General features: G+C 40.0%; 6 protein-coding genes across 11 annotated transcripts; 2 read left to right on the plus strand and 4 right to left on the minus strand.

The window, feature by feature from the left end:
- Positions 1-6,177: 6,177 nt before the first annotated feature.
- DUT (deoxyuridine triphosphatase) lies at positions 6,178-12,932 on the minus strand. Of its 3 annotated transcripts, none has more exons than XM_071441496.1 (7): positions 12,773-12,932; positions 12,039-12,201; positions 10,513-10,604; positions 9,388-9,432; positions 7,941-8,015; positions 6,943-7,013; positions 6,178-6,522 (listed from the first exon to the last, which is right to left on the minus strand). In XM_071441496.1, the coding sequence occupies exons 2-7, from the start codon at positions 12,197-12,199 to the stop codon at positions 6,466-6,468; spliced, it is 501 nt and encodes a 166-aa protein (XP_071297597.1). In that variant the 5' UTR covers positions 12,200-12,201; positions 12,773-12,932; the 3' UTR covers positions 6,178-6,465. The 3 variants fall into 3 exon arrangements, with proteins under 3 accessions (XP_071297597.1, XP_071297595.1, XP_071297596.1); XM_071441494.1 differs by lacking the exon at positions 12,773-12,932 and adding an exon at positions 12,595-12,752; XM_071441495.1 differs by lacking the exon at positions 12,773-12,932 and adding an exon at positions 12,448-12,503.
- Positions 12,933-17,968: 5,036 nt separating this feature from the next.
- SLC12A1 (solute carrier family 12 member 1) lies at positions 17,969-60,465 on the minus strand. The gene is made up of 27 exons (XM_071441501.1): positions 59,892-60,465; positions 55,649-55,783; positions 55,375-55,450; positions 50,806-50,901; positions 50,074-50,169; positions 49,320-49,459; positions 48,749-48,859; positions 47,691-47,802; positions 47,078-47,205; positions 44,276-44,360; positions 43,389-43,540; positions 41,698-41,805; positions 40,832-40,955; positions 39,829-39,930; positions 37,968-38,123; positions 36,180-36,279; positions 35,984-36,095; positions 33,417-33,557; positions 31,481-31,587; positions 30,545-30,627; positions 28,241-28,381; positions 26,187-26,318; positions 25,843-25,954; positions 23,356-23,442; positions 21,846-21,981; positions 19,807-19,874; positions 17,969-19,064 (listed from the first exon to the last, which is right to left on the minus strand). The coding sequence occupies exons 1-27, from the start codon at positions 60,300-60,302 to the stop codon at positions 18,929-18,931; spliced, it is 3,387 nt and encodes a 1,128-aa protein (XP_071297602.1). The 5' UTR covers positions 60,303-60,465; the 3' UTR covers positions 17,969-18,928.
- A 3,920-nt stretch (positions 60,466-64,385) lies between these two features.
- On the minus strand, positions 64,386-70,035 carry CTXN2 (cortexin 2). Of its 3 annotated transcripts, XM_071441499.1 has the most exons (3): positions 69,415-70,035; positions 66,085-66,172; positions 64,386-64,833 (listed from the first exon to the last, which is right to left on the minus strand). In XM_071441499.1, exon 3 carries the CDS (start codon positions 64,774-64,776, stop codon positions 64,531-64,533), a length of 246 nt encoding a protein of 81 aa, XP_071297600.1. In that variant the 5' UTR covers positions 64,777-64,833; positions 66,085-66,172; positions 69,415-70,035; the 3' UTR covers positions 64,386-64,530. The 3 variants fall into 3 exon arrangements, with proteins under 3 accessions (XP_071297600.1, XP_071297599.1, XP_071297601.1); XM_071441498.1 differs by lacking the exon at positions 66,085-66,172 and having other exon boundaries at positions 69,415-70,025; XM_071441500.1 differs by lacking the exons at positions 66,085-66,172; positions 69,415-70,035 and adding an exon at positions 65,560-65,682.
- A 7,973-nt stretch (positions 70,036-78,008) lies between these two features.
- MYEF2 (myelin expression factor 2) lies at positions 78,009-101,962 on the plus strand. Of its 2 annotated transcripts, XM_071441502.1 has the most exons (17): positions 78,009-78,382; positions 82,857-83,086; positions 84,296-84,348; positions 85,622-85,629; positions 85,741-85,834; positions 86,698-86,889; positions 87,547-87,700; positions 88,110-88,159; positions 88,246-88,309; positions 88,460-88,561; positions 88,765-88,815; positions 88,890-88,958; positions 89,216-89,314; positions 91,390-91,461; positions 92,693-92,895; positions 93,006-93,057; positions 94,808-101,962. In XM_071441502.1, the coding sequence occupies exons 1-17, from the start codon at positions 78,024-78,026 to the stop codon at positions 94,969-94,971; spliced, it is 2,016 nt and encodes a 671-aa protein (XP_071297603.1). In that variant the 5' UTR covers positions 78,009-78,023; the 3' UTR covers positions 94,972-101,962. The 2 variants fall into 2 exon arrangements, with proteins under 2 accessions (XP_071297603.1, XP_071297604.1); XM_071441503.1 differs by lacking the exon at positions 91,390-91,461.
- SLC24A5 (solute carrier family 24 member 5) lies at positions 95,525-104,147 on the minus strand. The gene is made up of 9 exons (XM_071441504.1): positions 104,008-104,147; positions 103,613-103,792; positions 102,238-102,321; positions 102,043-102,146; positions 101,629-101,729; positions 100,591-100,874; positions 99,436-99,642; positions 96,567-96,668; positions 95,525-96,017 (listed from the first exon to the last, which is right to left on the minus strand). The coding sequence occupies exons 1-9, from the start codon at positions 104,099-104,101 to the stop codon at positions 95,695-95,697; spliced, it is 1,479 nt and encodes a 492-aa protein (XP_071297605.1). The 5' UTR covers positions 104,102-104,147; the 3' UTR covers positions 95,525-95,694.
- A 62-nt stretch (positions 104,148-104,209) lies between these two features.
- Positions 104,210-104,688, plus strand: LOC139597082 (small ribosomal subunit protein uS3-like; the record flags this gene model as incomplete). The annotated part of the gene is given in 2 exon segments (XM_071442062.1): positions 104,210-104,560; positions 104,563-104,688. Coding segments are annotated over 2 exon segments (477 nt in total), but the record flags the coding sequence as incomplete, so codon positions are not given.
- Between the last annotated feature and the right edge of the window lie 37,827 nt (positions 104,689-142,515).

The raw sequence follows: 142,515 nt of genomic DNA on the forward strand, positions 1-142,515 counted from the left end.
TGCCTGTTTTGACTATTAGTCAGTCTTATTCAACTGCCATTTGGGAAAGTTATGATCAGCAGTCTGGGGGCTCTTTGCAGGTGACCTAGGGTGGGACACAACATCTGTCAGGCTTCCAGAAATATGAGGCCCTCTTTAAAGCCACTCTTAAAGCCTTTCTTGGCTAGAAACTGATAACAAAGTGTACAATAAGAAATTATTTTTGACGAAAAACCCAGTACCTTGCTGCCTCCCTGGTGCAGCAGTTTGGCTTTAAATCTGGTGGCAGTCTTCCAGGCAGTGAGTTCTATCCAGTTTTTCCTGGAGAACTTTTAGTAGCTTAATTGATATGATTAATACTAAAACCCAACTAACCAGACAAAAAATCCCATCCCAAACAAAATAATCCTCACCAAGATGAGTGGAGCTCTCAGTCACCTCTCTTCATGTCCAGGGAGAGCAATGAGTTCTCTGTTGCTGAATCCATGATTTCCTGTTGTTGTCACAGCTCCTTTTTCAGTTTTCTCACGTTACTAATGACTTAAATGCAAGTTGAGAAGAAAGGTAAGAACAGGACTGAAATACACTTTCTCCCCTAACAAAACACCTCCTTCTGTTTGACTGCTCCAGACTATACATGTTGCTAAGATACAGCATCATATATAGGATGAAGAAAAATATTCTTGCAGAATTTAAATGGCTTGAATTACCTGTAATGCTGATCAGCTTGGCTTGCTGCCAGCAGTAACTCCTATGTGGGATAGTTAGACTGGTGTTTTTGTGTTTGCTGCTGTCAAAACCTGACAAGTGGGATTCCTTGATGCTCTCCTGCACCCTAAGGAAGGGACCCTGAAATTTGGCAGTGAACAGAGTAGTGTAAGCTAAGCAGGTGGGAAGGTTGTCATGAGGATTGAGGTGTATTAGCAGACAGCACTGGATAACTCCTGTGCTTGCCAGACATGGCACAATCAGTTCAGCTGCAAAGGAAAGATGTTTCCTTCCAACGAGGACACATAGTTATTTTGTCTTGGACACCTGGAGACAACCTTTCACAGTAGGAATCCATAAACAAAAATACTCATGTTAGAATCTGGCCAAGGATGCTACATTCGTGTCTGTTTGTTTTTCCTTTTACAAAATGAAAGCAAATTAATTCCTTTGCTACAATCAATAGTAGACAAAAGATAACTTTCTTCAGTTCAAGGCTATGAGCAGTACTGATTGATACAAAACTCTTGTTATGAATTATACTGTACAAATATTCTTTAAAATGCAGAATGTTAATATAAATTTTTTGTGACAATGAAAAAAATCCCATCAAATTCTAAGGGGAAACAAGTAGGTATACACAGCTCACAAGTGTTTGTTTAAACATACTTTACATGTTAAAATACAGTAGTTACTTTCTGGATGAGAGCTCTCAAATTATAAAATTAATCTGTCAGGTTTTCAGACTTGGCAGGGTAAAAGGCTTTCTTGCTGTGTTCTGAGTAGGGGAAAAGCATCACTTCAGTGGTAAAGAGCTAAATAAGCACACAGTTAATGGAGGGAAAGTTTAGGAAAATTATTACGTAAATTCACTTCAGACCTGATCCTGCAACCTGTAACCATGTAATGACATTCTTTGCCCAGCAGCAGACCCGAATTTACACTTTGCAGAATCACATCCTTACTGAGGTAGGGACTGCCAAATAGCTGTTAGTGAGGGAAGTGCCATGTGTGCCAATTCCAGAAACCAGTAAGCAGTACAGTCTGCCCTATATTTTCAGGCTTTCAGTAACTTACATAACTAGGTGCAAAATACTTATTTTATTTCTGGTTCTTTTCTTTGGAAGCGCAGTCATGTGCAATCAGGTGGAATAAGTGTGCTGATAATTTTCCTTCAGAAATTGTAATGGTTAGCCATGTGGACACTTTTCTTTTTAGGCAAAAACCATGAGGTACTGAAGCAAGCATTCACTTTTCTTGCACTTGAGGTCACAAATTTATGCAAGTCAAAAATGTCGTGCCTGCCAAAAACATCATGCTACACTCCACCAAATAAAAGGACACTGTTATTCTTACAAGGAAAGGTTTGACAGGACAGGAAATAGGCAGGGTCATAGAAGTTTACTTAATACCAAAACTTACTTAACCATCTTTAAGCCAAAATACAATGATAGTTATTTAACCAAAAAAAAAAAAAAGAAAAAAAAAAAAAAAGAAAAATTAGGAGGTTAGGAGGAAGACAAATACAAGAGCTCCAAACTGTGTTATTACAGGAGCAGCAAGCAATACAGAAACTAGGGAACCTTAATTTAAATAATTCAGGTTACTATATATCACCCACCCTTAGTGAGTTAACATGTATTAAGTAAGTTTTAATTTATATCCTGAACTTGCAGCCAGAGGTATTTGATTTGGAAAATCCAATGCAGAGCTGACCAGGCTATATATTACTTTCATTACAATGCAATCCTTAAGTAGTCTGCATTCCACTTAAAGGAATGGAGGAAGAGAGTGTAAGAGCACAGTGAATACGAAAGATAGGAAAAATGTTGCTGTTCATTACAATTTTCCATTTTTGTTGAAACACAGCAGGAGAGGAAAGCCACAGGCTTCTCTAGTGCTCTTGCATGCCAGGAGGGATTATGCAAACACTGCAACCACCCAAATCTTATTTAAATTATTGTCATTGTTCCCCCTTTAATGGTCATACTTTTGCCTGCTTTCACTCAAATATTGCTGCATCTTTCTTTCCACCAACATAGTCCCAGTGGGAGTCATCAACTCTTAATTATAGATGAACAAATCTTTGAAAAATACCTCTGAAAAAGAAGTGGAAAAGAAAGCAAACTTTAAGTGCCATCTAGTGGCTGATGTAGAAAACATTAAATGGATTAAAAAAAACTCCTACCATGCCATAGAGCAATATAACAGCTGAGCTGAGGAAGCTGTGCCTAAATTCTCAACTATTAAACACCAGGTTAACACTCTGGGGGAAAGAAAGAACTAAAGATCAATGGTAGCAGTGGTATTACTGCCATAATTTTTGTTTTAAGATTTTTGTCCAAAAGTGGAGTTCAAATGGTAGGAATTGTATAGGAATCCCATGTTCCTTCAAAACCCTCATCAGCTTATGATCCTCTGTCTTTCTAAGGACATAGAGGTTATTGTAAATATTGCAGCTGAAATAAAAAAATAAAACCCTCTCAGGTCTCATAATAGAACTGAAACCATGGAGGTGAATCTGGGGCTAAGCATCTCAACGTTCTTCCAAATTCACCTGGGGTGAAAGGCCAGATTTTCTCTATCCCTGTAACAAGTCAAATCCATTTCTAAAAAAAAAGAGGTAGATTGTTAGTCAGTAATGTCCTTCTCCTTTCCTTGCAGGAAAATGTTCTTTTCTGCTGTGGGTAAGAATTCCCAACAAACTACTTTTAATTTATTAAGGCTTCACGTTTCATTTGCACAGAGGATGTTCCACAAGATTGTTCTTCAAACTTTAGGTAACTCCTCTCACAGATGTGAGTAGTTGAATTAAAGAGCAGCTTGCTTGGATCTGGTCAGTGATAGTGGAGAACAGCCCAATGTAATTTTTACCTAAAGTGATTTTCATTTTGTTGCTTTGGAAATAGCTTTACATATCTTCAGTTTCACACCTGCAGTGAGCCCTGGGGATTACACCCACTGGGGGGATCTGGAGACATGAATTGGTCTGCACAGCAGTGAGCCCTGTGCACTGCTGGGTAACTTCTGAAGTTCCTTGCCTGAGCTGAAGCATGTGCACTCAATGACACACTTAGGCAGTTTGTCACTGAATTACAAAACTAATTTACAACTAGGTAATGGAGGTAGGATAGGTCTCAGATAAAGTAAAGGAAGAGATTGTTTCCCAGTCCCCTCTCTCTTGCCAGATACCAAGATAATACACTTTTGTAATGTAGATATTATAGGAAAAAGGGAACAAGAAAATAATTGGGAGGGCATTGTTTTTCATATTAATGAAAACGTGGGAATATAAATAAGAGATGTAGATAGCATTTGCTACTCTATAGTTCAAACCAAGCTGTTTTAAAAAGCCTCTACTCAGTCCCAGTACAAAGTTTCTACAAGTTTCAAATGCAGCCCTTGATCTGCAGTAGCATTATCAACTTAGAACTTTCAGTACATTGGTAACTCTTGTTGCCTAGATAGAAGTATTTGTCTTTCATAGATTTGCTACTTCTATTGAAGAAAAGCAAACCCCAACACCCTAACAGGAATTACCAGAATTCCTTACCCACGTGCAATGGCTTGGTGCACATGGAAGAGCTCAGAGTAGAGGTAAGCTTGAAAACATCTCTCATTTCAGATAAACATTCCCAAGGTCCTTACTGGGAAGGGCCTTGCAGCAGTCTAAAACTAATGACACACTTCTCTAGAGAAGTACTGAGAAACAATGGAAAGGAACTCCACCATACCAATTTTCAAAACAAGTGAACCTTTCCTGGTAATGACAGATAATGGTTTTAATGTTGACAAGTTACTGCAGGCATGCATATATAAATTTGTTTTTTCCTCTTATGTCTGAAATATCTCCTGAGATTGTGCTTTTTTTAGCAAATACTTTTCTCAGAACCTGTAGTATTAGCATTATTTTCAAAAATAGAAATCAGATCAGTTTCCATCAGGTACAACAAATAATGAGTATCACATGAACTCCAACTTCTTCCTTGTAGGTTGCTGTTCCAAGTGAGGCCTCTTGTAGCATCTTTTTTAAAAAGGGACTTGCATCATTGGAACCCCTGCTACCCCTGCTGGGTGTTTGCTTTGGGAGGTGGAAACTAAAAATTGCAGCAAAACTTTCTCTTGACTTACAGTCCAGAAGAGGAAACAGCTTTTCACAAAAGGATCATAGATTTTAAGACCTTTAAATAGCCTTTAAGTTCCTTTTTTGGCAGAGTATAGAACTGAATAAAATTAGTGTCAAGCTCAGCTTTCCCAGTTCATTTAGGCTGCATTGGTATGGTGAGCTCTTGCTTACAGTGGCCTTTTGCAGGGTGTGCCTGCTCCTGATGGTCTGTCTGGGTGTACAGATCCAAGCACCAACAGCAGGTAAGGACCAACAGCAAAACCACTGATCAGCATATCATAGCACCTAGAGGGAAAGGCCTCTACCCTAGACAAAGAGGAATCTACTTCTTGTTTCAGCACTGCCAAGCAGTGTAATGCCTGTCCCATGGCTGAAGGGATCTGGATGCTGTCACACTGCTCTTTATTTTCCAGCTCCTTGCAGGGGCAGGCACGATAAAATGTATTAAATGGCCTACCATGTATTTTTGGCCTACTTCACTAAAAATAGTCCTAAACAAGAACATGAAACTAATACCAACAGGATTATCCTGAGCTGAAACTACCCAGCAGAAGAGCAGTGTGAACATCAGCCTACAAAGGTGCCCTTTCCACTGCTAAAACTTAAAGCACAGAATTTCCTACCTGTGATCTTCCAGATAAGAAAATCTTAAAGTACAGACAGCTGCAGGAAAAAAGTGTTTGAGAGCTTCAGAGCCTTTTCTAATTCTTTTACGTAAAGTGGGAACATAGTCACTTTTCTTTCCTTTTTTGTTTTTTCTCTTCTCTGCATGTTCTTTCACCTAAAAGCCAGAGAATCATTTAAGAAATTCCACACACTTATTGAATCAAGTTTAAGACAGATTAAAAAAACATTCTCTGCTAACTGGACAAAAGTGACCTTAAAAAACCAAACTGTGCACTGCTTCAATAATTCAGAATTTTTCTTCCATACAGAAACATATTGATAAATTTGTAACAAATATTCCAGAAGTGTAATTCATAGCTCTTATTCACTATTCATACATAGAAGTTATTTCCAGGTGAGTTCTGTTATTTAACTCAAACTGTGTTACTTTGAATATAAGAGAGCTGAAAAATTGGCCACTTGAAGATCAGCTAAGGATCAAAGTCAGAACTTTAGCTTTGAACAGAAACACAAGTATTTGGACAGGTTGTAGAGGATGCAATATTGAATATCTTTGTCTTATTCTGATTTTGGTGTCACAGTGGAAAGTCCTATTGGTACTGTCACTGATTCTGTATGAAACAAGGTCTCAGTATGAAATCCTGAGCCATGTGCAAGATAGCTTTCAGAAGTCTAACAAAAACTGGCAAGGGAACAATTGGCTGTTGTAGTTTAAGTGAGTAAAATAAAATATATCATTAAGTTATTTTTTTCATTTATTATAGCGTAATTGCCACATAAACAATATGTTCTTATTGCTGAGGACCAAACTTCTTGTAAGAGAAAATAATACATTAACCACTAAGTCAAGCCAGTCATGCATATTTCCTCATTATGCAGACAAATTCACTGGAGGATAGATACAGAGAAATCTCAATAAAACTTGAAATATTCTTATGTACTCCAGAAATCCTACTTCTAATTCAGATGAAAATTTAGAAATAGTATAACAAAAAACAAAAATAGAAAGCGTATTCAAGTCATTTTCAGTTCTTTCCAGTAGAGCCAAAGCCACCTTCACCACGTTCTGTATCATCCAGAGTCTGAAAGACATCAATTATGATAAGCTGGTTTAGTGCCTTAACTTTTTATTTTGTTTCTATACAAGAGATATCATCTATCATTTACTTGTAACAAGAACTATCATTAAGAAACAAAAAAATGTATGCAAGAGACTTTAGAATATCTTTTGTACAAGCTTAAACAAATGCTTGTAAGACAACCATTTCTGAACTGTTCCTCAAAAACTCTGAAAATTTACCAAAAAAAAAAGAAAAAAAAATCTGTGCAAGTATGGACAAGGAATCAAGACTTTCATTCAGGTAGTACTGCTGCTATGCAGTTTTACCACTGAAAGTAATTTTAGCCAAGTATTTATCTATATAATAAATTTCCTCTTGTAAACAAGTATCTTAAACTAATAATCATTGAAAGAGCAGAAGTATTTTCTTTTGTCAACTTACTTCAACTTCTTCTAGCTCAGGATAATAAATGCGTTCACAGATGAGCTGGGCAATTCTATCCCCTTTTTTAACTGCAAAGAAGTTAAAATATTATTAGTTCCTTCAAAAAAGTGAACAATGAATATAGACTTTAGACAATCTCCTTTCAAGAATATCAGAATATACTAGAAGTGAAAACACTTCTTTAAAACTTATCTAAACAGATGTTAACAGACCCAGAAAAATATAGGTTAAGATAAACTTTTGTTTGGTCCTTCTATGGTGAATGTCAGCAGCTGTACCAGCCCAAGGCCTTTCCATTCATTCCTGCTGCCATACTCTGGCATCTTAAGTTCATTGTGTACAAGTACTGCAGAGATGGAGAGACAGCTGGATGGATAATGTAGCTCTTTTTATGAACTAGACCCAGGAATTTGGGGAGAAAAAGGCAAACTGATAAAAGTTTGTCACTAAAAACCAATCTGGTTCACAGAACCTCCCTAAGCAGCTTGTGATGTGGAGATGCAGGAGAGGCCACAAAAGCACGTCTCTTGCAACTGGGCACTGAAACTTAAAACTGACTTTTTGCAGAAAGATGGTGTAATAAAGGGAAAATCCTCTCTGTTACTCATGTTTCCCAGAACTCTGGAGAAGATTTTTCTCAAATACTGCTTAGTTAATTTTGCTTTTCAGAGAAAGGTAGTAACTTGATACAAAGTTGCATTTCAGTACAGCTTGTCAATCTAAAGCTTAGCTAAGTTGGGATGTTTTAGTTTGCTTTTGTGGTGGTGTGCTGGTTTTGGCGGCAGTTTTTTTGCATGCTGCTTAATTAAATATGAGTACAATCTTTACATGTTCCCATGACAGGACATTATTAAGTATCTATGCTTTTGTTAACTGAGAGAAGAAAAATGTTCCCAGCTAGTTCTACCTCTGCATAAGCTTCTAAAGAAAAAATTAGTTTCTCATTCCCAGTCAGATGGCTGAAGAAAATAAGCTCTGCCAGGCTTAACACTTACCTTCAAAGGTCTCCTTGCCAAAGTTGAACAGTACCACACCAACATTTCCCCTGTAATCCTCATCAATAACACCAGCTGTCAGGAGAAATTTTGAGAGGTACCCAATTAGTAAATGTCAGTGTATGAGATAACTAGATTAGATTAAGGTTTAGATTAATAAATGATTACAGTAATGACATCCTTTGTACTTCTGATGCAAAACTAACAATATATATGCAAATACTGAGATCTAAAAATGCTAATCAGTCTTGCAAAAGGAACTGAGAAACACCATCACATGTCAAGAAGTGCTTTACCACTGTACTACTAATTTTAGTAGTAATACCCTATCTGAAATCAAGACAGCTGGACTAAATTCAGGCCCCATTTGTTCTGCTAACTTCAGCTCTTTCAGTGTCAAGCAGAAATCTGTTCTTAACTCTAACATTTCATTTGAGAGCTATGGATCTGCACAGATCCAAACCCTGTACCTCTGGCAAGGTAACAGAAGCAGAGCTGTAAGGAAGTGACTGTCATACAGCTACATTCTAGTACCAAGTACCAAGACTATAAAACTGGCTTACTCTTGTATTTTGTATGGCTGTATTAACTACATAGTTCAGAAGACTAGCTACCAGTGCACATTAAAATAATGATATTCTGCTTCTTTAGAGTTTTTCTCTCAGATAGAGGAAATGCATTTCCAGTAGAAAATATGAGTTTGGGCCTCCCTGTGGTCCTATGTATTTTGCAGAAATAATTTAAATACTAAAATTAAATGCCAGTCCAAGACATTGCCCAGCTTATACAAAGTACTACCATTAGTGATTACTAACACCAGAGGAAACTGTAGTATGAGTGTACCTTGAAGTTTTGATGTTGAACCACAAAATGGCCATTTAAGAAGAAAATCCTGCTTTTTAAAGTAGTTCCTTCAGCTTTTGAAAAAACTGTAGTGCATATGATCCATAGTTCCCATGCAATCTCTGCACTAGTTCCAGTGTGGAAAAGGTATTTACACAGCTCCCCTATCTAATGTTTTGGGTTAATCCAATGGCATTTCTAAACAGCTTCCTAATTAAGGCGCTAGTAACACTGGGAGTATCCCCTGAGTTTTGAAAATTCAGAAAAACAAGCAATTCTCAAGTTAATTTGCTGGTTAAAAAAATGGAGAAACCAGCATGTAAGAAGTCATCTTTAATGCATAAGCCAAAAAGTAACTTCTATGGCAGGCACTGCCTACAGAAGTATGATACAGTTATTATTAAAAAACAAACAGTAATCTTTTTGATTATTAAGAAAGTGTTAACATAATTATGCTGACCTGTCTCTCTCAGGTGTTACCCAGGTGTCTCCTTTTGCCAGAGTCCCCAGGAAGCCATCATTTATTTGCACATTACAGTGTGAAACTAAGGCACTTCTGTGAGCAATACTTACTAAGTCTTAATAAAAAGAACAAAAAGCTTACCTCCAACATCTATGAAGTGCTTTGCAGCTAAACCAGAACGTGGTGCTAGAAAAGAATTTTTTAAAGTATTGCAATTTATTTCTTTAAAAAGACAGTATTTATAGGTTATATAGTGTGTTTGCTCAGAGTCTTGGGAACGACAATTGTTTCCAGTCTTTTTAAAATAAACATATGACAGGAATTACTGTTAAGAGTATTTACATATATATTAAGCAGAATAACAGCTGCAACAGGCAACAATAATATTGCAATTTTTAAGTAATGGAAATGTATCTTTATTTGACCTGCAATTGCAGAGTAGGTTTCTCCAAGGAAGGCAACTGGAGCAGACAGACTGTCTAATCTTGGTTTATTTTTGGTGACTACCACTGGTCCAGCATCATCTCAGAAGAATATTAGGTCAATCCATTTAAGTTATGAAGGAAAACAATACCTGGCAAGGAATTTCCTAAGCAGTGTTATACACAGATAAATTATGTGTGGGGATTTGGGTTTTTACTTACCTTAGCCTACTGTGACGTGGAACTGAAAATGATATGATCTTTTAAATTTTCTTTGGGATAAGAGAAATGCATGTGTTCTTTTACATAAAAGGACATGGCAAACTCTGGTTGTGTTCTTCCACTGGAGTGGCTACTGCTTTTTTACATAAAGAATTTATACATAATTCAGATAAAGAATGCACAAAATAAACAGAATATCTTGTACAGATATCTTTCTTATTCTATCACAATATGTCATCAAATTCTACTACACTGGTACTCTGAGGTTAATTTTTAAACAACCAGAGATGCATTTTCTGTATGTCCATCACCTATTAGTCTTTGTGATTTGAATTCTGAAACTGCATACAAATAATGAACTATTGTGGGGCCTATAAAGTTGTATGTAGAGTACAGGCATTTTTGCTGATCATCCTTGGTCCACCTGACACACACCAAACCTTAAATGTGTCTGACAGCAGGTAACAGGAAAATACTACAAGATTTAGTAAATCACACAGCCACGTGGCATCCCTTCTTTGTGCTGACTAATTCTGAAAGCTTTAGGCAGAATCTAAATGTGAAGATGCTGTCAAACCTGTTCTAGACTGACTCTGCAGCCTTTAGACAGCTGTGTACTCACCGACTCGGCCATAGCAGCCAGAAGGAAGTGCTATTTGAATGTCTGTTTTCACCACAGCCTTTTCCATGGGTGGGATCACGCAGTCATAGGCACTACGTTGAAGAAAGAAACACTGGTTTATATAGAATATTTTTTAGTTTCTTTACTGTAACTTAAGGTACAAAATTACCCAGAATTATCTGCCAGGGAATTTGTACCATGAAATTTAAACAACAAATATTTACAGATTTGAAAAATTAAATGCAGATCCTAAAACACAAGATGTTGCCATTCTGATGGTGCTAGTTTAAGATTCCAGAAGTGTCATTTGAACAGCATACTCCAGCAATTGCCAGTTTCAAATGTTTTTTTAATTAGTAAGATAGAAAAAAATACAAGTTTAAAGTAACCATTAGGTAAATGTGCTTGTGCATTTTTTGTGCAATAGCAGAAACTTTATGAATGATACAGTCTGATTAAGCTTTCTACAGCAGATGAACTAGCTGTAATCAAATTTAATAATCTAGTAAATTAACTTTTAGGCAACAATGTTTCTTTTCTGAGCAGTCTGACAGTTCATGATTCACATGATTCTCGTGGAAACTCTGAACTACAGAGATTTTAAGAACTGGTTGAAGCTACTCAACTGGAGACCTAATGAAAAGCAGTGGTGACAATACTTGTCATGTCTTGACCTTGACAAAGAGCTGTTTTTCAAATGATGGGAAGCATTGAAAGGTTTTCTATAAAACAGACTTTTTCCAGGTCTACAGTGCAACATTGGAACAAGAACAAAAACAAACCTGGTGAGATGAAAGGGATAAAAAGAAAAAAGGGTAAGGTGTAGTGCAGTAAATCTTCAGGAAAGAAGTCAAAGAGGTGAAGGAAGAAAAAGGTTGGGTATTCTACGTAATACTAAAAAAGGTAAGTTAGAAGTGGCAGCAGCAAAGTTCACTCGTTCAAAACTAGTGAGTTGATCGCAGAAGCACTATGCAAACAACCACAAGGCTAGCTACAGGTATTCCTGAACATAGTGAAAGACAATGAATAAGGGCCGTTATCAATTCAAACCAAAACCTGAGTCTGTACATGAACCCACGTGGTTTCCAGCCAGGGGCACTATCAAACTGCTACAAGGCCCTCTGGCAGGCAGCAGCCCCGGAGCCAAGAGGAAAACAGAAAAGCTCAAGTGCTGGCAAGGAGGGCCCACGTGCGCTTTGTGTGCGCTACCATATTTTCCTTTCAAGAGGAACGCAACCTGGCCGATGTGAGCACCAGCAGCAATTCTGGATACTCTGTCAAGCCTGATTTTTAGCCAATGACGGCATCTGTGCCTGATGAAATCTATGCTGTAACATGGCTGGACCACAGATAACCGAAAATGGTGAGGGATGGGGGAGGAGGGGAGCTACGACTAGATCAGCTCTGGCCTCCTCTCCTGCACGGCCAGCGAGACTGTCCGGGGACTCAGCTCGGCAAGAAGCCACGAGGGCCCTGCCAGCCGCCGGAGCTCCCGCCGCGGGTGCTGTACCATCACCCTCCCTCACCTGTACAGATCGTAGCCCGCAGCCCGCGCGGAGCCCCTGGACGGGGTGAAGGCGTTCTCGGACAGCTTGGTGAAGCGCAGCCGTGCGGAGGCTTCTCCAGGCCCCGAGCCCTTCTGCCTCTTGCTGGGGGACGGCTGCGGCACGGCTTCGGAGGCGGGCATGGCTGAGGGAACGGCAGAGACGCTGTGAGGGATGGCAACCCGCTCGCCAAAAGCCCGCCAAAACCCGGCGCGGCCCATGGGGGCGGGAGCAGGGGGGGAAACCGGCCCGTCCGGGGCCTCTCCGCGCGCGGCGCAACCCTATTCCCCCCTCGGTGAGAATGGCCTCTCCCAGCTCCTCCCGGGCACCCCGCGCCCGCACTGAGGGTCCCGCCCCGTGTATCAGGCGGGACTCGCCCGTAGCCCCAAACCGCGGCCACCGCCTCACAGCCGGGCGGCCCCCGAGGCGCGGCGAGCGGGCCCGCGGTGCGGCTGGGGAGGGTGTATCCCCCAAAAGCCCCCGAAGGCTGCGGGCAGGGCAGCGTATGCTGCTCCGCAACTCCCCCACCCCTCCTTACAGCGCCCGCAGGGGTGCCGGAGCCACCGGAGGCACCGGGCTAACATAACGCTGCCGCTGCCGTGTGGGAAGCGCGCCATGGACCGCTCGCCAGGCGCTCCCCGCCGCGGTCCGCACGGCTCATGGGGCGCGGGCGGAGGTGCCGGCGCCCCGTTCTCCCCCTGTTGTCCGGGCTCTACCTGCCGGCGCAGCCCCTCGGGCACCAGCCCGGCCCGCGGCGCCCCTCGGAACGCGGCGGCGGCGCTGCCGCAGGCTGGCAGGCGGACCCCGCGGGCCGCGCAGCGTTGCCGGGGGACGCGATTGCGGCTGCACGGGCGGGGCGGGGCCCTCAGAGGAGCCCCGGGGCCGTTCTCGTTCCCGCGCCGCACAGCCGAGGGCGCTGGGCAGAGCGGGCTGCCCCTCGGCCGGCAAACAGCCGCTGTCCTCCACCGTCACGGGGTGCTTGGGGCTGAGAGGGACCTCTGGAGAGCATCCAGTGTAATCCTGCTGTTAGAGCAGATCCTAGAGCGCGTTGCACCGAATAGAGGCAGAAAGAAACTCCTTCAGAAATGGTCAGGCCATCACAGAAGCGTTTGCCTTACAAGAGAACAATTCTTGACGATGAGGTGGATGGGAAAACCTGTCAATGCTAGGCCTGCCCTGTTCTTCTGTCTTGGAGCAGAAGACTTATTTCATTGTCTTTAATACACTCTGCCGTCTTACCATTCGATTTATGATGAAATTTTCCCCCTGTTTTTCCTATATCTATGGCTTTCTATCTACAAATAAATATATTCTACAGGACATATGTATATCCCTAGAAATAGGGAATTTCCTGGATTCCCCCATCACTCTCTGCTATGGGCTGAAAAGACTGTCCATTGGATTCATAGTTTCAAAATTGTCCCTGGTGAGGCTAATAGAGATATTTGGCTCTGCATAATAGCTACAGACTTTTGGATTCTTTTTGCTGGTCTAGATATTGCTGGTCTATCTATAGACTATAAACTAGTCTCTATGATTTTTGTTTTAAACTCTTAAGTGTATGTAATCGTCTCTTTGCTATGTTATGTTTTCTAAATGCAGCCAGATGGCAGTGAAACCTTTACTACACATGGCAGTTCAGTTGTGAAAGGTATTTTTAAAAATGTCCCAATTTGGGCTTTGTTTTATTCCTGTTCAGTATTTTCAGTCTAAATAGTAAGCACTGTTTTAAGGAGAATATATATGTAACAAAGACCCACGTGAAAAAGCTACTTAAAATATTTAATGGCTTCTGATGTAAGCTATCCAAAAATTGAATTTTATAGGCTTAGTATCAGATTAGTATCTAATTGTAAATGTTTATTTATACAAGCAGGACTTTATGGAGTTTAGGACTGCATCCGCATTATAGTGTAGAAAAGGACCAATTTTATGAGTGCCCAGACTTGGGGAAGCAGGCTGGGTTCTAAACTCTGCTTGAGGTAGCCTGGAAGCCCATGAATAATAGAGAGGAAAGGACTCAGCTGAGTGACACTTGTTTTTTCCCAGATCTTTATAAGGGGAACCCCCCAGCCTTATGCTGGAGGTCTAAAACCAAGTTTACCTTGGTTCTGAGAATGTGTTGCTTGCCCTGTAGAGTCAGTAAACCTTCCTGCATTCCTGATGGATGATTAGTGCTGCTCTCCATCAGGCATTTCCTCCTGCCTTTGGAAAACAATCCTGAGATAAACTGAAATAATTTGCCTTTTTGGCTGGACTGAGAGTAGGAGTGGAGGCTGCTTTGTTGTACACAGAAAGAAACAGAGCCTCTTTCGGGGTAATAGCCACAAAATTCTTCCTACTGAAGTTTTGGTGTTAAAATGAGGATTTTTATTAGAAGAAAACCCTGGCTTTAAAACAGTGACTTCCCACCCCATTCTTACTTAGCACAGCTGTCTCTTTCACGATGATGAAGGTTTATAATTTAAAAAGGCTGTTATGATGTTGTCTGTTTATAATGAAACTCTAAGTTTGATTGCATGTTTGCAGCACAGCATGGGGGTTGTGGAATTTTGCCATTGCTTTTTACTCTGTTCCAGACAACCTTAGTGTGTTTGATTTTGTTTGAAACTTAATTTCCTCTGATGAAATTCCAGCCAATGACATGATTGTGGGTTATGGCACTTGTTTGTGGAGAATGTGAGCTGCAGCTCGCTGTATTTGTTTGTTGCCATTTTTCCTTGCAGAGTCAAGGCCAGTGTGAGGTGTTCCCTCAGCAGTGCTGGCCTACAGAGCTGCCAGGGGGCTGTGCCCTGGGTGCCAGCATGAAGAGATGTTTGAACAGTGGCCTGACCTCTGCTGAAGGACAACACTTGCAAACCTTGACTTTGCTCATCTGTAACTCGAGTGATGAGTCACTCGTTTAGCAAAGAGCTGCAGCACTGAAGGTTTTTGTTCTGCTGCCAAGAGTTGGAGAGGTTACAAGGGAGACAGAGCAGGATTTTGGAGTGATCCACACTCACTTCCTTGAAGTCCAATGACACCAAACCACCAGAGGAAGACGTTTGAGGGAGACCCCTGAAATTCAAGACCCTGAAAATCCTGAGGGTTACTCACAGTCTGTCCCTACAGCTTTGCTGACAGGTCAGGGACCTCTGCCTGAGGGGAGGTGACAAACAGCTAAGGGCAGTTAGAGGAGTCACTAGTAGCTAAGACTGTTTGTAGCTGTTTGCCCCATATGTGCAACTGCAGTGCAGATTCCTGTTACCTGTTCATGTCTCTGGCTTGTAAACTACTGATCAGGTGCTGAAACTGCTTTTGCCAAAAAGATCTTGAAATCCCACATGGGATTAGAGAAAGAGAGAAAAAATGAGAAATGTCTATGTTTTCTGAGGATTAGTATTGCTCAGTCAGGAAAGCTTTTGGTAGGACTTTTCAAAGATGTAATGAAAATTGCTGAGCTTTAAGACTGATGAAATTTCCTAGCTGGTGGCTGGAGCTTTGTAGTTTGTGATGATGAAGATTGAGTGGAAACTCCTTCAAGTGTGAAGTAGGATAACAACATGCTTTTTGCAGTGTAGTTACAGTTGTTAATCCTCACAATTCAGTGCCTTTTTGGTTAGGTAGCTTTTCTACTAGCACTGTAGGGTAGCTGATTTAAAAATAAAATAAGGAAACAATCCCTTCAAAAAGAATCTCTGTTGTGATCTAGTGAAAAAACATTGGAAGAATACTGTTCTGGACAGCATAATCTGGACTGTGCTTTAGGGGTGTGTGATCAAGATGGGCAGCTTGCCAGTGGTTGTAGAAAGATCTAAGGAAAGTGTAGTCTCTGAACTATGATGAAATGCTGTCTGTGATACCTGTTGGAGCTCCACTAACACTAGGAGGGAAAGGTAAGATTCACTGATGAGAGGAGCAATAGTGGATCATTTTAACAGGCCCTTAGGCACAAGCTTAGCTGTGCAGGATGCCTAGGCTTTTGAACAAAATTCAAAATATTCTTTGTCCTTGCTTCATAGCAATGGTATTTTCAGACTTAAATGTCCCTGGTCACTTTACCTTGCTTGCTTTTGTTGTGACTGACCAAATCCAGCCTAAATTATATAAACTTGTGGAATTGGTAGCGTGATATAAGCTAAACATGTGCTAGACAGCATTAGAGCTGTATTTTTTCCTAGAGATGTCAAACATGTAATTAGTTTAGTTACTAACTTGATGATTAAAATTCTGGTCCCCAGTGTGTGGTGATGGGGAGTGGGGCTGGCCCAGCCTCATCCCCAGCGGGTGCAGCTGTGAGCAGCAGGTGAGCAGCACTGCCAGCAATGAGCCATGGAGTGCCCAGGGGCACTGAGCAACCACACAGGGAACAGAGGGCACACAGGGGCAGGGCATCAGCATGAGGGGATAAAAGGTTGGGCTGAAGAGCAAGAAGGGCAGAGCTTGAAGCCCTCTGAAATTGGATGGTGTTACTCTGTGTGTTGTGGCTGTCTCAACTGCAACAGAACTGTCTCTTACAGAGTTGGGAATGAGGGAGGTGGACTAACAAAATTTTGCCATGTAAGTTGCAATTTAAGATGGTTCATAATTAATATACTCTCCAAATTGGTCTACAAACATTCAGAAATCGTGGTGAGGAACAAAGAGTAGAAGCTGCTAGGAAAATACTTTGTTTGAATTACTTGTGAATTTGTAGAAATAACCTTCAGGTAGTTAAGTGCTGCTGCATCTTGAGTTTATCCCATTATATTGCTGTGTAGGTACGTGTTCTAATTAGTCACTGTAGTGCAAGCAAGAAATTTTATAGAAATGTGTATGTCAGTACTTAGTTTTTGATGACTATTTATTTAGAAAGGTATCTCTTGGGATTTATTTTTGCAATGCCCACAGCAGTGTGTTTGTGAGAGGGAGGTGTGAGTAGTATTAAAAGTGCTATTGCTGGTTTATTTTGTTCTCATTCTCTTTTTTGGACCTGCTTAGGGTCCCCCTGAACAGTTTAGGTCAATGCTCCCTACAGGTTGAGAATTATAGTACTTGGGAATATTGAAGACACAATCCCCATTCATATGCATCATTAAAAGGCTTAACAGAGGTGTAGAATTCCTCCAGGTCCTTGTGTAGGTTGTGGTAAGAAACCCACAAAGCCTTCGTGGAGCCTCCCTAGAAGCTTGGCTTTGGCTGGGTGCCATTCAGATTGTGTCTGTGTCAGGTGGAGAGGATGGTGACCATTGCAATTCCACAAGGAGCTGCAAGGACCTGGCAGCATGCAGCAAGCTCCAGTATCACTGCTGATATCTCTGTGAAGGATGAGAATGATCTCCTTGTTTTGCAGGTGCAGAATGTCAGCTTTGGTTTGCTCAAGAGTTGTGCAGGAAGTCTGGTATATGGAGGAAACTTCTGTGTAATGCAGTTAGGTTGTAAAATGAGCCTTCAGCCAGATTGTAAATGTGTGAGAGGCAAAGGAAGAACATTATGAGAAAATATCAATATTTAATATCCTGCCTTTAATAGATAGAGAAAATAAAGCATGGATTACTGGGCTACATTACCATGTTCTGCTGAATTGCTGCTGTTGAACTCAGAAAAAATATAAATATTAAATATTTGTAATTTTTGGAGATGGAGTTCTGAATCCACTACAAGTTAAATTCTAATAATTCAAGCAAGATGGAAGCTGAGGCCTGCTTTAAACGATACAATTAGTGAAATCCAGGGTTCCCTGGCTTTCATGAGGCTTTCATGTTGGTTGATCTCTGCAAAGGAGTTGCAGGACTACAGAAAATAAATAAATGTTCCTTGATGGTCCTTGATTTAAATAGTGCTTACACATAGGATATAGCTTTACCCATTAAAAAGAGAAGCTGCTTTTCTTGACAGCTGAAATTATAAAGTACCATAACATTGCAGCGTAGAAAATAGAAAAATTACACAACTTAATGAATTGCCTTTATTTGAAGTTAGTGTATAATTAATATTATTTAGAAAGTCAAAAAAGAGAGAAATCTTTTATATAAATCAAAAGTAAGGCATTCAACTCAGCTAATGAGTTTTTGTTTTCTAATCACATAAATCATTGTACATATTATCCCAATGTATAATGTCAGATTATATTAACCCTAACATTCATAGCAAAAATTATCAGAATATCTAATGTTTTACCAATTTTTTTGTGAAATTTACTTAAAATATTTAATTATTTCAATCACACATTCTATTGCCTGTCAGAGCTTGAAAATGCATTATCAAGTCTTGTAATAAAGTCCATATTTTTATACATATAATTTTTTGTGACTAAATTAGAAGTATTTGAATTCATTTAAGTTAGCACAACATTTTAGGTAAAAGCATCTGCTGTAGGCATAGGTCCTAATTTGGCAATATTACAATCAAAAATCATTGCATGTGTTCTACTTGTATTCCATCAGTTCAGGACTTATACCTGATGGATGCCGTACAGGTTTTGTCTCACAAGTTTGTGCATTTCATTTGAATCCTATTAGCAACTATGATAGTGCAGTTTGAAAAAATTATTTAGAGATTTAATCCTTTCTATTTTATCACAGTTAGTTTTTGCTCTCTATGATAAATATCCAAGATTTTTTCAATACTTTATAAAATCAGAAGAATTTCTTCTTTGTGTGCTCAAAAGATTTGCTGTCTCGTATGACATATATATAGGTAGATTTTCCTTCTTTTGCCTGTACTGGAGTGTAGCACCAGCAGGGACCATTTAGATTTTTTTTCTACTTCTTTGCTTTGGATTTATGAAAAAAACCCTGTCAATTATGAAAATTTTGGACTTCTGTTAAATGAGTGTGTCTTTGAGGAACCATTGCCATTAAAAATGAAGCTGTTGGAATCAAGCAAGGCATATTCCAGGCACTGATGTTTTTCTAAGAATAGAAGGTCAGTACATTTTTGTGGTTGCCTCTGACCATTAAGACTGGAGGAAGGTTCTTGGAGAGAATTTCTAGCCAAGCCATGTACAGGTAGTCAGACACTGCTCCTTTTCTTGCCACAGGGAGGCTCCTGTTTGGGCAGAGGGAAAAATAAAATTATCACTATGAAGGCAGGGGTAGCCCATGCTTCTCATTAAATACTAAGCAGAAAACATCACTGTTCATATACAACTCTGATATAATTACTCTAAAAGATTGTTTTCATATCATAAAGCCTTAATTTGCAAACCTTTGCTCACCTGATGGTACTAGATATTAGCTGCTTTTTGTAACCTTAAACTGGTAAAGACTATTTTTGGGGTTATAAAACTCACAAATAGTATGATTTTTTTAAAAAAGGATAAAAATGCAACACATGCACAGTTTTGGAGTCCATCAGTCAATTTTCTGATCTGCAGTTACTGTGAGATGGGAGTTTTAAAATATGGTCAATTTGTGGTAAGCACTATGTGACCACCCCTTTTTTTGAGACTGAATTAATAGAACTGTAGAGGTTTATCTGTGCATCACAAGTGCAAGCCAATTTATTGAAGCTGTGTACAAAAAAAAAAAGTGTCTGTAAATAAAAGTTCTGGAAAGGGCCTTTTTGGGCAATTTTATTGGTGGCCTCCTTTCCTTTATACAATTGCTTCATCACCAGGAAAGATTCATATTCAGTGCAGTCCCAGAGAAGCATCAGTCCAGCTGCAAGTCCTCCAGAAGGTACTTAAAAGATTACTTTTGTGCTCAGTGAATTAACACAAGGGTTTCTGTAGCTCCAGTCCAGAATCCCACTCCACATTATTCTTAGAAACAAAAATGTTGCAACTCACAGGACAATGAGGTTGGCTGCTCTCGAGTGCTCCTGTAAGAGTTCATTCAGACGCACTTGGCGGTAGCTCTGATTAAACACACCAGGAAAAGAAAAATATCAGTCAGGTCAGTGATCCTCAGCTCTGGTGGCTTAGGGACTTCTACACTCCCCCTTGGCTGCAAGATTTTCTGCTGCTGCTTTGGCAGCACTGGAAGCCAGGTCTGCTCTAGGGTCCAGAGTCTCAGCCATGGCAAAATATGAGGCTAAGCCACACTTTTTTGATTGGTGTAGTTATATTAGGGCCACTTTAATGGTTCACTCCTGTGTGAGGTTTCCTGGGGGATTATTTTTGTACTGAACTTACTTTATGATTGAACTCAAGCCCTCCATGTTTTTATGGGTTAACCACAAGTCAACAGGGAACAAGAGACCAGGACAGGTTTATGTAAGATAGATGTATCTTGACTGATTTTGTAAATTATTTTCTCTTTCCCTAGAGAAAGTAAAAAGCAAATTTTTCTCCATTCAGATCTTAAATTTTCCTTCTCTACAGAAATGTCACTGTTCTTGTACATAACTATATAGGTAAGAACCCTCATAATGTAGCCAGCTGTTACCTCATGAGAATCATCCTATAACATCACCTTTTATCTATGCTGCTGGGTTTTTATCTGTTGAATTGTAAATGTTCTAATGTCCTCTGTAAAATTCCCAGAATTGCCCTACTTCTGAAGATAAGGGGCATGTCTTTTGAGATGTGTAAGCTAAACTTTTTGTTGCTGTTCTTGTTTTACAGAGTAATTTGGTATTTTAATATTGCTGACTCTCTTCAACTTTTGAGGAATTTTTCTGGTTCCTAAATTAGTGACCTAGACAACACCATGCCTGATCACATATTTTTTTTTTTCTGTTGTATCCTCTGCATGTGTATCCTCTGTAGTTCTGCATGTGAGTGTCTGTGATTAGATTCCTGTTATCTTTTATACTGAGGTGTTTTAAGGGCTCTGACTCTCACTTTTTGATAATTTAAGGTGAGAATAATTCTAAGGTTTTCTGCCCATAGCTGACTATATAACCTTATGCTGATTATCAGCTCCATGAGCAGTCAGTCTGCTTCCCAGCTGCTGCAGTGGGTAGTGTAGTGTGTTATCTTAAATCATCATTGATTTCTGCTTATGTTCATATGCCAGGCTGTGACTTTTGGCAGCTTTGAGCTCAGAGTCACAATCCTTGCTCTGTTGAGGAAGTTACCAGCATCATAAAGTGGAGATAACGAAACTCCCAATGTACTCATGTTAATTCCACAGGAACCATAACTAAAATTGCTAGATCAATTCTCTGTGAGTTAAAGGAGAACTTGTCTCTTAAGGGTGAAGGAGTTTGCATCTTTTTATCACTGGCCTGATGAATCCTGGTGGTTCATTGGTAAAAAGGTATTTTCCCAACAAATGTAAAGAGCGGACTGGGCTGTAATTCACTCAGTGGATCAGCAGCATCTGCCTTGAAGTTCCTCTGAGCTGCAGGAGAGCTTCTGTGTGGTAGACTGGTTTAGTCTTCACTCTGCCATTGAGGTAAGAATTCATGCTCAACCCTGCCTTTGGAGAAATTTCTAGCTTAGTTGAAGTGTCTGGATTCAGTTCTAAATGGCCCAAAGTGGTGAATGTTTGGAACTGCACCCTTTAAGAGATTCAAACTCCAAAACAGTGGAGCCATTTAATAAACCTCAGCAGACCCAATTAGCTGAGGCTCAGTGCAGTAACTGTGCGGCTTCTGGTTCAGAGGTGGTTTTCATCTGGCTGGCTTTGATGTGGGCAGGGCTTCTCATCAGCCTGGAAAATACTGTGTAAACATGCCAAGGTCTGAGAGAGCTCAATAATGCAATCATAACACACCTCTGCAGTGTTTACAATAGAAATTCAATCTGTAAATATCAAATACAGGTTTGTACATGTCGTGTTTTTAATGCCGTATCTGCTGTTTCACTTTTTCTTACTAATCGCCTCAGACATCTGGAGGGTAAGAAAAGGTAGATATGTAAAAAAGTAGGTGAGGCTTTACCTTCTCCTTGAATGCTTCCAGCTCTGCATCTGTAATTTTCCATGGAGTCTCTCGCTTTAATTTCTCAGCAGTTGTCATATCTTTGCAGCTCTCATGGAGGCGATATGGTTCAATCATCTCTTCAAAGAATTTCCAGCTGAAACAGGAATTACAAAGGAGGCCTTGCTGCAGGGTATGAACTCCCTAACTTATTTCGCAGTCACTGTGGATGACGGGCCTCTCTGATAATAATTATAGCTGAAAAACATGCAAAATCTTTAACTATTCTTTGCTACATTGTGCCCCAAGTTATAGTTGTGCCACTTCTGTATGTTTGGGTTATTTGAGAATAATTAAAAGGTTATTTGAGGATAATTAAACACTGCATTTAGCAGAAAATTTTCTGCATTGTCCTTTGAATTGAAATGAATTTTACAGTAACTGCAAACTGCAGTATGTTGGTTGCTAATATTAACAATATGGGTCTCCTCACGAACACTGAACATTTTATTATTGTTTCGGCACTAGCTGGACCAATCACCTCACTGATATGGTTTTAATGCAATGGATAAACAGGTGATACAAATTGCCTGTTACATGGGGCTGAAGGAAACACTGTAGGTTTTTTTGCTATATGTGGACTTGGAACTGTGTTCAGATTTTCTCTCTAAATTTCAAGTTCTTTCTTGAACTTTTGAATGTTTTCATCTGGAGAACCTTATTGTCCTTCAGTACTTCCTTTCTTGCCCATTGTTGAAAATTCACAGAGATCTCAGGGAGTTTCTTTTGTACGGGTGTGAGTCTGAGTATTTCTCTGAGCACTTGGTGCTGACAGGCCTTGTTGTGAAGTGGCAGACTGGGCACAGGCTGGCTTTGGCTGTTTGGCCAGGAAGCCAAGAGAGGGGTTAAAGGCTGTGATATGCAACATTTAGTGTTGCTGTTGCTAAGCTGTCATTGTTTGTCAACATCCTCACTGTCTGTTTCAGTATGTAAAGTAGTGATAATCCTCTTATTATTCATTCAATAGATGGGGCTCCAGCTGGAAGAGAGATCCAATGGTCTGTCTAGCAAGTGTCTGGCATAGAACTCACTTTTTCAGTTCAGATAGTGCTGATGCAGCAAATGCATGTGGCTTTTTATGTTAATGCCAGATATGAATTCTTTTTGGTAGCTTTTATTTATGTAAAAACACTGCATTGTACTGGAGGAAAAACAAGATTTGTATTGCACAGTTCTTTATATGATTAAAAGATTTTACTTGAGAGATCAAGAGAGCACTGAAAGGGGACTTTAGGTATCTAGTTATAAAACCTTTATATTCTTTAGTTGCATTTCTCCAGTCAAGTCTCCAATGGTCCATAGAAACCCTTTTCTTTTTCCTGCTCTTGATACTTAGAAAATGATTACAATGAAGTGACAGTGTTATTTTGTGTTGTGCTTTGTTTTTTTTTTCTTTTAGTTTTCAACATAAAAGAAATAAGCTGTAGATAAAGGCTGGCTGCTAAATAGTGGATTTGGTAATGCTTCTTACCTCTCTTTGTTGGGCTTTATATTGATATCACAAATGATATTAATATCAGCAAATTTTATTCTGAATTTGCTTAGGAGTGAAGCCATCCTGAAAACAAAAGAGAGAATGTTTTATCACTGTACTTTGGAGTGCCCTATATCAAAGAACACTTGTAAATGAGTTAGACAACTGCATTTTATATCTTTGACTATATGACAAATTACTTTAAATGCTTTAGTGTTTCAATTTCTAATTGCAGAACTGGATTAATATGATTGCTGTACTATAATTCATTTAGCTGATGATTGATGAAAATCACAAAAATAAAAAGAAATTAATAGCAGACAGAGGGCAGGGTGTTTACATTTTGGGAAAACACTGGTACTTTAAGTATTCCCGAAGGCTTGAGTTATGAAGGAAGAATATTCAATATACAGTAGGTCAGAATTCTCCAATACTTACAGAAGGCTTCTGTTACTCTGTTACTGGCAGAATGCTGTGGATGGAGTTTTACAGTACTGGTAGTGCATGTGTTGGTCAAAATATTGGACCTGAAGGTCCAATACTTAATGAATCTTCATCTTTTTTCATTTATGAATTTATATTGATCTACTTGCATGTTGTCTTTACACATGTTCATAAAAAAATTATTTGCTTTTTTGCCTTTCCTTGGCAGAAGGAATAGTTTATAGGTTTTTGTGTGTTTGTGTTGAGGATAGAGAGGTTTAATTAGGTCTTTTGCCCTTGTTTGAACCATGATTGGGATCTCGTGGTTCTTCCCCACACTTCCTTCTCCCACCTCCTTTTTTGTTTCTATTTTTGGTAGAATAGCTAGCTTTGGATTTTGAAAAGGTCAGAGAGTTCCTAGGAGCAAACCATGGTAGAAATACATATTTGTTTATGACCTGAGAGTTTACTCTTTCTTCTCATGTATTTATATAAAAAGAACATATACAACCTTTTTTTATATAAAAAGCTTGTATAAGTCTTGATGTCCCTGATGGCAATCCTTGTTTTAAACACAATAAAGAGCAAAATCTCAACTTCTGTGAAAAGGTTTTAATATTTGGGGGATTGCATGCTAGTAAAAGTCCAGTTAAATTTGACTTCTGAATTCAAAATACCTGGCTGAAATTGTACTTGGATGATTTAGTATTAGATCTACCTAGGGAAGGGAGGAATCACCCAGCCCAGATTTGTCTCTGAAGGCTTTTGCATGTGGCAGGTAGGCCATGTTCTGAGGAATGCTGGTGTTTAGGTAGCAATACAGACACATCATATTTTCTTGGGGACAAGCTGGGTCTTTGTCAGGTGTCCTGATCATGCTGGTTACTCTGGCCTTTGTGGGACAAGCAGGGTATGCAGGGTGTTTCAGAGCTGCCTCTGTGAGAACTGTCATGTTTTGACAAATCCCATTTGGTGGCAAAACTTCCTACTTCCAGCAAAATCAGGTGACATGGGGGTTCAGGAGCCTGCTTGCAGTCCTGAGCAGCCAGGAGTGGGCAGAGTCTGGACCAGGGGCAGAGAACACTTCCCAGCAGGTCCTTGAACAGCTCTAGGGCTGTTTGACCTAATTATAAGGATAGTTTGTACAAACACTTGTGAATGTCTTCTGCAGAGGTACATTAACTTTAGGGTACTGTTTAAAACTGAGGGAACCACAGTGGAGTAAAATTTGTTCTATGTGTTCCCTTTTGCTTTAAGGGAACATCTGTGGCAGCTGCCTTTCCAAAGCACTGTGTTGTAATCCTAGTGAAGCTGGTGATTCTAACACCTGTCCTTGCACCCCTCTCACTTGTTTGCCACTGGAGTTTTGGCTGGAGCTGTTGTTTTTAACTTTCTACATGATGCTTCTGCTCTTTGTTAAGCACTGACTTTCATCCCAACCTGAGCTGCTTCCACTGGTGCTGAAATGGCTGTGCTGTAATGTGTGAAGTGCTTAGGAAGGAAAGGTCCTACATGCAGTGGTGATAAAAATAAATTTGTGTTAGTACCTTTCATTTGCTCAAAGGCAAATGATTATGAAATGATGATTATGAAATCTGAGTAAAATCAACTTGGCCTTAAAGTTGATTAACTTGCTGTTTAACTTCTTTATATTTTACCACAGTAAATCACATTTATGTGAGTTATCTGTCTATGCTATTTGCATGTGAGAACTTCATGTGCCATTTCACTTCCTGTTACCTGGACAGTCTCATGTAAATCCCATAAAAGTAATTATATTCTCATTACAGAGTGTAGACTGCTCTTCTCAGAGAAGGGAATATGACCTATTAATGGGAAAAAGTGCTGGATGTGAGTTTCCTTTGGTAATCACCATTTGCAGAGCCTTAAGGGCTATGCCATAAGCTTAACACCTTTCAATCAAGTACATTTTTTTTCATGCTGCCCACAGTACAACAAACCAGTTGTGCTGAAAATTTCTCACCTTCCTGCTGTATATGCATTATATTCAGCATTAATTCTAATTCTTTAAACCAGTGAGACAAATAAAGTTATATTTACACTAGTTTTTCCTCTTCAATCCTATTGACTTTTCCTCCAGTGAAGATCCTTAATTTACAATTCTTCCACTTCTTCCTGATAGTTAGAATGTAAGGAATTAGGATTGTTAGACCTGGAAGAACACAGAAAATTGGAGGAATGTCAAGTTAGTGCATTGTATGGTAAAAATTACATCTTTCACTTAAGCAATGTTGGATGTAATTTAATTTTAAAACATTTAATCCTGACAGAAAATTGATTATGTAAGCTTAATAAAAAGCAGTTTTATTCAACTTCCCAAGTCTGTTTTTATATTTGGTAACAGAGGAATCTCTCTCCCTGTGATTCTTACTCAAATTCCTTACCTCCATCATCGAACAGCCACCAAATGTCAATTGTACCTTTTCCTTGCTTCTTTTTAAATTGAGTGCTGGCTTCTAGCAGCCTCTGATTGAATTCACCCACGTGCATTGACTGCATGGTGTTAATGGTGCTCTCTGTAATGAGAAAGAAAAAAATGTGGAAGGATGTCTGATAAGTGAGGCAATAAGTAGCTTTAGGGAGCCAGTGGAAGGAAAACTTCAAGAAAATGAACTGTTTCTGACATAATTTCTGGCCTTTAAATCTGAAAAAAAAGGTACAGAGTAGATGCTTTGGACTTTTAATTTTCTCATACACACAGAAACCAAAGCTTGTGTAACACATTGTCCCTAGACTATAACATTTTGAAAAGAGTTACCTGATTATTTGTTCTCTGTCTCTTTTTAGTTAATGTAAAATTCACTGGGGCCTTAAAAAGTAACTGGGGGATATCTGATAGATTTTAGAAGTAAATGTGTCATTTTGCATCATTTACAAGCTCAGCTGTGTTGTAAAATACGGAGCTTCCTGAAAGACACAGTCAGAGTGGATGCAATGAGCTGATGGGGTGCAGGGCTAGCATGGGTGAAGCTGGAAGTTGGAGAACACGAGCACATATGGCTGTTTCCCTATGCTGACATGGTCACTGACAATTGGAAATAAATTTTGGTTCTTGCTGTTTGCTTGGCTGGCTTTAAAAGATGCAGTCCTGACTCTGTACTAACAGTACCTTCTCTCATTCCACCTTTTGAGGCCTCTGGCTTTATTACTGCTTCTCTTTCAATGATTTCAAAGAGATGGTGTCAGAGCAGTATTCTAAGTGGAACAAACAGGTTTCTTTAGAGGTTTTACTCTGGTCTGCAAGGTTCTGAAAATGCTTTGTTTGGTTTTCCTGTGTTTCTGGAGTGTATACAGGATAGTTCTAAAGCAGTTTTTGGCTTTCCTCTACAGTTCTAGCATCTCTGCTGGGAGATGGAACAACTCTGGAGAGTATGAACATCAAAACAAAACAGAGAGGTGGGGCTATTTATTAACATAATCTATCTAATACAGAGAGCCAAAATGTGTAATATGTATTTACTTTCTGCATTTCTCAACTAAATCAAAAAGGGAAGTTGAAACAGGGGTAGGCACTCTTGGAATTGTCATAAAAATATTTTCTACTGAAACAAAATCAACTGAAGCCTGCCAGCTGAAGAATAATGGCATTTTATGTTCCCAGTTTGTAGCTCTTCCTGGCACCTGTGGGAATTGCACGCACAGCCAGATGTAATTGTCTCTGCAGGTGCAAACTCACAAAATACATGTCTGTGTACAAGCATGGCTTCAGGTGGGTCATTATCATTACAGCCTAGCAGTTGTGAAATGAGACCTTAAACTGGGTCTGTATCATTTCACTATATCTGAAATGTAATATTGACTTCATCACCTACACATCAATGTGTTAGTTATTTGACAGTATGCTGTGTATGTACTTTCAGTACTTTTTACCACCTTCACTTGTGCATTCTTATGAAATTATGCTTAGACTATAGAGCAGTGCTATTTTTACCTGTTTATAAGCTGTGTACTAAGGTTGTGTGTGTATATTAAGTAAAGTAAGAATGCTTCTTCCCTGCCTATTGTGCATATGTTCCTATTTTCTTTAGAGAGGAGGGAAAAAAGCTTAAAAGCTTTTTTTCTGTTTAAAAGCTTAAAACACCCTATTAAAAAGACAAAAACAACCCCAAAACCCCCTCAACCAACTTGTTCTGAATTCCTCAAACTTTAATAACCATGTTCTGTTTTTGTCAAGTAGCAGTGAAGATTAGCTGAGCTGAGAAGTTTATCTGTCAAATGAGGGGGAATGGTTGTGCTGCAGACAGCGTGTCCTGTGAGCAGAGGATGTCCCTGTGCTGTGTTACAGGGTTTGGCCACCACAGTTTGCACAAGGGAGGTTCTGTTCCAGGGGCTTCTGTGTGGCTCAGGAGTTTTTGGCTTGGAGTAAATTCCAGTTTGCATATTGGTGAAAGTGTGATGCATTGAATAGTTGGGGAGGAGTTGTCATTTTGGAACTTACCCTTTGTGTCGTGTTTTGAGATATTCAATGTGCTGGCTTTTTTGAAGAATCCGCAGATACCTCTTTTTCCTTCTTCAAAATCATTTTCTTTAATGGTGGCTTCAAGTGCCAATCTCTCCTGCTCCAGCTTCTCTAATTCCTCTGTATATTAGAAAAAGTAAGAGAACTGGTAAGAAATTGCTGTCTTTTAAATTAAATCCCTTACTGAGCTAATGGTGATGATGTAATTGCTGTTGTGGTACTTTGTAGACAATGTAAAGCTCCTGGTATGAAAATTTCTCTTAAAATGCTTTTTCTTTCCAAACAAGTAGGGAGAAGTAAGCAAAATTCACCTCTGGAAGCCCTAGCTTGGGATGCCTGTGCCTACAACACTGTGGTGTGCCAGCTGCTCTCAGGTTGTCTCTTCCAAATTCAATTCAGTATTATGACATTTTAAAGTTGCATGAGATATTATTTATTGAGTTATTTTTGTGGATGTTTAGTTGGTTTCTTCAGCCAAGAATTTGAAAAGACATAAGGAAAGCTGTTTTCCTACACTGAGGAAGCTGAGGTATTTAGTTCTAGCCTGTGGGTCTCTTTTCTTAGAACAAAGTCTCATGGTTTGTACTTTGAGATTCTTAGAAATACATAAGGATCCTGAATATGCAATTATTCTCCATGCAGAAATATTTTTCATTGTTTTTTTTTAAGCATTAAGTTGCAAAGATATAAGATTTAGCCAATTAATTTTGTAAACTTAATAATATAAAAGAACAATTCAATCTTAGCATTATTATGCTTTTGCTGAGAAAAAAATACCATGTGTTATTGTGGAATATATTATGGTAAGGCACTAATTAATATGATTCAGGCATTTGCCTGCAGAAAACTTTTTTCATAAGGAAATCTTCTATTTGAGTAATAAATTAACTAAATATGAGGTAAGTTCATTTAAGACATTGTGTTAAAAAAGTAGAATAACCCCTTGCTAGCCAGACATTATTAGCTCTGTTAGCACTCAGTTGCCAACAGAAACATTATACTTTCTTTTAGTTTTTAACTAATGACAGTCTCCTACTTCTGATTATTAGACATGGTGATAGCTACAAACTTAATGGTTATTCAAAGCTAAAATTTCAGTTTTTCTATTGAACAGAATGCTGTACCAAGTATAAGAGAACACAATGATCATTCTTTTCCACTGCAATGACTCTGCATCTTCTTCAAAACATTTCTTTGTATTTGAGGCTCCCCCCTTAATTCTTTCTTACTCCTTGTGTCACAACACTTGGAGAACATTTGCTCATTTGTAAGATTGCAGAGTTGTTTTCACTGTATTTTTACAGGTGTTCCAATGACTATACATTTTGAGCACTCAGTTTCTGACTCGCATCAGGCAGAGATAGCGAGATCCCTCTCAGAAATCAGCAGGGGTGAAGAAAAAGTTGATTATTTTGGTCCTGTAGTTCTGCCCCGAGGGTCTCCAAGCACATCGAGCTGCCGGTGTGAGGGAGCGTTCATCTCCCCTTGTTCCTTAGAGGGGTCTCTGGCGCTTTTCCCTCTGGGGTGATTTGCTCCGGGCGGTTCGCTCCTTCCCGATCCCGCGATGGCGGCGGGCGGGCAGCAGGAGGCAGCAGAGAGCCGCGGGCCCGGCTCCGCCGCAGCGGGAGCGCCCGGCCCGGCCCGGCCCGGCTGCTCCGGGCAAGCAGGAGCAGCGGCAGAGCCGCCCTGGGGAACCGTTCCGCCTTTGCCGCACAAAGGCATGTCTCCCGAAATGGCGGGAGAGTTGCCCTTTCCCCCCTGGGATATGCGCTGCTAGCCTAAGGAAGAATGAACAGAAATGGGGGAGAGAGCTGATGTTCCCTGCGGATTTCAGATTTTTGTAGGGGTGGGAACTCTGTGGGACTCAGTTGCACAGAGATGGTACCAAAAGCTCAGCTTCCCATTTCCTGTCTGTCCCAGAGGTGTCAGGTAGGCAGAGAGAGGAGTTGTGCCATGAACAGGAAGGAAATCTGCAGCAGGGTAACTGGTTGCTGTGGCACAATATGATTTTATTGCTTTAGTCTGTGCCTGTGCTGGAACTGCTTTGGGAGTTGAGTTCTCTGGTGTGCAGAGCCCCTTAATGTGTGAGGCTTGGACTCCTGTCATTGCCAGTGATCAGCAAGGATTTCAGGCAGGATTTAAACTGCACAAGCAAGGACGAACTGTGGAAGTTGTGAGTGTAGGAACTATTCTAGGAAGCAGATGGTGACTCTTGTGAGTGTCAGAGTCCTTATGCTGTGCATCTAACCAGCAGAGATATTCAGCTGTCGAGTCACTACATACCTTGAACCTGAAGGACCTGAGATATATCAAACCCTTGGCTAATTCTGATGATAATTACACCGAGCTCAAAATCAAAGGCATCACTGGAAAGAAAGAAAAGGAAGAGTAAATGTGGTTTTACTTTGTGCATGTTGATGAGGAAAGCTATTTTGAAAAGATCCGTGAAAGTGTTCACAGAGAGGACAGACTAGGTAAAATTGCAGAAGGAATTGTCCCAGATAAAGTTGTAGTACTTATGTTCCCTCATTTAAAAAAAAGGTTTGACTGGGCATGGGAACACATCAGCTATTCCTGAAATGGGTCTTTCAGACAGCACTTTTTTAGGAACTAGGTTGCTATAAGGTAATTTTTTTCTGCCTTCTCTGAGGAAATAATAAAGCCAAGGTGGGTTTTGTTGCTCTGTAACTTGCTTCAGCTTTACAAGTGAATTTTGAGCAAGCATCTATGAGAAGCCTGTTCTAAAATGACTTGTTTCCTAGCTAAATCCCAACCCACAGAGCTGCTGAGCCTTAGGCACACATGAGATTTAAAGCAAAGCTCTTCCTCTGTCTCTTAGGCTTAAAAGAAGAATTCCATGATGTTCTCTTATTCCCTTAGTATGTACATTAGCATTGTTTTTCTCTGAGCTCCTGGCCACTAAAAATGGGAAAATACAGTTCTGCAAAAGCACTGTTGACAGCAGTGCAGCTTCTTCAGCATTGTCAAGCCAGATCAGCTCTGATGGTGCCAGGTGTTTGCAAAGCAGATCCTGTGAGGTGTGGGAAGCCCATGAACCTTTTCTGATGGACAATAACTTCAGCCACAGAGCTAGGATGTGTGAGCCCAGGTTTGTTGTACCTATGTCCTTGCATTGTTTCTACACATGAAATTCTCTATGGAAATGCTACATTAATCTTGTCTAAGAGGAGTGAAAAAGGAGGTACTGAGCTGACTTACTGTATAATGCCCACATAGTTCTCAACTTGAGTGGCAGGTGCACTTCTCCAGTCCTTCTTAAATCCAATCACCAGGGTGTTGGGTTTCATTCTGCCCAAGCCTGAGGCCTGCCAATATTAAAACACTGCTTGAGGGAGATACACATTCATGCTTTTACTGTAAATGAAAAGTAATGGCAAAAGATAACTGAAGTAATGTTCTGGAGACACAACTAGATTGCATTTCATAAATGCCCTTCGTGCTCATACCCATGCAGAAAGCAGAGAGATTAGCCTTTAAATCATTCCAACTATAAATTATTTTAGATGACAGAAGTGTAGTTTTGCTAAATTAGCATTCATTTGCATTTCTTCTGACATGCTCTCATTAAAATGGTTCAATAACTTGGAATCAAGAGGGAGTTCAAGAACTGTTTGTATGTTCATTCTGATATAATGTCACAAAGCTTTAATCAGCTTTGGAATACTCAGTAGATGAAGTGGGTCTGTAGTCTCTTAAAACATCTCAGATACACAGAGAAGGGATAGGCTCCTAAGAATATTTTTCTGCCTTGAATTTGGAAACTGTTGCTGTTTCATTTGCTGTGTTCTTTTCAAAAGATGATCCAAAATCAGCTGAGCATGCTTTGTAGATTAAATTATGGTTCATAAACAGGAAAAATAAATGGTTTGGCAAGATATTCGTTTGCCTTCAAAGCTGGTTCTGGATGCTAAAACTTGGACAAGTAAGGGAAGTCAGATCTAGATTCAGCTAACCTAGTGTTCATAGAAATCTAAATATTCAGTGTATTGGGAACCTTTAGGTGGAGACACACAAAACACCAGCTTGTAAAGTTGTTACACTTGCCAACTTTTTACTACTAGCAAACAGAAAATAGGTGAAAACTCTTGGAACCTTGGTGGGGTTTTTGAGTAGCACTGTTTATGTTGGAATCAGCAATTGTTGCTGATGTCTTTAGGTTGCAATAACGATGATATGGTTATCCTTCTGTTTGCTGGAAGGGAATTATTTGGGGTCCAGCAGTTGACTTTGTCAATAATGCTTATGTAGTAATGGAAAGGAAGAGATCATCAGACTGTAGCACTTCTCAAAAACATCACAAAGGTCTTCTACTGAGACAATGTATAAGCTCAAGATGAAGTGTCTTTGTGAGGCTTTTACAGAACAAAGGGATCTTTATTAAGAGCATTTCATCTCGCTCAATTGTCCTGTCCATTCAGCAAGTGTACAAAGAGCCCTGGTAGGACACCAGTGGGTGACTTATCCAGAGTATCTTAGTTGGCTCCCTACTGTCTCACTTGGCACTGTTGTTTTTTCAGCAGTGTATTTTGTGAAAATGATATGAATTTTCTCTATATTTTGTGTCAGTACTTATATGTTTAAATATTCATGTATATGAGAGAGGAAAGGAGATGGGAAGAAGGCACAGAGACACTGTTTTCATTTATTATGGCCATTTTAAATGGACTGTTGGAAATGATCTCCTGCATTCTTAGAGTAATAGAAAAATATTGCAGACTTTTATTTAAATGACCTTCTCGCTCTTTGCAGAGAATGTATATTTGCAGAAAATGTGCCAAACATTCTCAGATATTTAATATGCTGTGTAATACCAAACAATAGAATTGATTTGAAGTGTATCAAGTGTCAGCTGCATAGACATTGATATGTTGCCCTGTAGATGCTTCTTCTTTTTCATAATAGTGTCTCATTCATTTAGGAGAGAATTAGTATCAGTATGCCTTGTCTCATAATTCCATAGCCCAGAACTAGATCTTTATGAAATAATCTGTAATGTAATATACATGTACCCCCTTTCTGTCTATAACATTACCCATATATATGTAGAGCTTCTTCACAAGCAAATAATAATGTCTCACATAAAGGGATGCTTTGATGTACACTCTCCTGTGTGTTCTGTAAACAAAAAGCTTACTTGAAGTAGACTTTTGACTCCATCTCTGAAGCTGTCAGCTGCCACTGCTGCATAAAAGGCTTTTCTTTTGTTCTTTGTGAGCCAGGCCTGCTTTTTTTCCATGCCACTGTTCATCTCCTTAACACACAGCTTGCGTGGGCCCTGCATGATACAGTAAAATATTATTATGAAGGCTTTGTATTGTACATCACACAGTGATTTTGAAGGAGTTACCTAGTCTGCTGTGGGAGCAAATGGAGAGTCAGAAAAATACCTTTCCAAAAAGGGTCCACAGAGATTCAGCCCTTTGAAAATATCTGTGCTGCAAACATTATTCATATTCTGTTTGAGAGGGCTGAGGCTGTTAATGCTACTTAAATGCAGTGATTCTGACAGAAGGAAGATGTACTATGGATTGTAACATCTTAAAAAAACATCTAAGGTATGATAAAGCAGCTCAGAGTGAATAAAGTCCCTCCCTGGCTTGACTATGTAAAAGAGTCTCAGCAGATCTAAATATACATGGTTAAGTTCCTGTCTACTGACATAAGAGAAAAGAGTTGATGCAATGCAATTAAAGATGCAAAAGCCTTTGTTGTTAGTTTTCTTTCTGTGGTCATCTGGTAGTTTAATGGGAAAAAATCCATGTGCATATCCAAGCCACAGAACATCGATATAACTTAAGAAGGATTTGATCCTGGATGTATGAAGAGCTGGGAATAATAACTTGAACAATAAGCCTGATGTTTCATTGTGAGTGAGGAGGGGAAACAAACAAGTTTTGCCCTTCTTCCCTGTCTCTCAAAGGAAAGCACCTGAAGGTGGTTTTGTAACTGGCTTGCACAATGTGTTTCTGCTGGCCCAGGGGCCAGACCCACCCCTCTCCCAGGTGCCTGTGTCCTCCCCTGCTCCTCCTTTGCTCCTGTGGAATGTTTGTGCAATTGTACAAGGAGTCCAGTGAATTTGCAGACTGAGGACTAACCCTGAAGAAGTATTGTACATGTAGGCAGGGAGTAAAAGCAGAAAGAGTCCCTTTTACTAAAGCTCAGACTGTTCAAGCCAACATGCTGCCATAGCCTCAGAGAGACAAGTAATCTTGAAATCATCTTTAGGTTCTGTTGTGATCGTTATTTTGTCCATTTCTGAGCTATGTATCACCATGTTTCTGGAAAGTTTCTTGCTGCCTTTTGGAAGAAAAGAATGGAAGATGTTCTGTCTGGCATGGTGTTTCAAAACTTTATGCATTGCTAACAGCATGTCAGCTTTTGAGGCAGAATGTGCTGGGTGTTACATTTATGGCTGAGTAGTCTTGCTGCATTTGTTGTGATATTTATTGCAGGCTGCTCTTCAATGTGATTGTGAAATTTATCATCTGGTTTTTACCACAATTTTGCAATTCATAAAGGTTCATTTTGTCACACTTTTATTACCAAGGAAATTAAATTTCACTTAAGTTGCTGAAGAAATAATTAGAAAGCCCCCCTAAACAATTACAAAGCTTATACTAACAAAATGGTGTTTGAGATTTTTTGTATCGACAGGAATGAAATCTCAGTTCTCCATAGAAAGTACTAATATTTAGAGAAACATGCCTAAGAATTCAGAAAACTTGCTGAAACTTAACTTTAGGAAGCTGCATAGTCTCAGGATCTTGTTGGGATTGGTTCTATGCTTAGTGAGTTCACTGGGAAATCGAACAATAATTATAGTAGGGAAGAATTAGGACCATTCATTCTTTATAGATCTATTTGATTTGGGAAGAATCACACGTGGCTCTTCCTTACTCTGTTTCTGCAGTGTGGCAGCATCAAATGAATTATTCCTTTACTGCTATAGAGGAATACATTATCTTGGCTGGACTGATTCTATTATCTAAATTCTGCAGCCACATTTAGTGCCATAAGCTGTTGTGGTTTTTTCCTCTCTCTCAAAATTAAAAGGGCACTGTAATATTTAAAATACATTTTCTCCCTACACTACAACTCTATCTATTTTTGTTCTGTCCTAATGAGAGACTAGATCTCCATCCTCTAAGATACATCATTTGCTGTGTATTTATATCTAGAAATACACTTTGCTCCTCTCTTTAAATCTCAGAAGAGCATGTTTATCCTCAAAATTAGCATTGTAAAAGTTTTGGAGGAACCACTGCAAAGAGAACTGAATTACTTGCCAATCCCCACCTCTGCAAATCAGTGACAAAGCTGAAAATAGAACCTGGGTAATTTGACTCTCACACAGTAACCCTTCAGATTTTGTGGTTTGGGGGTTTTCTGTTTTCTAAGCCTAAAATCTTTGCTTGTAATGTTGGTTTTTTTTCCCCTTTAAACCAATTTTTGATTCACCTACTGTGAACTTTGAAATGCATCTCAGTGAGGCATTTACCAGCGGGCTTTGTATCAGCCGATAACTTTCGTGTCACGAATTATGACGAAATTGATTCTCAGTGCAAATCTCTTTGGTGGTGTGCACAGCTGCCAGTCAGCCCCAGCTGGGAGCACTGTGTGCTGGGTGAGAGTGGGATGTGGAACAGAGCCCTGCAGCCCCACTGGTGCTGGGTGTGCAGGCTGTGGGCTGAGTTCCCTTACCGTGTACACCTCACAGCAGATACACAGCCCGTTGTTCTTCGTGAAGGCGTGGGTGATGTCCAGCAGAGCAGGCCTGACCATAGGAGCTCCTGTTAATGCTAAGCACTGGGGTCTGGTGGGGAAAAAAGAGGTTGTGTATAATTGGCTGATGTGCAGATTCAGGACAAGCCATTCTACTGTTCACTAGAAATCTTACCTGAAGTTTTTAACGTGGTCCTCCACTGTCGTTAAGGCCAGAGCGCTGTCTAAGGCATTAACAAAGTACAGAGCCTGGGTAGAGGAGCCCCAGTTTACTTCTGCATATGATAAAGATAAATAATGCACATTAAACTACAGGCTTCTCCTTACATTCTGTTGCAAAAATGAGCAATGGTGTTCTCTACGAAGAGCAGAGTATATTCTCTTGTACTTCATAGATACAGATCTGTTCTTTGTGCTTCATAATAGAAGGGATTGGTTTTGCTTGTGTGATGCAGAAAACCCCATGCAAGTAAATAGTTTCATTCTTTATTTAAATGTTGTAGGGAATGTTCTTCCCCTGCTTGAAAGCTGTTTTCTTATTTGCTACGTTAACTTTGTGTCCTTCTCCCATTAGAAAATGGACAGCCCCGAGTCGTGTATGTGGTGGGGAATTCCAGGACGTGCAAATGAAACCAGTAGGAAGGAACATTGCTGGTGCCAGTTTGCTCTGTTCTACTGTATAGGCCAAAATTTGGTCTCCAAAGCCCATTTTGGCATATACACATTTTCTCATTATTGTGCAGCTGTTTGGTCAGTGCAGATATATAAGAAATGTCTTTCTATGCTTTGAGATCTACATGAATGCAGATTAAGTCCTGTTATGCCAAGATACAAAGCAATATTAAGTGCAACTAAGTGGAGGTTTGTGTAAAGTCACCTTTTCTGAGGAATATTAGTTTTTTCTGAACCCTCCAGTTGCTGGTAAATTACTGCTGAACAAAAGTCACTCTCTTAGCAAGAGACAGAGGGCTTTTGTACAGCAGCTTCAGCTAATTTAACCAAGCTTTAATGTGCTGCCTTGCATTAGGGACCCTGGCAATATCCAAGAAAAGGGTAGAAATCCTGGAATGTTTTTGACAACTGACTGGAGATGGGTGTGCTTTCCTGCAGCTGATGATACATTTACAGGGAGAGAAGCACAGACCATCCCAGTGGGTGTGAGAGAGCACAGATAGGAAGGACAGGCAACAGCAAGAGAAACAATAACACAGTCTCAGACCAGGTGTTGCTGTCCCAAGATAACTCCAATAAAAGTACATCTGTTGCTGGGAACTGTGCTTCTTTTATCTGTTGGTTTTGTTTCATGTTTTCTGCTGCAGAAGTAATTCAGGTGGTTAGCACCTAAATCTGGACCTGGGTTAGTTTTGTCCTCGATATGAATAGCCAGACTGTCTGGCTGGAACAGGACACAGGTTTTTGAGGACAGCTCCTGTGATTTGCTGAGCTACTAAGTGTTTTTTTTCCAGCAGGAAAGTGGGCCCATCTGTCTTGATTTATGGGGGAATTGTAGGGAGGTGCTGGAGGATGATCAGTTCATAAGTAATTCAGCTTGCATTTTTATTGTATAATGGGCAGCAGGTTTACATTTTGAGTGAGGACCCAGCATGAGTCAGCTTAAGAGCACTGCAAAATTCAGGTAAGGTTTTGTGCGTGGGTGGAAAAAAATTATGAGTGCTACTCAAGTAAAAGCCCAAATGTCATAAAGATGTGGTGGGAATAAACCAGTCTGCTGGAATGTTTACAGAAAACCCTGAACCACGCTTGAGCTGCTTGTTAAACAGGCAGTCACCAGACTATCAACTTAATCTGTGTTACATGGAATTTAACAGGATGCTTCGGACTTCCCTCTAAATAAAGATAGCACGCGAAAATAATTTCTAGTTCTGTTAGCAGAATTAATTCCTTTAAAATCCAGTCTAGCAGCACAACATGTACATGTAATATTAGTGGGGTTTGGCCTTACCTGGCTTCTTATATGTTACATAAATATATAGGAAGAGCTCAATGGCATAAGTGATGAGAGCTGCCCACCAGTTGATGACAAACATCACCCCACAGCACAGCAGGGCTCCAAAAAGTGACACCCACATGTTATAATATCTGAATGCAGGTCTCCAACCTGTTTAAAGAGAATTGAGGAAATTGGAAGAGCATAAAATATATTGATAAAATGGTGATCCATGATTTTTGTGGATAAAATCCCATGTGCAGTTTGTTTCAGGCTCTGTCAGAAGTAGCTCTTCTGTTTAAAAGTATTTGCAAAATTAAAGCTTATTCAGAATATTTTAGGACATCAGAAGGAGATTACCTGTAACTCCAGGTAATTGATGATTGTATACTTTTGATGCATATACACAGAACTTATTATCAGTAGCTAAACACTTGCTGAGAGGAGTATTTATCCCAATACTGTAAATTCACCTGTCTTAAACTTGGAGATTGCCTGGCCTTGTGGCAGAAAAATAAAATCATCTGCAACTGACTTTAAAAAGATATTATTCCTGCTGCTTTTCAGCTGCAGTACTGATTCCATCCCCTGCTACCAATTAAAATGATGAGGCAAGCACTGAGCCTTCATGATTTGCAGGTCTCTGCCGGGTGTTCCACAGAGCAGACTTTGGAGAGGGAAAAAACACAGAAGATACAAGAGGCTGAGCAACCCCATCTTGGATCCTCTTTATAATGAGGGGATAGGAAGGACCTGCTGGGAAGAAATTTTCTGTCCTGCAGCCTTGCAATTATTGTAATCTATCATTGTGAATTGGCAGAAATTAACTGGAGGAAATGAGAAAAGGAAAATGGCTGCAGTTCTGTCTGAAATGTTAAGCAGTGGCAGAGCAGAGTCAGATGTAGGCAGATGAAATCTGTAGAGGTAATTGGCACTCAGCACCAAGGCTGCATGGAGCAGATCTGCATTTGTTCAGCTGTGCAGGTAATTAGCAGAAGTGCTCATCTTTTCTGCCCTCTAAACAAATGGCACTTTACAGATCTATAGGAAGGAAGTTGATGCAGGCATTTATGTCTCTACTACAGTTTCTTCACACTGGAAATCAAAAATGTATTCCTTGCTTCTTGAGTTGAATAACTAATTCATAAAGCAGGAAATTGTCTTTCCTGTGTGCCAAACCAGTGTTGCTCAGCTGATTGACTTTATTCCTGAAGGTGTCACCCCTTCCTTCATGAGATGGTGAGAATCATTCTGCTGTGGCAATGCACAAATCTGACAGCCAGAATGTTCCTTTGCTGCAAATGTAGTGGGAGGATCTCAAGTTACCCCTGAACAGGACCTCATTGTGCTTCACAATTGTTCTTTACAATTCTGCTTCTAGGCACTGCAGAGCTGTGCTGGTGCTGTTTGATGGACCTGCTCTTGCTCTGCATGTTCCCCTCCAGGCAGCATCACTTGTAGCACTGTTACTGTGCTCAGGAATCTCCCTGAACGTTTTGCTGTAGGTTTGGAGAAGGGAGTGATGATTCCCCACTGTACCTTGCAGCTTCATTGGCCAGAGTTGCCAATGAATAAGCTTTTACCAAGAAGCTTTTACCCACGCATTTTTTAATAGTAAGGGGAAAAAAAAATCACTCCGAGGAGAAATTTTTTCTCCAGTGGGATGCACCTTTCTCATCCTGTATGACTGTAGGCATTGTAAGGACTTAGAGCCATTATATTTTGGAGATAAATAAAATATCATGTTCAATAAGACATCAGATCACATAACTTAGATACTTTATGCATACTGCAATTTTCTCTGACATACAGTCTAAACCTTCCAGAGATCAGACTATAAAGCCCATATTTAAATCACTGCTGAACACAGACTCACCTGGAGATTTTGCATATGAGGCATGAAAGCAGGAGAAATTAATCAAAGCATATGAAGCCAGGAAGAAATTGGAGATGATGGGAGCAATGGTATTCAGTTCAGCTGCAAGACACATACACAAGTCAGACAGAGGACCAGTTTCCTGGGCTGTTGGCTAGCTGTTTCCTAATGATGCATTAAATCTGAACATTGTCTGCATTTATCATCCAGGAAGAGCTTGGGTATTTTCATGTGTTACTAATTTAAGGCCACCTTGATCTACCTTCATTCATATGAATTATGTCTGCTTATCCTGATTTTAATAACATCATGTGCTATGCAGTGTTATCCTTGATACTGTGATTCAGCATACTGTCTCTTAATGATGTAGATCTGATGTAAAAGTTCAGAATTTTAAATACATAATTGACAGGATGGATGCATTTAAAACAATACTTGTAGTTACGACTTTAGTGGGATTCTGAATTCTCTACTAGACATCCTATTTACTTAGCATAAGAGTTTGAATTTCAAATCTTAGAAAAACTGATAACAATCCCTGCACCCCTAAATGTGGTAGCTGGGATTTTCTTTTACCAGTTATGGTAAACTGGAATTTGCTTTGGAGCTGGCTGTGGGAAAGGCTTGGGCAGAATAGGCTTCCTAAGTATTACCTCAGAGCTATGTGCAATATAAACTGGAAAACCATTTTCAAAGATTGTGACTTTGCCATTTCTGATAGAGTTCTGAGCACTGCCCTCTTCCAGCAGAGTGAACAGGAATTGCAGCTACTCCACACTTGGAGAATGAGGCTGTGGTGGTGGTGGTAAGTCACTGGAATCCCTGCTGCTTTCTTTTTGCCTTCATTAGGAATAGTGGAACTGCTACTGGGACTTGGATTATGTTTATATCAGAGCTTACCCGACTGGAAATTTTCCAAACTGCAGCTACTGATTGTATTATAGTGTGAGTTTGTGTCATTTCAGAGCATGACACTACGGCAGCTGTGTAACATTATACAAACCAATCAGAATGAAGGCCATGGCGATTGCAAAGGTGAGGACATATCCCCTGATAGGCTCGTTGTTCTTTCCATATCCTTTGGCAAAGAATTCTAACCCTTTGTAGACGTTGTCCTTGCAAAGAGCCTGGTAAGAAAATCAGCACATAACTCTATTAAGCAGCACTTTCTTGCAGCAGCAGTCACTGTCTGTGAGTGGCAGCTTTCCAGGCTTTTGCTAAACAAAAGTTAAATCTCAGTGCTTCAAGTACATCAACTGCTGTGGCATATGAACGTTTAAATAAGGTGATAAGACAATGTGCTGCTGGGTTATTATAGAATCACAGGCATTTAATGCTTATTCAGTGCTTTAAATGAAAAGGTAATTAAATAGCTAAATATAGTCTAAATTGGGAGAACTTGAAGCATAAATCAGTGGCTTGATTTGATTTGTACAGCTTATCTCTCCCATGCTCTCTGCCTCCAGTCTGTCCTTGTTGCTGCTGCCCAGACAGCTTCTGGACAGTCTGTTAAGAGCACACCTGACAGCACCTGAGTCTTAGGGATCTGAGGGCTCCTGTGCTCACAGGGTAGCTTTTTGTAAGGAAACAGAAGTGGTCCTGAAAGTACCCTTGAAGCTATTTATGTCAGGCACATGAGTATCCCTGCTCCTGCAGCAAAGCTGAGCTCTGACCAAAGGAACATTATCTCCCTTGTATGATGATAAGACCTGTCTTTTTCTGCTGAAAAACACTCTACATATTGTTTTCCCTGCCTCTTCCTGCCACATGTGTCAATGTTGCTTAAATATACATTACATTTGGCACACAGAGTTCAACTTTGTCTCTGAAGTAAAACCAAGTATAGGGAAATGGATGGTTTAATTTTACCTGGAAAACTTTGGGTGCGCTGACAAGAGATGCTAGAGCTGATGACAGAGTAGCTGAGAAGATGCCAGCTGTTATGAGAGGACCAAAGCCAGACACCATGCTCATCACCTTTAGGAAAAAAAATGAAGGTAAAAAAGAATAGGCTTGCATTTGGATGCACTTTTTAATGACAAACCCATTCAAGTGCTCTATGTGTCTCTGCTTTTCATGGTTCTAAATTTAATCTGCTACAAACTGTACTATTATTTTGGGTTTAGTTAAAAGCAATGGAGGCAAAGCCAAATTCTTATTCAAATATGCAGCTGTCTGCTGGGGCAGATGAGTACTCTGAGATTTCCTCACTGCCTTTACTAACTGATTGCTGTAAGTAACAGCCTCTACTTGATGAGTAAATAGCTTGTAGCAGACGAGAAAGTGGAAATGGCAGAAAAAAGCTCCTATGTATGAAATGTGGTTGGAGGTACTTTATTTTGTTTTTTTTTTTTTCCTTGTTTATTTAATATGGCAAAAAATGAGAGAAAATGCCTGCTGGAGCTACAGTGCTGCCAACAGTAGTGATGGTCACTGTCAGGGTCAGGCCTCCCTCAGCCCACCCAGGAGTGCTGGGCTGGCCTCGGTGACTACTGCAGTGAAAGGGCTGTTGAGAGGCACCAGGCAAGGAAAGTAAAAGATGGATGGATGTGATTGGTGGTGTGTGGGCAGTACTTCAGGAAAGAAACCTGTGCATCCTGAAGATTTGTCAGATGCAGTCATACCATTTTATGGCTGTAGTCTGGCAGGGGTAAATGTAAGAAGTGAAAATCTGTCTGGCTGTAGGGAGGTTACTGATTTTAAGGGGTACCCTGAGTGTGGGCAGCTGAACTGAGGTGGGAGTAAGGATGGTAAATGATCAAGGAAGGAAGGGAAAGTAGTCTATGAAAGGGACAGCATATCCCTTTCAAGGTGGTTCCCCAGCCCTGTCATTTAGCAGAGCCAGCTGGGAAAAAAGTGAGTGACTTTAAAAGCTACAAATGACTCGTTGAAAAGCCTGTGCAGGTGGGTGGTGAATTCCTCTCACTGCCCATGAAGCACAGGGGCTGAACAGAGATCTGGGACCTGTGGTTGTCAGGCTGCAGAACTGCTTTACTTTGATGCTTAGCCTAAGTTTTATTTTGAAGAATAAAAATGGCAGACCGTCTCTGGCCTAGGAGAAAGACTCCATTACTTCTCACTTGATTTTTGCTCTATTTTTGGATACTTTTTTTAAAGAAGTCAGAACTCTGGTTTTTGTACTGTGTCTCGACCCGACCCTTTAACTGTGACCACAGCACCCCTGAGGTAAAATCACATCCATGTATCAAGAGCAGTGAGGTGAATTCCTTGTCTAACAGGAGTTCCTGAGATCTCTGTTAAGTCTGGGCTTTCAGTTTGAAGATGTTGTAACATATACTGCTGCATGGTACTAGTTAAAAGAGGAGATAAAGGCCTTACCAGAGGGTTAGGAAGGCTAGTGATGGGCAGTGTGAAGGTAAACATGCAATGCAGGGGATTTTTGTCTTTCATCATTCCTATAGTTTACTTTTTTAGATGAAAGTGGTTGTCCTGTTGTAGTTGTCTGCAGACAACAGTTTTGCATGTTGGTACTTATGTATTAATGCATTGCTTATTATGCTAATATATGCTTATATGCTAATACGTATTATCACTAAAACCTGAAAATTATTCATCAGCCCATAATCACATGGCTGACTTGCACATCTGGAAAAATCATAGCCTAGGCCACAGGCAGATGATCCATTGCAGCTCATTCCAGGTACAATTGTATCATTGACATTCCCAGTAGCATCTCTTACAACACAGGAGGCTGTGGAAAAAATGATATATTGTTATTTTGCTTCACTGTGATATTGAAAGAATGTTTTTGTCACACTTTGACTCCTAAACTGCACACTTGTACAGCTGCTGCCTTAGATTCATCCCAAAGAGCAACATTTTGTGTTGGGCAGGGATTTTTTGTATGCTTGTAATGAGAATTTACCTGCATAATCCTCCAACACATTTCATAGCTTTCAGTACAGGCCTCCTTTTCACTCATGCCCATTTTGTTACCTCACAGCCACTGCTGTAGAACATGGGATTGTGTAGTTCCTTTGACACTGGCAACTGATTTCTATCTTTGACATATAGTACAGAAAATGTGTGTATTACCCTGTTCCTGTGATTCTCATGAGTGTTCAGTAAGAAGACAAGCAGAAGCCATGTGAAATTTCAGTGTGAACCAGGAACAAAAGATCAGCAGATTGATCAGAGGTTCCTTTGATCTTTATTATGCTCATGGATACTATATGCTGGTGGGCTTTGTCAATTATTCAAAAATAACCAGACAAGTTACCTGAAGGTCCAGCTGCCAAATGGGGACTTTTGTTTCCACTGATTGCTGCCTTTTTTTAAACCATTATTTTGACATACAGTAAAATCAAAACTACTGTCTCTCTAAAAAATAAATCCATGGCATGAAAAAGCAGTGAGGCTAATCATTCACTTGCATGCCAAGCTCTCAATCTTAACTATACAAGTGAAGCAGAGGTTCCGTACTTACCTGCACATATTGCAACAGCAATGTAAGCAATTGTGGTGATCAGAATGGCCAGCATTGTTCCCTGGGGTATGGCACTTTGTGGGTCCTTAAACAAAGCAGTGACACAAGAAACACTGTGAGTTGTGTGCTGCAGCCTGATTGCATTTGCATGCTGGGAGTTCTGCCACAGTGTGGTGTGAAGATACCCCAGAGAGCAGATTTTTATCACTCTGACCTGAGCCACATTTCTGGTCCCAGCACAGCAGAGCTCCTGTGGTGCAACACTCCTACCCTGCACGCAGGAAGGATATTCTGCAGGAGCAGAGCTCACATTTATAGCAACAGAAGTGTCCTGAGGTCTGCATTTCTTGAACTCCAAACTCTTTACATTGCAATTGGCTTTATCTTAATGTTTGATGGTGTTGTGAGTAAATAGTTACTGAACCATCAGACCCTTGGGGATGACAAGATGGCACCATTTTTGGTTAATTGGTGAGATAGATGGAGTCACCCCATACAGAATACAGTACTTCTGTGCTTTGTAACCAGTAATTGTTAGTTGGGTCTTCAAAACAGCTACTTTCTTTCACTGTATTGACTTAATTTAGATAATTTAATGAGGCTGGGTTATAATGCTTACAGACTGGCTCACAACAGCATCAGCTTTGATAATGCAACTGTAAGTAAGAGTCCAAAGATCTGCACTATACATTTTAAAGGGATTTTTTAATGCTAGATAACATTACAGTTTAGGGTGTTTGTTTATGCTAGGAAGAATTTTTTATGAATTTTCTCCTTAAGTTGGTTTAGCATGGTGTTTTCAAATCAAAGATTTGTTGAGTGCATTTGAAGTCACAGGCTCTTTTTAACTATGCTTGTTGCAGGGTGAAAAACCAAAATACAAATTTGGAGTTTATTGTGAGGCATACATGAATTGCCTAAGTGGATTAGTAATTTATATAGTTTTTAAATAAGGTAAGGATTTATTGAGCTGGAAAATAATTGTGGAGTCATTTCTGCTGCATAAGAGCCTTTGCACTCAGAGCATGGTGACTTTATGCAGTTCTGATGTGCATGTTCTAGGTAATTGTTTTTGTGGAATCTTGTGGTTGTCCTAAACTCTGTTACATTACATCTTAAGGTTAAAGGTTCTTGCAACTTAACAACTCTTATGTTTTATGCTTTCAAAATTTAAACCCATATTTATTATGCTCTTAGCACTTTAGGGGCTAAGCCCCACTGAAGTCAGTAGGAAGTCAATAGGAAGCTGTCCCTATAAGGAGGCTCTGGAGTAGGGCACACTTGAGTGTGTAGTGGCTGCAGGAGCATGGACAAAGGTGTTTGCAACAAATTCTAAAGAAAATTTGATTGGTAAATTTTACACTTTTTAAACACTCCTTAGCTTGTATTTTAGATTCTGGAGAGGCTGGTTAATTTAATTAGACTTGTCTAATGCATCTAAACATAATCAGTGGAGAATCTGCTGCCTGGAGGACTTGGTTACAGAAGTCAACTTATTGTGAGACTGAAACGACTGCAGAGATCCAGTGGGAGCACTGCTTCCCTAGGTCTGCTCAGACTGTTTCAAACAGCTGATCAAAGAAGTGCTGCTGCTCTGGGAGTCTGCCATGCAGACAGAGCACCATATATGGCAAAAGAATTATTTTTGTTTGATAAAAGGATGGAGATTGTGTGAGGCTGGTGCAGTCTCACTGGGCAGAAGTACAACGGTTTTTGGTTTTTTAATTAAAAATGGCATCTCATTGACGTTATCAGTGGCTCAGGTTCTATGTATTTTTTCTGTGCTTGGCTTGAAAAGCAGTCCTCTGAAAACAAAGGAGCTGAGGCATGCAGCTCAGGGTGAGGAAAGGAAAGAGAATTGGCTCTCAGGGGTGGTAGGATCTGGTGAACTTGTGACTGCTGTACCAGTACAGAAATAGAAGACCTTTGGTTGAATTCTTTAAGATTTGCAAGGCAATGGATTTATAGGATAAGGCCAAATAACTTCATTTGACATGCTGGGGTTATCGAGCTGTGAGTCTTGTTGGTGACTTTTTTTCCTTTATTTATTTTGGTTGTTTTTTGAGTGTTTTTGTCATGAAAACTAGAGAGCACTCAAAACTAAATTCCTGTCTCTAATTTATCTGTGTGTTTAGATACTAGAAATTCCATCTCCTATAACTGGTAAACTGCAAGAGGAGAATGGGGAACTGACAGACTGGCCACAGCAAGACAACTGGGCATCCTTGGACCTCCTTTACCTTTCTCTTCAGACTCTGTTTTTGGTCACAGCTGCATCTTGCAGCTTTTCCTTTGTCCCAATCCCAAGTCAGTATTGCTGCTCATTCTTGCTTTCTTTAAATGTTCTGTTTGCTCTGCCCTTGCTATAACCCTGAATATGAAAAGCTGGTCTCCACTGATTCTTGTGAGTACAAACATGAGCTTTCCAGGGATGCTTTTTGGGATGATGTTTGGACTGATGTTTACAGAAGATGAGCTCCAAGAGATACATGTGTAATTTCTCTTATAGCACGTGCTGCTAATGGACCATTAATGATATATTATTACAGGTTATTGAAACATGTTTTTAAATTATATAGCAACCCAAATCTAGCTACAGTAATTTCTTTAAATACCCATAATGCATTACAAGAGAAGTTGTGAATTGATGTTTTTAAATAATAAAGCAGGTACGTAAAAGAGAGAGCTTAATTTGGAAAGCAAAGACATGATTTAAAACTGAATAGAGTGTTGATTCATGATTGGTTTTCTTGTTATTTTTCCAACCTATGGCTAGTATGATGAAGTTCGTGAAATACATACTTTCAGATCTCCTGAGATATTGGCTCCTGCAAGAATGCCAGTGGCAGCTGGGAAAAATATGGCAAACACTGAAAAAAATCCTTCTCCACTTCTGAAATCTGGTCCAAAGTTTTCTGCAAATATTGATGCTGCAAATATAGTGAGAATGAAATATAACAACAGGATTTGATTCCAATGTTACTTAATGAAGGAGGTAAGTCAGACTTTCACATCTGGACAACTGGGTTTGAATCTGTCTCACATCACATCACAAGCAAAGTGAATTTGATTTCCTTAGTCTGCTCCTCAGAAGGATGTGCTTGTCTGCATCTCAGAGCTACAGATCCATGCTGAAGTGACACCAGTGTCACTGCAGCACTTGCTCTTAGCTCTGTTAAAGTTTGTCTGTGCTCTACTGCTGTATAAATGACTCAAGCTGCATCTTACTGTGCTGTCAGCTGCAGCAGCAGAGACAGACTCAAAATTAGAGATGAAATCCATTCTCTTTGTTTGCAAGCTCGCTTAAACTTGGGCAGAAGATTCTGATCTTGTGACATTTTTCAGTGGAATCCTTAGCTTACTTAAGTCAAAAGAATGCAAACATAATTTAATGACAGATAGCAAGGTTGCTTACCTTGGTAATTAAAAAAGCCTCTTGCCTTCTTTTCAGTGTTGGTAGGAATGACTGTGCCAATAAAGAAATTTACAATGGCAACAAGGAGAACAATTAGAAGAATAACTTGAGCCTATTAATAGAAACAAAGAGATTCTCCTGTAGTTTTTAACTTTGTTGCTGTGGAGATGACTATATAGTAAGTTATCTGTATCTGTTCCCTATAACAGGTTATTAATTTCTATAGTTTTTGGAAATACCATGAGTCAAGATAGCTGAATCAGCTAATGACAACAACAGATGCTTTTTACTAAGGGGGTAATGAAATACAGAGTTATAATTTAATTTTAGATTAGCTTCCTTACAAGAAAAGGCAAAATAGAACAGCTAATGCATTAGTATCAAGTATAAGACATTTTTATATTGTTATAATTTTTTCTTAGTTGCAGGGCATTGTCACTTCAAAGCTTATAATATCAAATTGTTTTCTGATCTCTTTTACAAGTTGTTCTAGTCTCCATCACAGCAAAAACAAGGGTACTGTTGAACCTGGTTTCTGGACCTGATTTCAATAGCTGTATTCCACTCTCAAGTATTTCCATTTGAATTTGCATTCTGACCTTTTTCACAGGTGAAGGAATAGCAGAAATCATTAGAGATTAAAGAATGGGTAGCAAATAGAGCTCTTCTGCTGAGTAGGGCTTGAGAGAGTACAGTGATAAAACCATATATTGTTTTTGCTACTGTTTATTGTATCAAGCTGCATCGAAAATAAGGACAAAAGGGGCATGTAGACAAGACTCTAAATGATGCCATGAATTATAAAAATGAGTATAACAAAATTGTCTGCAAAACCCAAACTTCCTCTTTGCTTTTAAGTGTATGTTCAAGGAAGAGTTTAGAGTAATTGTGCTTTCATTGAATGTAATGATTAAACTGCTATTGCTTTTAGAAAGATTAAGCATAAACTGAAACTGAGTGCTTTTGAAAATTCCATCTGTTGAATAGCATTCCTCACACACTAATGCTGTACAGCAGGTTAATATACTGCTTGCTTTTATATTCTTTTAAAAGTTTACCTTTGCTTCCCACTCCATGCCAGCAACAGAGATGCCAAGAAGACACACCACAGTGATGGTCCCTATGATTCTGATGTCGTTGGACTCATCTACCATCAGTGTATCACTCTCCTGAAAGTGGTAAGAAATATTATGAGAAGCAGTCTTCCTCTGCCCAGCTGGTGGGATCAAGTAGCAAGGTGAAATAGAAAGCAGTGAGCTGTCAAAGTTTCAGGGCTTTGTGAGACCAAGTGTTGGTATGTCATGTTCCAGCTGGCTTTTTGCAGTTGGGGTTATTTGGCTAATGGGATGTCTGTTCCTATTCTGATTTTGAGATTCTTGTCAAGAAATGTATGAAATATATTCAAAAGGTAGAAATAATGAAGAAGCACTCTGTGGCATATTTAGACAGACCAGCTTCTTCCCTGCTAAAGATGCCCCTCAAGCCTTAACTAAAACATATCACCACTTACACAAATACATTATGTAAAACAAACACCACCATCACCACCCTCCCAAAAAAAAAAAAAAAGAAAAGCCACACAAAACAAAACTGAGCCAATTTCATCAGATACATGAAACGTGTATTTACCTTAAGAAGTTCTACAACTGTTTCAGCAAACCCAACTACATACATGGCGACTGCCACTGCATTTGCAAACGCAAAGATAAGGCCGATAGATCCACCAAACTCTGGGCCCAGACTTCTTGAGATAAGATAGTATGCTCCACCTGCAGACAGAAATAATTGTTATTTCAGCACAACTAAACACTCAGATTTTGTGCTTTTTTCCCCCCACATAACTGTTACTGGAGAAATCTGTGCTTTTTATCTCACAAATATAATCAATCTTTGCCCTATGTTAATAGGGAACACTGCAGAAAAGCAATGTGCTTTATACTGGTTCTGCCTTCAGACTTTTCAGTATGCCTTTCCATTCCAGAAATCTTTTTAGTGCATATTAGCATGCAAAACTGAACCTTGTTAAAATTTTTCATGATTCATGACATAGTAACATAAAGGAGAGAGAACTTCACTTCCAAAAAGTGAAGGTAACTAACTTTTAAGTAAGTTCTAACTTACATGGTTCTGTCCCAATGTTAATGTGAAAGGTCACACTCTGTGGTACATTGTTTAAGTTCCTGCATCATAGTGATGCAGTGAATCTTTAATGTTTTTTGCATTAAGTCTATACACATTTCCATTTGCTGTTGATCCACTGGGAGAAATCACTGCAAATATACATATTTCTTTATTTGCTTATAACACAATTATCTCAATTCCATTTATTCTTCTAATTCAAATCTGCAGAGAATATCATATTCATGAGATCATATTCACTTACCTCCTCTCACTACTCCATTAGTGCAAATGGCAGACATGGAGATACCTGTCAATGTTGTTACTACTACACTCAGAGCAATAACTATGATTCCAAGACCTGAAAGATCCGAAAAAGAAAGTATATGCAAGTGTATTCCAGTACCTGTTCTCCTTTAGGGATGTAGTAAGAACTTTCCATTTTCCACAGGGCTTAGATCAGACCAGTTAAAACTTAAAGGCTCTGAAATGCACCAAAACTTTGTTTCACAAAATACCTGACATGGACTTTTACAGCTGAATTATTTACCCGTCTTCCAAGGAGGGGCTGAAATGTAAGGAGTGTTATAAAGAAGGCATTAAACTGAAGATATCCACGGATCTGCATCAGTCTTCAAAATGACAGGAAGAGATGTCTCATGCTCTGTTTGTTGAAGAATGTCCAACCTGGAATGCTCTGAATAGGAAAGACCGGCTGAAAGGTGAAAGAACTCCATGAAAAGCCAGAACCATCCCTTGCTCAGCAGTTGGCAGGAACATCTGAAATGTACTTTTCAGACTGAACTGAAAGCCGTGCTTTATTAGAAGTGACAGCTGAAACACGCCTGAAATTGTGATGAGAGGTGGCTAGAATTGTTACCTTCCAGTTCCACTAGCTGTGCCCTTTGGTTTATGGTCCCTCTGGTTTGTCTCACACGAAAATAATACAGAAATACCTTCTGGGGCTTGAAAGCATTAGTAACCCTAAGATTTTTACCTCCACGGACAAACCCATTAGTTGCTATTGCAGAAGTTGACAACCCAGTAATTGAGGTTACCATCGTGGCGAGAAGAATTATGATTACTCCAAGACCTGTCAGTAATAAGAAGATAAAATATTTTACTCATGTTCCATGTTTCCTACAAATCATTCTTTCTTTAAATTGAATTTTCAAGTCAGAATCACAGCAGTAAACTGAAAAGATGGTTTGTGGACCGCTTGCAGAACATTTTCATGAAGTCTGTGTCACCATAGTAAATTATTCCCATCAGTCTTCAAGCAGTGATTCTTTCTGATAGGAGTACCCTGTCCAGGAATTCTTATGATTTCCAAAGGATGGAGGAAACAAACAAACAGGCATCCCTTGACATGGATGCTTATATCTGCCTTTAACATACGTCCTGGCTGTTTAAACTAAGAGAGGCACATGAACCAGAGCTCTTGTGACAACACTGTTGTCTTTCATCAGTTAATGAAATGTTGAATCAGAGGGAGACTGACTGTATAGATTCACAGTGCATGAGAACAAAGAGTCTGTCAGGCAGAGGGACAAGACCTGAGTGGGAGCCTTCTACATCCTCACTTGCTAAGTTAAAGTAGTTTTACTCTAACACAAAACAAACACTTGAAAATGGAAATACTGCTTTCTATATGCATTTACTTAACAGGTGACCCGTAATGTATAATCATAGAGAACTTATAGTATTTTTTTTTAGCTGATAACACAATGATAATCAAATATCAAAATATCAGTGATAGGTGATTAGTTATAGGTAACTGGGTTTCAGTGTAAGACTGAAATCTGACAATGTTTCCACTCTTTGGCTATATGGCTGGTTTTGTTTAAACTTTGTAAAACTGCTAGAAACCATATGAGCAGGATGTGCTTTGTGTGATTTAGAATCCTAGAAGCTTTAGTTTGAAGTGATTTCAGAAGGTCTGTAGCTCAGCCTCCCAGTCATAGCAGAACAACTGCCAACACAGGATGAAATCAGTGATGACCTTGGCTTAGCTGCCTCTTGGAAACCTCATGGATAAAGATCCCACAAAAGATCCTCTTTGAATTACATGTTCTGGGGCTAGACTACCTGCCCAATAAAACATGTACAAACTGCACCTCCCAAGGTACAATTGCAGCCATTGCTGTTACATTTCTGGCACTACCTAAAGGAATTTGTCTCTGTAGTTCCAGATCTCCTTTTTGTTTCAAGTCAGGTGAAGAAATAATATAATGTTTTTCTCTCAAGTTTATTGCTTTTATTCTCACTTCTGCCTATGAGAAGGGAGGGAGAAAACTGGGAGAAAAAAGTAAATAATTACAGTTTGGTGCCAAGCGTGGAAACAGTTCTTAGTTTTATCTGAACTTGCTAAGGCTTATGCAATGTCTGTCTTGTTTCCATAGGGTACATAGGCATTCAGTGTGGAACTGGAGAATATACATTGCTTGTGGATGTATTTATTTGCCAGGGCTCATCCAAATCGAAACTTAGATCCTACAATTGACATTGAGCTAGGAGTGCTACAAACTTATTGATTTATCTGCTGTATTTCTACCATCTGACTTACAGATCAGATTCCTGAGTTCTGTTCATACTGGATGGTTATAGACATCTAGTCCCTGAATAAATGTTCTTTGCTGCTTAAATTACAGCCGTGTTATCACAATCCTTTAAGATAAAGCAATGTAATGTGTGAGCTATAACTGATATATAACATAGTGTAGCATATTTAAAGTGATTTGAGCCTCTAATAAATCATGTTTATCTTACTGATTTCTGAACTCTTACTACAGCTAGTCATGAAAGTGTTTTAATGTGCAGGTCTATATAAAAAATTCCAAATGGTCATTACTTTTGATCAGCTACCATTGAGCAGGATCTGCTATGAAGGATATTGTTCAACCATGCAAATTTTGTGTCTGAGAAGGGGACTGACTTTAAGAGCTGTTAACTCTTAAATTGAGTAAGTAGGACACATAATTCTCAAAGCAGTTTTAAAATTATTTGCTGTGTGCACCCTAAGGATACTTTTCAAGGATGTTCTATTGCATTTTACATTTCATATTTTTAACATGTATGTGATATTGTAGGGTCAGATATTTTGCTAATCTGATAGTAACATCTTCTTGGGAAGGCTTTAATGATAATTTTTAAAAAAAATATTTTAGCATTTAAGAAGAAAAGTGCATAAAATGAAGTGACTCAACCAAAACATCATTGTAATATAATGTAATGTAACATAATTCTAGTATTTGGTGCCAGATTTGCAGGTAGCATAAACTTGGTTTTCCCTGCCTTTGTCTAACCATTCCATGTACAGGTACAAACACAGATTTCAGAGAGTCCTCAGATATTAGGTGGAAATAGCAGACTAGTTTTGGACCTGGAATCTTGTCAGAACTATTCTGTCCCTTTTTTTTTTTTTCCTAGCTGATGATAGCCAGAGAACCTTGCAGAATGCTATTTTTTTCCCCTGTAAGAGCTTTTACCCAAGACAGCCTATCAGGGTATGAAAATAATTGGGTTGTCTCTCTTTGGCCCTCTAATGATGGGGATGTAAATGGTGCCCAGATGGTGGTTTAACTGTCTCATTTAATTTCCATGTTAGTAGCAGTACCCGGTGAAATCCCTGAGCCTTGGTGATGATGAGCTTCCATCACTGTTCTCCTTAAGCAGCTTGGCTGGGGACTTAAAGCTTATTGCTTTTAAGGCATTCCAAAAATGCACTGAGAAATTATTCAAATGGAATTTGACATCTCATTTTCAAAAGTAAAAGTAACCCCCTTGCATAACACATGCAATTTTAAAAAGCAACAGCAGAGCAATAAACTGTAAGAAAGAAGAGCCTGCTTATCAATGAGTTAAAGTGGTAAAATTAAAAATGAAAGCAGGAAAGTTGTAACTGATGTTGGTGCAAATTAATGTTAAAATCTGATTAAAGTTTAGATTGAAAACCAGGCATATGGCTCCTAAGTAAGTTGTTCCAAAATGAATTACTCTTGCCCATGGCTATTCTCACACCTCAAAACAAAGTAATACTTCTTGATGATCTCAATAAGTTACTAAACTGCCCTTAAAAACTAATTTTGCATGAAACCCTAGAGCAAAGTCTTGGCAATATTAAGATGCAGAATTTTCATGGCAAGGCATATAGTTATGAGTGCCCTGGGCTGTATGTGCTCATTTGGTATGCATCATAAAATCAGAAAGCACCCTTTTGTCAGGCACAGTGCTGGAGCCATGCATGGAGCACGGCAGAAGTAGTAAAGTTCTTCCGCTTAGTTCTGGATCTTTTATTGCTGGGCTCTTTTTTCTTTTCCTATTTGTGTCTCTGTAAGTTTGTGATTTTTTTCTTAGCAAGTGTTTCTTTGTTATTTTTCTATTAAAAGCTCAGTCTATTTTTCTATTAAAAGCTCAGTCTTGCTCAAGTGAAACTTCTATGAAGTTACTTCTTTTTATTGGAAATGAGACTTCAACCGTGCAAAATTTTGGAGGGGTTTCATTTCACTTCCATTGACAAGGACATAAATGATAGTTATAGTCAATCTGATTTTGAGCACTGACTTTTATCCAAGTCCAGCAGAGCTGACACCCCTTAATATAACTGAATATTTCCATTCTGTGATTATCCAAACTGGACTATTTGCGGTCCTGCCTTTGCTGTTTTTAAAAACATCTGGGTGCCGGTTAAAGATCAGAGTCCCATTGCTCAAATTGTATGATCAGGCTCCCAGAGGGACACTGCCATGGCAGCTCAGGTTTCTGTGCTTCCCCAGAGCAGTAGCTCTGAAAAGGGAGTTGTAGCACCCAGCTGTGGGACATTGCACCTCACTGAGCACCTCTTGCACTGCTGGGAGCTCTTCCCCCTCCCACTGGTTTCACTGAACACTCTGCAAGATACTGGATGGTGGCCTTGGGGCCCAGTCTCCCAGGAATCTGGGATTTGGATTAATTAAATTGCACAATGAAGAAGCAAAGATACAGCACACAATGGAATGTGCTTATTTCATTTATATGAAAGCTGTAGCAGAGTTTTTAAAACTTAGTCTTTCATAGTACACTAGTATCAAGTGCTGTTCTGTAGCTAAAAATAACAAAATCCTGATGAGATGAGACCTCCTTCCACTTCTGTTTTCATCTTGGCAGAGAAGTGTGAAGAAGTGTTGTTTATAATATGTAGATGACAAGGTTTGGGTTTCACAGATAAGCAAAGTGTGAACTCTTAAAGGTTAACTCTGTACGCACATATTAGAAATTGGCCCGAGTCATAAAGTTTACATCTGTTACAGGATCTAAATACAAATTTCACTAAAGCTCAGAAATATTCAAATGTGATGATCATATGCATAGTTAACAGATCTATGCCTCTAAGCAGTAATTTGGCTGTGAGTCTGGAAAATTCCAATAGTTTGGAGGATTAATGTCTTTTACCCTGGCAAGCATTTGAAAACATTATTTAGTTCAACATGCAAATGCACATCTCAGATTATATATTAATCATGATCATGTATAGTTTATCCTCTTTATCCCTTTCACTGTTGAAAATGATATTAAATAAGATACATACCAATTCCTGCTTGACCTACAATCCAGGAAAGTCGAATAAAGAGCATCACACCCCAAATATTAAGCATGCATCTTACCTAGGTTTTAAAGAAAAATTACTGCATTAGTTCAAGGTTGAAAGTAATGTTTAAAATCAGAAGGGTGATAAACTGCATTTCACCCCAAACATCCCTGAAGTCTGCCTCCCTCTCTTAATTCTTCAAAGACTTAAGTGTAACAGAACTGATTTAATTTTCTGTAAATTGTTTTTTCAGAAATGCAGGTAAGTTTCTCACCAGCACACCCTTCACCCAGCCGAACTTGACAAATCCTGTTTTGTTTTCTTCTTCCTTGCTGGCTGCTGTCTCATCTCCAGCGCTGCTTTCTCCATTCGCCACTCTCTCCACAGAGCCGGTGCTCACAGCAATGTTCTGGAGGATCACACAGAAAACAAATACATCTTTTGGGCCAGGCAGAGGACACCTGGCTGCATAAGGGAGACATGATAGAAAACAATTCCAAAGATACGTTTTCCAGCCACTGGAGTAGAGAGCAATATTCTGCTCACACCAGGCATCAGCAGGTGGGCTTGCTGACAAGGGGAGGAAATGAAAGAATCACTTTTAGAATTTACTCTACTTAAGCAGAGTAAATACATGATTACCTGATCTGCTACTAACCTGTTTTTATTGCAAACTATTCTTAGCCACAACTGGTGTTATCATAGTAGATAGGATTGGGAATTGCCATATTTATGGTGCAACCAGAGCGAGGAGCCCAGAATTTTAGATTGTTCACATCAGTTACAGATATAAATGTGTATTTTATCTCTTCAGCTCTCTTGCCTCAGAATCTTTGATATATGATATGTTTCTTGTGGCTTGAATAGGAATTAGTCATGGTGCTGAGATTTGTACTCATTGTAATTGTCTTTTGCTTAAATTTGATTTTTTTTATTCAGAGCTTCCACTGTTTCTGTGAGGAATTGGCATTAGGTTAGCAATTGCCTGATTTTTATGGGTCCTCCTCAAAGACCTTCAGGAAGGACCCTGCATGTTGCCATAGTCTGGCAGAGAGTCAGGAGTGGGTACCACTCCTAGAGAGGAATCAAGATGCTTTTAGGCTTTGGTAGATGATGAAGAGATTTTCAGATTAACTTAGCAGGTCAGGGAGGAAAGATATCTGTGATTCTGTGAAACATGAGATTTTAAATCTTGGTTAACTTTAAGGTTGTTTCAATATTTTGTCCATAAATTTAAAAATAGCCGACACACAGACCCAAAACAGACATAAAGACTAGCTGTATATGCCTCTTATACTGATGTCTGGAGTTGCCTCTCAAGGAGGGGGGCTCTAGCCAAAATGATATAAGGTTTTAGAATGCCTTTGACACAGTAAATCCCAGGCTGTGCTCACAAATTAAAAATAAGTGACTGGATAATATGTTTTGACGTGGGCTAAGCTTGGTGCCTGTTGCCCTGCTGGCCCAAAGAAAAGTGGGAATACAAGATCTGTTGAAAGCCTGTGACTTTGAGCTCCTTTGAGATACTTAGATATTTTTGACAATTCTTACCCTGAAATAATAATGTCTGTGTTTGCTCAAAATACAGTAAATGATTGAAGTCAATGAAGGAAGATTAACAGAATGATATGACAGGCTTTTGCTACAGTGGTTAGAATTTCAAAGACAAAAAAATTAAAAGGGCTTGGTCTTTGTTCTTGAAACAAGTTGTTTCCTCTGTAGTTTGAATTAATTTGTGCTCTCTATGCCATTATCATAAATTATGGCCTTAAACCTTCCATAAATGCATTTTAAATTGGTGTGCTTTAGTGAATGATTGGTTATTTACCAAGCAGCTGTACCTGTGCTACTCATGCATTAAGGATGTGGAATAAAAGTGACAGAACATTTTGAAAAGCGACTAAAATGAAAAGTTTACTGCTTTAAAAAACCCAAAAAAACCTAACCCAAACATTTTCCTTTCCTTATTTCAGAATGGCTTAGTCTTCATCTCTCCTGGGGCTAAAGATGATGAGCTCATCAAATCTCCATAAGAAGTGTGGAGAATAGCCAAGAGGAAGAAAGGTTAGATTATTTTTTATGTAGGGTAAATATTAAGCCCAAGTAATTATCACCAGCCATCAGCTGTGAAATAGCACTTAGACTACTTTTTAGGAATTTAATTGGCTTAATGTGTGCAAAAACTGACACATCTTGCTAAAAGATGACACACATTTGACTCCAGCAGTGTGGAAACTAGATATTTGAAGTTCCTTTCAGCCTGCCTTACATTCTGACATTTGAAAAATTACATATTAAAAATGTATTAAATATTAATAATGATGTTAAGCCCAGCATCAAAGCACAATGGGAATGCTTATGTGATGTTTAGCAATCTGAAGTCAAACATATGCCACTTCTTATCAGAATCTTGCAACAGGCCCTGACAGAACAGTTGTCTTCAAAAACTTGAGTTTCAAATCGGGGGCAAGGGGGGTGGGATTGCCTTGGGGTATGGTGTGGTAAATCCAGACTTTAGTGGTTAAGTAAAAAAGGAATAAAAGTGCACTACTTCAGGAGAGCACCTTGGGCTATTACTGTAACTCCTGTGCACACTCAGTGTGGCACCTCCTCCCTCCCTGCCGGGGGCTGGAGCCCCATCCAGAGCACTCACAGCCTGTGCCTCCTGAGAGAGCTCTGCCTTCTCAGACATCTCCATTCCCCTCCCTATTAAGATCCTATTTGGTGACCTCGTGCTTGTTTATTCCTCAGCAAAGCTCAGCAGACAGAAGTGATTTGTCCAAGGTCACCAAGTGAGATCATGGGACAGGCAGAAATGGGCTCCAGCCATGCTAATGGGGCATCGTTTGTTCCAGAGCTGTGCTTGTGCTCCCAGACCTGGGCCACAACCCACAAAAGGGCACAGCAGGTTGCCAGTGTAACAAAAATCCCATTACCTATGACATTCACCTTCCTGTTTTGAAAGGCATAAGATTCTCTTTCTGTAAGATGGATACTGGATACAGGAAAAAGTCTGGAAATCTCTTAGTTAGATTATGCTTCTTTCTCTTTTTTCTAACAGTCCCAACACATGAAACAATTTTCTCTTCATTTTACTCTGTGATGTAATCTGCCTTCTTTTTAATAATTTTTAAGTGAAAGCCTAAAAAAAAAAAAAAAAACAACCTAAAAAAATTATCTTTTGTTTAAAATAGACAAACCATTGCGAGATACAACAGTAAAAACCCCAGAATTTTCTGGTTACCATCAAAACTGAAAATCCTTTAATGTGCTGATGTTCGGTATGTGTTCATTCAGCCTTATGTTCAAAGCCAATATAAAGTTTTACTCCTGTCTGACCACTACTGAAGTAAATTATTTCTATAAGAGGATATTTCTTCTGAGCATGGAAATGTTTAGTCCTTTCAGTAGCAGTTTGTACATCTGCAAATGAGTAGGGATACTAAATTGGTATGTTTCCCTTTTTGTATCTGCTTTGTTTTCATCTTTGGAAATGTTTGTCCTTTTAGCCATTTTACACAGGTCTATGGACAGCTTAATTTGAGTAAGTCAGGCCAAAACTAGTAAACTGCCCTAATAAGATCCTAAAGAATCAGGTCCTAAAATGGCTGTATTTTTTCTTGATTTCATTACTTTATATTAACCTCCATAGGAAAGAGGAATTGCCAGTGAACAGAAATCTGAACAAGATCTGGACAAGCATTCAAAAAACAGAAGCTTGTCCAAATTATTCAGACCTCAGAAGTATGAAGAACTGAGCAGAATGGGGATGAGAGCTTGTTTTTGCTCAAGTTTTCTCATTTCACAATTGTCTAACTCAAAAGAAGAGCAGGAGGTTTTGCTGTGTATTGACACTTTTAGTCTCAGTTTAACTATAGCAATGATGTTTCTCTTTCCAGCCCTGCCCTGTTAAGTGCATATTAACCTCAATTTTTTTTCACTGAATCAGCACCTGAGAAGTGTCTGCTATCCCTCAACACCCTTGTTCTTGATTCCTTCTTGCTGTTTGGATTTGTCACAGCAACAAGCAGGTAGTGCTCTGGATATCTGATTCACTGAAATTGCATTTGTTTCACATAAATTTTTTATAATGCTTATATTCGTTAATCAGTAAAATGGAGGAATCTGTCAAAATTAGTATGCATTGATGTAAAATTCAAGTTTAGAATAAGTGTGAATTGTGTAGCTTGGTTAAAGTATGAATTGACATTCACCATCTGCCATCCTAACTCTTATGTGAAACAGAAGAGATTTGGTAGATCCATACTTTTAGACAAGATTAAGCTATGTGTTTCTGCTTATCAAATACATTACAAATACCTTTTAATAAAAATCTTTTCTTTGAGCAGGATGCAGAGCAGAGAACAAACTGCAGCTAGCAAAGGAAATATGGTAAGTAGTTACTTGCACTTCTCTTTGGCAAGGTCCATGAATTTAAGGACTTTCTCTTATTAATAAACAGAATTAACAGTCTGGAAATGGAATAAAGAAAAATTATATCTTTCCTTTTCACTTACCTTTGCCAGTTGTTCATGAATCTCTAATAAGCTTGGTCTGTTGAGCTTATTCCCACTGACGCTGCCAGTGTTTCTATAATAATCAATTTTGGGAACTGGGTCCATTGTGTTATGGCCAAAAGTTTGTAGATAATACATTTTACTGTGAGTATCATAGGGGTGTAAGCTAGCTTCTGTTTTCTCCCCATTTTGACGGAAATTGTCATATAATTCTCTTTTTCCTGGTCTGTAACTGATTCTTAGTCTGTTGTGTGTTTCATCAGTAAAAGATGTTTCTTCATAATGAGGTGGGTCAGAGCCCACATCCTCTTGGGTCGTTTCATTGTTGTCATGGTCTTCATTAATGATGTTAACTTGAAAGCGATTTGCGTTTGGATCCAAGAATACGTTTGGTGCATTGTTCATTGACATCTTCAGGGGTGCCACAGACTTAGGTCACTGATCCCTGCACTCTTCTGTGGCTGCAGCCACACAGTTGCAGATACAGCAAAGGTTTAGTGCTGTTGCATATCAGACCTTTGCTTCTCAAATAATGAAGGGCTGAGAATTGAGAATTTTCTCCTGAATCTCTAAGCAGTCTTCCTGATGTTGGCTGCAGGTTTACTGCTATAAAAGATACAAATAAACTGTTTCTATTATCTTGTGTGGTTAGATAAGTTTTCCACCACAAGCTCTCCCCTCTCCCCTGCCTCACTATGTATCCATGAGACTGTCACCCTATGACTTGTTGAGTGAAAACATTGAAGCCAAGACAGAGCTTGTGGAGATGCTCCATCTGTGATGGATGCACTTGACCCTCTCACCAAATCAGCAGTATTTTGGTACAAGCTCCAGAGGAGGTAAAGGCCTGAGCTGTAAATGGGCCAAGAACACCTCTAGTTTCAATCTGTTTTATGAAAACCCATGAAAGAGCAGGGTGATGTGGTAAGCATCCCTGTACACAAGCTTGGAACATGATCATGCTATTAACACATGGAATAGCATGGGGCTCACTCCTCTGTAGCCTGCTCCCCCACTCCCTTCTGGGAGGGTTGCTCCCTGTATGGTGCAGATGTTAAAATCTTTTTGAGGTACAGGATTTGCATTTGTCCTTGTTGAATGTCATGAGATTCCTGCTGGCCCATTCCTCTGGCCTGTCTAGGTCCCCCTGAGTGGCAGCCCATGGAGAGTTGAACACACAGCTGTATAATCTGCTTCTTACCTCCCCTTTCCCACACAGTTCTCCTCAAAGAAAACACACAAGCAAACAAAAACTCCAAGAGAAGAAGGGGTATGTATATTTAAGACCTTTAGTGGGTTAAGTACCTTTGCAGCAATTTAAAGTATGGCTTAGAAAGCCCTGAAATGAGCTATTGAAATGATGGCAATCATTTGTCTTGAAACATATGTCTGAGAAGATTAGGGAGTGTGGTTGTATAGACCTGTATAATTCAGGAGGAACCCAGCTTGTACAAAACCAGAGCATACTTGGACATTGAAACTTTGAAAGCATTTGTAAAAGCAGACAGTTTCAGAAAAAAAATGTATCTTATAAACAAATATATGACCTGAAAATCTGGATAAATAAGCCTATTACAGACAGTTTTTTTAAAGTTCCATATTTTTGCAAGAGGCTGGACTAGATGAACCCCTAAGAATTTTTCAATTTAAATTTCTCAATGACTTGGCCCTTTGGCACGGAAAGATAAAATACAACATCAATATTTATAGCTTAGCACCATACATTTTCTCTAAAATCACATATCCAAATTATAATTTGAAGAGCTGATAATCAGATATCTTCTATCTTCAGTATGAGTTACAGCTAAAGCATATTTTCTTATTTCTTCCATCAATAATATAATTCTGCTGTCACCTTTTTGCTAAGACACTACTTTGTCACTACTCATATTTATGTTAGTTTTCCTGCTTAATAGTGTATAAGCCTCACAGCAACCTATTACATTTATTTAGTTTATTTTACTTCTACTGGTTTTGTATTATTATTGTTATTATTATTATTACACATTTATGATCATAGTATTCTGCTTCCTTCAGCCTTTTAAAGTTGCAAGGAAGTGTTTCATCTTCAGGCATGAAGGAGCAAAGACAAATCTTCTGTCATTGAGGTCAGTGAAACTATGTTTGTTTCCATCTCTGAGACTGAATGAAATCCTGATTCTCTGATGACAATGAAACGTTTGCTACAAAGTAAAATGATTCTGTCATTTCATTGTCTTATTTCCATATTATTGTTTTGCTAGGAAAAGTAAAATCTCTTACCTTTCTGCTGTTCTTGAAAATAATACTTAGCTTTTCACAATGTATTTCCAGAGATCTCTGAATTGTTATTTGCCATTAACTTTGTGTTTAGTTTTCCAGCATTATGCATATATAATCAAGTCTACCTTATTCAGGGTAATTTAACTTACCATTCAGTCCTGTGTTTTTAGGGAAGGACAATCTGCCTCTTTTATTCACGCATATAGTGTGACCCTCTCTTTGAGGCATTACAGACTCTGCCTTATTGGCCAGATTTTTCTCCTGTTTAATATACTGAGTAGGGCATCCAATCCCTCTCTTTCAAAACATTTCTAGATGGTGATTTAGAAAGGCATTCTAGCTTGTTAACTTTTAACCAGCAAATGTACCTATCCATTACAATTACTGGGTTTATGGCATTGCGAAATTTCTGAGGGGGCCTGAAAATACTTTTGTTATCTCCATTTCCCTCCCTGCTATGCCTGATTCTGCACAGATCATACTCTGTCTATCTTTCAGTTCTGCATATATAGTCATACAGATAACAGGAGTTCAGGACAGGATCTGCTCAGTGCTTATGCAGAAGATTCAGTGAAGTCAGTGGGATCATTCTTTGGGGGGTCCTCTTGTCCTACATGCCGTTTTAAACCATTTACTCCTGACCCTATTTAAAGTTTTACTCTGTATGTTTAATAAGCCTTTGAAAAATTCTGTTCTCTGTATTGTTTATGGGAAGGCTAACTTCCTAGTCTTTTTGGAATGAAGAAAAGAGCAGTCAGGAAATTATGAGGCTTTGTGATTAGAAGGGAATTAGATAATTTGCTTCCAGCAATAGATTGGGTCAAGAACAAAAATAATAAGACAATATTGGGGTTCTTTGGATATGTTTGCAGTGTTTGCTGTGTAGTTTAGAGATAACTGAACTATATTTAACCCAGATAGCTTAAGTACCTTCAGCATTCTAACCTGACAGCCCAGAGCTCAGCTGTGCTGATTAGATGTACATAAAAAGAATGGCAGTGTCAGGTCTCTGCAGTGGATGATCCTATCCAGCAATAACAGATCACATGAATCATTGTACTGATATCTGCCTTGGATTTTATGGCTAAATTAACTAGGATAAATGCAATATACTGAATCTCTGATGGTCTGGAATTTTTTCTTGTGTATAATCTGAAGCAGTTGAAAGCCCTTACATTCAAAAAATTGTTTATGTTTTGTCATTTAAATGGACCAGTGTAGATTAATATTGGCTGTTCATCTCCTGTATTTTTTAGACAGGATATTAATGTCCTTCTCTGTACAATCGAGTATTTTATGTTCCAAATGGCACTTGAGTTCTGCTGTTCCACTGTCTGCCTCTGCCTAGTATATAGGGCAAAAGGAATAACATGTATTTTTCAGAATACTGGAAAAAGAAAACAACTGCTGTAACTGATCTCCTTGTCTTAGCTCCTCATTGCAAACAGATCTGTTTAGCAAAAGTGACAGTGCCTAAAATTCTAATGCCAGCCTTCTTAAAAACGGAATTGAATTTCTGTCAAGTACTGTCACACTTGCTAAACAGCTGTGTGTATGAGGGTGACCTTGAATATCCAGATTTGAATCTCTGCTTTTGCTCTTCCACTTCTGCTTTGATAGGATCTCCCACGACCAGTTCATCAGTGACAGTCCAGATCATACACTGGGCACAACTGCTGGAGCACAAACAGAACGACCAGCTGTGGAGAGTGCTGGACTGTGCAGAGCTCTGGAACCCATCCTTCCTTGAGGGCTGGGTAAAAATGGGTAAGCAGCATGATTGTGTCTGCTTTGGCCTTGCCAGGCTGCTGTAATTACTGCTGGGGGCTGTTAACCAGACAGTTTAAGTTCCACTTTAAAGTGAATCGTCTTCTGTAACCAAGTGGAATAAAAATATGGACACACACCTCATCTAAGCCACAACCATTTGTTGTCCTTCACTTTTATATCCTCAGTGTTTACAAGTACAGACACTGAGTTTCAGAAAGTTGTGTTGGATGAGGAGGGCAGGGTGGTACCACTTAAACATTCACCATCCATGAGCCTGTCTTTTTCTTCAGCTGTCATGAGACACAGTAGACATGAGATCCTCCTCTGAAGAGCCAGATATCATCTGATACTTAAAATACTGCCCATGGTAACTTTCTAGTGATTTTTTGTCTATTTGTTTGCTGTTAGACATTTTTTATCTACCATTCCACTGTTCATCAAATAAAAGCAACATGAAGTACCTTTTGAGTTTGCAACAAATATTTATTTAACAAAATGGATGCCACCAACATATCTCCAAAATGCAGGTATGTATAACAAATGTAACAGCAGTTGGTTTCCAAAATGAAATCAACATCAAATTTAAGGCAGGACATTCTGTGAGTTTTCATGCAAGAGCATATTCAAATGTTCCTTTTTCCAACCCCTCAACTTCATCTTCCCATGTGGAAGAAGGCATACTGCTGTAGGGGTCTAGCAAGATTTTGAAGCATCTGATAATTAGAAGTCCCAAGAAAACACACAAAATCCCCACAAAGGCAAAGCCAGTTTTTTGTTCTAAAGTCAGAGGGAAGGCAGACATTTCGTTGACACTCATACTGGCTGAAGTGTTGCTGCAGTAATTACTGCTCATCCTTGGCCATCACATCCTGGTGGCTCTGTGGGATTTTCACCTCTATTGCTTCTTTGCCTGCATAGAAACATCAAATCAGTGTGGTTAGCTCTAAATGGGGTGCATATATCTGAGCTGTAACATATGAACATTTGAAAATGAAAACCAGCTTGGATTTTAGAAGTGTCCTGTTGTTTTTTTTATGTTTAAATTAATGTGATAAAATCGCAACTATTAGCCTCTACACACTATTCACTTACTGGCCTCTGTTTTGAGACAGCAGACTCACAATTTCCTGCTTTCTGTCTCCTCAAAACAGAAATTTCAGTTGTTGCAAACAGCATTTTATCAGACTGGGCACAATTCTACAGATTGTGATTTGGCAATACTCTCTAAGGTCTCCACATGCAGAAACCTGGTATGTTTCCTGAAATGGCTTTACATCTCTGTGCTTAAACTAGTTAAACTTGCATTGACCTCAAAGGCAATTTCAGCTAAATAATGTGGGTTTTACTCATTTGATTTAGCTCAGAGTCTATGTAAATAGATCCAACTTGTGAAATAAAAGACTGTGTGTGCAATTTTACTGAAGTCTTGGGCTCCAGTTTCAGAAAAAAAAATGCTGGGTGTATTTTGAGCTTGTAAGAAAGTGAATAGATTGCTAAAATCCCTTCACCTTTCTCTATACACGTCCATTCTTGTGTATGAGCAAAGACTGGTGGAAGAAGAGATAACAGACTTAAATTCCCTTCCCCTAAATCCTGCTCTCATTTGTTTCTACTCCTTGGTCTTCCCCATAGATACCCTGCCATTTTCCCAGGCACAGTAAACAGGAGGTGTGCCCGTGCTCCTCGGGGGCTGACCCTGAGATGTGTCCTCGGGAAGCAGGATGCTCAAGCAACTCCACCCCACTGCTGCTACCAGGAGAGCTCTGCAAGTTTCCAGAAAGGAGAAACTTCCTCTATTTGTCTTTTTAAGGTGATTTTACCTATAGATTTTAGTTGGGGGTGGGGATCATTTGCTTTATTTCAGGTTTTCCATCAGATATTGCAATCACATCTTTCTTTTGTATCTATAGGCAGTGGGAGAATTGGAAGGCTGGGACATCAAAAGTGCCAAAGGACAAAGACATTTTTATTCTAAGGTTAGAACTTGAGGTTTTCTGGCTCTTGCAAACACCTATTTAACGAATGTGCCTCAGGGGAAACTCTTTTTATTAACAATTCAACCTCTTTTTCCCCAGGGAATTGCCAGTATCCATTTATTTCTTGGCAGAGTAATTAGGCCACTCAGAGCTCTGTGCTGTCATGGCTACACTGCTTCAGGTACCTGCACTGCTCAGCCAGGTTAAAGGGGGTTCCAGTATCTGTGCTCTGTACTGCAGCCATGGCTGAGAGGAGCCATACTCTGAGTCAGCCTACAAGTGAAAACAACAGAAAAAGTAAAAATAACTTTTGGTATTCCTGAGCAGACAGAAATGGACAGAACTTTTATCTTGTTTGATGTCTCCTTTCTCACTTCAAAATTTGTGAGTTTTTGACTGTTATCCTAAAGAAAAAAAAAATTAGAACAAAGAGCAAAAGGGAAAAACACAAGTATGTCTCTTTTTTGCAATAAAGCTCAGTATAGTAGATACTAAATGTTTCCTGTTAGTCTTTACACATTTACCAGAGCATAACAACCAATGTTCTGTTTATTCTAAAGCCCTTTGTATGAGATCTTTCCTTGTTTTGAATTTATTCTGTTCTTTGAGTCATGCTGTTTTAATTCCTGATAACCTGGAAGAAAGATCCAGATACAGCCTATAGGAATTAGAAATAATGTCAACAACCAATATTTATTTTCTGAAAATACATCATAGGTAAAGCCCACTGCTATATGGATTTCCATTGGGCATACTTCCAATTTTTCTATTAAGTTTGACCTTCAGCAGGAAAAAAAATTTACAGAAAGTTCAATATCACAAATTTATGTTAGAAGTCAGTTGATTTGAGCAAAAGCCAGTCAAGGAAAAAAATTACTTTCCAGAAGTTCTAGGATATTGGGTTATAAAAATTAAAAACAAGGCTTATACAGGAAAATTATACCTAGTCACTAGCTGGAAAAGCCAGACCCAAAAATCCCAGTTACTGTCTTGAAAGATGTTGAGAAGAACATCAGGGGTAGGCTGGCCATGGAGAACCCTGAATTTGAGCTGAGTCCAGACAAATAGGTTTGTGTTTGACATAACATTTCTTCACCACAAAGTAATTTTCCAAGAATATGACTTCCAGTCCTAGTAATTTTGCAGCTTACACACTGGAATTAGATGAGATTTGTTTGTACATTATGTGCTTGTCAGGAGACATTATGGGACAAATCTCTGTGCAAAGCTTGATTGATGCTGAAATGGGGAGAAATTGATATCTTAGTCTTATTTAACAATAGTTTGCCTGAAAAAGCTGCATGAGAAAACTGTGTGTTTTGCCTGGGGGGGATTGGTTCTGGGAAACTCTAATGTGCAGCTTTGTGTTCTTCTGTTCCTTGTCCTGCATTTCAGAACTGTAATAGAAGCCCTAAAGTTCACAGGAAATTTTGTTCAAATTATTTATCCCCAAACCCATGGTACCTTGAGTACCTTTTATTGCTTTCACATTTCAGTGCTGCACACAGGTTAGATGTCCTCTCCCAGTTAGTCAGATACCTTTTCATTTGCTGCAGTGTATCTGTCAAAGTCCTGAGTCAGAAGACTCTGAATGCTAACTAACCTGGCCTGGATCCCAAAATCCTCCAAGATAGCCTTTAGGACAGCATCATGGGGACAGGCATTGTATCATTTATAATCTGCAGAGCCATTTTGTGGGGGCTAGCCCTAGACAGAGCTTGATCTTTTTTTTACAGGTGAGGATTCTTCTCCTCCTTTGATTCATTACCCATATAGACACTGGCAAAAAGAAAGGCTCCTCAACATCCTGCTGTGAAATAAGAGGCCGCTGGAAGTCCTTCTGAGGCCAGAAGAAACAATCAGAATCCTCAAGAAAATAGGAATGAGGAAAACAGCTTAATACTGAGCTAAGAAAAACAGAGGTATGAGCTGGGGCTGCTGGCTGCACCTATGGGGGCATGAAAGGGAGCACCATGGGCACTAGGTATTGTGAGGCAGCTGGAAGGAAGATGTTGAAATTCTTATTCTCTAGCAGAATCACCAGCCCAACTCTGCCAGTGTTTGGTGGGGAGATCCCAGCCCCAGCTATTTGGTGGTTTGGGGTGACAGGGTGTCATTTTTTTTGGACCTAGGCTTTGCTCTCAGGTTTACAGAGAGACTTAAGAAGATCAAGAAAATTACCAGGATAATCTTCCTGGGTTTCTGGGTTTCAGTCCTTCTCTCACAGAACCCCTTACAGGATTTTTTTCTAGTGGCTCAGTACTCAGGAAACTGGTATCTTTACAGGATCTTAAGCTGGGAGCGTTCATCCTCTTGGCATGACTCAGGTGCCTAAAAACTCACTTCCTAAATGACAGTTTGGAACAAAATTGACCACATTAGTGGCCATCTGTTCTCTTCTTGGATGTCTACAGCCCAACTGCTGGTTCATGGATGTGGTTATTCTGAAAGTACTTTGAATAGCTTCAGTCCTGAGCTTGTGCTTGAATAACAGCAAACCTAACTTGGAAAAGGACATATAAACAGGCATTCTCTGGGAGCTTTGGAAGCACCTCATTTGCCCTTAACTATCTATTCAGGGAAACAAAACTGTGTTCCAGAAATGCTTTTACAGAAATTTGTCGTAGAAGGTGGTAAGAAGAAAAGATTAACAATGGAGAAGTTCTATAAAATAGACTAGAAATAGAAATCAGCATGAATGTAGAATTCTCTGAAGAGTCTGAGCTACCTGAGTTAATAACACATGTCCAGAAATGCTGCAAAAGGAGCACTGTGACCACACAGCTGACTTGTCGTACTCATGTGCTCACTGCATGCCTGTATTCTCTAAATTGCAGGGGAGAGCACTGTATCTTCAGGGTATGGGTTCCGAGACATTCAGGGAGGTGAAGGTAGGAAGGCCAGGACATGGATGCTCAGCAAATGAAGGCATGGCTTACAGCTCTGCAAAGAGAGCCCCACACAGTGTTTTTGCAGCATGTCTGGGTGCAAGCAACACTTTTCCACATAAACAGCATTCCCCTGCAAAGAAGCAGCAGCCGAGCTGTGACACTTCCAGCCTTCCGACAGGGAATGAATTGCCAAAATAAGATTTTATCTGTAGCAAATATATGAGCCTGGAGTCTTCATTGGATGAGAGCTTCTGTGCTGTGAATTCATATACGTGGTCTAGATTTGAGTAATATAGAGATGCAGGAAAATGAAACGTTTACTAGCATCATCCTTAACTTGGGAATGTGGGAAAGTGTTGCCTGCTTCCCAGGGGATGGAGGCTGAGACAGACCGAGCACCTGCAAAGCAATTGTTGCTGTACGATGGATGGCGCGCCCAGTCTTAGCTTTCACCGGCCCCGCTGCCCCGAGGAAGGCGGATTTCGGCGCTTACCCTGCCCTGCTCCCTCCGCCGCCTCCCTCCGTCCCTCCCTGCCCCGCCGGAGTGCGGCCGGGCCGGGCGGCACCGCAAGGTCAGCCCCGCGCCCCGCCCGCCGGCCCCGCCGCGCCGCCCGCGCTACGAACCCTTGTCCTGCGCGCCCGCGCTGCCCATGGTGGCGGAGCGCGGAGCCGTCCGCGCCTCCGGCCCGCCGCGCCGGCCGTGCAAAGTCCAGGCTGGAGTCCCGGGCGGCGGGGGCAGCTCGCCCGGGCTCCCCTCGCCGCCCGGCGATGCGACCCCGCCGGGAGATGCTCAAACCGCCCTAATTAAAAAATTAAACACGGCCGCTGCTGCTACCGCCTCCTCCTCCACCTCTTCGCCCGCCCCTTTCCATCGCTATTCAGCCGCGCTCCTCTCCAGCCCCGCTTTTCACGGATTAAACCCAGGAGCGTGGAAACTTCCTGCAAAACACTACGTGCGGTGCATCGGTAAGGGCCGGGCCGGGGCCGCTGCGGAGCGCGGCGGGAGCAGCCCTCCCTCCGCCGCTCCGTTACCGCTGCCCAGGCCGGGCACCGGGGCCTCGAAGGCCGGGTGGTCTCTGCAGTGATGGAGAACGGGGCTGCGGTACCCGCAGGAGGGGCTGCATCCCTCCCGGGCCCCGGTACCGCCGAGAGGCGCGGCCCCGCCGCCAGCGCCGAGCGGGACCTGTGGAGCCGCGCTGGGCGCGGCGGGGCCGCTCGCTGCTCGCCGTGAACAGCGGGCAGGGTTTCACACGCTCGTCTGAGTGCGGCGTGCTGAGCCGAAAGCCTCTTCGGCTGTGCCCGCAGTGTGGCCTCGGGTCCTCCCAGCAGCTCTAATAGTAATAACGATTAAAGCATAGAGCTCGCTTATATCCTTTCATTAGCCGCGCTTAGCTGACGATGGTTGTATATTAGAGAGGTTTCTATTTACCACAACAGCAGGTGTTTAAGTTGGATTAGGAAAGAAGAGTCATTTTTCCCAAAGCTGGATCGGTATATATTGCATTAATAAATCACAAATCTGTTTCAAATGATAGTGATGCCATATGTGTAAATCACCAGGGTGAATACGCCCCTGCAGGGATGCACGTGGGTCAGTGGAACAGGACTGTATCACACTGTCATGCATCATGAGACTTATGGGACTGCTGTAGACCTACTAACAGATTTTGTTCTATGGAAAATAATTTTAAAACTCCTCATGTTGCTACATGCAATAACACTGTGATAGGTTAAGCCTTCTTCTTGAAATGATCTGGGGAAAAAAAGGGTTTTGCCTTGCCTGCCATTTTAATGCCCAATTCCTCTGCTGTGGCTGCAGTGAACTTCCAAGCACTGAGTCAAAATACAGCTTTCTCCTGCTGTTAAAACTAATGGTTAAACTGATAGTTAACTATGTACTTGCTAATGGTTATTGGTTTGATTTTCTAATGCTGCATGATTAGTCATGTGATAAACAATGTCTGTAAATCAAGCTAATTTTTGAAGTGCCTCTCATATTTAAAGATCCATGAAGACTTTATAAATAGATAGTTTTAAATAGTATAAGATTGTGCTTTCAGAATATGTATATAGAGCCCCTACTGTTCCTAAGGAGCTCTAGTTTTCTTTTTTAGCCATGTCCCTGATTTGCTTGGGGGCCCCATGAAGGTCTCTCACTATACTGAAAGCTGTAGTTTGAAATTTTGGGAGGAGCAAATAGAAGATCTCAGAATTTCAGAGTGCCTCCTCAACCTAGCATAATTTAGGGAGAGTGACAGAAATCCAGGGATTCCTAATAATTGCTGAGCTTTGCTATATTTGGAGAACCTTACTGGAGAAATGACTTGGGGAGTAGCCAGGACCACTCTGACTGCTGTGGCTGGGAGTGAGGGACAGCATTGACAATAGAAACACATTCTGAGGGGGTGCTTCTTGCCTCTTCTGCCAGAATTTAGGCATGGATGCTGGGCCTTTCACTATCATTTTCCTGGAAAAGGCTTACTTGTGGAATATTACTCCTTATAGATACATTATCCTGTTGTCTTGTTATTCTTAGAGGATTGAACGTAAAGAATTTTTTTTTTTAAACACTGAAATAATTGTCCCTCTTGTACTCTGGCTTGGCAGAAGTTGCTGAAATTGTGTGTTTATTTCTAGGAATCTGACACTCATGTTCTATTCTGAAGACTTCTGACTTTATATACTGAAGATCCACTCTGGAATTGAAACTGGAAAACAAACTGGCAGCCAGCAATAGGGAATGAGTCTCCTTCATCTACCAGTTGTCAGCAGACAAGTAGCACTGTTTTTCTGTTCAAGATGGTATATTTTAAAATGGAAAAGTGATGGAATAACAATCTTTTTCTACATTTAATTTCTTTTTCACTTGAAATTCGCAAGTTTTTCTTTTGCATGGGAGAAGTGATTTTTTGGTAAGGCAAATGGTAGCAGTGTATGTGAATCATTCTGGATATATGGATAAAGGGAGCGTTCCCTACACTTTGCTTTCAATTTCTTTATCAGGATCCATCTTTTTTTGTTCAACTGACAGTTCCTATCACTTTCATCTGACTTCAATCATATTTGCTGTTGATTTGATCCTTATTTAGGGAGTGCTGTGTTTCCTCAAAGGAGAGCCCTTGATCACAAATAGAGATTTTATAATGATCTAGTAATTTGTTATGTTGACTTGGCAAATTCAACTGGCCTAATTTGAGGTTGGGCAAGACACTTAAAGCCGAGTGGGTGCCAGTGAGTGAAAGGCAACGTGGAAGTCTTAGAGCTATTAGTGGTCAATACTTTTAAAGTTTAAGGATCACTTGAGTGGTGTAGGTGTCAAGAAAATGTAACTGTTTTGAGGGATAACTGACTCCCTTGTAACTTGCTTTTCAGGTTAGCTTTAAACAGCTCTTTGCATGTTCCTTTGCAAGCAAACTCTCCCTTCAATTGCTAGAAATTTTAAATGGGTTGAAGTGGGTAGAGTCAGGGAAGAATATTGTGCACAGAAGAAACAGATCAAGTTGAAACTCCCCTTCCAAGCAAATTTAAGCAAGTTTTTTGAGAATATGCATAATCAGGAAGCAATAGTATATAGGGGAGATAAAAGCAGTAATAGAGGCGCACAGCAAAAGCAGGTGGATTATATATTAATTTATGTATTGATCACAGTTGCAACTTGGAATTATTTAATGTAATTTAATTCAAGGTATTTAGCATTTTTAAAAGAATAAATATCTATTCTACCATGTTTTTTTTACATAGTCTTAAAACATCTGAATCTCTATCTGTACTTGTTCAAAGGCTGTGCTTTTACTAGACTCTGACTTTACCAGCAGCATAGAGTCTGCAGCCCTGTGGGTCTGTAGGGCACTGCTTTGGTGACTGCTGAGAATGGGGCTGAAAAACAAGTCCTACAGAGCAGTCTCCCCATGTTAAACGTCTGACTAGGTCCACTCTTCAATTAGGAAAAGTGTAGGGATTCGGAAGAAGGTTGAAAATCACCCCATTTGAGTCCAATCAGTGCTAGTGTTGGGGAGGGTGGAAGAGTGCACGAATACAGTGCAAACCAACAGTGCCACCTTGTGTGGGCGGGACGGGAGAGTTCGTCCATGAGGAGGCGAATGGCCCCAGGTGCATCTCCAGCTCTTCCAGCCCGGCCCTGGGGCGAGCCAGCTGGGACAGGGCAAAGGGAAGGGTGAGTTCCCTTCAGACCTGCAGCAGGGAGGTGTTTGCTGCCTCCCTTGAAAGGCAGAGGTGGTGGGTATGTTCGGGGCACTCAGCCTGACAGTGGAAGAAGGACCAACAAAAAAGCAGGTTGCTCCGTTTTTTCTTTCATAATTCAGCAGCTAGAGTAATGTCTGGGGGAAGAGGGGTAATGTGAATTGTTTCCATGTAGGAACAGTAAAAGTGCTACCAAAATCTGGTCTTATGCAGCCTTTTAGGGATAAAAAATGGGTGATTAAGATTCAGACTCAAGCTGTGGTCAAGGGTTGCACAACCCTGAAAAATTTTTTTATGAGACTTAGGGAGATGTAAGCCTGCCATGGGGGACAAAGAAGTTAGGTCCCTGCAGATCAAGTAGGGCAGGTCTCCTGTGTGACTGATGTTGTTTCTCAGCCCAGAAAGTTAATGCTTAAATGCAAAGAGAGCCTTTGGGGAAAATAGTATTTGCTTTACTATAGGTCCACTATAAGTATGTAAAAGAGGGTGCCAGTTGCAGAGTAGGATTAATTTTATTTTTTTTAGCACAAAGTAAAGCAGTGTAGGTTGGGTGCAGCCTTAGGCAGTGCAGACTGGTCTGGAAATACTTGTGTCTGTGCAAAGAGGAATCTTTAGATAAGGTATGAAAGTAAAAAATATTTACAAAGCAAATATATTGCTAAAGGAACCCTTCTCCAGCTGTACTTGGGGCTTCCTGGAGAAGGGACAGGGTCTAAAAAATGCTAGGCGCATTTAGGTACCATGGCAAACAAAAGAAGAAAAATTATGTGTGACATATCCACCATGCAGGTTGCTCTGCTGTCTCTCATATAGGTGAGAACTGAAAACAGTAATTTACAAGAAAAAAGTCAAATGGATTTAAAAGCTATGAGGCTCAAAGTTCCCATTTTATGAAGTTCTGTACAAACTGACTTTCAGGAACATAGAGATTTTCACAAGTTCCACCTGATAAAAGTATTGATGAACTGCTTTTGATCATGATTTATCCAGAAAGAAAATCCAGAAAATTTAGAAACAAAATTAAAAAAAAATGCGATAAACAAAAGATGAATTAAAGTGGTCCTTTCTAAAAGGATGATGATACATATTATACATATTTGTTCATTAGCATGTTGGATGCTATGCCTTGTTTGTTACTGAGGACTTGAGACTTGAATTTAGTGGAGAGTTACTGTTTTGAAAAGAATGCTGATACTTAAAATACACATAATTATTTTACCTCAGTAACTACTTGTAAAAGACACTTTCAATAGTAGTTCATTTACAGTTGCTTATATTTACATATATATGCAAGAACATGAACAATATTCCATTTTCCTCAACTTTGTGTGTAAATTAGTGTTGTCAACTCTGTGCTTGCCAAGACTGTGCAGCCATTATGCCATACACCCTACCTATAACTGTGAAACACTATTTATGTTAGGGAATGATAAGAGGAATTTGTTAGGACAGGAGATTAAGAACACTTGTAACAGTGTTATACTAAATGAAGGATACCCTTTTAATAGGAACATCTCTCAGAAATCTTGTCTGTCTTCTCTAAGAACATGAACAGAGGCAGAAGAGATGTTGGAAGCCGGTATATCAAATGATAATTTAAAAATATTCTCAGGAGGGACCAGTAGTGTCTAACAAAGGAGACTTTCTCAGCACAGGAAATGGCATGGAAAGACAATGGTTTCCTTTTTTTCACTTAACTATGGTAAGTAGATTTAAAAAAATAATAATTATTTCAATCATTTTATACTCGAATTTTCCTAGGGAAACTTAAATATTTTTCAACACAGTTTTGTAGACCAAAGAAATTCTGGTCTACAAAATTTTAATTCCAGTTCACCCCTGTCAGGTCCCTAACAGCTCTTTGTGGCATTACTCTCCCATTTTTAAGATTGTTCTTTGAAGACAAAATCACTCAGAAATACTGAGTGATTGTGTGTGAGACTTGTAGAATAGGAGGCAAGAGTCCCATAAAAATCCTGACACAGGCAACTGAGCTGAGCAGAATGCTCTAAATTGGAGTTGTGGTGTGAGGGAGACAGGGCAAAGCCACCATAACTCCTCCAGGCTTTTAGCCACACTTTGCCCCAGTGCAGCCTTAATACAGAACACCTCTTCATCTTGGGATGTGTATGGATTGTGCAGTTCTCAGTATTTACTGCAAAACCCATTGTGTGACAGCAGTTTACTGGTACAAAACCGTGCACACTGGGCTGTGCTGGGTCAATCTTGGCTGGCCAACAGGTGCCCACCAAGTTTCTCTAGCACTCTTCAGCAGGATGGGGTGGGAGAAAACAAGATGGAAAAAACTCATGGATCAACATAAAGGCAGTTGAATAAAGCAAAGACTGCCCATGGAAACCAAGGAAAAGAGATTTACTCTCTGTTTCCCTTTAGCAGGCGAGGTCCAGCCACTTCCTGGGAAGCAGTACACACAGCAGTTGCTCTGCAGGACAAATGTCATAACAAATGCCCTCTGTCCCCACCATTTCATCTCCTTTTTCTTGGCTTTTGTTGCTGTGCAGATGTCATACGGTGTGGAATATCCCTTTGGATAGTTAGGGTCAGCTGTCCTGGCTATGTCCTGTCCAAAGATCTTGCCCACCCTCAGCCCACTGGTGAGAGGAGAATGTTGGAGACACAGCTGTGATACTGTCCCAGCAGACCAACGTGTTATCAACTCCTTTCCAGAGCACAGCACTGAGGGCTGCTCTGGGGAAAACTGACTTCACCTCAGCCAGACCCACGGGCCCAAAAGGCATACAAATGTGGGGAGGCAGCAATTGAAACAGCAGTAGATTATTCAGAACAAGTGGGCAAACTGTGTGTTAGAAACTGAGGAACTCCTGTTATATCCACAGGCCCATCAGCACAGGAATTCAGTGTCAGCTGCTTGGTGCCATAATGCTGCTTTAGGGAGTGGAGGATTCCAACACTTGAGATGCTCTGTGCAAAGCACAGTCAAACAGAGGGTGTGGTAACCTGAACATGGGAATTATTCCCCTTCATCCCAAAGAAGCAAGAGCTGTAAAATGTAATGACAGCAATATCAAGTAAACATTAACTATTCCAGCAGCGATCATTATCGCAAATACCAAGATATTTATCTAATTATGGTTAATATGTGAACAGAATTACATCTCTTATCAGACCTCTGGACATGCCTTTCTGCCTTCATCTGGAATGGAGGTAACTGGGTGTTTTGCAGCAGCTTTGAGTGCGTTCTCCAAAATCTCACATGTTACCAACAGCTGCTATGACAGTCGTGAGGACAGACAAGAGAGTCCCAGCAGCTCATAAGGAGTCTACTTCCAAAAGCCACAATCTAAATTCATTGCAGAGGAGTGAATGGCTTTCCTTATATAACAGATATTTATATAATATTTGGTTACCCCTTTAGAAATGCTTTTGTACTTGTGGTTAGTAAAATGATTAAACTTAGTCCAAATGATAAATGCTTTTTTTCTTCTTTTAAAAATATTGCTTATTAGAGAGTGTCCAAAGGAGGCAGCAAAGATGGTGGAGTGTCTGGAGGCCTCATGAGGAGTGACTGAGGTCACTTGGTGAGTCTGGAGGAGACAGAGGGGAGACCTCACTGGGATCTTCGACATTGTCACAAGGGCAAGCAAAAGTACAGCTGCTGATCCTCTTCTCTCTGGTGAGCAGTGACAGGACCTGAGGAAACAACACAAAGCTGAGTCAGGAGAGGTTTAGGTTAGATCAGGAGAAGGTTCTTCCCCCCGAGGTGGTTGAGCACTGGAACAGCCTCCCTGGGGAAGTGGTCACAGCACCAAGCCTGAGAGAGTTCCAGAGGTGTTTGGACAATGCTCTTGGGCACATGGTGTGACTCTTGGGGTGTTTTGTGCAGGGCCAGGAGTTGGACTGGATGATTCTGATAAGTCCCTTCCCACTCAGCATATTCTATGATTCTATATTTGTTCTGAGCTGTCTCAACACAGGTTAAGGGTTGATTTTGTGTCCAAATCTTTCAGAATTCGGGAGCCTTCAGCTCACGATGAATGTGGGGATCTTATTAATGTAGAAGGGTATTGAAATGTTTGGAAAAAGACCATACAAGATATTTTTAATCAGAAATGGTGTGGCCAGCAGACTAGAGCAATCATCCCCCTCTACTCATGCTGGTGAGGTTGTACAATGAATCCTGTGTTCAGTTTTGGACCCTTCACAGCAAGAAGGACATTGAGGTGTGGAAGTAAATCCAGAGAAGGGCAGCTGATCAAGGGCCTGGAGTATCATAGCATGGGTCCCCACCAGGTAATAATTAGCATTGACTCCATGGTTCCAGAAGGCTGATCAATTGCTTTATTATACTATACTAAGAAACTCATCCCCCTACAGACAGTCTGATACAGACAGAGCAGATTGGTCAATTGAATCCAAACACCATCACCAGTGGCCAATTAATAAATCACCCTTTGGTAAACAAATCTCCATAACACATTCCACATGTTCACAACAACAGGTACAGCAAGTGAAGATAAGAATTGTTTATCATTCTTTTCTCTGATCTTCTCAGAGCCTTCCACAGAACAATGCCTGGGAAAATTGTGCCTGCTGCTCTCTGTGGAGAGAACTGCAGCCACATCTGGAGCCTAAGTCTTGTAAGGAGCATCTGAGGGAGTGTTCAGCCTGGAGAAAAGGAGGCTCAGGAGAGACATTATCGCTTCCGACTGCCTGAAAGGAGGATGTAGCCAGGTGGGACTTGGTTTCTTCTTCCATGAAACAAGTGATAGGGTGATAGAAAATGGCCTGAACTTGCAGCAGAGGAGGTTTAGGTTGGATATTAGGAAAAATTTCTTATGGAACGGGTTGTCCATCACTGGCACAGGCTGCACGGGGAAGTGGTGGAGTCACAATTGCAGGAAGGATCCCCCACTTGGGGACTTGGCTTAGTGGCGTACTTAGCAGTGCTGTATTAAAGGGTGCACTTGAAGATCTCGGTCTTTCCCCACCGAGTTGTTTCTGCGATTTTGTGATTCAGTGCCTCAGCGCTGTTGTGAGGGGCAGGGCCGGCCATGCCCGACCCCGCGTCGCCATGGCAACGCACAAAGCCTCGGCGCGCGTGCCCTCCCCCGGCCGCGAGCGGCGCTCTCGCGAGACTTGGAGCGGCGCGGCGAGGCCGAGGCGCTCGGGGCCCGTTTCAAACCGGCGGTCGCTGGGCCGCGGCCCGGCACGAGATGGCGGAGAGCGACAGGGCGGAGGCGGCCGCGCCGCGCCGAGCCGAGGAGGCGGCCGGCCAGGCGCCACAGCCGCCCCCGCAGCAGCAGCAGCAGCCGGCACCGCAACAACAGCCGCCGCAACAGCCGCCGCAGGATGAGGAGGCGGCGGCGGCAGCAGCCGGTAGCGGCGCGGGCAGCGCAAATGGCGTCAAAATGTGTGTGAGAGCAGGGCCGGGAGGGCGGCGGGGGCAGCGCGGCCGGGGGGCGGCGGGAGGAGGTGGCCGGACCCCCCCCGCCCCCATGGCTCCTCCTCCGCGGGGCCGGGGCCGGGGCCTGGGGGGGCCCTCGGGGAGGCCGCGGCCTGGGCACGGGCAGGGGGCGGCTCTGGGGCAGCGGCCGCTGAGGGCTGGGCGTGCGAGGCCGCCCCGCAGGGCAGGGCAGGGCTGGGCTGGGCTCCGAGCCCCGGCTATGGTACCTGGCGTGCCGGTTCCCACGGGATACCCGTCCAGGAGTGTTCCGCATCGCTGCTGAATCGGTTACGTTTCCACTTCTTGCCGAAACGATTTTATTTAAAGCTGTTGAACCAGTCTTTGTTTACGTGAGAATGGTAAGACAGCCCTATAGTAATTTACTTTCTAAAAACAAACCCCGCACATGCATACATGGAGTTTTCTTGGAAGCTGTAACATTTTCATACACGGAGTATGTAAAATTGTGCCTTGTATAGTATGTCTAAAAGGAACTTAGAATAAGGGAGCTGGAAATACCGGCTCTTTGGAACAATACCATGAATAACTTTGTGTGCGTGGTTGTTCTTGATGTCAGGCTTGGAAGGTTGTCACTCTTTACATGAGCTAGATTTTGGCCTCAGATCGTTGGAATTTCAGTATCTCTTCCAATCTCATTCAGATCTTGGAGGGAAAATACATTTACAGTAGACTTACTGCTACAGTACATCAAAGCTGCTGACGTCTGTGAAGTTTTGACATGTTCTAAGCAGCCCTGCTCTGATACTGTTGTGTTTTAAAAAATGCATATGGGATCGTCTTCAATATAAAGCTGGAGGAATAAATATGTACTTCATGCCTTTACTTGACTCCCTGTAAAATTTAGTTTAGTTTACAAGCTATAAATTCCACTTTATTGTAAAATGGAATTTGTGGATATGTTTTCTTTTTCCCTAGTCTGGCCCTCAGCTTCCAAACTTCACTGATTAGAATTGAATTTCACAGGATGATTGTCACCCTTTTTGTCCTTTTTAGGCATGTTAATTTTATTGCCATTTGAGGTTGCTACTGTTGAAATGAGATATTTTCTCTGTATCCCTCCTGTCAACAGTATCTTCTTTTGCCTCCAAAACCTCACAAGCAAATGAAAAATCCGTCATTCTGCCTGGGAGAAGTCACAACTTGAAGTTTGAAAGTAATGGCAGGCTCTTGGTAACAGAGATTCAAATCTTATTCTTTCACATACAGTTTCTAGTCTTCCCCCAAACGGGTTTACAAAGGATTAAACTGTCAGTCTGTGGGTGAAATATATTACTTAAAAAAATGATTTTATTAACCTGGTTTGCTTAGCATTCATTAAACTGGAGAGGAATCCTGACTCGGTTTGCACACTTCTCTAAGTTTTTTGTATTGGGCAATGGAACCATTCAGCACAGCAAAGCTGAAGTGATCCATGTGTTTTGAAATCACATGTTGTGAACTTCTTCCATTTCTGTCTGCTTATCTTATTATGGACACTTGTGAGGAGGAGTAGAAGTTTTTTTTTTTAAATCAAGTTTTAGGGCTTTCATGTTGATGTATCTTGTGCTTATTATTTATAGGCTTCTAGTTTTGCATGTGGAAAGCTTGTTTTTTTTCTTCAGAACTTCATGGAAAGTTCAAAAGCTTTTTTTTTTTTTTTCAAAAGGTATAATTGGTCTTTCAAATCAATGAGCATATGCACATTTTTTTGAGAACTAATTGTAGACATCTTTTTTCCAGTCCTAAGAATGGTGGTGGTCTGTGATTTCACAGGCAAATATAAATATTGATTTAATGTATGAAATTTGTAGCTCCTACAAAAAGTAAAGATTAGAAATTATCATTGTTTTCCCCCCATGAAAATGTCAGTTTAGAATTTCAGAGTCTGTCTTTTCTGTGGTCTGTAGGTGAGTAATGTGACGTTGCTTTGAATGTATTTATGATTGAAATTATTGTTAATATTCAAGGAGGAGGGTAGGAGTTGTGAAAGGATTTCTGCCTTCAGCCTGGCCTGTGTTGGTTTTGGCAGATGAGTTTTGCAAGGATTGTTTCTTTAATTAATCCTCTATTTTCAGCAGCCTGGCTGTGATTCCCAGACCAAGTGCAGTGTGGCTTTGTTTCCCAGATTTAGGAGTTTATGCCAGGCTTGTATCTTCTGTGCTCTCTACTGATTTGTACAGCCAGGTCTTGCAGAGTCTCTGGATTCCCTGTTTGGGGACCTGTCTCGTCCTGTGCACTACATTGAGCACCAAGGGGCTGTTTCATAATCCTTTAAGCAGGATAGAGCTTAAAAGGCTGAAGAGAATCCATTGCTCTAATCCTAAAACTTAAGGAAGAACTCAGTTTTTTTCTAGGAGTCTGGTTGGGCAGGAGTTTTGCATTTGCAAATGGTGTTGGATTGGAAGGAACTGATCTGACTGAAGACCTGATACTCTGCTCTTTGCCTCCTCCCTTCAATCCTTCCAGTTCCTGCATTGTTCCCTTCATTTCACTTCACTACACAGCCACAAAAAAATGGTGTTGTCACAGACAGGATGGTGTGGAGGAGGGATGATGCAGAAGGACTTGGAGAAAGCTTGAACCAGATAACATGTTGTTGACTTGAGATGTTTTAAATTTTACAAATACTTGCCCCAGGGGAGTATCCATGCATTTCCCAGTTGCTAATCCACTCTTAATCCACATATAAACACAAGGACTGTGAAGTTAATACCATGTGACTATTTCAAAACTGGGGAAAAAGGGGAGAAATATGGATGTATTTGAATGTACTCCTCCCTGAAAAATGTACAGGCTTGAGTAGAAGCTCCTTGCATGTGCTTTTGAGTGCAGGACTGCCACTTACTCACTGTTTTGTTAGCTATGCAGAGAGCTGAAAACTTGTCAGTTAACCAAAATCACTGGTTTTGCCATATGTTGTGGTTGTAAAACTGAAATGCCTGAAACCTTCCAAAGTGTCTCAATGAGATAAAAACTAAGCCTTCTGAGATGTGAGAAATATAGTAAAGATAGTGATGTAATTTAAGAAGGAGGGTTCACAATCATTCACTTCTGTCAGTCCTGTAGGACACCTCCTCCTAATTGTTCTAAAGCAAGATGCTAATTCTGGCTTTTTAAAATACATGTTTCTGTAAAAGTATTTTTAAAGTTTCTCTTTAAATAGGCAGCGATGTGTAGTTAAAGATGCTAAGTAGCATCTGTTTAGTGTATCACATTTGTGTGGCTTTATTCAGTGGATTCTTTCAGTTCAGCAGTTCTCCTTTTTAAAAGTAACAATTCAGGCTCCTTGAGCCTCTGTTGGCATGCTAAATGACCTTGTGATAATAACAATATCAGGAATGCTGAAGACTTACAGATACTTCTAATTCTGTTGAAAATGTATGGTCTGACTGAAGTTGACTGCTGTAAAAAAAACAGCCAATTTTCTTGTATTTTCATCTAAAAAATAAAAATATTTTAAAAGGAGGATTTCGGTGCTGCTGGTGAAGTTTTGAAAGACCAAGGGCCAGATGTCTGCTTTGTTGTTTTTAGTGGATAATACCTAGTTACTTAATTAGTCTTAGTTTCATAGCATGGCTTAATGCAGCTGTTTCCTATGCATTTAACAAGTTTTCAAATTCTAGTAGTGTTAGGCAGTGAAACTGAAAAAACATTTGTTGTTCTTAGTTGGATTTTAATTTCTAACAGTAGTCTGGCACAAATTGTGAATAAAAATCCTTTATGGGGTAGATAAAACCCATATATAATTTTATATAAAACCTATTGGAGTTGATTTTGATATATTATTATTCCATTGAATTAAGCATCTTGAGCTGTTTCAACTCTCAAGCTTAGACTGTTTCTACTCTCACCCATCTGTGGTGAGTATCCTGTAACTTGTCCAAGCGAGGTGTGAAAATTACCAAAGCACCAAGGCATGGGTATTTTAGGTCATTTTTCACTCTTTCTGTTTTGGTCTTTGTAGTAGTTTCACAGTTCCATCTTTCTGAGTCTTGACAGACAGGATGTGCTGGCACAGGTTGCCCAGAATTGTGGATGCCCCAACCCTGGAAGTGTTAAAAGTTGCCTGGAGCCCTGAGTAAGGTGATCTAGTGCAAGGTGTCCTTGCCCGTGGCAGGGGCCTTGGAATTAAATGGTCTTTAAGGTCCCTTCCAACTCAAACCATTCTAGGATTCTATGATTCTGTGAAATGGAATGAAAGTGAATTAGTAAGATGTACTTTCTTTACTTAGCATTGGAACATTTTTTTTGTTCTTGGTAAAGCAGGGAATTACTCTGATAGCATGAATTTATTTTTCCTAATTTGAAAAGCAGCATTTGACATCCTGGGAATTCCAATAGCATAGGAAATACTCAGTTATATAAGTAGGAAGTGGGATAGTCTAATGGTCCAACATAAGACTAACAGTGTTTTTGTTTGGATTTTTGTTTTTTAATGTAGGGATAATGATGAGACAGCAAAAGAAGGGAAAGCACCTGTGAAAGAAAAGTTTGTTGCAAAAGCAAAGGCAATCCCTTCTCTTGGAAACAAGAATAAATTCCACCCCTATGCAAAGGAGAAGAATGCAGGCTCTGGAGACAAGAAGGCTGTTAATCGCAATCGAGTTTTTATTAGCAACATCCCCTATGACATGAAATGGCAAGCTATTAAAGACCTGATGAGAGAGAAAGGTAACTTACTGCTTGTAATACACTTCACACAGAAACCAGTGGGGCTTAAATGCAACCTATGTGTCCTTTGAGCCACACAGATTTGATTTGACTTCTTTTGTTTTGGGCTGTACTTGGTACATCTATCTCCCTTCCCCCTCTTTCATCCGAGACAATTGCATTGCAGGGTAGGCTGGGTAAATGAAGTGCTCACAATCTTCTGCCATTCTGGTGTGATAGTAGAGAGTATATGCATGACCTCATGAGTTCTTAAAGAGATTGTGTTTTGTCTAGTTGTAGTTCGTGTAGATTTTTTTTTCTCTAAGGGCTTTTGTATTTAAGCAACACATGAAGTGTGTTAACCTGAATAATAAGGGATGTCTTTCAAAAGTTGTTTTGTATTTCTTTGGTGGAATCTGGCTGTGGCATTAACTTTGTCTGCATTGTCACTACTGCCATGACTGTTTGTCTGGAGCTTTGTATTAAAAGCTTGTTCCTATTGTTGCAGTTCTGATAGAGAAACCTGACTACCCCAAAAATTTTATTTTAAATTTGGGGTGAAATAATGATAACATGGATTTTGTAAAAAGTTAGTTCTGTGTTTTCCTTGAAAAATTGATTCTTCAAAAGTAATGCAAAGCACACTTGGCTTTTAGGCTGTGAAAAATGCCAGACCCCCCTTCTGTAACTGCTGGCTTATCTGTTGTAAGGTGACGTGACTATTTGATTGGTTTATTTACTTAAACTTCCTACTTTAGAAAGTGAGTCGCTTGCTGTGAAATATTTGATGTGTAAATTTGGTTATTATTGAAGGAAAACTTTTGACTGAAGATATTCAGGTAGAAAGTCACCTTAAAACAGGTGTTTGTGAGTAGGATGAAAAATGTAACACTTTTCAGTGAACGTTGACGTTTCATTTGTTAGGTTAAGGGACTGTGTATATCTGAATTTGTTCACCAACTATATCATACTGGCCAAAATATGAACTGTAGTATGAATTAGGTTAAATATAGTTGTTTGTTTTTAGCTTTTGAGAATGTGGCTGTTGCATATTTCTGAAAACTAGCTAAATTATATAGCCATTGACAGGAGGTATGGTTGGTCTGGTTTTGATTGTTGGTGAATAATAGGTGATTCTCTGTAGACTTGTGCACAGGGGCACAGTAAAGAAAGATACTGGTGTTTAAATGCATTGTCTCTTGGTATTTTCCCTTTGTATGTCTTATGTAGTTGGTGAGGTTACATACGTGGAGCTGTTTAAGGATGCTGAAGGAAAATCAAGGGTAAGTGCCGTGGGCAACAATCTGCTAGAGGTTTAAAAGTTCCTCAGCAGTTTTATTTTTGTATAATACCTGTACCAGTTATTGGAAAGTAAGTTTCATTTTTACACTGATTTTCATTAAGGTAGCCTTGAGGATTCTGTATTAGAAGTAGTCTGACACCTTCATGCAACTCACACTAGTTGGTTGTAAGGGACAAAGTACTTCTGTAAATGTTAACAAATGGCTTTTACTTAATCCTTCTTTTTAGCCAACACCTTTGTCTTGGTACAAATCTGTTTCATATAAAGGATGTTCAATAAACCAATCATTCTATTAAATTCTGTTAGTGTAGTATGCTCTTCTTGGGGCCAATAAGTATAAAATGTTAGCTAAGAATATACTGGGTGAAGTGCCTGATTTCACAGCTTTGCAGGATTGGTACTTTTAAACACTGGCTTGATGTATTTACTTTCTTAAAACTAAATGGATGGAGATTGTTGGTAGCCAACAGAGTGCCAGCAATGAGGCACTAATAGTGAAGATTGTTAAAGTTCCTTTGTCTTCTTAATAATAGTCAAAAGTTTGGCCAATAGCAGCTCCAAACCTGCAGTGAAGAACATGAGAAATGCAGGTTTGAGTTTTAACTGAGGTTGTATCAATTGTTGTAAATTACTTTCTTTAATACTTGTTAAAACTAAAACATGCTGTCAGCTTTGCTATGCTTTAAGAAATCCTCAACTCTTTGCTTGATTAGAAGGATGCTGGTGCTGTCAATAAGGTTATTTTCTTATAAGGTAATTTCTCAATTATGTTGTAGTACTGAAGAGGTATGCAGACTGCTTTTTCATTGTAGTGGTGTACTTGATGTAGGTAGATTTTAATTTTGTAGTTAGTGGACAACTTTTAATGACGTGATGAGTGTCTTGATTGGTTTTTGGTTGTTTTGGGGTTATTTTCTTTCCACCCTTTCCCTCCCACCTCTCTTCCCAGTTGTCCTTACATGGATCTGTGTGGCATTTTTCCAATTCTGATTTGACTCAAAGAGCATAAGAGACAATGTATTCTCTTGCATTTGAATGGTATGTATGCTGAGAAAGTAGGAGAAATTCAGATTGGCTACCACTAAAGAGCATATATTATGGATTTTGAAGCTGAAAATAACTTGTATAGTTACTTAACAGTGAGCTGGGATCTTTAACTGGAAGCTTCATTGTTCTGCCATATGTGCTGACTGACTTCTTTTTTTTCTTGCTTGTTTTCTCTTTACATATGATGACAAATCTCGTGGATATAGGGTTGTGGGTAAGTTTCTTTTTTTATGTGTGTAGAAGCACACTGCTATCCAAACATTCTATTAGATTTGGCATGGTCAACTTTATTTTAATACTCTAAATGTTTTGATCTCTTTCTAAGTGTGGTTGAATTCAAAGATGAAGAATTTGTTAAGAAGGCATTAGACACTATGAACAAATATGATCTTAGTGGAAGACCCCTGAATATTAAAGAGGTATGTTTATTGCTACTGTTTTGAATTTGAAATAGTGAAGATACTAAAGCTACTGAGATGACCATACAGGGTTTTGAGAATCTTAGATGTGCAATTTCCAGTTTCATTTTTTTTGTGAATTTTTATTGATGGGCTGAACTGCCTGTTGGCTTGCAGAAGGTTGGATACTATGCTGAGTAAACTGACAAAAAGCATGTCCCAAAGTCAAAAGAATTAATGCTGCTTTTTGTTAAAATAGCTTTTCTTCATATTCTTACCTTAGGGTTTTTCCAACTTAGGTAATCTATGTTTACATTGCATACCTGCTTCAAAATATGACACAGAATGAGCTAATTATTAGACCATTACATATGTGCAAAAATGGGGCTGGAAATAGAGAAGTTGTGTTGTCTGGAAAGTGAAATAATATCAACATTTCTATTGTAGTGCTGTAATATGATGGTATCTGATGCAGTTCTTCCTGTCCTGTTACAATTTTAATAATGGTATTAATAAATAATACAAAACCACCACCTACTTAAATTAATTCAGTTCTTGGAAGAAAGTGCTAGACTGACAGTCCTTTAGCTTGAAATCTTTTCTACTTGTCCATAGGCTAGGTACAGCATGTGAAGTGGCAGTGCACGCTTCCTCAACAAGTGCTTTGCCAATATGCCTCAACCCTCATCTGAAAGGACCCACCTCTAGAGGTGAGGGAATTAGGGCTCCATGCTAATTCAGTTCATGATCCCTCTGACATGGACAAGTGTATTTATTAGTTGATAATTTTGATGGGTTTATGCAGAGTTTGAAATAGTACCATTTTGTTTGTTGCCTGTCCAGTTGTTGATGGTTAAGTGGCTTTGTTTGTGTCCACGTTTCAGGATCCTGAAGGGGAACATGCTCGTAGGGCACTGCAGCGGGGAGGAGGGCAGTTTCCAGGAGGACATGGACCTGATGCAGCACCTGGAATGATGAATTTACCACCTTCTATCCTCAATAATCCAAACATTCCTCCTGAGGTTATCAGTAATTTGCAAGCAGGCAGGCTTGGATCCACGATTTTTGTTGCCAATGTAAGCTTAAAACTGTATTTTATAACTTCAATGTTTGATCTTTGTAAGACACTTTATACCTGTGTAATTCAGATTTAATATAAAGAGGAGGTTGAAAAGAGTTCACAGTTAGTATATTGAATTGAAAATGTTGGGTGTGTCTTTAGATTTTGGACATGGAAAGATACATTAAACTCTTGAGACTGACATGCACTTCTAATTATCTGTTGATTCAAAAATATTTTATACATCTTTTCACTATTTACAATTGCATTTGTTTTTTATTAAATATATATGTCAGCTTACTTAAGTTTATCTTGCTAGTTACTCTAGACTAACACAATAAAGTTCCAACAAATGCAATGGTTCAAGTTCTTTATTAGCACAAAAGACTACTGTATTTAGATGAGGTTTTGTGGAATTACAGCTGCTCTTCTCCAGAACCTACCCAATGGTAGTATGTTAATTAAAGTAAAATACATGTACATATTGTACATACGTGTTCAAATGGTGATTTTTTGGACCTTGACACAGTGTGTGTATTGCTAAATCTCAACTATTTACAATTTTCAACCATTTTGTCAATGAAGAGTTAACAGCAATGCAGAAAATCTCTTCCAAATGTAATAGCAGAACAGAGATGTGCACTGAAATCACTGATGTATTTCTGTGTTTAAGCTTGACTTCAAAGTTGGCTGGAAGAAACTGAAGGAGGTATTCAGCATTGCTGGAACTGTGAAGCGTGCAGACATCAAAGAAGATAAAGATGGCAAGAGTCGAGGAATGGGGACAGTTACCTTTGAGCAAGCAATTGAAGCTGTTCAAGCAATATGTATCCTTGGTTTTGGAAAATAATTGATTATATATTGATTAGTCTTTAATGGTTCTGGCAGCGTAGTTTTACAAATGGTGCCTATTTGCCTTGTAGCTATGATATAGGGACTAGAGTGTAATACTGTGCAGATTGCATTTGTAATGCCTGAATTTACTACTAAATTCTATAAGTTCCTCATGATGTTGAACAAAATTAAAATACCTGGCAGTGTGACAATTGTGAAATTAACTTCAGTGTACCTAACAGCTTGTATTGCATCTTCTGGCCCTTGAATTGGGTTTCTAAAACTAAGGTAGGGAAAGATAAGACTCATAGCAATTGTACAGAAATATAATAAGTTATTACATTGATTCTTCAGAAGCAGTTAAATTGCCTTCTTAAGACTCCTTGACTTGCATTTCTTCAGCTATGTTCAATGGACAGTTCCTGTTTGATAGACCCATGCATGTAAAAATGGTAAGTTGCTTTCATTTCTTTCTACTTTATATGTCTCTGCCAAAACATTGAAAGGATCATAGCATAACATGCTTGTTTTTTGTCAGGATGACAAATCAGTTCCTCATGAAGACTTCCGTGTTGTGGACAGCAAAAGCTCACAATTACCTCGTGAGTGCCTGCTCTGTTTTCTACCCCTTGCACTTAGTATATGGTGATCTGTGTTTTCACACAGTTTAGCAACACTTTTGCTTACTGTGGTCTCTGTGATACAGAGGAAGGTCTCTCTTCTGATCATACTTAATTTTTTTTGTTTTTGAGGTGGTCTTGGTGGCATTGGTATGGGACTTGGACCAGGTGGACAGCCCATCAGTGCAACACAGCTGAGCATGGGTGGTGGAATGGGGAGCATGGGTCCGGGAGGTAAATCCATATTCTTCATTTTTAAGTTATACAGAGCTAGTTTAAGGATTTTAAAGTTTAAAATTGTCATTTCTGTGTTGCAAAAATGACAGACTTTTGACAAAGCAAGCCTTGTCTAGTATGCTTTTGATATTTTAACTCTGTCTGACTTTTTAAAAATCCATTAGGGTGTACTAAGTGTTGTTTATCTTTTTGGTTTAAAGGTATGGGAATAGACGGCCCAGGATTTGGTGGAATGAGTAGAATGGGAGGCGGTACGTGCAATGAAGTTTTTTGCATTAAATATTTCTTTAAGACTGTATAGAAAACACTTTACCTTATTTTGCAGGACTTCCTGGATTTCGTGGGATGGAAGGAATGCCTAACATGGGAGGATTTGGAGTCAACCGAATGGGAGGTAGTTGAACACCGTTCCTGTACACCTACTAGTTTGCTAATATTTATTTATTAAAAACTCTCCATTTAGGGGTGGGTGATATAGATCAGTTCAAAGGAGTTGAACGTGAGTGGAGGCCTAGGAGCTGGCGGTGGATTTGAGCGTGTAATAGGTGCCTCTGACTTATGCATTAGACTCTCTTCTATTTAAACAAGGAGGAGCATCAACTCAGATGTAAATAACAGAATATTCCTGTTTTTTTGCTTTGTTCTTTCCAGAAATGTTCCGTGGTGGAATGGGAGCAAACATGGAAAGAGAATTTGGTCGTGGTGACATGGCATTGAACCGTGGTTTTGGAGAGTCTTTTGGAAGGATGGGTATGGTAACTGTTAAATTTTCTGTAACATAGTATTGGAAGAATTTTGCTAGAAGGAGACCTGGTTTCATTTGGTCATTTTCTGTCTCTTCTCCCCCAGTCATTACTGTAAGGATGGAATCTGAATGTTCTTTACAGTCACCTCTTTCTTAAGACAGGGGTTCAGGTGTGGAGGGTTTTTTTCCCCTCTGTAAAATATAAATGGAATAGCTCTTTGAGGAAAGCATTTACTTTCATACTGTATATTTTGTGGGGTATTAAATCTGTGGGGTGTTGAAGTATATGCTTCTGATAATGCTGAACATGGTGTCCATGTACAGCCTTTGTACCTTCCACGAGCCTATTTTGCAAATGCATGGTGTAGTACTGGTTCTACTGCAGATCAGGTAGCATTGGACAGGAGTGTTGGATTTTGGTGCCCTCAGTTTTTGTCCTGCCTTCTGAGCTCCTGTAACTCAGAATGGTATTTATTGGCCTCTTCTGTATCTGAGCCAGGATTATTTTGTTTATAGATGATGTCTTGTTGGCAGTGGGGTTCCCTCAAATGAGTTACTCTTCCATCTTCAGAGGCGTGGAAGAGCTCAACAGCAGAGCCTTCTTGCCCTTTGTTACTATGCTGTTACCTGGATGAATCACAGAATCCCTTAGGTTGGAAAAGATCACCGAGTCCAGCCTTTAACCCACCACTGACAAGTCCACCACTTGTTACTTGGTAGAAGAGACTGACCCCATGTCTCTGCAACTTCCTTTTAGATAGTTACAGAGAGCAGAAAGGTCCTCCCTGAGTCTCCTTCTCTCCAGGCTGAGCACCCCAGCTCCCTCAGCCATTCTTCACAAGACTTGTGCTCCAGAGCCTTGAGCAGCTGTGTTGCCCTTTTCTGGACACACTCCAGCACCTCTATGTCTTTCTTCTTGTAAGAGGCCTGAAACTGAACACAAAATGCATTATAGGAGACAGCTATTTTTCCTGTTCCCTGTTTCTTGTACTTTTCCATTCCCTTAATTCACCACCTTGAAAGAGAAGAACTCCTAAGAGCATAAGGTTCATCTGGTCTAAAAGTTGAGGGTTTTTTTCTAATTTTATTAGTTGAGACAAGTCATAGAAAAGGGTAACTGTTGTGTGCTTCTCTTCAATACTGATAATTGTGTAGAAGTGGTAAGAACATAATAAGCTTGTCCTTTAAGCTAGTCTTAATGCCTTGGAATGAATGTCTTAGAAATCAAATGTATGCTTTCACTCTGGCTACTTGCATAAACATCTGTTTCCTGTGTGAAAATGCAAGGTCGCTTAAGTTATAAATGTTTCTGCAAGCAGTAGGCTTCTGAGTCTTCAGGTAACACGTTGGTTTAAAAATTCATGAACATGGCCACTGCGAGAAACTGATGGGGGTGTCTTTCATTCAGTAGATCCAGCAAGCTTCAGTGTACAAACTGTCAGTGATCTGCCCATTTGAATAGTGTCCTGAGAACCAAGATTAGAGATTCCCAGCTTCACCTTAAATAATGGAAGGAAATTGTAGGGACTTTTAATAGATACTGTGTTTGATCAGGGAAGGCCCTGATGTACTCTTGTTACAGTATTTAGGTTATTGGTATCTTAGAAAGAAATTCTGTGAAGGCACTTGGTTTTAGTAACCTTGAAATCAAGGAAGGTGTCTTTGATTGGGCTGTAGTATCAGAATGGAATTGAGGATGTTTGATTTGCAACAGAATTGTTGACTTTTTATACGATCAAGTTCATATAAGATGAAGCCTTGAATTTTGAAGTTGTTTTTCCCAATGTGGGAAATGGCCCATTTGGTTTTACCATGTTTGTGCTGCTGGCAGGCTGTCAGAGGGGAGAAAAGCTAGAAGAAAATCAGAGTAGCTTAAATCCTGTAGTAGAAAAAGAGAAAGTAACTTTACTTACAAGGTGTTCCTATTTAGTTTGTATAGTAAAGGCACACGCTCAAGTGCCCTTATAGAAGGATATTGCCAGGTGGCACTGAGAGCAGTGCACTTCATTAGCGTGTGCTTTGTTTTTTTCACTAACTGGTGGTTTCAGTGTATGTCACTTCATTATTTTTCTCTGTTTAGGTGGTGCAATGATTGGTGTTTTTGCGGGAGGAATGGGAGCACCTAGCATGGGCCCAATAAGATCTGGAATGAGTAGGTTAACTTGTTTCAATAGAACCTAAATGCATAGGCAATGTAACAATACCGTGTACACCCACTCGTATCAGAGGAACTTGGTGTAGTGTAGTGTCTTGCTGTTGAGGGAAGTAGAACTCTGTTGCATGTGACAAGTCTAACAGTTTTCAAAGCTGTTTTGTTGAGGTAAAAGTTCAGAGGAAAACTAGTTAATACAGTCTTTCCCTAAATCTTAGATTTGGAATGGTTTCAACTTCTAGTTTGGAGGGAAAAGTGATTAAAGTAAACTCATGTTTCAGAAAAAAAGACAGGCAGAGTTACTTGAGTAAAGTTCATGAAAGCTGAACCTCAGTAACGTCATCATTGAAATAAAAAATCAACCTTGAATTTCAGATTATCCCCCAGTTTAATTTTGTGCAAAGCTCCAATACTGAGTTTGTATTGCAGCAACTCTCTGAGTTCCTCAGTCTAGAGCAGATGAGAAACTAAAATCTTGCTAGTGCCAATCTTAGAAGGCATAAGGCTTAAAGACAGGGTCCCTCATGAATGTTCTTGATAGTTTTACTGTACATTAATTTTTAATTATGAATCCAGAAATATTATAGTATTTGAATGCTATTGCTCTTAGTTACTTATATAAATGAATTAATACATTTTATTCCATGGTTGTACTTTTATCGGGGTTTAAACTGTGACACATAGGAAAGTTCATGCTCTTTACAGTACTTGCAGTAACTTCTCTTCTTGGCAAAAAAAAAAAAAAAACCTTCTCTAGAAGATTTTGCAATTAAGTGTGGGCATAGCTACATTAAGTTAAGCTGGATATAAATGAAGGAAGCCAAATAAACAATTGTATATCTGGTCCAATTATCTGTATCTGTGTATTGCCACAATTATTTATTTGATCTTTTTGGTAAAGGTATCATATTTTTTTTTTAATTAAACAAGACAGACTTTGAATTCTTGTGTTCAGCATTTTGCTACATTAGATGGTATGACTAATAGCTTGATGCAGTTTGGTTTTACTATTTTAGAACTGACACTCTATATCTTGTATAATACTTTTCTAAAAATACTAGCCATGCTCCTCGATAAATCACTGTGCATGTATAAAAGTTATGGTTTATATTACAGCACTTTTAATAAAGTTATTCTTCTCCTGACACAAGAACTTTTTTTGTCCCAAATACTTGTGTGTTTATTACTAAAAGGAGATTTCATTTTATCCTGCATTTCTCTCTCTGTGTAGGTGGTGGAATGGGTGGTATGAACAATATGGCTGGAGGAATGGGAATGGATCGGATGGGCGCCGGTTTTGATCGGATGGGACCTGCCATGGGTGGAGGCCTGGACAGGAACATGGACATGGATCGAGGATTTGTGCCTGGCCCGATGGGAGGTGGCATGAGAGAGAGATTAGGCTCTAAAGGCAACCAGATATTTGTGAGAAATGTAAGCAATGAAATAGATAGGAACCACAAGCTTATTTTATGGGTATGTTTGATTACATGCTCTTATTCTCATTGTAATATTTTGTTACCAATAATACTTTTTTATTTTAGCTTCCTTTTGACTTGACCTGGCAGAAGCTAAAGGAGAAATTCAGTCAATGTGGTATGTATATGAACCTTACCTCTGTTCATCTCTATGGACTTCATGTGTTATGTGCTGTTTATTAGATAACAACAGGAAGACTGTTGTCTGACTCTGAAGAAGAGTCTGGCTAGCTTAATTTTTCTTGTTTCACCCAGCTTGCTTGAGTTATATAGTTATATAAATAATCTTTAGGCATGACAGAACACAAGACCAAGGTACAGTATGTGCTGTGTTGGCTCTGAGTGCTCACTTGCTATAAACTTTAACTTATTCCTTTAATAAAATTACTCTTTGATTTTTTTTCTTTTTTTTTTTGATGTATTCCCTGGCCAGTAAAAGTATATAATGTACTGTTTCCTTTGAGTTAAATATGTGCAGGAGCCTGGATCTGTCCAGGTCATGCATTACTTTAGAAATGGGGCTGCATCAAAAAAGAGTTAGTAATTTTGCCAGTGTAGCATTACAGGTTTCATACATATGGATGATCCTGATTAGCATATTTGCAGGCTGTGTTTCCCTTTATCATGAGAAATAAAGGTTTGCTACAAATATTCAATAATTGGTTTTATCTAATTCAGAAAAGTTGGTCTTTTCACAGAAATAAGTGAAAAATAAAGCTTGAGTGTCAGAATACATTACATGCTTTGAAAACACATTTTCAGAATGGAGAGCTTTAACTGAATTACAGGATGACTTCTTATTTTGGATAGACAGAAAGGATAAATAATCTAAAACATACTACTGATGCCTAGGACAGTCATCATACAGCTGTTTAGAGATTTGCTATAAATTAGACCTTGCAGTTAAATTATGAAAAATTACAAGGTGTTGATGTTTTCTTTGTAGATGGAGGATATAGCACAACAGGTTCTTTTTTTTTTAAGTCTTAACCTCCTGAGCAACTTTCAGATAGTTCAGAATGTTTTTTTCAGTATCTCTGTCAGCTAATAGATGTAGTAATTATGTTCAGTTGCTTTTAAGAATTATAAGCAACAGATTGTGTTCATGTCAGTATCATAAAAAATACAAAGACTGTTTCCCAGTGTACCATTTCTTTCAGTGAAAAGACAGTCTTACATGATATTTAAAAATAAAAGGCTTTGTATTTCAGGGAAAAGTTTTTTCTTCCTAGTGACGTTCAGGGGCTCATGAGGGGTGTGCTACAACATACCATAACCAAAAACTCATTAGCTCCAGGGAACTGAACATTCTCAGAGGTACATCTCCATAAAAATATTTCCTTGTGAGTTGAGTGTCCAACCTCAAGGAAGCTCAGCAGGAATTGGATAGTGCATGCTACTTTTCCACCACTCCCAGCCTGGTAACTTTATTGTTTTAAAGGCTTTAATTTTGCTCCGCAGCTTCTTACCAAAAATGCTTGGTTGTGACTATTGCTTGGTATGTTTTTGTCATGAACAGGGTGGACTGGATAAAGCTACAGTTCAGTTAATGCCTATCAATACTCACACTTTTGTCAGTATGAAACACAAATCTTTCCCTGAGTCTTACAGGGCACTTGGTTTCAAACTTGAGGTCAAATACAGGCACACTTCAGGAAAGATTTGAGATAGCAGATCTGGATTTGGATTCTTTCCTGCTGTTTTGTCTCATGTCACCTTGCCTGAATGAGTCTATGTACCATCAGTCTGAAAGTGCCAATTTCATATGTTCCCCTAGATAATACTTAAAAATTTTTTTTATTACCTCTGAGTTAAGTTGTTAGTACACTGAGGACTTGAAATAACTGCTGTTTAACTTATTTATTCAGGTCATGTAATGTTTGCAGAAATAAAAATGGAGAATGGAAAATCAAAGGGCTGTGGAACAGTCAGATTTGACTCACCAGAATCTGCTGAAAAGGCCTGTAGGATAATGAACGGCATAAAAATCAGTGGCAGAGAAATTGATGTCCGCTTGGATCGCAATGCATAATTTAAAACTGTGTGTTCAGGAACATTCCTATGTCTGTTTAGCTTCTCTGTCTTAGTAAGTCATTTTTAGTAACATTGTATGCTTACAAAAGCTGTAAAAAGGAACTTTTAAATCCCACCAGCCTTTAACAGTATAGTGTTTAATATACTGTGATACTTGTTAACTGAATCTTACTATGTTTGGTTTTTAAAGACAATTCGCCTGATTTTTGTTGTTTTTTTAGAGGCACTGAGCACCTGCTGGTCCCTATAGACCGGGGATGCTTTGGATGCTCAGTGCCTTTGGAAAATTAGGCCAAGTGTCTCTAGTCATTCAGTTTAAATGAATGGTTATACTGTTTTTAATAAAATAAGCCATTTTCTCTGTTAATCTCCAGAATGCATAGTGGGATTTATTTAGTGTTTTCTGATCTTTTTTTTCCCCGCCAAATGTGTGTATCAACATTGTAATGTAAGAAGTAGATGTCTTTTTCAGAATTTTGGTTTTATATGTGCGTTGTAGTCATACTGTAATTCTTGACTCTAAAAGAAAGGGCTCCAATTAGGCTGTGATGTTTATGTTCTACTTAATATTACTTTAATGACATGACTTAGTTCTGTATATAAGATTTAGAGCCCAATGGGAGTTTGGAGTTGTTTTTTTAAATTTTATTTTGACTAAATGAAGAAACTGATCTTTTTCTCCTGCTTTTATTTTTTTCATCAGCATAATCACTGATTAAAACTAGTTACCACAGACCCTTGTAGGATTGTTTCCTATGATGCCAAGTTCATATAAAATTGATAATACAGTAAATACTAAGTATAGGACAAGACAAATTGTCCCCAATTTTTTATCTATTTTCCAGCCATTCAGGTGAACTGCCAGAAAAATGAAACCAACAGAACAGATAAGAGAAATGGCTGTGTATGTCAGACCACTGCTGTTCACTTCTATGGGTCCTGATGTATTTACGAAGGCAGTTTTTATAAACCAGGGTATTCCCAAACAGAGCATATCAAATACATTGGATCCTACGATGTTAGACATAGCCATATCTCCATTTCCTGTAAAAGAAGAAATACAAATAAGTTGGCTTAATTGTATTGCATGAAATTGCCAAACTGTTTTGGAGGAACAGACTGCCAGCCCTCAGTTTCTCACAGAGCACCCTTTTCAGATTTTGCATTGGAAGAACTATAGTCATGATTCTACAGAACATGGTTACCACAACCACAAAAAGTCTCCCTAAATCACCAGCATCTGCACAGCTGCACTTAAAATTAAGCTAGACAGCCTATTATAAAATCCATTTATGCTTAAAATACCGAGACCTACAGTTGTGTTCTGCAGTAAAACTGTAATACGTAATCAACAACAAATAAACCAATCTAGAATACTTCTCTGAGATACTCTGAGAAGTTTTTAAATGTCTGAGCCACAGCTTTTTCAGGTAAGCTATTTATTTATTTTTAGTAAACTTAAACTCTAGAATTTGAAGCTTGGATTTTGAGGTTACTCCTTGAATTTATCAAAATGTTGACTAGAATTCTTTCTTTTTGTAGTACCTTTTTAAACACATCTATTGGCATGAGCCTAAATACTAAAATCTTTACCTTTTCGAGCCACCAGCACACTTGCAACTGTATCTGGTACGCTTGTTCCTGCTGCCAGTAATGTGAGACCCATGACTGACTCTGGGATTCCCAGCGTTTCACCTGCAGTTGAGAAATAAGGGTAGAAAATGCAAGTGTGGTTTTAGTTAGGGCTCATCCACTGAAAGTGCTTTGGACTTTGTTTGCTGGAGAAAGAATCAATCATACAGTAATTTCATATGGAATGTATCAGCTAACTTAACTACATGTGAGGTGACTGAACCACAAAGCAGTTAAAACAAAGAGTAACAACAAATATCCTTTCCTTGTTCTTCAAGTCTGCAGTGGTCAAGACAGTAGCAATTATGATTTTTTTTTTTCTTGCAGATAAAGTAAAAGTTTAAGTATCTAACAAATTACTATTCCTTTTTTTTCCTCCCTCAACTTCTAGAAAATACTATAGTCTCTTACAGTTTTGGGCACCGCCTTGTTAGTGTTCAAAAGTCTCATGAAGCAATAACTCTTATAATAATTCTTTTTAATCCCCTCAGGGGGAGGGGAATAAGCACATGCATTATCTTGGGGAGGACAAGCATTAAGATATTAGGAGAATACTGTCTCAACTACATGCCTTTACCATTTCATTCCAATTAGAAAGTGATTTGGAAGAATCAGAGTGCGGAATTTTTATATGACTTGTAAGTACAAGTAACCCCTTAGAAGTGTGAGTTCCTTTAGGGAAATACTCGTTTAAATTTAAAGAAAAGTTTTAAACTGTTATTAGAAGGGCGGCTTATTTTTCCCTAATCTCTATTTTTCTTAGCCCCAAATGTCCTGTAAACATATTAATTTCTAACTTAAAATACAGGGATTCTTCAAAACTGTTTCAGCAGTTGTACCATTCAGATGCATCAATATGCTGAAGTATTTGATACCTCTAGTCAAGCTACAAAGTAATTAATTTTTCTTAAACATTTTTGTTCACTAAAAAGTATCTTAGTATTTTTTAGTGTTGAAATCTGAGTTCTTATGTGAAATATTTTGACATATTTAATAAGAGCAGTTTTATTTAAATAAGAGGCAGTACACTAAGCTAGGTCAGCAATGCTTGTCTATTACTTACCAGCTTAGTCTAGAGCAGCCCAGTAATTTTATATTTGAAACTGTTGATTTCAGAGGTACTAACATGATCCTGTTGCAGAATTTGTACTCTTTTTGTCCTTCCATCACTTCTAATAGATTTGTAGGGTGAGGGACCAACAAATCAGCTTTTATAAATCATCCAGGCTGGAAAATAATGGTTCAAACCAAGGTGAAATATGAATGAACCAGCCTTATGTACCCAACATTGTTTCTAGCCCTCTGAAGGTTATAAGACAGAATATAAACTCAGGAGAAGTTAATTTTTTATTTTATTAGATAGATTTATCTTCTATTTAATGTGTAATGTTTATTTTCTAGCAACTGACCATTAAGACAGAAAAGTCTTATTTTTCTAGGCTTTTGTTAATTTTGTGTATTAGTAGCAATGTGTTGCTATAAGTAGTCGAATTTTCTTTGCCAGCAACAGAAAGATGTACTAAATTAGGTTTGTTCTTGACCATCAGTTTAGTGCCCAGCTATGATACTTTGTGACATTCTGATAGACTGATTATGCAATGGTAGAACCTTTGAGTTCTCAACCTTCATGAGAGCCTGGACTTGAATATATTGTGTGTTTAACTTGAAGTGTTTTAACATGTACATAGAATATAATTTACCTAGAAGTAGTGGGCCAAAGACCCCAGTACTACCTGTGATGACTCTGGAAAGTGAACTAATACACTCTCTGAATCTCCACCATACCTACTTTCATTTGAATTAATGCTTTGTCTTGTAGAACAGCAATAATGTTGACTTGAATCGTGTTTCAAAGGCTTCTAGCATCCAGACAGTGAACCCTTGCTCTTTGGGTACAAGTGGAAAATTATTTAACCAAGGAGTTAACATGGTGGGTATAATATCCAGTGATCTACTAGTAATTTCTCAAAGGTTTACTGAATGTGTAGGTCTGCTTCTGCACTGAACAAGGAGTTATTCATATCTGAACTAGTAGAAAGCTTGAGTAGGATTAGTGAGTTATAATGTGAAAATGGCAAGCTTTGAAACATTTCTGTAGAGTTTCAGTTTCATTTTCTGCTTGTTCTTAAATATAAAAACTGGATGTCTTTCAAGCTGACTGGAGAAACAATGAAATGAGGAGACCTTTAATACCTCAAAGTCCTTTTAGGAGATGGTTTTTACATATAAGTCCATACCCCTTCTCTCACTTAAGTGCAATCCTTTTACTGCCCCACTTTATGATGCAGATTTGTAAGAGGTCCACATATACACACTCCAAGAATGTTTATAAACATTTGAGAACTTTTTTGGCAGTGAATTTAATGCCAAATCTCTTACTGTAACATTTGTGAAAAACACAGGTATAGAAATTATGGGTTTTTTCAGAAAACTTTGACCTCTAATTCCAGTCTTGGGAGATTTCATGTTTGTCAGCCTTCAGCATGACAAGTTTATTGCTGTGTGTCTAATTGCTTTGCTTAATGAAGCAGTTTAGTGAAACTGTTTTTAAAAATAGATTGGGTTTTTTGTAGCTACATCAAGTTCTCCTTCATATGATGGTAAGCAGTGTGAAGCAGCTAAACTCTATAAAATGTTCCATCATTGGATAGAAGAGGGTGGCAAACTAAGCAGTCAAACATAAGTTTCTGTTGGTTTTTTTTTTGTTGTATTTTTTTTACAGCACAGTCTGAGTTGCTAAACTGACTTTTAAAGGGAAACCTCACAGGGAAACCACACAACTTTTTCGGTGATTCTTGACTGGTATAGCAACACCACTTTAGGTACCTACCTGCTATTGTTACCATCCATACAAGAACATAAGTTATTGCAGAAATCCATGCTGCTGAAATTAGAAATGTCACCATGAACCAGTTCCTCCAAAACTGTCTTCTGCAATCTGGTATAGTTAAATAGAGTAGTGTGATAATAGGAAGGGATAACACCCACAAAATTCTCTTCATATCTGCTTCAGGCATGGTAAAGACATTTGGATGATCTGTTGAGGAAAAAGCAACTTTTAAATTGTGACATTAGGTTTGAATCCATAGCATACAGTATGTTACTGTCCTCTACTTGTGAGAATACTGAAAAAAGGTGAAACATACTTCTTCCTCAAGTTTCAGCTGTAGTATTAGCCAGTACTTACGTCTATCTGGACAAAATTCTGAAATCAAGTTATTTCTGGGGAGATTCTGTTTGCACACAAGAAAAACATTTTTTCACAATGAGAATAATCACCAGTAAAATAATCTCCCCACGAAGTGGTGATTCCCCAGTGTTGGACAATTCTGAGATTCAGCTGAACAGGTGCTGGCCCATCTGGGACCATGCTTTTGCCAGGAAAGGTTGGACATCCTTGAGATCTCTTTCCAGCCTAATATTCTATGATTAAAATGTTTTTTATTACATCACCAGGGGTGAACTAAGGTGGATGAGAAATGAATTTCTTTATAAGGGTTTGCCCATAGCATTTACCAAGAGTAAGTACCAACTGCTCTTTTTTGCCTGAGTGGAAACATGACCTGTGGCCACATCACAGCTATCCCTTTACATTTGATATTATGCATATTTTGGGCTACCAACCTGCCACTGTCATATGGAAAGAGTGTATATTACTACAGTACCTGTGTGGCTTTCAGCTGATAGTGCATTTTACAAGCAATGTTGCTGGGAAATTTCAAGTACACACAACAAAGACAGAAGTTCTACTACTACACAAATGAGCAACTATCTTTGTATTCCTCTAGCAACTGATTTCATATGAAAACCATCACTCTGATTTTGCTCAATGTTATATTCCAAGTTAGAATAATGATTTACTGAAATACTAGGCTGGAGTTCTTTTGTGAACAAAATCTTAATACTGTCTGAGAATCTGCTGTTGATAAGAATTGATGCAGACAGGCATGCAGAGTGCTTAGAGACAGCTGTAACAAACCTGTACCTTCAGAGATTTCATCGAGCCCGTGTAAGCTTGTTGAAAGTTGAGAGTAGTCCAGCTCATCTTGAAAAATTCCACTGTCTGTTCTTGACTGTTGACGAATTAGAGGTCCACTCTCGTCCCTCCATCCAACCAGTGGCTGCTGCTCTGCGCTCTCTTCCATGGCTTTGGTAAAACACGTGCAGCAGGGACTGAACTTCTTCATGAGGTATTGGTTGATTTTAATGTCAAAACATAGTACCAGAATATAACACCCATATATCAATAATAGGGATGCACTTTCATACCTAGAATGAAAAACAAGTTTTATATAACATGTAGTATAAAAGAACCCAATTGTTGGCATAAGAAGAGAGAGAAGATTTGCATGAATAGCAGGAGAACACACAAAAGCATCTATTTGCAATTGTATGGCTAATGTCATGGAAGTTTGTGAGTATCCCCATGTCTTTCAGCAGTTTGATTAACTTCCCTCCTCTGCAGAATCTTGTTTGTGTATTGTATAGCTGCATGTTTTTTCAGGGGATCTTACTGATTGAACATTTTCCTGATATTTGCAAAAATGAGTCTTCATGTGATGCTTAAATTATAAACTTCAAGAGACTTATTGCTGGACCTGACTGTCTTGTTGAGGTAACAGGAGTTTCAGTGTTGATGGAGGAGTTAAAACATCAGAAACTCATGATCTCCTTCTGGCAGACAAATGTTTTTCTGAACAATGCTGGTATGAAAGGAAAGGCTTAAAACGAGTAAATGCTGAACACTAATTGCCATGTCAGAACAGTTGTGATAGAAATTGTGAAGTCTGTACAGACAAGCCTATGCAGGTCAAACTTCAAATATGCAGAGTTTGAATGTTTAGGTAATAATCTTTACAAGCATTGTGACTTTTTTTTTAAAGCCAACAGGATGTTTATTTCTGTTAGTGAACAGCAGTTCAGGCTACTTGAAGTTTGGGGCTTGGGGATTTTCATTTGTTTTTCAAAACGCTGTCTCACAAATCTCCAGTCAACAGGAATTCAACACTACTTGTGCTCTTACCAGTAAATTCTGCTGTCAGATATCATCGCAAGCACCGCCGCTGCACTGATGGTATATGCCAGGCAGTCTCTGAACAGCGGCCAACAGGACAGCCTCGAAACCTGCAGATCAGTCATGTACTTTTCTTAAACCTCTCTGTAATACTTTCACTAAGTGCTGTAAATGCTGCATCAATATGTTTCTATATTATGTAAAAATTAAAGATTCTTAGGAATGACTTAAGTATGATATTTAACAAGTTAGTGTTTTTAAAAACTTTCATAGCAAGTTATCTTAAAACTGATTACATGCTGGTTTTGCTACTAAATAATAAACTTGGCAGTTGTCATAGTAAGTCTCTCTTGGCTTTTGTTGGCAAATGAGAAAGGATAACTATTTGGTCCTTAGGAGCAGAACTATCAAAGTTATACATACCACACTGGAAAACAGCCCGCAAGCTGCAGAAATACCGAGAAGATTATATATTGCTGATCCAAGGATGGTGCTGACACCGATATCTCCCTTTGTCACAAAAGCTCCTGTAAGGAAAATGACTCTCTGGTTTGGTTCAGTTTGGCGTGCAAGGAAAAGAGCTCTAACTTATAAGGAATTATAAAACACATCTCTTACCCAGAAAAGCAGTGACAAGCTCTGGAGCAGAGCTTCCAGCAGCCATGAAAGTGGCTCCAGCTACATCCTGTGAGAGGCCAAGGCCTGAGGACAGAACAAAAAGAATTGCTTAAAAAAAAATTGATATTGCAGTAGCCTGTACCCTTTACTCTCACTAGTACATAATGTTAGCTGCTACTGAAACAGTTTAGTAGATTAAAGTTTATTTTCATACAGTCGATGCATTTATATGAGAGTCATAAAGCAATATATTGAAAATTAGCCTGATCTATTAGGCTAGTTTATTCCTAACTTCATTACAGAAATTAGTTTAAATCTTGTAAAATCAGCATTTGTATGCAGGATTAAACTGTGTTTCCTATTGGTAATAATTATGGGGAAATTCCATGGACTGTAGTGTGATACTGCTGTATGATCCATATCAATTCTATCCATCTTCCAGGGAAATCTGTACTACTGTGTCTTCACATACCAGAAGCATTAGTTAAATTCAAACCAGTGCTGTAATCTTAAAATCAAATTTTCATTTTGTATGGACAGTGTAAGAGCCTGTGTGTTACTTAAGAGAAATGAGATTTTTGTTCTGGCAAATTGACTTTCTGGAATGTAACTCACTCTGTGGATCAAGTCCTGCACACCAAGTACAGGGACGTATGGCTGACCATGGCAAAAGTCTGACAAATGCTTATTTATTATCAATAAACAAAACACCAGCTCTTATGGCAGTGTATAAGCTTACATTTGCTGTAAGTGTTCTGATTTGGAGGGGGTTTTCCAGTTCAGGGATGAGTTTCCCTAGGGAATTTTGTTAATTCTTGGCAGCGAAAATCTGAACTCCCTGCCAAGACCATCTCTTCAGTGGTCTGCTGGAGCCAGGGGAATTGTTGCAGGTTGATTAGATTTCTTAGAACCGTGGTAACCATAGAATTCCTGTCCCTCCTGTGTCATACCTTTAATATGTTAGCAGTAGCTCATCACTACTTTTAAAGAAAAACAAACCCTAGAAAGAGTTTTGGTTTCACCAATCACCATCCCTCCTAATTTTTTTCTTTTACAAGTAGTTACCTGGACATAGTACTGTGCAACTCAAAGTGAAATTGTCAGTTTAGTTAATACTGAGGAATCTTAAGATTTTCCTCCAGACAGAAAGAAAGCAAATATTAAATGAATACATGTTCAGTGTAATCACTAGGTTTTTTTCAATAAAATATTGATCCTGCATATCAAATTATATATTGTATGGACACATCTGTGCATGGAAAGTGAAACTTGTTCAGTTTTCTTTCAGAGCACTCTAACTTTGAAGCTTTTTAAAAAAGAAAGTTTAATGCCAAGCTTCTCAGTTTTACAGGAAAACAGTCAGGATGTCACTTACATTCACTGATGATCTCTAGGGAAGGTAGGAAGTAATCATCGCACACAATGGACACGGCCAAAAACATGTACAGTATAATTATGAAGTAGATAACGATTCCTCCATCCTTCCTCTCCTGCGGGGTGAAAAATCCTTCAGGAAACTCCGATGAAGACGAGAGGATGCAACGCGTCCCGTTTTCTGAAAATTGAGCGCAGAAGTGTTACACACCCTGCATGGAACCTTCCCATTCCTCAGGCCCCGGGACGTCTGGGGATTCGAGCACAGCAAGGACCGCCGCAGCGATGCCGCCCGAGCTCCGCACACCTGCGGCGGGGCAGAGGCGCCGCGGGACGGGCTGTGCAGCGCTCGAGCGGCCCCGGTGCCCTCCCGGTGCCCTCCCGGTCCCGCCGTACCCGCGGGGTCCCCGGGCCGCTGGGCCCGCGCGCCCCAGGCCGCGAGCGCCGCCAGCAGCACCAGCGCCGCGCGCCGCCGCGCGCCCGCCCGCATCGCCCGGACTGCGCGCGCGGCGAGGGCGCGAGCGGCAACAGCGCGAGCTGCGGCCCGGGCGCGAGCGTCACGTGGGGCCGCCCCCCCCCCCCCCCCCCCCCCCCCGCCCCTCAGCGGCTCGCCCCGTCCCGCAGGGGTCCCACCGCCGCCTCCCCAGATTCCACCGCCCCTCAGCGGCTCGCCCCGTCCCGCAGCGGTCCCACCGCCGCCTCCCCAGATTCCACCGCCCCTCAGCGGCTCGCCCCGTCCCGCAGCGGTCCCACCGCCGCCTCCCCAGATTCCACCGCCCCTCAGCGGCTCGCCCCGTCCCGCAGCGGTCCCACCGCCGCCTCCCCAGATTCCACCGCCCCTCAGCGGCTCGCCCCGTCCCGCAGCGGTCCCACCGCCCCTCTCAGCGCTCCGCCGCTCGCCGCCGGCAGCGAGGGGCCCGAGCCGCGTCCCACAGGGAGCCGCGCTCCGGTCCTCGTCCCGTCCTGCCTCGTGTTTGGGGGAGAGCGAAGATTTTGGCCATGGCGTGCTCGGCCTTGGTGCAAGGTGCTGACCGCGATACCCAGGTGCTGTGTAATGTCTCGGGATGCAGAAGGTGAATTTAAGCTTATACCTCAATACCTTTTTTTCTGCAATTCCTGTTTATTCCCACCGATTCCCAGGATTTCTGTGCCGGGCTGTGTGAGCACCGGGCTCGCCCCTCACTGGGCAGACGGCCATGCCAGTTAGTTACGTGAATGGTTTGCTAGAGCAGAGCTGAGACCCACTCACAGTTCCTCCCTTCAGACCCAGTTCACTGAATTCCTTTGTCTGGTGACCTTCTCACAATGAAGTCATGTGTATAACCGAAGATTAAAGAGTAAAATGCTGTCTTTAAGCTTTGTAAAGTCATCATCCCTGCCCCTTCTGCAGTCACTGGTTTCTCAGGAAGGGAGTTGTTTCCCTTGCATCACTTGCAGGCATGTCTCCAGAAATATTTGCAACCCCGTGATGCCAAATGGAGTTTTGGGGTGTCTGTTTTATTACTTGTTTATTACATTTGTGAGCAAGAAGTGCAAGCAGGAACAGATTGTTTTGCTTCATTTCATCTAATCCCTCTAAACTCCTCAGGTTCCTTGCATCCATGGTGTTGGGCTAATATGGGATCAACCCCACTCTACAATACAGGAAATAAGGTGACAAAGTGGGTATTTTCCTTTTATATTGAATCAAACATATATACAGCCACTATTACAGAATGAAGAATGAAAAAAATTGCCTGGAACAACAAATTCTGCAGCAATTGCTGTTGCCCATTTCTGATCCCTCTGTGTTCCAGAATGCTTTTTACTAGAGCAAGAATGATTTTAATAGTCAAGATTTTTAGGGGTGTCAACAAACTTTCACAAATGATTCTGTGTGCTTTCTGAAAATCAGACTGCTGCAGAGAAGATGCTGCTTGTACCGCTTTACAGAAAAAAATAGATCATTTTGGTCTGGAAAGATTTAAGGATTTTCTTCTGAATCCTACTTTCCACCAGAGAAACCAGCACAAAATGCCCCGTCTAAATTACTGGTGGCTCTTTCCTTACACAAGCCTTGCTATCAAGGTAAGTGGCTTCCTTGCCACTGCTTCTCTTCCTAGAAACATATCATTGGCTTACTCTTAAAACTCCAGTACAGTTTTTAAATATCAGCTGCTTCATTTCAAAGTAGTTGTTTTTTGCTGGTGTGTTTTTTCTTTAATTGCTTTAAAGTACTCACAAGCCTGCCTTTCTGATGGGAACGAGCTCTCTGGTACAGCAACGTGTTCGCTGCATGGTTAGGAAAGCTCAGTCATGTGATTTCAGGATTTGAAAGTTTTGCTCTGCTCTGCTTTTACTCTCTGTTCAAGCTCTAATTCCTTTCTATAGGCACCCCCTCTCCATGCATAGCTGAAGCCAAGCCAGAGCTTTGATTTTACTGAAGGCTTAAGTCCACTTAGTTTGCTGAGAAGTTATTGAGTGAGGGTGCTGCACTTGCACCCTCCTTGCCAAGAACACCCCTGGAGAGAGCAACAAACAGAACACCCCCCCCCTCAGTGTGCCAGCATGAGGAACCACGTGAGCCTGTTCTGTGTGCTTGACCCAGCACAGAAACACGGGCAGCCAGGGCAGGCGTTGGCCTCAGCATTGCTGCCTGCCAGGTCTGGGCTGCTGCAGTGTGGAGAGCATTCTGTGAAGCTGAGGTCAGGCAAACATCAGTGCACATTTGATGTGTGCTTCTGCATTTTTTGGCTGCGTTAAGGTAAATTTCTACTCTCTGCTAGTAAACATAATGAATAAATTAATTTTTCGGAGCTTCTAAAGGAGAGAGATGGGCGGCTGTTAGTCACATTGCTAACACAAATGCTCCACCAGGGACGTGCTGAAGGCTGCTATGGCTGCCTGAGCACAGGCCTCAGAAAGGGTAAGGGAACATCAAACTACAGCAGCTGCAGCTCCTTTGCAGTGATCATAATCTGGTGTGAACTGGCTAAAATGCATCTGAATGTCCCTCACAGCTCAGGACAGGGAGTTGATTTGCTGCCCAACAAAGCAAAAGGAGGTTGGGCTGTCTAGAGGTGGGACTCCAGCTGAATCACAAATGTTATTCTTATGGTGCAATTTAGGGCACAGGTGGGAGAGAAAATGATAATTGGGATCAGCTGTTGGATCTCCACAGAACAAGTACTCATTTTCTTGTGAGGAGAGTGGGACTTCAGTACAAGACCAAGGAGGTTTTCTATAAGCAGGGCGTTTGCTTAGGATTGTTTGAAAGTTTTTTTCTTCTACTTTTTTCACCATTTGAGCAGACAGATCATGGATAGTGAGGGGAAAAAAGAGGTGTATTTATCAGAACTTAACTGAAGCATTAGTCCTTGTTGGTAGGATCAGTCCTTAGATAAAAGAGATATGGGGATGGCACAATGAATTCATGACTAGCTTAAAATAACAACAAAGAATATTATTGTGTGGTGTGGGGTCCAGTCTTTTTGGGGGAAGGAAAGGGTGGTAGGTCCTTGTAAGGAATCTGTGGTTAACTTAGGTATAGGTGATCACACCTGTGTAGGAATCCTGAGTTTCTCTACCTTCCTTATTTATAAACACACTTCCAATCTTTCTTTTAACTCAAGCTGTTTTAATCACAGTGATTAAAACAGATCAGTGTCTGCATCATCCTTGCCTTGTGGTTTTGGTTTTGGGGATTTGTTTGAGGTTTTGTTTTTGGTAGAGGTCTGTAAAAAAATATTTTGGTCTGAGTTTAGATGAGGGTGTTTAGACAGCCCCAGGGCTGATATGAGTGTGGCTTGGTGTTAGCTGTCCCTCAGTGTTCTGGATGTAGAGCCTGTACACAGCTGTGCTTTTCTTGTGTGACAGCCTGTGCATGTACACACCACTTATGCTCCCAGTCACAAGGCCTAATGTGCTGGGAAACAAAATAAGTGAAACATACCCCAAACCCCAATATTGTTGTGAGAACCTGGTGGTATCCTTGTTTGGCAGAAAAAAAGTTGAGGCTGAGCAGGGCACTGACTTCCTGGCCTACTGCTGCCGTGGGAGGCTGCACGAGGGCTGTTCACAAGGTCAGTTTCCACACTCCTTTCTTCTGTTTGTGTAGCTCCTGTGGCATCTCTGGAGTGTAAAATGGTAGCCTTTAAAAGAGCTGATAGAACGAATTCTCTTACCCTGAGGTGCTCAGAGACCACCCTAAGGTGATGAGATAAATACTGTTGCAAAGTTAAAATGAGTCTCTCCACTGTAACTCCATTATTCTTCATTTAAAAGATAAATATACCGTCATTGTCAGATCAGATATTCCCCTTTGTCAGCATTTCATGGCTCACTTCCTGGCTCTAGATAGATTGATGATAGCTGTTTAATATTCTTTCCTTCATAACCACCAATTTGAGAGTTGCCAACTCTCATGATGGCTGCTGTTTTTCTTGAAGCATCAGCTTGATGTACATTAGCCACACAAGAATCAGAGCTTGCTTTCTCTTCTTTTCAAATACATAGTTGTAAAGAAAGCTTGAAAAGGGGAATCTGAGCATCTAATGCTGGAGGCAAATAAGCACATGACAGTACTATTTTCAAGCTAATCTCATGACTTAAGAAAGGGGTGATAGGTTCATTCATGGTTTTAGAACAATGTCAAAGGGAAGGATTTGATTTCTGACCCTTAGCTCCAAGATCCAAATGCTCTTGCTGGGAAAATCTCTGAAGAGCCCTGGAAGGTACAACTCAGCTGCAATCCCTGGTGCCAGCCAGGAAAGCTGCTGAGCTAAGGAATGTTTTGTGGTAGCTGGTGCAGGCTGATGTGAGTCAAAATTATTCTAGGCCTCCTTGCCTTTGTGTTCTGACCTTACACATGTGACAGATAGTTTTTGTTGACTCTAAGCTGTGAAGTTGTGAACACTGTATGTTTTTAGGTGGTCCATAATTAGACTACTGTGTTAATTAAATGTGAGCTAAATGCAGGGAGCTTCCAGCTTTTCAGCAGTGCTGTCTGCCTGCTTTCAGAAGAATATGAGCAACATGGATATTTTTGGCTTGTGGCCGATGGAAGCATTCAGATGACATAATCAAGGGGAGCTAGGTGAGGGTGGGGAGCTGTTGAGACTGCTCTTCTGTGGGGATTGCAGTTGTGGAATATTTTTTGTGTATGCTGTGGAGTAGAGGCATCACCTGTGACAGTGTGGCTCACAGCCAGATAAAGGTGTATCTTATGGGTACCCACAATGTCAAAAAAGCTAAAAACTCCTTAGCAGAATGTTTTTCTTTGTGGTTCTCAAGTGAATTCAAGTTCAAGGGAATGCCTGCTTAAAGGAGGGTGTACTATTTTTAGTTGAAGAAAATTGAATCTGTTCATTTTGGTGCCTGGGGATTTCTATTTTCCCAGCAATTCAAGTGTACAAAATTGCACCTTCCATCTTGAGGCCCAAAGACCTCCATCACTTCATCTGCTGCCTATGTGGTGAAGTTCTACAGCAGTTCTCATGGTCTTAACTTGCTTACCAGGTGGTTGGTTCATCCATTTAGGACATGGAAGGAATCTCTCAAACTGAAAATGAAACATGTCTCAGATTAAATGTTTTTGAGATTTAAGTTAGAACTTCTCCAGTGTTATTTGAGTGCTCCTCCATGTTAACTGCTTTCCTTTGGTTACAAGTTCTCATTAAGACAATTGAAATCTTGTGAATGTCAGTGTTTGTGGTATCATGAAACGGAATGGTTTCATCATGAAACTGATGATGGTTAACTAGATTGATCACAACAGAAAATCTTGCCACAAAGGCTTGCTACACTTACATATAAATACCTACGTATACCAAGAGAGTAGGGCTATTGCTAGCCAGTAATAATGCTGTAGAGAAGCTTCTTTATATAGCTCTTGTTTTGTGTCTCAATGGTGCCTTTAGAACATCTTAAGGCGGTGAAGCTCAGAAGATTGTACACAGTTTAAAAAGATTTCAAATAGAGTCAGCCTGCTTCAAGCACCTAAGTCAGGTGTTTGAATGCAGGATGGCCAAAGAACAGAGCAAAATGATGAGGCTTGTGAGGGCCATCCTATGGATAACAGTAATATTGCACCATGATCACTTCAGGTTGCTCTGTTCCATTCTTCAGGGGTTTCTGAATAGCCCAAATACACATTCACTTCTATTTGTACACTGTTATGCCAGGGGCTCAGGTAAATACACCACAACACACAAATGGGAGTAGGTACTGGCAATGAGTGAGTCATGGACTTTGCCAACACCTTGGGTGCTGTTTTCTTGAGTGGTGTTGTGCTTTCCTCCTCTCCCTCAACTATTCAAAGTCTTGTTTTTGTGGACTAAAGAGAAACAGAGCAGAAAACTCCTTCCTTGCCTGCAAACTCTAAGCTCCTGTTTTCTGCCAGTTTTGTGCACCAAGGAGTTCTGGTTTCTCAGTGACTTTTGCTTTTACTTGCTTTCTGTTGACACAAACGCTTCAATTGTTGTGCTTGTACATACACTGGAGCATAAGTTTGTTTTTTTCTCTTTGAAGCCTATGTTTGCTCTGAAATGTTTTACTTCAGTTCTTGCTCTGGTTTGGCTTCATCTAGCTTGGCTACCTGCTGTCCTTCCAGTACAAATCTCTTGAAGCATTTTGGAGAGCAAGATGTGTGTTGAAGGCTGTGTCTCACAGCCTCTGTGGTCTCAGTGCATCTGCTGGGTTTGTTGAAGTTTTGATGGTTTCATTGCATTTCTAATGAAACAATCCAGCTGCTCTGGCAACTTTCAGCTGACCTTGAATTTGCAAGTACTTAGGAATTTATATTCTACATATATAAAATTGAAATTATTATTCTTATGATTAAAAATATTATTCTTATGGTTATTGCCTGCAAGTTCTGTAATCTCAGTGATATCTCAGGAGATAAAATAAACTCTCAGTACATAAGTGTCTGTGTAAACAACATCAAATCATGTTTTCTGCAATGCAATTGCATCTTTTCATGTATTCCTATAACTGAACAAGCATTAGAAAAATAATTATTATTGACATACTAGGAAAGGGATACATTCAATTCTATCTTATAGGCTACCAAGTTCTTTCACCAGGTAACATCAGCATGTACTAACATTATTTACAATGTAATAGATGTTGATTTGAGGATGTTTCTCTGTTTCAGAAATGGATTGCTACAATGCAGTGTGTTGTGAAATTCTACTTGCATGTGTTGGGTTATATTACTGTGCATCAGTCTAGAAGAGACTTTGATTTTAAAGCACCTTCAGTTTTTGGTGCAGTTACTGTGGTGCTAAACCTTTGTTACTTTGTGCGTGTTGTGAGATGTTCATGTAAATTCTTTCTTCCTCCCTTCACTCCTGTGTAGCCTTAGGGGTGAGGCTGACAGGGAAAAAAAACAGCTTGGTTGATTTTTGGATGTGCTTTTGCTGAGGAGCAGAAAATAAGAGTGCAGAGTTTTCTCAGGGCAGAGGCCTTTGTTGCAACCTGGCTGGACAGTGGAGCATAAGCCTGTTCTGCAGTGAAGGGGGGGTGTTTGGGGCACCAAACTGAAGAGAACCTTCTGGTAAAGCATAAATGAGCAGCTGTATGCCAAAAAGGTGGTCTAGATAGATAGCTCTGTGAACCTGGAGTTTAGGAAAACTGGCTGAAATTCAACTGGAACTTCTTGGTGAATCAGTTCTCTCAGTTTATATTTTGGGTAGAGTTCATGCAAATTATATCCCAACTAATATGCAAGTTCTGCATATGTGCAGATGCCTGCCTTTCCTCTGGAATTACTGTAATCTTTACATGAGGACAAAGGAACAAAATCAATTCTGTGCTTCTGCAGAGGAGATGACAGAGCTATTACTGCTCAAACTGAGCAGTGCAGACAACTAAAAGATAGAATTATTGCAATCTTTGAGAGTGTGTCTCTTTAGAGAGCTTTGGTGCAGCCCCCCTCTGCTTCCTCATGAGATATCACCAGAAATGCAGTTTGTGTTTTGTCAAAGGACTGAGCGTCTCCAAAGCTGACATAAACTTCTGTGGAGTTACTACTGATTCCTTCACAATGCTAGCTTTAAAAAGCTCCACTGTGAAATGGAGAATATTTAAAACTTCATGCATTTAATAGTAATTCTGTCATTGCCGTATATGCTGGAACATAATGTTTTCAATATTGTAAGGCAACTTTTAAGTTTCTATCAGACTTAAAAAATGAACATATTGATGCCTTAACTGCTAGCACAGAATATATAGATAATACTGTATCTTTCTCAAGAATCATGTTCTGCTGACAGAAGAACTGATGTGATAGAGCTGAAACTTTTTCCCTCAGGATACAAAAATTATTATATCCTTCTGTTGCTAAAGCAGAAATCTCATATTCTCACATATCATGAAATCTAAAAGCTTCTAGCTTATGCATCTGTTCCCTGGCCACTAGAAACATCATTTCATTGTAGTAATTTGTCACTGATAAGCATAATCAATGACCATGGAAACAATGTGCACAGTATATGCAAGTTTATATAACTTCTTTCATGGGCCATTTTTCTTGTAAGCAGGGGATGGAAATGGCAGCCAGGTCTCCTGCTGGTGTTCTCTTTCTGCTATCCAAGAAAGCTGTTTCAGTCCTGACTAGTTTACTCATAGTAAATTCTTACAAACAACTATGACTTACCTTTTCCTGGATCACTTTTGGATGTTGCCATCCATTGCCAAAGATTTCTCAGCTAGAGTTTGCCTGAATGAATAGCTGATTCAGCATAACAGGCTGGAAGCCACCAGCTGGGATTAAAAAATAGTGGGGATATAAGCAAATCACCCAGAAATTGAATACTCTGTTGTTACTCTGTTAGTAACAACTGCAGAATGGTGAATCCAGTGGACCAACTTTCAGATGCTTTGGCTCTTATCCATTATGCCCACCTTTGACCCTCTTCACCCTCAATTTCAATGAGAACAGCTGGCTCAGAGGTTTTTGTTAATGTTGAGCTATGATTTTGCTTTCTTAAGTCTGTTGCTACTGGATGTCACCTGTCATGCTGAGAAATATGTAGTTAAATGGATAAATATGTAGTTAAATGGACTGTTTGTTCTCCACCCTTTTTTCCCATTTTTTTCCATTTCTTTGAAGAGGAGCAGTCATGAGAGCTTCAGCTTTGTGAACTGCCTCCACACTTTTGACTGGAAATACATCTTGAGTTTTTTAGTGTTGATGAACTTGGGCTGGGTTAAGACTGTGTGAAGCCTCTCATTGTACTTTTCTGGTGTTTATGCGCACTGAAGCCAAGTCAAAATCACTTGGGACAAGGAATGGCTTTAGAGGGGTTCTTGGATTTTCCTGTGAACTGGTTTTGGAACCAGAACTGGTCATTTTCTAGTTAGAGGAAACTGATTTTTTTTTTTCTTCCAAATTCTGTATGATTCTCTGGCAGAGAGGTGTATTTATGTCCTGTCTAATCAGCTGATGCTCTTGGTAAGATACCTAGCACAATCTATAAACTTTAAGACAGGACAAGCAATTGGCAATAGAGGGCTTAAGGCTCTTAAAATCTCTTACTGAAAATAGTTTTTTTCCAAGTGCTTTCTAATTTAAATATTCTTTCAATGTTGAAGCAATAAAGTAAATGATACAAACATGAACAGACTTTAAAAATATTCAATTTATTAATCCCTGAGATATTGAATACTGAATCTGCCTAATGGGATTTTCTGCTGTCCAAGAATTTTAAAATGTTATAAACCCCAGTCTGGTTCCATAATTGTGCATATTTGACCTTTGGATGCTCAAGAGTATCCTCAGCTTTCCCCCTGCTGCTCTGAAATAGGTCCTGCTATGGCTGCTAGCCTCACAGAATGTCTTGGTTACTCTAAGGTTCCAATTCTGATGAAGATAACCAATGTTTCAGCAACTGAGTTGAACATTTAAGTTATTCTCATTATTTGAGGTGTTTTGATATTTATTTAATAATCTGTTTCTACTCTTAACCCTGTTTGGAGCAAAACAACACTATGGATAGGACTTTGTTTGCAGCAGAAAATTGTTCTTGTGAGCTGTTAGCATCTGTTAGAGCCATAAGGCCATTTCTGTGCAAATCAGCTTACTGCTGTGAAGCTGTGCCAGTTCTGACCAAACCACAAAGGGATTATTAAATATTCTAAAAGGTTTCAGTGAATTCCTACATCCCTCTTTACCATGCTCCCTGCTTCCCAGGTTCTAAATGTTAAAAGCCAGCCACAGGTCAGATCCAGTAGCTCTAAAGTACTTTGGCAGTCCTCTTGCAGCAGATGTAGAGCTTAGGGAAGAGAGTACAGTTGCAAACTTGCACAAACAAAAATGTTCTTGCATTTGTCTTCCAGCACAACTTAGAACACTTCCCCCTCTCTCCCTGCTCCCACGTCCCCCACTTTGTTAAAGTCTGCATTTGGGAGTACTACAGATTTTTCTGTCTGAACTAAAAAAACAAATCTGCCTGTGCCTGCACCCAGATCTGGGACCAAGCAGACTGTGACTCTTGGCTGCTGGAAATACAAATCCCAGTGTCTGGAAAATCCAGATCTAAATACAGCCCTAAAGACCTATCAGTGCAGGATCCATAGCATTGGAGTGCTATGAGGGGAGGGAGCAAAAATGTCATTCCATTTCTGTTAAAAACGAATGGAAAATGCTGTAGAAGGAATTTAAAAAACCTCAGACAATACTCTTACTAAGGTATTTCCTGAACCTACACTGAAACAAAATAGTTTAAAGCTTAGTCTGTCAGCCTTCTTGTGCTGGCAGGACTGTGAAAAGAGCAAAGTAAATCCATATGCTTAGAATCTGTAAGGAGCAAGCAGAGCTACAAAAAACCATGTTGTGTCCACTTTCACTCATCCACTCAATGATTTGGTATCTTTTTGATTTTAGCAAGAGAATGGTGCCTCTTACTGTCTCTGATGCACAGCAAGAGCATCCATTGGTTTGGATTTGCATAGCCCATTGTGGCAAGCCAGCCCCCTCTGCATGCAGGTTTATCTCTGGTTAGTGCTGGTCTTACACCCTGTAAATGCCTCTCTTGGGCTGCAGTTCTGTGGTTATGGCGTGTTTTGCTTGGGCAGTATATTTAGCAAACTGTGTAGTCAAATGATTATGTTAGACTGAGTGGTTGACATCTAGTACACAAATAATTATGACACTAAACTTACTATGTATGAGCTGGAGCCATAGCTGATTCCAGTGACAGATGGAAAACTCCACTGAACCTTTTATTGGCCATATGCCATTTCTGAGTGTTGGCCAACAACAAGATTTGTTGCTAATATATAATGATTTAAACAGTAAAAAGAGCAGCTGCACTTTGATTTTTGGTGCCTTTACTACAGGTTTTCCTGGAGCTTTTGAATATCTACTGCTGCTTTCTAATGCAAAGCTGTCACTTCTAGTCTGTGAGAAGAGACTTTATCTTCCCAGCACTATCTGTTGTAGAATTTTATATTTTGATACTTATAACTAAAGCTCTCCTCTGCCTTTTATTGCATTATTAAGTTGACAGCATAAAAATCTCCTGCAACACGGAAGTGGAAATGGCTTGTAAGAAATTGGCTCTGTTGTGTAGTACTGCAACAGAGCTTCTTCCAGGCTGTCAGTAAGTCTTTAGTTTTATGGCCTGTTTGAGGACTGGGAGAGCAGCACTCCTCCAGCTGTTCAGAGAAGACAACTTTTCAAAGCTTAGTTCACTGAGAGGAACTGCTTGTCCTGCTCATGTAATACTGGGACAGCACTTGCAAACACCTGTGTGAATATAAACTGCAACTGTTACCTATGCAGAACATGTTATAGCCTTATAGCTGGTGGAGCAGGAAACCTGCTGCCATGCCATGTTTTGACCTTTGTTTTTCCTAAAGAGGGTTTAGCTGCATTGTCCTTTGTCAGTCTGTTCATTCCAGTATTCATCCAGAGAAAACCAAGACTGGAATCTGGAAAACAGAACTGTTCTGGCATTTGGCCCAGCAGCAAAAAGCATGGTAAGTGAGGCACATGGCAAGCAAGTATATTCCAACAGAACTTTATATATATATATTATGAAAAAAGAACACTTTATTTTACAAAATTTGTATTATGAAAGCTTGAATACAAATAAAATTGGCTAAGTATTTGACCATCCTGAGCATTATCAACCTGCACTGCACTGAGAAGAACTCTAGAGGTTTCTGGGATGTGTTTGGCTGATCCTGTGGGTAAGGTAGAAATCATCATGTTGCTTCTGTGCCAAGGGAGGCATGAAGTGGTCATTACATTAAGTGATTTTCATTGTTTAAGGCAAGCAGGTAGGGAAGAGAGTAGTTTACACCTGTAGCTTCTTTCACCTCCTCAGAAATCAGTGAGAAATGAGATTAATGTTTCTGCTGGGCCATATGGAGAGAGTCACAGCTGTGTGCCTCTGACCCTGCTTTGTTTCCTGACCAGCTCATGAGATGTACTGGGGCTTGGGCTGGCAGGAGGACAATACTTTACACGGGCTGGCTGTACCTGAGCTCTGCGCTGCATGGCTGGGCTGCCTCTGGCTCTCAGGCCTGGTTGCTGATGTTCTGTTATGATGCTGCCTGTAGTGCTGATATGCTCTTGAATGTGTCACTCTCTCTCTCTCATCTGCCTAGGTTCAGCCTTTTGTGGCTGGAGCAGTTTTGCCCAGTAGGATTATCTATTCAAAGCCTAGAATGTTAATTCATTTCTTCACCCACTAGTAAAAAAGAAGGGCCTTTCTGCATTTACTACTGCTTTGACCATTTTTTATGGTGTTTCTTGCCAGCTGACTCCAGGTCTGACAGGTTGGATTTGTTGCTGACAGCTGCATCCTCTGAAAGTGTCAATGTATTAGCCCTGCTCCTCCCTTTCTTCAATGGACCAATGTGTTTGTTTACTTATTTATCTTGTACCTCTTCCCTTAGCCCTGGGAAAAGCATGTAACTGCTGGCTGCAGGCAGATTGTCTCTTCACAGCTAATAGCTTCTCTCTTGTGGTTTGAATGTTTGTTGGGTTGCTACTTCTCTAGCTCACAGTTTTTCTTTCCTGTCAGATTCCTCCTACAACCCTCTTTGATTTTGCCTACAGAAACCTATCTGTCTCAAACAGTCAAGCTGAGCTATGCAAAATGTTCATAAAGTGATTCAGCCATTTCCCATTTTGTCAGTCATTTGAAGCGTTGGACCCATGTGAAACGCACATCAGCCATAGGGATAGAAAACTGTAATTTTTATTTGTATTGGAATTGAGAAACAATAGAGAGACCTAATTCTGAAAGAGGTTTGTAGTGGCTGTGTTATCAATCTGAAATGGTACCTACTGGGGAATAATTTTTGAGTGATGTGGTTGCCCTTGTGTATCATCTCTGAGCTGTTAGAATCAGTGTCCCACACCTGTTTTTACCTTGCATAGCTAGTGCCTGACACCCCGAGGATCTGTGCTACAGAGGCCAAACCCTCTTTCATTTCTGTGTTTTTTACAATTTTTTGATGCTACCTTATTTGCTTCTTTTGGACTGGGATTTTTTGTGGTTTTTTTATTTGTTTTCCCAGAGTTAAAAGAATCTCTTATCCAGGTGTTTGTGGTTGGGGGCAAACTGTTGAAAATAAAGCACTTTTGCATTCCTTATTGTTGTGCAGTTCTCTAACACCCATTAATGTCACCAGCTACATCACCTGCCCTCTTCATAGTATTTGTTGGCTTCAATATGTGTTAGTTTAAAAACAAGTTAAATGAGGTAGTATCATTTGCTATAAGGAAATACGTACCAGCTTATACCTTGAGAGTTTAAAGGCTGCAGCTATTTTTCAGATAACTTATGTCCACATATATTATCCAAAGCTGAGGGAGAAGAGGGTAATTGTAAAAGCTGTTGGGAAGATTGGTGAAGGTTGTTTCTCCCCTCCCCAAGTTGTCGTTATGTACTTCCCATTGATGTTTATAGGCAGTTGTGTGTGCAGTCAGTCAGGAAAGAATCAGATAACAGAAAATGATTATGGTAGCAATAAAGCTCTACAGTTTACTTTTTTCCCCTCAATAAATTGGTTCTTACTTCATATAAAAAATGAAATTCTTTTTCTGTCTGACAGGTGTACTGTGGGTAGTGTTTAGCCATGGTTAGCAACATTTCCTTGTGATGTTATTCCATAGCAAGACCAGTGATTTACAAGTTCAAGATAAGAGTCCTTTGCACCATCACTGCAGTGTTTGAAGCAATTAAAAATGTGATGATTCTTGAGGTGACACGTGCAAAAGTGAAAACTCTTCACTAGAAAGCAGGACTTGCTGGTGTCAACTGGTGATTAGTATTTGTTGTCTTAAAAGCCCAAGGTTATTGCAATCTTGTCTGGTTTAACGTAGCAGCTCTATGTGATGGGCATGACATGCTTGGCTGAGTGCTGTGGCTGCAATTTCTGTTCAGCTGCTACTCACACAGAATGAGCCTGTTAAGATCTTCAGGCAGATCTGGTTGAGCAGTCATGCCAAGCATGTCTTTAAAATCCCGGGGTGGGAGTAGAGACTTCCAACAGCTAAAGCAACAGTGTATGGTGACTGTTACTGTAACTGTTATTAGTGTGCTTGGATTTTCCTAAGATGGGAATGGTTTTCTGTATTGAAGATCTGTGATAACTTGGAGGGGGATGTAAACTAATTGCTACTGCTCTTTGTGACTGTTCTACATCCAGTGTGGTTTCTAGGCTTTGTGCTATTAGTGGCCTTCACTTGGCAGTTGAATGGTACGAAGTGGGGCTCTGAAGCAGTGCTGTGTGGTAGCCACTTGGGGTTTGCTCCAGGCACATGTGTATTATTGTGTTTACTCCTGAGCAGTTTGGTTTCTCCCTTGCCTTTCAGTAGCTCACCATCATTTCCTTGTGTGCTTTGTTCCACAAGTGCTGCATGGATCCATGCTGTCTGTCTGTCTGTCTGCAGGTGGATACTTCACAGCTGTTTGGAAACAGTGACCCTGCAAAGCACAGAGGGCAGTGTGAGAAACAAATACACATTGCTGCCTCTGCTAGTGCTGGCAGGATGAGTTTAGCAAGTTCCTCCCATATCTATAGCCTTTAAAACAAGGACATTGTTAATGTTCTGTGTAGGAGTAAAAAAATCATAACGTTCTAAAGATTAGTGTTACTTGAGAAGTCATTTTCTTGATTATGCTGTACATGGCAAACAAAACAGGAGCAAATGATCAAGTGTTTTCTAATGGCTGAGACAGGAGATGGCATCTGTTGCAGTCCATGTGGATTTATTAATGGAGTGACCCTGTCTCCCTAGAGCTTGCTTCTGTCACATGCTGCCTCATTCTGTGTTCCCTATTGGAGTGCATGCAAATATGGTGTGCAAATGGTACTTAATTATTGTTAACATTTTTAAGGAAAAACTTATGTTCTTAGTTCCATACCAGTGTTGATCCGTACAGATACAGGCAAAAAAAATAGAATCGATCATTCATGCCTTTGAGTACCTTACCTTGATTTTTCTCTTGTTGCACTGAATACGAAATATAATTAAAATATCGAATGAGAGAAAATTTTACAAACCAAATCCTGGTGACCTTCTGGTTCCTAATCTCAAAAGCTGTCAAGAAAAATCCAGATGCTTTGGAGCCATATCCGAATGCAGACAAATCTCAGGTGCAAGAGGAGTGGCTATTATTCAGCAGCAGTGTTTATCAACATTTGTAATTATTCTGCCTCTAACTGAAGTGATAGGTCCTGCGTGTTTGCACCTGATTTTGTATCAAGTTCTGAAGGAACATAATCTACTTTAGTAGTAAAATACTTAAGTTGCTAGGTCATTATGGATCTAATAATTTACCTCTGTGTGTAAATGAAACTTACTACCATAATACCTTGTTTGAGATAGAAACAGTCATGGCTAGATGCTCTTAAATATTTTGTTCTCAGGAAATTAGCTTGGTTGAGTAGACTGTAAGGTTGTGATGTTTTTCTGAGGTTTCTGTCTGCTTCAGGTATATCTCTACCATTACATACCCAAATATGCAGTGAGGACATTTGGTGAATTTAAGAGCTCTCAGAAAGCAAATGTTCCATCACAGCTAATGTTCTCCTCCTGCTGGTTACAATACCTCAGGATATCAAAATGAATGGCAAAAATGAAAGCAAAACAGCATTTATTTGACCACTAGTGTGAAGCATCCATGTGAAATATATTAGAACTTGTGCCTGCTTAAGACTTTTCTTTATATTTTTGATTTGTACAATATTATGATCCCTTTCCTCTGTTGACCTTGAAAGCACTGGTTATTTATTAGCATAATATGATTACATTCCTTTCTGCAGGGTTTAAGATGAAAATTGAAACCTTGCATAATTTGACTAAAAGCTGCTAGAGCATTCAGCCAGCTGTTGAAATTTTAAGAGAAACCATATTAAGCAAAACCAAGCTGTAGCTGTCTAACTGATGTCTAAATACAGCCAGCACAGCTACCTGGGCAGGAGGCACTTTGGCTGCCTTAATTTGCTGGCTACAGATATGATATTAGCAAAATGCAATTTGGCGACAGCTTACACACCGTGGGCTGTGGACTCTTCTCAGTCCACATGTGCAGCTTGTATTATAGCCAAATTAGATGCATTTATAATTAATTCTCTCCCTCCTTCTCTCTCACACACATTCTGTTCTGTACAATCTGTATTTGTGACTTAGATGGACCAGGGCTTTGTTAATTACGTGTCCAGGAAAGCATTACTTGCTATCATCTTATTGATTCCTCAGTGATCCAAGGGGCTAAGAACTGATTAAAAACTCGTGGCAGAAATAGCAGCAGCAGTTATCTAACCTAAAATGTGGCCATAGTTTGTTTAGATGGTGGGTTTTACCTTAAAAAAAAAAATTCTACTTTGGATGTGGATGACTAAGTGTTGCTAATTCCCATTTGACCAATGCAGTGGATACGTGCCAGAGCTTGCTTAATACCCTTTCTTGGTCCTAAAGGTAATTAATTTGTTAATGCAGAAGCAGTCATTAGTATTGGTAAGTAACTGTTTTGCTTTATTTTGCTTTATTTGTCTTCTCTTGCAATAAAAGTTGTAATGGCTGTTGATATCTTTAAATCTATCAAAACCATAATGTTCTCAGAATCTGGCTTTGAAAGTATGTGTAGCCTTGGTGAGTTGCATATTACAGAATTATCTTGTTTGGTTTCTGTTGCCTGTGGAATGTGAATTAATATTTCCAGTAGAATAAGGACAAGTTTCTTCTTTTGTGAGGTTGGACAAAAGGCCAAAGTGGTACCAGTGCACTTGGTTACCTACATGGTAGTTGTGGATGTTTGAAGAAACAGTCTCTGTTACAAGGTTTCCCCTGAGTCTGAAAACCTTGGACTACTCTGTGGTCAGAGAGACTTGGATATCCAAGCAGGGGAAAGCAGCTTTAAAGCTTTTGTGTTGTCTGTGGTGGGGTTTGTTTGTTTTAAATGGAAGCTGTTTGGTATTGAGCTTAGTAACTGTAAATGCTACTCTGTTTTCTCTTTGGTGTTTCAAATATTCTGAAATTCTACATACTGAGTACTATAGACAAATGATATTTTACTTAGAAACACTTACTGTTTTCATTTCAAAACACCAGCTGAATCTGCAACACTTCATAAATGTATGTGTTATTTTCTCAAATAATCTCTAATACTGTATCAAATATTAATATTTGAAAAGTAATTCTGAAGTAGACAGAAACTCTTGTATTAATAGAGATTCTGTCCAGTTCAGAATAGAGAGTAAATGCCATGTTTTTACTGTACAACATTTTTTTAAAGTTCTTGTTACGCTACTATTTTACAGTGCTGTAGGAGAAAACAGCACTGAGGTCTGTTAAATCATTTAATGCATTCTCTGAAGTCCAGATTTAAGAGAAGGAGGAGGAGAAAGGACAGTAAACAAGAGATTAGCTATCAGTGGCTAAACAGTTCAGAGAACTAGTTGTTCTCCTGCTGGTATCCTTTTCTGAAACCAGCTCAGATGGCTCAGGGGTGATAGATATCATAATTTCACTTCATTCCACCATTATTTTGTAGTGATATGTAACTAAGCCATGCCTTTTTTCTGCCTAAAAACGTACTTGTGTTATTCAAACATTAATTCAATTTTTATCTTGGTTTTGGTTAAGATTGTGCTACAGGCTGTTTTGTTAAGAGAATTTTAAATGGGCCTCAATCCTGCAATATGATGCAGGAGGGTTGGTGATTGAGCTCATTCAGGCTTTGTGAGGAATTCTGAAGGTGTGTGTTGTACAGCCAGGTCCACATTTTCTGTATTTCTTAGTCATGTTAAGGTGTATTTTCTATTAGAATTTGTTGCATATGCCTACCTTATTTCTAAATTATCCCGCATAAAAGAGAGAGATTTGCCTAAATATAGGTGTAATATATAGAATGGTAAAGAAATTTGATGGTGACTGGTGAATATAAATGTTTACTATGTTCTTAAAAGGGTGTTTAAAAACAACAAATCATGTAATCCCACAACTTTAGCTTATTTTAAACTGTTGTACTTAGTTGAGCATTTAATGAGTTTCTTCATCTTATCTCGTATTTTTCACTGCTTCTGGATCTTCCACACAAGATCAGTGGACTCCTGGTGTGGTGGGTTGGTGCCAAATGCTTTGGTTATTGCTGAAGCTGTGTAGCATTGATAATGGTCATGCCTGACTGTTGTCAGGGTTGGAGTTGGGCTTCATCGTGCTTAGCTTGGCCTCTCTTGTGGTGATTGGCTTGTGGCTTGGCCTGGTGATTTTGGCTGGTTTAGTTTTGTTTTATTCCCATTATTCCAGAAAGGATATGTACTTTTGAGTCTTTTGCTAAACTTTTGTCAACACTGACTCAAGTTTTGAGATAGATGGCTATTTTAACTCAAGCCTTGACAGTTGACAGTCATTGTGATGGCTGTTTATTGATGACTGTCCTTGGTGACTTGAGACTTTCATTGCCCCATCAGGAAGACAGTAGGGAATTTTACTGCATTTGCAATTTGATTAAAGAGGACTTCTTGGTAGGATGTTTCTGGCATGGGAAAATTTTTGTCCTTAGAAGACAACTTCTTTTTCCTGGGAAGTTTGTGTTACTCCACAGAGCCTACCTTTTATTGTAGGTAGCCAAAAGACAAGTACTGCCTTTCTTGTATATCATGTTCATTCTTCCACCCACTTTTAAGCCTCCTTTCTGGCAGAGAATTTTGCTCAGGCTTTAACAAGATAGTCTTAATTGAGTTGCCTGCAATTTCACTAGCAGTGAGAAAAGTATCATTTTATTATTTTAAAGCATCGATTTAAAGTTTTATTCATTGGGTTGCTGCAAACAATGTCTTACTGAGATAACTATTTTCTGAATTTATTTGGCTAGTGTACCATCAATTGCTGAGGTGCTATGTAATTAGCAAGAACTAAAGGAAGCACATCAAGCTTATGCCAAGCTGTCAAGTACTTTGTGAAAATGAATTCAGATAGACAAAGGAAAACTTTCCTAAAAGGTGCAGAAAATAACCACGGGAAGTGGTCTGTATGTCTCCAGCAGTAATCCTGTTCTATGTCTAGGAAGACAACCTTGGAAGCTGTTTAGTGCTTTTACCAATGGTAGACTTGCAGTTTACTGCCTTCAGGTAAATCTCCTCCTCTCATCCAAGCTGCTTCTCGAACCCAAAATTTCTCTGATTTTGTTTAACACTTCTCTTTCTTGGGATGGTTCAATTCAATCTTCCTGTGTGGTCTGAAGTGCCCACTACCAGGTCTCATCAAACGCGCTGCTGTTTGCTGGAACAAGGCTGTCTGCCTTGGCTTCTGTGTGCCCAAACAAACAGCTGCAGCAGTTTCCATGTCACTGCCCTGCAGTCATTTGTTCCTGTCCCTCTGCTAGAGGTTGCCCTCCTGCAAGAGAATTGCTGTAGGGGAACACAGCCACTCCATTTCACAGTCCAGCACTGAGAACAATTCCCTTTTAGTTCACACTAATCCAACCCATGTGTTTCACACAGTGGTGTATGTGGTGTTTTGTGAACTCCAGTGTTAGAACAAAGGGTTGGAACGGTGAGGTCCACCTTAAAGCATCTCTAGTTCCTGCCCATGCAGTGCAGTTGTAGAGAAACAATCACTGTCATGGTAAGTCAGTTGGGAGGTGCTGTGCTGCTTCAGATATGTGCAAGGTTATTTAGCACTTTGGGTACCCAAAGAAAGCACAGCTTTTGCATTGTAGAGAAATTATAGTCCTTTCTGCTCAATACTTAAAGGATGCTTCCAGAAATGAACACTGAACTATGTCACTGACAAAATTCTGCCTACCCAGAAGCTTGTTGATTTAACAGTAACCTCAGCCACCATCCAGTGTGCATTGGAGAATCCCTTGGATTCTCCTACCTGGCAGGATTTGAGATTCATAAGAATTCCTCCAGCTCTGGACCTTTTGAAAGCAGGATTCTGGCTGATTTCTATACTTGTCATTCATAAAAAGTGGACCTGGCAGGGAAATGGAAGGCTGGTGACAAATGCATGTATTTGTGATTTAAACAGTATCCATATTCTGCAGCCCTCTAACTAGAAGGCTAGGATTAGGTGAGTTTTGTAATTCCCCTCCTACAGCTGTGCATTTGCCCTCCAACAGCTGTCTGCTAACAGGGTGCAATAGGCTGCATCCTAAACTAGTACAACTGAAAGCATAGCAGCTGAATGAAGGGAATCTTGTGCAGCATTATTTTTCAAGTCTGGCACCTTTGACAAGAGAGAGAGTTTCATAATTCAACTTGGTTTTTCAAGGCAAAGGCTTCTTACCCATGGGCTGTGTGTGGTCTACCAGGGTAATTAATTTGGCCAGCTTCCTGGGATAACTTGGAAGAGGCTTGTAGGCAAAAGAAGTGGCTCTTTTAGCTGGGGTAGCCTGCTCCTAACTACCTCTGTTCTGCTGTCCTTCCCCCTTGTCAGGGTATTGTGTGTGAGCAGGGGATGTTTGTGATGGGCAGGAGTGTCATGTTATAGCTATGCAAAACTGCATGGATTAGTTGGGAGCCTTCTGATCTTCTGACCACTTGCAAGCAATGGGGCTTAAACAGGATGTGCATCAGTTTTCCAAAATTGCAAGAAAGTGAAAATATAACTGAGGTAAATATATTTGTCTACCAAAGAGGAGCAGGAAATTTATTCAGATGAGTGCAATTACCTGTAAGGGATGTGTGTTTTCTCTAATAGCAGCACATCTGCTCAGACATGCAGAAACACCTTCCAGGTATAGGCAGAATCTAAACCTAACCCAGTGCTGTCTTCCCATGGTAACTCTGTGGGTATTTCCCTAGGTATGCCAGTTCTCAAAGAATAGTTTTAATTTATTTATTTACTTTATTTATCCCCTTAATTTTCTAGACTTTGTAGATAAGGAAGGCTGTTCCCTGGGAAGGGTGTTAAGCTACTCTGCTTTCAGAAGCTAGGATGGAGAACTGGGGTAGAAGCAGTGTAAACTATGTATTGTTGCAGCAGTGGGAGTCAAAGGAGTGTCTTTTTCTTTACTTTTGATTAAGAGTGTTTGCAGAGTGGATCTGTTTAATGATTTCATTTTGAAAGGTAATTCAAATTAATATTCTTCAGCATGTGTTGTTCCTTCCTTCCTGTCCTGTATTCCTTGCTCAGGACTTTAAATCTTGCAGTATGGGAAAAGCCTGAAACCATGAACCACCGCTTGGGATAGCAAAAGCAAAAAAGGCTTAAGAGAGTAGTGGAAAATGGTTTTGCTAACCCCACAGTCACCTCCCAATATTGGATGAATTGCACGTCTGTAGCCCCATCTGGCACTGCAGGGGAGTAATATCCTTTATGACAAAGACATTTTACTTAAGCTTTTCTTCCAGCTCTGGTCCAGAAGGGGGAAATTGATTTAGCCTGTGATGTTAGAAACCAAAATCAAGAAGTGTTGAGACAGAGGGCAAGCTGCACTGTGACACCTTCTGTGCATTCAGACTAGAAACTGGATCCTTTCCCTGTTGCAGTGATCTCTCCTTCTCATCTGTTGTTCCTTCTCATCCAGACACACGCGAAGTCACATGTACTGTGCTGACAGCACTGCAACTGTTCTCCCAGAATCAAAGGGCTCCTCATATGAGCTCATCTGCTCTTGCTGTAAATGCCAGCCTGCAGAGGACAAAGCCTTGGACTTTTTTCATCCCAAAAGGAAGCCTTTAGAAGAAAAAGATTTTTGCTGGGAGTGTTTGGGAACAATATCCCAAGGGAAAATGTTTTTTTCTTCTGTTGATGCCAGTCTGACTTACTTTTGCAGCTGGAAACAGTCTATGAAGCTGTTATTTCTGAATGAAAGGGCAAGGATTTTTGTTAAGTTTATTTTAGTCCCTTTGGCTCACATGGGGAAGTGGGACAGTAAATAGATTGTGTGTATGTCTGATGTGTAAAATGATAACAACTGTTTCGTAAAGTACCAGAGGCACTAGTCCATTCCTAAGTAGAAGATTAGCATTTAAAACACTAGGTTTTTGAGGTTCTATTGAATGGTTATTTCTTTGAGAGACAGCCTTGTGTTACTGCATTTGTGAACATTGTGTAGAAGAAAGAGTCAGTGCTCTGAGGAACTGCTCACGAGAAACACCAAGAAGGTGTGGAACTTTCGTGATAAGGAGACAAAAGTATGGAACCCCTGTGATAAATGACAACACACTCCCATTTTACTGTTTTGGCATAGATAGAAAGTTACTTTTAAAAATTTTTCCCCCTCCATTTTAAATTTTTTTCTTCTTCTAAACTGAAAGCAGCTTTTCATTTTAAGGCTCTTTTTGTGCAAGTACAGCATTATAACCAAAGTGAAGCACAGATGTTTTGATTGAGTTGTAATAATTTTATGGCAAGTTGTCTCATAAATTTCCCTTCAGACTTGGCAAAAAGCTGGAGTTGAAAGCTCAGAAGCTTTCATGAAACCAAACCTGTGTACTTCACACACCTTTTGTGCCTGTCCCTGCAGTGGTTTCCACCTAGATGACTGCAGTACACCACAGTGGAGATACATGCACAGAGCAGCAGAGGCTTCAGCATGGTGTGGCGTGTCCGGTCCTCTGCATATGAGCACCTGTATTTTCATTGCTGTGATGCTGAAATTTGGCAGTGATAATTAGCTGACAGTGTGATTCTGTTGCTTGTTGATGACAGTCAAATTTTGTGGCTGTCATGCTCAGAATGTGAAGCATTCAGTGATTATTTTAAACAATTGTATGAAATGAAGTTTGAGACATCCCTAACTGAATGTATAGGCTCATTCAAATCATCTGTCAGAGCAGTGCTCCAAATGTACCACAAGAGAACTCACCAAAAGAGGAATTGAACTTGATGTTCCATACTATTAAAGTTTGAAATTTTCTCTCTTAAAGCTTGGACTTAGCTTGTGAAAGGTGTTTCACATTGTATGCAGGTGGAACTCATTCCATGACTATTAGGGGAACTGTGCTGGTGGGTAACTCTTAATACTTGTATTTTTTTTTTTTTCTGAAAAAGAAATCTGATGGGTATTTCCTTGTTGTTGTAGCTTCTCCCAAAATTGTGGGGGAACAAAATACACACAAAAGCGAACGTGATCCTTCATGCCTGCTGTCACAAATAACTCCTTGAGAAATCATGAGAAAGATGAAGATTGGTGCCTTTGTTAGGAGAATCAGTTTGCTAGCAGAACAACATGATGTGGAACCTCCTTCTAGTCAAGGCTGGTAGTTCACCTGCAATAGCACATTTATACACTCTGAGGGATAAAGAGGAAGACTCCTGAAAGGCCAAGATGTCCACTATGAAGCTATCAGGCTGGAAAGCTGTTGTTAGATTAATATGAGCCTGGTCAATTTTTCAAAACATATATTATAAAATGAACAATGCTTAGTGTTTAATGTTTTCAACCATCCATTAAGTCATCCTTTGAGATACAAAAGATGTACTGGAGCAGAATTTGTAAATAATTTAATTCAGTATTTTTTCAGTAATTGTAGAAATTATTAAGACTGGTTCTCAAACATTTTTCACTTCCTTTCTTTCTCCTTGCCCTAACCTATTTGGGTCTTGTAAACACAGTGGGAGGTGCCCTATCAATACACTGTTGCAGAACCCCGAGGAGATGGTGGCAGGACAGAGATTGCTGTGGTCAATAGGACTGGCTGGGAGAGAAGGTGCCCTGCAGCAGAATGTTTTACACACTTCTGATTCCCTGTTTCTGGGCAGTCTTGCCTGAGACTCTCAATCAATTCCTCCGTTTTCCAGTTTTTCTTCAACCTAGGGCTAAGGAGCAGGGCCGGCTGCTGGGGAGGCAGCCATTCCATCACGTGAGATCCGCAGGAACTGGAGAGCCGCTAAGCCAGGAGGTACAAGGGTGGACAAAGCAGTGAAGGGGCTCGGGATGGTGCCTTCCCCTCTCGATGCTCCCTGTATTTCCTGCTGCCGTTTGCAGTTGTGGCTGTTTCCTCTCTCGGCTTGGCTCTGCTGCCTCCCTGCAGGCTCAGCCCGGGCCTGGCGCTCCTGCAGCTCCAGCGCGGTGATTTGTGCGGAGCGCCTGAACTGCGCTGTGCCCAGCAGGGACCGGGCTGGAGGCGTGCGCTGGCCTCCCGCTGCACCTTCCACTGCGGAGCGCAGGGCAATGGAAAATAGCTTAACAGTGTCAAATGATGGCTGGTGCAAAACAGGCTTTGTTTAACGATTGCCCTTATTTTGGCATTACTGAATTGGGAAAAAAACTGTCACAGTATTGGAATAGGATGTTAAAGACCTGAAAAGTGGAACATGATGCTTCAGGTGACTCTGACAAAGGGTATTTAGAGCCTTAACACAACTTTAAGACTGGTTGCTGAGTTGCTTCATTCTTTGTGTTCTTTTCGGCTTGTAAAAGTGCTACAGAGATTAAACTGCATCACACTTCTTTCTCTCACTGTTCATTTAATATAAATACTGTACAGATGAACCAGGAGCGTTACTTTGCCTAAGAAAGTTGGCAACATGTGAAGTTTTAATGAAATTTTCCTTACATGTTTAGAATAACAATAAGCAGCAGCATTTCATCCTGTTTTAATGATTTGGATGTGGCTGCCTGGAAACTTAAACTCCTGGGAAAACCTTGCGCTGCTAAATGTGTTTTCATTTGGTGTCAGACCCCTCTTCTCTCCAGCCCTCTCCCCCATCTATAAGGTTTTCACTGAATGGAAAGTAATTTTTGAGATGTTCAGTATTTTCATTTTATGAATGTAAAATCATAAATATATTCTTAACAGTTTGGTACAACTGAAAATCATATCACTGGGAAAAAAAAAACCATAAAAATTTATTGCTTCAGTACTCATCAAGGAGTTAAGTTATTGAACTATTCTTGCAAAATATTTAGTCTTCTGATAAAACTACATTTCCCACAGAGAATGTAGTTTTGGTTTACTTTGGTTTTCTAAGATTAGTGCTAGCAGCAATCCTATTAACTTTGCTTAAGATCTAGGGTTGAGTTTAAAGCAAGAGCTTCAGTGTGTTTACATGTTGTGGATTTCCGAGAATGCTATTTTATGCAACTTCAGGGACCTTATCAGCAAGAAAGACTAGAGAAACTGAAGCCAACTTGGACTGCTGACTGTAGGGATATATAAAACAGTGACAAGAACAAAATTACACATTGATAGTATTGGCAAGTGGGATTTTTAATTGTTGTAGTAGCCAAAATTCATGGTTTTATGCATCATGATAATTGAAACCAGTTATTAATTTGGCATTCAGAGTGATAAGGAGAAAGAAAATTGATCTGTAGTAGCAAAAAACCCAGTCTTGGATGTCAGCTGGTGGTAGTATTTTTTTATCCCTAATTTAGGTCACAGATTCTGTTCCATTAATTCTGTAAGCTTAATTTCTTATTGCTAGCATATTTTTATGCCTTCGTTTTCTTTTAATTTGAAGACTTAGGACAATATTTTACTGTCTATAAGTGAGTGTTTGTTTCAAATATGCCTTGATGTAAAATGCTGAGAGGGTTAGCTTTGGCTTTTTTCTTTACCTACTGTATACTTTTTCTGACATGTTAGATTAACTTTCAGCCGCAGGCCAATCTGTCAAAGAAACAGGGAATGTCTCCTGCTATGACAGATTTGCCAGAGGCTGAGGTTTGAAACAAGCTGGGTATTGCTTCTTACACAAAAGTAATTTCTCCCTACTGAAGAGAGCTATCACTGAATCAGCTGAACAGAGCCTCTGACTTGCATTACTAGGTTCTGATCAGAAAATCTGCAACAGGCATTTTTTCTAATAAACTTATATGCCACAAAGGAGCCCTGTCAGTATGACTGCAGGAGAACTTTCAGCAATATAAGGTCAAAATAATTTCCTCAAGGATATCAGGAATCCAATATATATTTTAAAAACTTTCCCTGGTTGACTTCAGTATTGTTATCATGTTGGATGAATATACTGCTGCAGAGACAGACCCACAGGTCAGGCTTTAGCATAGAGACAGGACCTACACTGTCATCCTGGCATCTGCTCCAAAAATAACCATCTCACTCCTTAAACCTGACTCAATTTTCTGTATGAGCTGAACAAAACTGAGCTCTCTGCACCCTGCTTGTCCTGTCTTGCCTGTGGTGCTGAGGTGCTCAAAGCTGCTGTACATCCTGAATGTCCCCCTGCAGCACAGTTTCTTCCGAGGTGGTGTTGACAGCCAGCTCCCAAAGCAAGCCCAGGTGTGCAGCAAAGTCTGGGATCTTTGCACAAGTGGCTTAACAGGGGGCTCCTGAGAAGGAATCTGGGCAATCACAGCCAGGCAGCTCGTGGGTTGCAAGGAACTCATGCTTCATTCTGTCCAGGCTCCTTTTGGGACAGACTGCCTTCTTTTTGCAGGACTGACTGGCAGAAGGTGTGTGAATAACACGTGGAGTGTGATGAGAGAAAAGAGAGGATTTGGTTGGGATTCCTTGCTGCTTCTTTTGCTCTCTGTGAGATGAGCATTCAGTGCCGTGAGCAGTGCACTCTGCAAACCGGGGAAGTGGCATTAGTCCTTTGTTTTACCAGACTGCAGTACCCCTTCCATGCAAGTCAGACTCTAGGATAAGATTAGGGCTTAATGAAGGAATTAATACATATCCTCCTCAGGCAGGTGTCATAAAAAAGAACTGACTTAACCCATATAATGGACCCCTTATGGCACTGGAATAGCTGAAGCTATGCCCATTTCCATAGACTAATTTAGGTAATTACAGCAGTATTACCTTATGCCAGACAAAGATCTGACCCAATTAAATTGAAATAACAAACCATGTTAATTTTAAGACTTTCTCCAGGAATGCACGTCTCCCTTATTGCTTATTACTGATTGCAAAGTTCATAAGCTGCTGGTTATAATTTAATTTCCCCCTTATGAAGGGGAATCCCTGTTTGGATTTACTTAAATATGTATTTATATATTTTAGATGTTGTGGACAGTAAAGAGACGTGATATCAATTTATATTATCATAGTTCCCAGAGGCCGTAGTTTTCCCTTACAGCTGCATGAAAACACAATGTAGTTCAGAGGGCTGTGGCAAGGTGGGAAGTCTAGCACAATACTGTTTCTTTACTGAAGTCCAGGTAGAGTTCTTGAGTGCATTTTAAGAAGAAAACACTGTTCATCTATTGAAATGTTGTGGCCTTCTGGGGAATAAGAAAGCCTAGAAGCTTGAAGGTTTAAGGGTTCAAGAAATTTTTAAAAATACAGTTTTCATGTGTACTTGAAGTTGCAGAAAATGAACTGTCATGAAGGCTGGGGATCTCCTGCTGGATCTGAGGTAGGTCCTCTTTGGTTTGAGGTAGTATAGCTGTGCCTTAAGGCAGCTAAAACTTTAGCCCACTGTGGGTACATAAATGCCTGCAGTCAGAGCTGAGCAGTACAAGTCCTTTTGCTGACACACACATCAACCTGGAAATTGTACCCTATGTCAGAGCTTCTCACTATAAAAAAAATCAGCAGACAACTGGCAAGAAAAAACAAGAACAAAAATACCTGATTTAAATGTACAGATTTAATCCTTGAAGCAATATCCCTACTGTGAAAATGTCTCTAGCCTTGCAAAACTTTAAAATTGATAGTTCTCACAACCCTCCTTGTGGCATTGCCCCAGCTCTCTGCAGTTTAAAGACTGCAGACAGAAGTATTTCTAGTTACCTTTATATTTATGCTGCCATCAGATCAGGAGAGGTGTAGCTAAACCATTAATACTGTGAGTCTACCCTGTCTGCTCCTCTTCAGACTGTGCAGCCAGCCTTTGGATAGTCACCATCAGAATCAAGCCACAGATATGTTATACTGACATAGCTGAGTCTAAACTCTTTGTGGTTACTTCTGCTTTATAAAGAATTCATTTTTTGTGACAAATACTGATTGCTGTTGGTTGGACAGGGCACTTGATACCTTCTTGTGGACTGGAAGGCACCTTAATCATCTGTAGACATTCAGTGTAGCTGCAACACATGTGCAGATTCAAGCACACAGTAGTGGTGCCATAGTGCTTTTTGTTCTGAATTGTGTCTAGGAGCAAAGTCTTAGCTCTTCAAACAGGCTGAGAGGACAGGATTGAAAAACCTAATAAACAGGCATGATGGTGGGGGCTTCTACGCTTTTTCTGGCCACTGCTCTCAGTAGTATGCTGTGGAATGTTAGGAGACTAAATTGCACTTTGGAAAAACAAATGAACAAAGTAAATGATGTGCTGTGATACCCTTGACTGGGCTTTTTAATAAGGTTTGTTTGCTTACTTGCTAATTTGCAAGGTCTGGTAATTTGCAATTGGCCTCCCAGTCCTTAGCACCTGGAATTAGCACAGTCCTACTGTATCAGAGGGACAAGCAAATCATAAAGAGAAGCATCCCATGTTGAGGAAGCTACAGGAAAATGGCTTGAATTTCTGGCAATTTTTAGTGTGGTACTTCTAACTATTTCATTTTTGTTTACTTCTTAGTTTTGTTTAGTTTACATTCCCTTGCATGTAAATAACTGTCTAAAAATGAAGTCTCTCCTAGTCTTTAGTGAAGGTGATCTCTTGTTATTGTTGCTTTGAATGCCTCCATTGTGGGCCTTTTATCATTTTTATGATAGTGTAAGTAATGAGTCATCTATGTAGCATCTGCACAAGGTTTGCTGGAAATTAAGCTGGTTTAGAGGATTATATTTCAAGTCTGTCATAGCAATTTCAGTGGTGATGTTCTTTTATTTTAAACAAATTATTCTGGAGTTCTTATGTGTTCAGTTGTTTTTTTTTGAGGGAGAGAAGAGATGGGGAATACATTCAGTTTGAAACTCAGTAAAATCATTGTCATATGAAACCTATCTGGATTTTAAGAAAGTATTAGTGGATAACACATCAAATGTCCTGTCATCAAGCCATTCCTACCTGATGCTTTGCATGAAAGGATGATCTCTTGTTATAAACAGTGATAAGAGCTCTCAGAAATTTCCAGCACTTCCCAGTTTTCCATGGACTTTCTGAAAAGTTGTCATGACCTTAAATGTTATGAAAGTTTTATTTTAAAGCAAGACATTAAGTAAACATTCTTAATGATATTTTACTGCTTTATAAAATAAAATCTCCAAAGTGTCAATTCATAGATGTGTACGGAATAAACTAGACACACCCATGTATGTAAGAAATCAGGCCTCTATTGGCTCAAAGTCAAGAGAGTATTTGCTGTTTTTTTCTGAAGAACAGGAGTAATTTATGAAGTGATTCTCTGGACTGTATTTAATTGCTAAGAAAAAGAATAGAATAATGCTTCAGAGGAAGAAAATCAGCTAAATCAGATGTTGTCCTTGTATTGAAATTATTGCTACCAATAATATTCTATTTCTTAGTGCACTAATTTTTTTTGCTGTCCAGAACCCTCTAATTATGTCAGGTTTTGCTTTTGTGTTTGGTGACAGACAAGGTTATTCAGTGTTTGGAGCTGATTCCCCTTTCCATCTGTTACATGGTCCTCTGTTCTTATAGATGCCAGAGTAATATTTCTTCCTTATTATCTGGTTCCTTTTATTCTGTAATATGTCAATGCATAGTTTCGTATTTAAAATTCCTACTATGATATAAACTAGCTTGAATATAGAAAGCATTTTATTCAGGAATACTTTATTTTCTTTTATTCTTCAGCTAAAAAAGAAGAAAGTAAGGTGAATTCCTCCTTCACATATTAAGATTAGCTGGAGAAAGTGGCAGATTCTTTCCCTTCTAGTCTAGGGTTGGTTATGGGATGATTTACTCAAGTTTTTCTAGTCTGATTCTTGGTTTTATAATTTAGGATTCTCCTTTATTCATGCTTCATGGGCAGAAGTAGAGTAAGTTATACTGATACAGGTCATCTTGTATGAGTTTAAAACTGAACACCTGGGAATGGAAGGGGATGAGCTGTACTCATTGTACCACAAAATGTATTGATTTTAGTGGGAGCTATCTAATATATATAACTGAGAGCTTTTTCTGAGTGTGAATGAGGTGGGCAATTTCATTACTGCTCTCTGTCTTAGCCTCTTCTTATCTTTAGCTTTTCTATACAACCCCCATTATCACAGAACCTAAATGATCCATACTTACTAATGGACTGTTTTTACCTTTTGTCTGGAAGGCCACTATAAATATGGAAAACAGGATCCCTTGACTGATTAAAGGCTGTGTTTGGACCACCTAATAGCTGTGCCTAGTTCATGTATACTGAATTTAAATGCAGGAAATCAGTTGGTGAATAAAACTTTGTGCTGAGGCTCTTCTCACGGTGCCCCAAAACTGCAGGTTGATCAATTGAGATAACAAAGATTTTTCAATTTTATTAATTTATTGTAGGAAAAAAAAAAAAAATCAATGTGGGCTGTGCTATTCAGAGGAGATGCTTCACAGGAGCCTGCCAGAAATGATCAGGCTTTCATGAAGCTTAAGGGGAAACTGGACTGGCTTACAGTGGATGCTGCAAAGCTTTACTTTCCTCACTGCAGAGGAAAGGCAGCCCAGGGCATCAAGGAACAGAGATGTTCAGTTGAATGCAGATTTGTGAATTAAGCTGTTTCACATATCACAGAAGCCCAGAATAATTCACATTGAGAGGGACCACTGTGGGTCACCTGGTCCGACCTCGCTGATCAAGCACGCTTGTTCTAAAGCACATGGCTCTGCCTTGTGTGCAGACACTTCTAGAATACCTCCACTGAGGAGAATCCACAGTCTTCCTGAGAAATCTGTTCCAGTGTATGGTCACTGCACAGTAAAGAAATTCCACTTCACATTCAGGTGGAGCTTACTGTCCACCAGTTTCTGCCCACTACCCCTTGTCCTTTTGCTTGGCAGCACCACAGAAGAGCCTGATTCCATCTCTTGACACCCTCTCTTCAGGTACTGGTATGGGTTGATGAGGTCCCATCTCAGTCATCTCTTCTCAAGGCTAAACAGACCCACCTCTTACAAGTTGTCCCAGTGAGAGATACTTCAGTCCCTTAATGATCTTTGTTGCCCTCTGCTGGACCTGCTTCAGGAGCTCCATGTCTCTCCTATACTGATGAGCCCAGAACTGGAGCCAGCACTCCAGACCTGGCCTCACTATGGCTGAGTAGTTAGAGATCACAGAATATTCTGAGTTGAAGGGAAAGGATCATCAAGTCTAGCTCTTAAGTGAATGGCCTTTAGGGGATTGAATCCACAACCTCGGTGTAATTAGCACCCTGCTCTAATCAACTGAGCCAATCTAGAGGGGTAGAATCATGTTGGTCGACCTGCTGGCAATGCATGTCAGAATACCATGGGTCTTCATGGTCACAAGGACACACACTGCTGGCTCAGGGACACTTGCCCACCAGGCCTCCCAGGTCCTTCTCTGCAGAGCTGTTTTCCAGCAGGCTGGCCCCAAGCTTGTACTGGTGCATGGGGTTATTCTTTCCCCTTTGAGACAGGGGAATCCTGTTTGTTTCCAGCAGGTTTGGTGTTGTATAACCAGAACCATGATCAACCGCCCCAAAATTCTGCTGGTAGCTGCAGTCTCAAAGCCAGGTGTTCATCTGCATGATTTTATTGTTTCTTGCCCCATTGTTCCCTTCAACTGGCACCACAGTGGGGATACAACTTGTGCTGCTGAAGTCCCTCTTGATCATCTGCAGACTTCTTGCTGGGACATCATTGCTGCCTGAAAAACCAGGAGTCAATGGGCCACACCTGGCTGGGCAGTTTATTTGTGATGTCCCTTTCCTGGGCACCAGGGAGGCAAAATTCTCCTATCTATGGATTAGGTATGACTGGCATATCAGGCCTTCCATTCCTATCAAAAGGGAATTGCCAGTGACTACTACCCTTTTTTTTTCCTAATTGAAGAGGTTGTGATATTCTTTGCATATGCCTTTGGGAAGAAGATGGGTGAAAATTCACCTTTTTAAGCTGCTGTAGCTCAGGGCATATGGATTGCTGGCCTGTTTTTTTTTTTTTGTTTACAACATGGCTTTAGGGATTTATCTTTTCATGCACTTCTTTTGGGGGAGAAGAGATGAGAAGCATTGTCAAATTCTATCAGCCCTGATAGATAGACTGAACAAGTATATATGTGTGTGCATCTGCATATATCAAATCTGTATATATCAAATATATGTGGGCATAAAATTATTGTTCCACTTCCATTTGTATAGATTATTGCACTTTCACCACCACAGTATAACTACTGTGGTGTTTACCCAAGTACATATGTCACTGGGTTTACTCTTCTCCTTGTCTGACTTCTCTGTAAGCCTTGTTTCCTGCATGTCTGTTTCTTTGTTCCACCAGTCTACACCCATCCTGGCACTATCTTTGTCTTTTTAAAAAATATATTGGACATCATAACATTCAACTGTATTCCTTTCCAGTCTGTAAGTGTTATTTCTGTTCTTTTAATGTGCTGGTATCTCACAGGTTGGTCTGAACAGACTTTGTAGACAGCACATCTGCTGCTGTTCAGAGCACGGTGCTCCTTCGATTGCAGCACAGCCAGGTTCGGAATAATTTTCTCTCTTCAAACCAAATATATTAACATTTGAAATGATATTATGCTGTATGACTCACTTAAAAAGATGAGAGGAAAAAACCATAATTAGCTAAATAGTATGAAACTTGTGTGCAACATCTGTGCCAGTTTTTGGGTTCTTAGTTTAACCCTGGCTTGCCAGCCACTGTAGGTATATTGTTTGGCTAATGCCTGATGGTGTGGATGGCTAGGGAAATATATGCCTGCTCTGTGTCTAGAGAGATTCTCTTCTGTAGATTCTTAAGGAAACATTTGTGCTAGCAAAGATACTTTGGGGTTTTGTAGTTTTGGTTTTTTTTTCATTACTTGGTTGTTAATTTGAAGGTGAACCTCAGTGATGGCCTTGACAGGGAAATGCTTTCTCTTGTTTTTCCAAATATATACCTATGCCTCTTCTCAAACTCCACATTATCCCAGGCAGTTTTGTTGAGTGATATTTAAACTATTTAAAAGCTGTTTTTACTGTTCAAGGATTGTGATACTGACTCATGTGATATTTTATGCCAGTCATGTCATCTGTAGTCACTAAATTTAATGCACTTCCCAAATTTGTCTGATGGTGACCTTGTTCCTGAGGTTATTGCAGGTTCTAGCTAAAATTTGCAGAGTGTTTCCAGATTCTGAATTTCAGGGTGGCAATGAACCATATCAGAGAGATATGAGAAGAATCTGCATTTCTACAGAGCTTGTGAATCCCCTAATGTATTAAACAATACAGATGGAGAAAGATGAGAAGGAACCAAACAAAACCTTTGTTCCCCAGCCAAGGACAGTTTAACATTTGTATTAGCATGTTTTAGACAATGGATAGTTTGATGTCTGAGGTCATGAATTTTTTAAAGCAGCCATACCATGTCACATTTCTTTTTGATCTGCACTTAAATTTTCATTTACTTCTATATGTTGCTGGCTGAGGGCCACTAGTTTCTATCACGAAAAATGGGTGCTGAATTAGATTTGCTTTTTTTACCCAGCTCTGAAAAGATGTGCATTATCAAAGCAATTGTTTGGCTCAGAATAAGAAAAGAGATAGTTCTGTAGGGAATATGCTTAGCAAAGCAATGCCATAAATAGGTCTTGTGTCAGTGTTTGCTGTAATGTCTTGATATGTGTCATCATGAATTATATATTATTTCAGATTTATCACTTCTTCCACTGATAAGGGACATAGCTTCTTCGAGTGAGTTTTCTTCATGGCTTAAAAGATTTACTGATACATTGAAATTCCCTGTATTGGAGATTCAGATGAACTCTGGAAACTTGAGATAAGAACTATAAATCTCCTATGAACTAGGATACCATTTCTCAAAGTGTATATTTATTGACAGAGCTTGTACTAGCTTATTCTTCTGCTTCTCATTTGGGTGCATCAGAAGAGATTTTCTTTTCAACATTATGAACCAAAAATAAAAAATTAACTGTGGGTCATATAGTCTATATGTGTATGTATATATATATTCTGGGGTAGAGAGCTTCATTTAATTTAAGCTCTTTATGCAAAGTTGTTTTCACTTGAACACATTTGAAAATAAGATTGCTTGGTGGATGGCATAAGGGCAGCAGGAAGGGAAGGCACTATAAAGCTTTTATCAAAAAACCCCAACTCTACTTTTTACATGAAAGGAGACCTAGTATATCCTTGATTTAGAAATTCCACCTGCTGAAACCTAACCTTTCCATGCTGAAACCTAACCTGCAAGACTTATCTTGCATGGGAAAAGAAATGGGACATTATTAGTCCATGTGACCTGCCACAGGATCCCCAACAGGACATTGTACCCAAGGGGATGCCCATATATGTGAGACCCTTGAACAGATTTGTGCAAGGAGATTCTGAAAACTGTGTGAAACTATTTTTCTTTCCCAGTATTAGTGGGAATGTAATCAGTATAAAGCTACTGATAATGAGATACCTGAACTTGATTTTTTAAACCCTAAACTTATAAAAAAGTTTTTAATAAAGATGGGGCTTTAGAAAGGAATGAGTGAAGAGTACCTTATTTCAGTAGCTGTTTTTCTCTGATCCCAATTGAGTTACATTTTTTTACCTCTTTCTAGCTCCTTTTATTTTGTAAAATATTGACAGAGAAATTGCTATTGAAATTTCGTAGTAGAATTTCATAACAAGCAGCTTAGTTACAGAATCTGTCTTCTGTTCAGGTCTGCTTTCATCCCATTTTATGGTTCAGCTGAGTTAAAGATAAGACTCGTATAATTTCCCCTTGGGACCTATTATATCTAGCAGGAGATTTCTTGGTATCACTTCCCTGCCTTTTACCCAAGGGCAGATTAGGGGCTTTTTACCCCATTTTACTGCCATGAAGTGAATAATAGTTCCACTTGCAGCACTGCAGAGGTGCTTTGTATTGCTGTGATTTCATCTGCTCTGTAACTTCTGACCACTGAAAAATGTGGCAAAATCAGGTTTGTTCATATTGCCAAATATAAGACAATCTAAGCCTTAAGACGTGATCCCAGTATTAAAGCTGTAAGTCTCAGTCCTTTTGCCACTCCCTCTTCCCCAGGCACTGAATCATTTATCAGCTGAAATGGGCATTATGGACAAATCTATTGAAACTTGGAGTCATATTGCAAAATGCACATACAGAGCAGAGAGATTTTCAATTACAATTGTGGGATAATTCAGATAAGTCGTCTTTGATCCCATTATACAGTGGGGAGGGATGAGCAGAAATCTGTTGCATGTGAGTGACAAGGAATTCTCCAATTCAGCAGCTGATAGTATGGTATGGAGAAAAAGAATGTAGGAATGCTTCACCCACCCCCAGCTTCATCCACAGCTTCAAACCCTAAGTGTTCAGTTTCTGGCTATTTATCTATGAGACTTATAAGGACAATCAGTCCTGATTAAATATTGAAGCAATCTAAATCAGGAGAGCATTGCTTCTTTTGCTTTCTAGTTTCTCAAGACCTGACTCTTCAGCAGCAGTAGCAGATCCAGTGGCATTTGTGCACACTGTCCAAGGCAAGCACCAGTAGCTCTAAGCTGCTGCTGTTTAGTTTGGGTGCAGGTCTCTGAATGCATCTTGGTAAATGTCAGAGGAGCCAGCTCCTGCTTGTCCAGTTTGGCAGTGAGCACCTGGGCATGTCCCCAGAGATGTGAAGTTAGTGCTGTGCCTTGGTTTGTGTTCTGGGCTGCTGCAGTGCTTGTAAGTCCATGGCTGGCTCGTTGTGCAGATCTTCCACAATTTGAGAGGCCTCTGATGCCATAAAGTTTAGTGTCAGATGGGTTTTGCTTCTCAACATGACTTTGCTATTTGCTGAGACTTTCTAACTGCCAAGACTTGGATGAATGGAGGTGCTCTGATTTTATACTTCAGAAGATGCCAATCTGTAAGGAAGAGATGGAATCTTGGACAGCCATGATCAAACACCCTGTTTGCTGCTTAGCTGGGGATGAGTGGTAAGCTTAGAATGATGGGTCATGCTGATGCCATCTTTTAGTACAATAACAGCACTTGGATGGTCTCAGGCTATTAAATGGTAATAAGTGATAGATGCAATAAAGAAGTTTTGATATTTTAGTCTCTCACTGATCTGACAAAGAAGGAATGGCTAAGCTTGTGTGAGCTTTAGATGACACACTGACTGGCTACTGGTTCAAGAGGAATTGATTTCTGGCTACAGCAGGTGCCTTAATAGGCAAGCAAAGATGTTTTCTTTCTACAATTTGCCATAAAGGATGAAAGCACTCAGTGATGTACAGCAATTAATTAGAACAGTGATGAACTTCTATCTGTCTGAATATGTGGTGTGTGTTTCAATGGGAGCAATCTTTCTTTTCACTCCCCACCCTCCCTTTCTTTGAGGGAGTGGGGAGGGTCTGTGCTTTTTCTGTGGAGGGGGTTGTTTAGATCTGCTGCAGATCTAAACTAAGGTGAATATACACGGATGTATTTTGAGATGAACTTGTCCCAGCCATCCCAGCTCAGACTGCGAATAAGTCAAAGCTGGTTTTACTCTTTTTGACAGACTTTTTCACTGTGATTTTTGGGAGGAGACTCATGCAGATGCAGTGGTCTGTCTGCATAGAGCTGCAAACAATATCAAAACCTGTATTTTTAAATTTTGTCTTCCAATAATTGGAAATAAATCCTCCAGACTGAAAACAGAATGCATTGCTTGTTGCATATAGGGGAAAGTAATAGTGATTGTGTAACAATGTAATAGTGTTGTATTTTTATATTTGCTGAGATGAATTGATTCACTTTTTTGCTTTACATTTGCAGAGCCACTTTCCAGCTCTGCTCAGCTGGACAAGATCAAGAGAATGGCATCCAAATAGCAGTGTTCTTCCCTAAATCTGTAAGCTCTTTTCAGCATTCCTGTTGTGCAGACTGCTGTTTTGTTCCAACACAATATAGGTGAGTTTAAATTAAGAAAGCTATCAATGAAATTTAAAGGGCAGAATTTGTTATCCTAAATTTTATTTGCATTTCTGTGCATCAAGGCTGATTTGTCTTTGACTTCATGGTAGTATAACTGTTGGCTTTACTTAATCCAGATTACCTGCCAGTAATCAGTGTGGTGAGAATCAGCAAAGTGTCTGTTTTTACCCTACTGCAATGCATACATTCACATTTCTAATGAACTAATAGCACTGATGCATTTGTCTGAATCTGGATATATGCAGAGAGATTAAGGTGTTGTTTATGGGTGTAAAACACCCACAACTGTTCTAGGCTTAATCTTGTTGCCCAGCAAGGTATAATCTGCATATGTAGCCCAGTGGTATGAGTATGTTTTAGGTAGTTTTCTGTGTCTAATACAGAAGGTGTGAATTATTATAGCCACTAGGAATGAGCATTGGTGCTTTAGTCAAGCTGGTGCATGACATGCTTTTAGCTATGGAAATCCCTAGTGTGCTGCACGTGGGTGGCAGTTGTCTATTAGTGTCAGATATTTTCATAAGCAGAGTACAAAAAATGTATTTTATTGAATGGTACTCCAGCATTTGCAGTCGTGAACTGAAACATGTGAACACAAAGGGAGCACGTTGCAATCTGACACACAGCTGATGTCCTGGCATTTGTGCAGACTGTGCAGGGAGTGCTCTGAAGGATGCTGTAATGCAGGATTTGAGGTAGAGCTGGCTGCCCCTTGCCCAGCTCAGCATGCAGGCAAACAATCTGCTCCACACATCCAGCTCTCCGCAGGGGTGCTGTTAATGCTGTTAGTTTCTGGAGTGCTTGTAAAGTTCAGTGTGCCTTTGCAGGTAGGTCTCTTTCAACTTTAGGAGTCTCTTTGTCTCTGTAAAATTTAGGGCTAGGGCTAAGTTTGTTGCCTTCTTAAAATGAAGACTTGGAATGCCAGATTTGGCTGTTGAAGCAGACGAGGTTCCAGTGGCTGTCCTAGCTCCATAGCTATTTACACAGGAGGGAATAATCTGCTGTGTTAGTTTGCAAGAGGTAATGTGGGAAGAAGGTGCCTCCTGCATTTGTAGATTACTTGTTTTATTTTCTTTCCCTGTGGTGATGGTTGCTAGTGTTATGTAAAATATCAGTTAATCAGTCACAACCCACAGAAGCCAGGGCAGTTCAAAGCACAGCTTCTTTCAAGAGACTCCCTAATGCCTTAAGGGAGTAAACTTTGGCAGACTTTGTAGGTTTACTGTGTCCCTAGTCAAAAAGTTGTGCTGTTTGGTATGCTGATGGGAGTATTATTGAATAAACATAATACAATATTTACACTCTAATTAAAAAAAAAGAAGCAGCCAAATGCACTGTTCAGAGAAAAAGGCTCTGATAAAAGGAACTGGTTTTGTTTGTTTGTTTTTTTCCTAAGACGACTTGTTTTGTTATGGTTTTTTTTAACTACTAGTGTTGCACAGTAATAGGAATATAAAGTTGTAAACTATTGGACTCAAAAGGTGAGAGTTTCCATGTTTCACTGAGTGCTCTGTAAAATAGAGGCCTTCTGAATA

This window comes from Agelaius tricolor, unplaced genomic scaffold (assembly GCF_023055355.1).
Source record: "Agelaius tricolor isolate 1412-34295 unplaced genomic scaffold, bAgeTri1.0.p SCAF_16, whole genome shotgun sequence".
NCBI lineage: Eukaryota > Metazoa > Chordata > Aves > Passeriformes > Icteridae > Agelaius > Agelaius tricolor.

What these genes read in the sequence shown, in the direction of transcription:
- DUT (XM_071441494.1), bottom strand. Translation starts at nt 12,673, where the DNA reads ATGGCGCGCTTCCCACACGGCAGCGGCAGCGTTATGTTAGCCCGGTGC. An exon ending in GCGGGCTACGATCTGTACAG is followed by an intron (nt 10,605 to 12,038) that starts GTGAGGGAGGGT and finishes TCTTCAACGTAG; the next exon opens with TGCCTATGACTGCGTGATCC. An exon ending in GCACTTCATAGATGTTGGAG is followed by an intron (nt 8,016 to 9,387) that starts GTAAGCTTTTTG and finishes TTCTCCTGACAG; the next exon opens with CTGGTGTTATTGATGAGGAT.
- SLC12A1 (XM_071441501.1), bottom strand. Translation starts at nt 60,302, where the DNA reads ATGTCAATGAACAATGCACCAAACGTATTCTTGGATCCAAACGCAAAT. An exon ending in GACCACGTTAAAAACTTCAG is followed by an intron (nt 36,096 to 36,179) that starts GTAAGATTTCTA and finishes TTTCCCCACCAG; the next exon opens with ACCCCAGTGCTTAGCATTAA. An exon ending in GAGTCAAAAGTCTACTTCAA is followed by an intron (nt 31,588 to 33,416) that starts GTAAGCTTTTTG and finishes TAATATTGGCAG; the next exon opens with GCCTCAGGCTTGGGCAGAAT.
- CTXN2 (XM_071441499.1), bottom strand. Translation starts at nt 64,776, where the DNA reads ATGAGCAGTAATTACTGCAGCAACACTTCAGCCAGTATGAGTGTCAAC.
- MYEF2 (XM_071441502.1), top strand. Translation starts at nt 78,024, where the DNA reads ATGCCCGACCCCGCGTCGCCATGGCAACGCACAAAGCCTCGGCGCGCG. An exon ending in GACCCATGCATGTAAAAATG is followed by an intron (nt 88,160 to 88,245) that starts GTAAGTTGCTTT and finishes GTTTTTTGTCAG; the next exon opens with GATGACAAATCAGTTCCTCA. An exon ending in CCCAATAAGATCTGGAATGA is followed by an intron (nt 91,462 to 92,692) that starts GTAGGTTAACTT and finishes CTCTCTGTGTAG; the next exon opens with GTGGTGGAATGGGTGGTATG.
- SLC24A5 (XM_071441504.1), bottom strand. Translation starts at nt 104,101, where the DNA reads ATGCGGGCGGGCGCGCGGCGGCGCGCGGCGCTGGTGCTGCTGGCGGCG. An exon ending in GCGGCCCGGGGACCCCGCGG is followed by an intron (nt 103,793 to 104,007) that starts GTACGGCGGGAC and finishes CTCAATTTTCAG; the next exon opens with AAAACGGGACGCGTTGCATC. An exon ending in GCTCGATGAAATCTCTGAAG is followed by an intron (nt 99,643 to 100,590) that starts GTACAGGTTTGT and finishes TTTCCTCAACAG; the next exon opens with ATCATCCAAATGTCTTTACC.